We start from the raw sequence: 104,268 nt of genomic DNA on the forward strand, positions 1-104,268 counted from the left end.
TTGTAACCAACATAGGAGAGAGACGTAACATCGTGGAAGAGACATAAAGTGAGTAAAAACGATCTAAATGCATTTAGAATATATTTAGAACTACAAATTACACTTTTCTTAGCAATTATTGTTTTTTATGTCAAGCTTCAAGCTAGCTTCTTTATTGGGGCTTGGGACCAGCAAAAGTGACCCGAAATTTGGTCTTTAAGTCTGGTCATTAGCGTGTCTGGACCCAAACTACACTGCAGGTCCCAAAGTCAAATGATCACTGAGAGTTAAAAATCTGTCTGAAGTTAGAAGTTAGCAGAGAGTTAGCTCACTAGTTTCCGTCTAAATATAATATACCAGGTTCTGACTGAGGGATTTCTAAAACAAATTAAAAGGCACAGCTCTGCTATCACTTCTGACATACATGAAGACAGGAAAGTAAGCAGCAGTGATGTTTGTAGGGTTACTGAAGTTTGGCTTGCTGGTATATAGTGATGTGCTATGTGACTAGCGAAACAGCTATGTTAGCATAACATTAACACAGTGATGAAGGGGAACTTTTTTCCACTGGATAAGAATTAAGGTGAGGGTTCCCGATGGTTAGGGACAAATGCAGTGGCATGGCAGGATGCTGTAAACGGACCAAACTTCAGTCAAGAGAACAACTGAGATAATCCATCCACATACAGGTTAGTCATTAATGTGCTGCTGCATTGCCTGGGCTGTAGTTACATGGTAAGGTTTTAAAAACTGAGCTTTAAAATGAATAGTTGTAATAAAAACTGAGAGAGGCCGACAGTGATCACTTACTTTTTGTAAGGGGCTTGTTGAGATTAAATAGAACAAGTTACAAAGCATTAAAACATGTTAAAAACACAACAGCCTTATTAAACGCAGAGTAGTTTGGGCCCAGAAGTAGGATTGATCACGTCATCACTTAAAGACCAGATAGACACATGGTGGAGTTACTTTGTTGTGTTTGTGTGTGTTTTTAAGTAGTTTTAAACTTTGTGATCCACAACAGGTAACAGTAAAAGATGAACATTTTTAAGCATAATGCTGTTACCAAACTACATTAATGGCCCAAAAACAGACCATAGAAAAAACCGTGGCTATGTGAAAAAAAATGATGACAACTAGTCCTAATTCAGGCTAATTGTTTTTTTGTTTTTTTGTTTTGTTTTTTTCCGACATCCCTCCACACACACAGGCTGTGCTGGCTCACAGAAAGAGTGGGTCATCAACATTATCAGGCAGCTGGTGTTCATAGCAAGCCTCACCAGACAGCTTCAGTCCATATCGGATGTACAGGATGGAGTTAAGGCTCTGCAAGGACATCTGATTTGTAAGTTTGCTTTTTACCACACTCATCTGGGCCAAGAGTAGAGGAAACTGCCTTATCTTCTGCAGCTGGAATTCAAAACAAGTATTTGAACTCGGACACGGCCTGCAGATTAGACTGGGTTTGTTTGGTTTTTCTTTTTCGTGCTTTTCCCACTTTTCTAGCTTGTTGTGCCCTTTTTCTTTCAGGATCTGCAGTTTCCTCCCTGTCCAGTAGAGGCCTCTCTCAGAGAAAGAACAGCTTGGGGATGCAGATGATGACGATTGGAGATCAGACACACCGCCCCCACCTCTCCTTATCCATGCTTAGGTCAGAAGTGGAATGCTCTTTTGCTGTTTGTTAGTTACGGATGGAGTAACACTAACTAAGGAAATACACACAACACAGTGATTGTGAATAAGTCACTCCAAGTGTGAAAAGGTGATAGTCAGAGTGAGACTACACATGAATTATTCAGGAAATGCACACTCAGTGAGAGAATAACTATAATTCAGTGTCACTAGGGGATATAACTTGAAGATGATGTGTCTTCATTTCTGATTCATTTTGAACAGTGATGAATGTGGAAGTAAATGAGCGCGAGCTGATCAAAACGGGCGAGCTGTTTTTACATATTTCTGCAGCCTGGATGCCGTGGGCTTTGTCCAGGAGTAAAAGATGACATCGCCCATTTCGGATCTTATATATAGTTATACCTTGGTGTTTTGTAGCATCACCTGACAAACTTTTACTTTCCTGATGTTTAGACTTTCTGATCCCTCCACAGACTCTGCTTTGTCTTTCTACAAAGAGTTGACGACATTAAATACAGATGTTTTAACAGTGCTTGAATGTTTTATTTTGTTTACTCTAGCCTCCAACTCAAACTTTGGTTGCTCCTATGCCCACGTCACTTCCTCCACCAATCAGAATGAGGGTCCGGGTTCAGGAAGACGTCTTCCTGATCCCAGCTCCACAAAGGTCGGTGAAAAGTTTTAAGTTTGAGCAGTACATAAAAATAAATCCCAATCTGATTGGTATAGTGTTTTTTTGTTGTTGTTGTTGTTGTTGTTTTGTTTTTAATTTCTGTTTAATCGCCGGTCATTGCTCTGCATCCCAGTGAGGCCAACTCCTGCTCTGTGTCGTGGCTGTGTGAGCAGGCAGCTCAGCGTTACTACCAGAAATGTGGCCTCCTGCCTCGTCTCTCTCTGCAGAAAGAAGGCGCTCTGCTCTCCCCGCAGGACCAGCTACTGGCCGTCCTGCACACAAATGAAGAGGTGAGGTTGGATTTAAAAAAAAAAAAACAACCCACAGTGACAAGAGGACGGCTATGACTGTGAAACAGCTTGCATGTCAGCCAGTGAGCATACTCCTTTTCTTAGGCAAAGTATGGCCCAAATTCATAAAATAGACTTTCTCATAGACACAGAGGTCTTTTCATTAAATCACTGATAGAAGGAATGGAGGTTCTAGGTCCTTCCACAATGACTTCATCTTTCTTACCCAGATGAGGCGTGCAGGTTTTAGACTGTATGATTCTGGTAAGAAGGTGAAGGGCTGATTATGTTAACAAGCTGCCTGAGAAACTACAATCTGAGAAACTGTAAAGATTAGAACCATTTCTATTACCAGACTGGATGCTGACTTGCTTTTGGAGCCAGCTTCCAGAAGACACTGAAGGAATCACAGTTTTTGGGATTGAATCCTTGGCTTCACTTTCCCGCACCAGTGCAGGATAACTGATGGGTTTGTGTTGTGGGTTCTGGCTGACGTTTGCTCGTGGGGATCTCCCTCCTCTCCCTGAGCGATACAAGAAGGCCTGTCAAAGTCTAGCAGTGGGTGAGCAACACAGAGGAAATGCATTATAAAACGGACACATGTGCATTCTTGTATTCTGTTATGAAGTACCATCTCTTTCTACCTGTAGATGAGAACAAGCGTTTCTCCCGGCTATGTGAGGTTCGGGACCGGGGTTCCTCCGTGTCAGGACTCCAAATGTCTCGGTTTGGCCGCCTCTTCCCTCAGCCCGCTCCTCCGTGCCCTAAAACTTCAGGCCAGCCTCACGGAGCTGCGAATTTCTGGAAACCGTATGTCTGACGACCTTCTCCCTGAGCTGATTGCCACAACGCTCACCATGCCTCGTCTGCAGCTGCTGGACATTTCTGCCAACTGCATTACAGGGGACGGCCTGGAGAAGGCTGTAAATGCTTTAAAGGGACAGAGTGCACCTGCATTCCCGGCAAGGGCCTCAGCTAGCCAATAGTGGCAGCTCCAGGTTTACCATCTAACCTGTATTTAAGTACCTCTGGTCTTAATAACTACCTTAGATCTTAATAACAAGCTAACCTGATTCATATCAATGATATCTGTCAGAGAGAATTGGCTCTCGTGATCATTTGCTTTTTCTGCTCGTTTCCACTCAAAGTGCCTGGAGGAGCTGGACCTCAGTATGAACCCACTGGGGGACGGCGTGTCTGAGTCTCTGTCCTGTCTGCTGTCCTGCTGCCCTGTGCTAGCCAAGCGGTCTCTGCAGGTCTCACTGCTCATTTCCTTCAGCAGCATCGACTGCTGCTAGCCAGCGCGCTCACAGGTGACTCTCTAACAAGCAGCTGACTGAAGCCTTAAGCTTCACTGAACTCCCATCCATAAGCAAAACTGCAACTAACTTTACATCTTCTGAACGTTCAGGCACAGGCCATTTGAAAGCAGTGTGCCTGTCCCTCAATCCCCTGGGCTCCACCGGCTTTGAGCTGGTGTTAAAGACTCTGCCCCTCCACTGCCTCACACACGTGGACCTGTCAGCTGTCTGCAGAGGGCCTGCTGATTACCCGGCACTGGAACACCTCGCCAAAGTCCTGTCACAGGTGTGCACGCAAAAATCATGCAATGTCATTTATTGTCGAAAGATATAATTGTGCAATCAGGTTAAGACTTTTGTGTTTTTGCAGGACGAGTGCTCTCTGACCCACCTCAGCCTGGCTGCAAATGGGCTGACAGACAGCAGTGTAGCTACCTTGGCGAGGTGTGTGTGTGTGTGTGTGTGTGTGTGAGGGCGTCATTTCTACGGCTCAGTTATTACTCATGTTAGTGGGGCTTTGCCTTTGTTTAAATTGTCACTCTTTACTGGCCTGTTGGACTTTTTCTTATTATTTCACAGGTGCCTCTCGTCGTGTCCCACACTGGTGAGTCTGAATCTGTCAGGAAATCCGTCTGTTACATCAGTGGGACTTCACAACATCCTGGCGTCTGTCAGAGAGGCCCGTCGACCACTGACACTTCTAAACCTCGAAGGTATGTCTGAACTTGGAGATACTCCATGGAGTTCCTTTTTTTTTCTAAAGCTATTCTTAGATTCACCGTTTCACACTAATTCACAATTTGGATTTCTTTGATGTTTTTATCACCTGTGCAAAGTTGTACTTGGCAACAGTTTCTTTCTTGCTATCAGTGCGTTTCCTTTTGACGCATTTCTAAGTTTGAACATTTAGTATGTATGCACAGAGGTGTTACATGATGATTACACACACAGACATTACAATATAGAAGTGTGGTTTAAAGATTTAAAAAAAAGATTAGCTGTGAATTAATTTTCCATTTTATGGAGCAGAAAACATTGCTGAATGCTAGCTAACAGGCTACATTTGGATGTCAAATATTTATAGGGGGGAAAATGGAAATTATGGATATGAAATAAAATGATTCTTTGTTGCTTAACCTGCAGGTTGTCAGGTCTCTGGCCCCTGGGAGAGTCAAGACCTGGACAGTTTGTCAGAGCTGGTCCAGGATATCCGTCTTTGCTCTCAGACCCTCAACAAGCTGGACCGACAGACCTTGAAGCAGAGCTGAGACAGGACTCAGTCACACGGACACTTTCTCGACCGAAACTCCAAGTGCCTCCTCTCTGCCACCTCTACTTGAGGGTGGCAGGTGTGTTCATAATAAATAATTAATAATGAATTATTAATTTCCTAATAATTCATAATAAAAGTGGTCATTTTTATAAACATTTTGTTTAATGAGGCTACACCAAAAAGAAACAAGATAAAAACAAAATAAAGTGACATGGCGTCCACCGACAGTCTGTGGATAGCTTGTGTTTTATGCATTTTTGTCTGCCTTATTTATACATGTAAAGCTCTGTATCTGTATAAAGAGTTTGTGTTAGTGTGTGAGAGGTTTTGTGTCACAATGGTCCTGTTTTGTAGGATTTGATTTAAAAAAACAAACATAATTAAAGTAACCAACGATGCTATACGTTGACATCGTTCTTTCACTGTAAGACAAAGCAGGCTATGGTGAATAATCACAGCGATTTTCAGCTCTGAAGAAATCTATCTAGGAGCTATGACAGTGTAAAGACACCCTGCAATTTTAAATGTGTGGCGACATTTGAATGAGGCGCGTACCAGTAGAGGGAGCCAACGCACCACGAATGGTACACAGCCACAGATGCGCTTTGTGCAATGTATTTGTGACATGCAGGAGTGTCCGCAAAGAAATGTGGATAAGTTGTAAATCAAAAGCTAAAGAGCTCATTCTTGCACTGTTTTGATCAGAACACACGTGGGAATGTTCAAGTGTTGAGAATTTGTAATTATAAAGTGAATTAGGGAACGATATTAGATACTGCCACTGGCTAGATTTCAACCTGGGTCTCTCGCTCCCAAAGCGCGTTCTCTACGCCGCGGCCTGCCCTATAATATATTTCAAGCGTTTACCACAACTGAGAGGTGAAAACTGCCGTTTCTTCGTCTTACAAAATGTTCTGTAACTCCAAAAGTACACGGACTGTGACATCATTCTTTCACTGTAACAATCAGCAGGCTTTAATAAAAAAGGAAAAAAAAAAAATCAAGGCGGTTTTCAGGTCTCTAAAGAAAAATACATCTAGGAGATATGAGGAGTTGAAAACGCCTCTGTTACAGAATTTCAGCTGTCATTTTCACTCAAGTCTCCATAGACTTTGAATGTGGACATTTATTAACTGTGTTGCTTCGAGGCCATTTGCGAGAAAACGGCAACTCCTACAATAATGACAGTGCCATTTTGTTAAAGGCAAGAAAAATACCTACATTTTGATGTATAATTTGTGTTAATGAAGGCAAAATTGAGCGTTTGTTCGGACATGAAGAAGAGATTGAGAAAGCGACAATGCATGGTGTGTTTGGCGTCCATAGCAACCATAACAACCAATATTGATTGATGGAAGAGATTTTGAGACAGGGGTAAAAAAAAAAAAAAAGGCAGAGAGAGCCCATTCTGTAGGCTCGCCTGTAGGCTTCTAGCAAGCGTAGCAAGTGAATTTCAGAGCCAGGGATTTTTTTTTTTTTTTTTTTTTTTTTTTTTTGTGTCCCCAGCATATGGTCCGCATGGGATTCGAACCACTGCCCTCTGTCCTCAATCTCTGCCATAGGGCCTGTCACGTTCCCATGAGCCACTCGGCGGCCCGGAATGACAGGGCAAAAGTGCTATATTTAAAGTGCACACCTGCGCAGCCGCACCCCAATTTTCGGCTCTTTTTCATTAGCTGGACACCAGGCCTTATCTAGTCAGCCGTTCCAACCACATCCCTGCCAATGTGTGCCTACGTCAAGCCGCATACAAGTGTAACGCTCACAATTTTCTGCTATCACTCTAAGGCAACTTAAGTGTTAGTGACGTCACACCTATGCGCCACTGCCCTCTGTGGAGAATGGGAGAAATGTGCTTGCACCTCAACCTATGGACTCAGACGGACATTCAATCATCATCTTCCTCACTCAAGGTAACCTTATGGCTTGTAGGAACACTGCACGTGTATGATAAGACTGTAGCCGTTCAACCGGCCCTCGTAAGGTTGCTGAAGACAGTGAACACCGTGGAATTCTCAGTATCACTGTGGCCCTGGGTTTTTCCACTGTCCTGCTAAGTGCTTATGTAATTGTAACCAACATAGGAGAGAGACGTAACATCGTGGAAGAGACATAAAGTGAGTAAAAACGATCTAAATGCATTTAGAATATATTTAGAACTACAAATTACACTCTTCTTAGCAATTATTGTTTTTTATGTCAAGCTTCAAGCTAGCTTCTTTATTGGGGCTTGGGACCAGCAAAAGTGACCCGAAATTTGGTCTTTAAGTCTGGTCATTAGCGTGTCTGGACCCAAACTACACTGCAGGTCCCAAAGTCAAATGATCACTGAGAGTTAAAAATCTGTCTGAAGTTAGAAGTTAGCAGAGAGTTAGCTCACTAGTTTCCGTCTAAATATAATATACCAGGTTCTGACTGAGGGATTTCTAAAACAAATTAAAAGGCACAGCTCTGCTATCACTTCTGACATACATGAAGACAGGAAAGTAAGCAGCAGTGATGTTTGTAGGGTTACTGAAGTTTGGCTTGCTGGTATATAGTGATGTGCTATGTGACTAGCGAAACAGCTATGTTAGCATAACATTAACACAGTGATGAAGGGGAACTTTTTTCCACTGGATAAGAATTAAGGTGAGGGTTCCCGATGGTTAGGGACAAATGCAGTGGCATGGCAGGATGCTGTAAACGGACCAAACTTCAGTCAAGAGAACAACTGAGATAATCCATCCACATACAGGTTAGTCATTAATGTGCTGCTGCATTGCCTGGGCTGTAGTTACATGGTAAGGTTTTAAAAACTGAGCTTTAAAATGAATAGTTGTAATAAAAACTGAGAGAGGCCGACAGTGATCACTTACTTTTTGTAAGGGGCTTGTTGAGATTAAATAGAACAAGTTACAAAGCATTAAAACATGTTAAAAACACAACAGCCTTATTAAACGCAGAGTAGTTTGGGCCCAGAAGTAGGATTGATCACGTCATCACTTAAAGACCAGATAGACACATGGTGGAGTTACTTTGTTGTGTTTGTGTGTGTTTTTAAGTAGTTTTAAACTTTGTGATCCACAACAGGTAACAGTAAAAGATGAACATTTTTAAGCATAATGCTGTTACCAAACTACATTAATGGCCCAAAAACAGACCATAGAAAAAACCGTGGCTATGTGAAAAAAAATGATGACAACTAGTCCTAATTCAGGCTAATTGTTTTTTTGTTTTTTTGTTTTGTTTTTTTCCGACATCCCTCCACACACACAGGCTGTGCTGGCTCACAGAAAGAGTGGGTCATCAACATTATCAGGCAGCTGGTGTTCATAGCAAGCCTCACCAGACAGCTTCAGTCCATATCGGATGTACAGGATGGAGTTAAGGCTCTGCAAGGACATCTGATTTGTAAGTTTGCTTTTTACCACACTCATCTGGGCCAAGAGTAGAGGAAACTGCCTTATCTTCTGCAGCTGGAATTCAAAACAAGTATTTGAACTCGGACACGGCCTGCAGATTAGACTGGGTTTGTTTGGTTTTTCTTTTTCGTGCTTTTCCCACTTTTCTAGCTTGTTGTGCCCTTTTTCTTTCAGGATCTGCAGTTTCCTCCCTGTCCAGTAGAGGCCTCTCTCAGAGAAAGAACAGCTTGGGGATGCAGATGATGACGATTGGAGATCAGACACACCGCCCCCACCTCTCCTTATCCATGCTTAGGTCAGAAGTGGAATGCTCTTTTGCTGTTTGTTAGTTACGGATGGAGTAACACTAACTAAGGAAATACACACAACACAGTGATTGTGAATAAGTCACTCCAAGTGTGAAAAGGTGATAGTCAGAGTGAGACTACACATGAATTATTCAGGAAATGCACACTCAGTGAGAGAATAACTATAATTCAGTGTCACTAGGGGATATAACTTGAAGATGATGTGTCTTCATTTCTGATTCATTTTGAACAGTGATGAATGTGGAAGTAAATGAGCGCGAGCTGATCAAAACGGGCGAGCTGTTTTTACATATTTCTGCAGCCTGGATGCCGTGGGCTTTGTCCAGGAGTAAAAGATGACATCGCCCATTTCGGATCTTATATATAGTTATACCTTGGTGTTTTGTAGCATCACCTGACAAACTTTTACTTTCCTGATGTTTAGACTTTCTGATCCCTCCACAGACTCTGCTTTGTCTTTCTACAAAGAGTTGACGACATTAAATACAGATGTTTTAACAGTGCTTGAATGTTTTATTTTGTTTACTCTAGCCTCCAACTCAAACTTTGGTTGCTCCTATGCCCACGTCACTTCCTCCACCAATCAGAATGAGGGTCCGGGTTCAGGAAGACGTCTTCCTGATCCCAGTTCCACAAAGGTCGGTGAAAAGTTTTAAGTTTGAGCAGTACATAAAAATAAATCCCAATCTGATTGGTATAGTGTTTTTTTGTTGTTGTTGTTGTTTTGTTTTTAATTTCTGTTTAATCACCGGTCATTGCTCTGCATCCCAGTGAGGCCAACTCCTGCTCTGTGTCGTGGCTGTGTGAGCAGGCAGCTCAGCGTTACTACCAGAAATGTGGCCTCCTGCCTCGTCTCTCTCTGCAGAAAGAAGGCGCTCTGCTCTCCCCGCAGGACCAGCTACTGGCCGTCCTGCACACAAATGAAGAGGTGAGGTTGGATTTAAAAAATAAAAAAACAACCCACAGTGACAAGAGGACGGCTATGACTGTGAAACAGCTTGCATGTCAGCCAGTGAGCATACTCCTTTTCTTAGGCAAAGTATGGCCCAAATTCATAAAATAGACTTTCTCATAGACACAGAGGTCTTTTCATTAAATCACTGATAGAAGGAATGGAGGTTCTAGGTCCTTCCACAATGACTTCATCTTTCTTACCCAGATGAGGCGTGCAGGTTTTAGACTGTATGATTCTGGTAAGAAGGTGAAGGGCTGATTATGTTAACAAGCTGCCTGAGAAACTACAATCTGAGAAACTGTAAAGATTAGAACCATTTCTATTACCAGACTGGATGCTGACTTGCTTTTGGAGCCAGCTTCCAGAAGACACTGAAGGAATCACAGTTTTTGGGATTGAATCCTTGGCTTCACTTTCCCGCACCAGTGCAGGATAACTGATGGGTTTGTGTTGCGGGTTCTGGCTGACGTTTGCTCGTGGGGATCTCCCTCCTCTCCCTGAGCGATACAAGAAGGCCTGTCAAAGTCTAGCAGTGGGTGAGCAACACAGAGGAAATGCATTATAAAACGGACACATGTGCATTCTTGTATTCTGTTATGAAGTACCATCTCTTTCTACCTGTAGATGAGAACAAGCGTGTCTCCCGGCTATGTGAGGTTCGGGACCGGGGTTCCTCCGTGTCAGGACTCCAAATGTCTCGGTTTGGCCGCCTCTTCCCTCAGCCCGCTCCTCCGTGCCCTAAAACTTCAGGCCAGCCTCACGGAGCTGCGAATTTCTGGAAACCGTATGTATGACGACCTTCTCCCTGAGCTGATTGCCACAACGCTCACCATGCCTCGTCTGCAGCTGCTGGACATTTCTGCCAACTGCATTACAGGGGACGGCCTGGAGAAGGCTGTAAATGCTTTAAAGGGACAGAGTGCACCTGCATTCCCGGTAAGGGCCTCAGCTAGCCAATAGTGGCAGCTCCAGGTTTACCATCTAACCTGTATTTAAGTACCTCTGGTCTTAATAACTACCTTAGATCTTAATAACAAGCTAACCTGATTCATATCAATGATATCTGTCAGAGAGAATTGGCTCTCGTGATCATTTGCTTTTTCTGCTCGTTTCCACTCAAAGTGCCTGGAGGAGCTGGACCTCAGTATGAACCCACTGGGGGACGGCGTGTCTGAGTCTCTGTCCTGTCTGCTGTCCTGCTGCCCTGTGCTAGCCAAGCGGTCTCTGCAGGTCTCACTGCTCATTTCCTTCAGCAGCATCGACTGCTGCTAGCCAGCGCGCTCACAGGTGACTCTCTAACAAGCAGCTGACTGAAGCCTTAAGCTTCACTGAACTCCCATCCATAAGCAAAACTGCAACTAACTTTACATCTTCTGAACGTTCAGGCACAGGCCATTTGAAAGCAGTGTGCCTGTCCCTCAATCCCCTGGGCTCCACCGGCTTTGAGCTGGTGTTAAAGACTCTGCCCCTCCACTGCCTCACACACGTGGACCTGTCAGCTGTCTGCAGAGGGCCTGCTGATTACCCGGCACTGGAACACCTCGCCAAAGTCCTGTCACAGGTGTGCACGCAAAAATCATGCAATGTCATTTATTGTCGAAAGATATAATTGTGCAATCAGGTTAAGACTTTTGTGTTTTTGCAGGACGAGTGCTCTCTGACCCACCTCAGCCTGGCTGCAAATGGGCTGACAGACAGCAGTGTAGCTACCTTGGCGAGGTGTGTGTGTGTGTGTGTGTGTGTGTGTGTGTGTGGGCGTCATTTCTACGGCTCAGTTATTACTCATGTTAGTGGGGCTTTGCCTTTGTTTAAATTGTCACTCTTTACTGGCCTGTTGGACTTTTTCTTATTATTTCACAGGTGCCTCTCGTCGTGTCCCACACTGGTGAGTCTGAATCTGTCAGGAAATCCGTCTGTTACATCAGTGGGACTTCACAACATCCTGGCGTCTGTCAGAGAGGCCCGTCGACCACTGACACTTCTAAACCTCGAAGGTATGTCTGAACTTGGAGATACTCCATGGAGTTCCTTTTTTTTTCTAAAGCTATTCTTAGATTCACTGTTTCACACTAATTCACAATTTGGATTTCTTTGATGTTTTTATCACCTGTGCAAAGTTGTACTTGGCAACAGTTTCTTTCTTGCTATCAGTGCGTTTCCTTTTGACGCATTTCTAAGTTTGAACATTTAGTATGTATGCACAGAGGTGTTACATGATGATTACACACACAGACATTACAATATAGAAGTGTGGTTTAAAGATTTAAAAAAAAGATTAGCTGTGAATTAATTTTCCATTTTATGGAGCAGAAAACATTGCTGAACGCTAGCTAACAGGCTACATTTGGATGTCAAATATTTATAGGGGGGAAAATGGAAATTATGGATATGAAATAAAATGATTCTTTGTTGCTTAACCTGCAGGTTGTCAGGTCTCTGGCCCCTGGGAGAGTCAAGACCTGGACAGTTTGTCAGAGCTGGTCCAGGATATCCGTCTTTGCTCTCAGACCCTCAACAAGCTGGACCGACAGACCTTGAAGCAGAGCTGGGACAGGACTCAGTCACACGGACACTTTCTCGACCGAAACTCCAAGTGCCTCCTCTCTGCCACCTCTACTTGAGGGTGGCAGGTGTGTTCATAATAAATAATTAATAATGAATTATTAATTTCCTAATAATTCATAATAAAAGTGGTCATTTTTATAAACATTTTGTTTAATGAGGCTACACCAAAAAGAAACAAGATAAAAACAAAATAAAGTGACATGGTGTCCACCGACAGTCTGTGGATGGCTTGTGTTTTATGCATTTTTGTCTGCCTTATTTATACATGTAAAGCTCTGTATCTGTATAAAGAGTTTGTGTTAGTGTGTGAGAGGTTTTGTGTCACAATGGTCCTGTTTTGTAGGATTTGATTTAAAAAAACAAACATAATTAAAGTAACCAACGATGCTATACGTTGACATCGTTCTTTCACTGTAAGACAAAGCAGGCTATGGTGAATAATCACAGCGATTTTCAGCTCTGAAGAAATCTATCTAGGAGCTATGACAGTGTAAAGACACCCTGCAATTTTAAATGTGTGGCGACATTTGAATGAGGCGCGTACCAGTAGAGGGAGCCAACGCACCACGAATGGTACACAGCCACAGATGCGCTTTGTGCAATGTATTTGTGACATGCAGGAGTGTCCGCAAAGAAATGTGGATAAGTTGTAAATCAAAAGCTAAAGAGCTCATTCTTGCACTGTTTTGATCAGAACACACGTGGGAATGTTCAAGTGTTGAGAATTTGTAATTATAAAGTGAATTAGGGAACGATATTAGATACTGCCACTGGCTAGATTTCAACCTGGGTCTCTCGCTCCCAAAGCGCGTTCTCTACGCCGCGGCCTGCCCTATAATATATTTCAAGCGTTTACCACAACTGAGAGGTGAAAACTGCCGTTTCTTCGTCTTACAAAATGTTCTGTAACTCCAAAAGTACACGGACTGTCGACATCATTCTTTCACTGTAACAATCAGCAGGCTTTAATAAAAAAGGGAAAAAAAAAATCAAGGCGGTTTTCAGGTCTCTAAAGAAAAATACATCTAGGAGATATGAGGAGTTGAAAACGCCTCTGTTACAGAATTTCAGCTGTCATTTTCACTCAAGTCTCCATAGACTTTGAATGTGGACATTTTTTAACTGTGTTGCTTCGAGGCCATTTGCGAGAAAACGGCAACTCCTACAATAATGACAGTGCCATTTTGTTAAAGGCAAGAAAAATACCTACATTTTGATGTATAATTTGTGTTAATGAAGGCAAAATTGAGCGTTTGTTCGGACATGAAGAAGAGATTGAGAAAGCGACAATGCATGGTGTGTTTGGCGTCCATAGCAACCATAACAACCAATATTGATTGATGGAAGAGATTTTGAGACAGGGGTAAAAAAAAAAAAAAAAGGCAGAGAGAGCCCATTCTGTAGGCTCGCCTGTAGGCTTCTAGCAAGCGTAGCAAGTGAATTTCAGAGCCAGGGATTTTTTTTTTTTTTTTTTTTTTTTTTTTTGTGTCCCCAGCATATGGTCCGCATGGGATTCGAACCACTGCCCTCTGTCCTCAATCTCTGCCATAGGGCCTGTCACGTTCCCATGAGCCACTCGGCGGCCCGGAATGACAGGGCAAAAGTGCTATATTTAAAGTGCACACCTGCGCAGCCGCACCCCAATTTTCGGCTCTTTTTCATTAGCTGGACACCAGGCCTTATCTAGTCAGCCGTTCCAACCACATCCCTGCCAATGTGTGCCTACGTCAAGCCGCATACAAGTGTAACGCTCACAATTTTCTGCTATCACTCTAAGGCAACTTAAGTGTTAGTGACGTCACACCTATGCGCCACTGCCCTCTGTGGAGAATGGGAGAAATGTGCTTGCACCTCAACCTATGGACTCAGACGGACATTCAATCATCATCTTCCTCACTCAAGGTAACCTTATGGCTTGTAGGAACACTGCACGTGTATGATAAGACTGTAGCCGTTCAACCGGCCCTCGTAAGGTTGCTGAAGACAGTGAACACCGTGGAATTCTCAGTATCACTGTGGCCCTGGGTTTTTCCACTGTCCTGCTAAGTGCTTATGTAATTGTAACCAACATAGGAGAGAGACGTAACATCGTGGAAGAGACATAAAGTGAGTAAAAACGATCTAAATGCATTTAGAATATATTTAGAACTACAAATTACACTTTTCTTAGCAATTATTGTTTTTTATGTCAAGCTTCAAGCTAGCTTCTTTATTGGGGCTTGGGACCAGCAAAAGTGACCCGAAATTTGGTCTTTAAGTCTGGTCATTAGCATGTCTGGACCCAAACTACACTGCAGGTCCCAAAGTCAAATGATCACTGAGAGTTAAAAATCTGTCTGAAGTTAGAAGTTAGCAGAGAGTTAGCTCACTAGTTTCCGTCTAAATATAATATACCAGGTTCTGACTGAGGGATTTCTAAAACAAATTAAAAGGCACAGCTCTGCTATCACTTCTGACATACATGAAGACAGGAAAGTAAGCAGCAGTGATGTTTGTAGGGTTACTGAAGTTTGGCTTGCTGGTATATAGTGATGTGCTATGTGACTAGCGAAACAGCTATGTTAGCATAACATTAACACAGTGATGAAGGGGAACTTTTTTCCACTGGATAAGAATTAAGGTGAGGGTTCCCGATGGTTAGGGACAAATGCAGTGGCATGGCAGGATGCTGTAAACGGACCAAACTTCAGTCAAGAGAACAACTGAGATAATCCATCCACATACAGGTTAGTCATTAATGTGCTGCTGCATTGCCTGGGCTGTAGTTACATGGTAAGGTTTTAAAAACTGAGCTTTAAAATGAATAGTTGTAATAAAAACTGAGAGAGGCCGACAGTGATCACTTACTTTTTGTAAGGGGCTTGTTGAGATTAAATAGAACAAGTTACAAAGCATTAAAACATGTTAAAAACACAACAGCCTTATTAAACGCAGAGTAGTTTGGGCCCAGAAGTAGGATTGATCACGTCATCACTTAAAGACCGGATAGACACATGGTGGAGTTACTTTGTTGTGTTTGTGTGTGTTTTTAAGTAGTTTTAAACTTTGTGATCCACAACAGGTAACAGTAAAAGATGAACATTTTTAAGCATAATGCTGTTACCAAACTACATTAATGGCCCAAAAACAGACCATAGAAAAAACCGTGGCTATGTGAAAAAAAATGATGACAACTAGTCCTAATTCAGGCTAATTGTTTTTTTGTTTTTTTGTTTTGTTTTTTTCCCGACATCCCTCCACACACACAGGCTGTGCTGGCTCACAGAAAGAGTGGGTCATCAACATTATCAGGCAGCTGGTGTTCATAGCAAGCCTCACCAGACAGCTTCAGTCCATATCGGATGTACAGGATGGAGTTAAGGCTCTGCAAGGACATCTGATTTGTAAGTTTGCTTTTTACCACACTCATCTGGGCCAAGAGTAGAGGAAACTGCCTTATCTTCTGCAGCTGGAATTCAAAACAAGTATTTGAACTCGGACACGGCCTGCAGATTAGACTGGGTTTGTTTGGTTTTTCTTTTTCGTGCTTTTCCCACTTTTCTAGCTTGTTGTGCCCTTTTTCTTTCAGGATCTGCAGTTTCCTCCCTGTCCAGTAGAGGCCTCTCTCAGAGAAAGAACAGCTTGGGGATGCAGATGATGACGATTGGAGATCAGACACACCGCCCCCACCTCTCCTTATCCATGCTTAGGTCAGAAGTGGAATGCTCTTTTGCTGTTTGTTAGTTACGGATGGAGTAACACTAACTAAGGAAATACACACAACACAGTGATTGTGAATAAGTCACTCCAAGTGTGAAAAGGTGATAGTCAGAGTGAGACTACACATGAATTATTCAGGAAATGCACACTCAGTGAGAGAATAACTATAATTCAGTGTCACTAGGGGATATAACTTGAAGATGATGTGTCTTCATTTCTGATTCATTTTGAACAGTGATGAATGTGGAAGTAAATGAGCGCGAGCTGATCAAAACGGGCGAGCTGTTTTTACATATTTCTGCAGCCTGGATGCCGTGGGCTTTGTCCAGGAGTAAAAGATGACATCGCCCATTTCGGATCTTATATATAGTTATACCTTGGTGTTTTGTAGCATCACCTGACAAACTTTTACTTTCCTGATGTTTAGACTTTCTGATCCCTCCACAGACTCTGCTTTGTCTTTCTACAAAGAGTTGACGACATTAAATACAGATGTTTTAACAGTGCTTGAATGTTTTATTTTGTTTACTCTAGCCTCCAACTCAAACTTTGGTTGCTCCTATGCCCACGTCACTTCCTCCACCAATCAGAATGAGGGTCCGGGTTCAGGAAGACGTCTTCCTGATCCCAGTTCCACAAAGGTCGGTGAAAAGTTTTAAGTTTGAGCAGTACATAAAAATAAATCCCAATCTGATTGGTATAGTGTTTTTTTGTTGTTGTTGTTGTTGTTGTTGTTGTTTTTAATTTCTGTTTAATCGCCGGTCATTGCTCTGCATCCCAGTGAGGCCAACTCCTGCTCTGTGTCGTGGCTGTGTGAGCAGGCAGCTCAGCGTTACTACCAGAAATGTGGCCTCCTGCCTCGTCTCTCTCTGCAGAAAGAAGGCGCTCTGCTCTCCCCGCAGGACCAGCTACTGGCCGTCCTGCACACAAATGAAGAGGTGAGGTTGGATTTAAAAAAAAAAAAAACCCACAGTGACAAGAGGACAGCTATGACTGTGAAACAGCTTGCATGTCAGCCAGTGAGCATACTCCTTTTCTTAGGCAAAGTATGGCCCAAATTCATAAAATAGACTTTCTCATAGACACAGAGGTCTTTTCATTAAATCACTGATAGAAGGAATGGAGGTTCTAGGTCCTTCCACAATGACTTCATCTTTCTTACCCAGATGAGGCGTGCAGGTTTTAGACTGTATGATTCTGGTAAGAAGGTGAAGGGCTGATTATGTTAACAAGCTGCCTGAGAAACTACAATCTGAGAAACTGTAAAGATTAGAACCATTTCTATTACCAGACTGGATGCTGACTTGCTTTTGGAGCCAGCTTCCAGAAGACACTGAAGGAATCACAGTTTTTGGGATTGAATCCTTGGCTTCACTTTCCCGCACCAGTGCAGGATAACTGATGGGTTTGTGTTGCGGGTTCTGGCTGACGTTTGCTCGTGGGGATCTCCCTCCTCTCCCTGAGCGATACAAGAAGGCCTGTCAAAGTCTAGCAGTGGGTGAGCAACACAGAGGAAATGCATTATAAAACGGACACATGTGCATTCTTGTATTCTGTTATGAAGTACCATCTCTTTCTACCTGTAGATGAGAACAAGCGTGTCTCCCGGCTATGTGAGGTTCGGGACCGGGGTTCCTCCGTGTCAGGACTCCAAATGTCTCGGTTTGGCCGCCTCTTCCCTCAGCCCGCTCCTCCGTGCCCTAAAACTTCAGGCCAGCCTCACGGAGCTGCGAATTTCTGGAAACCGTATGTATGACGACCTTCTCCCTGAGCTGATTGCCACAACGCTCACCATGCCTCGTCTGCAGCTGCTGGACATTTCTGCCAACTGCATTACAGGGGACGGCCTGGAGAAGGCTGTAAATGCTTTAAAGGGACAGAGTGCACCTGCATTCCCGGTAAGGGCCTCAGCTAGCCAATAGTGGCAGCTCCAGGTTTACCATCTAACCTGTATTTAAGTACCTCTGGTCTTAATAACTACCTTAGATCTTAATAACAAGCTAACCTGATTCATATCAATGATATCTGTCAGAGAGAATTGGCTCTCGTGATCATTTGCTTTTTCTGCTCGTTTCCACTCAAAGTGCCTGGAGGAGCTGGACCTCAGTATGAACCCACTGGGGGACGGCGTGTCTGAGTCTCTGTCCTGTCTGCTGTCCTGCTGCCCTGTGCTAGCCAAGCGGTCTCTGCAGGTCTCACTGCTCATTTCCTTCAGCAGCATCGACTGCTGCTAGCCAGCGCGCTCACAGGTGACTCTCTAACAAGCAGCTGACTGAAGCCTTAAGCTTCACTGAACTCCCATCCATAAGCAAAACTGCAACTAACTTTACATCTTCTGAACGTTCAGGCACAGGCCATTTGAAAGCAGTGTGCCTGTCCCTCAATCCCCTGGGCTCCACCGGCTTTGAGCTGGTGTTAAAGACTCTGCCCCTCCACTGCCTCACACACGTGGACCTGTCAGCTGTCTGCAGAGGGCCTGCTGATTACCCGGCACTGGAACACCTCGCCAAAGTCCTGTCACAGGTGTGCACGCAAAAATCATGCAATGTCATTTATTGTCGAAAGATATAATTGTGCAATCAGGTTAAGACTTTTGTGTTTTTGCAGGACGAGTGCTCTCTGACCCACCTCAGCCTGGCTGCAAATGGGCTGACAGACAGCAGTGTAGCTACCTTGGCGAGGTGTGTGTGTGTGTGTGTGTGTGTGTGAGGGCGTCATTTCTACGGCTCAGTTATTACTCATGTTAGTGGGGCTTTGCCTTTGTTTAAATTGTCACTCTTTACTGGCCTGTTGGACTTTTTCTTATTATTTCACAGGTGCCTCTCGTCGTGTCCCACACTGGTGAGTCTGAATCTGTCAGGAAATCCGTCTGTTACATCAGTGGGACTTCACAACATCCTGGCGTCTGTCAGAGAGGCCCGTCGACCACTGACACTTCTAAACCTCGAAGGTATGTCTGAACTTGGAGATACTCCATGGAGTTCCTTTTTTTTTCTAAAGCTATTCTTAGATTCACCGTTTCACACTAATTCACAATTTGGATTTCTTTGATGTTTTTATCACTTGTGCAAAGTTGTACTTGGCAACAGTTTCTTTCTTGCTATCAGTGCGTTTCCTTTTGACGCATTTCTAAGTTTGAACATTTAGTATGTATGCACAGAGGTGTTACATGATGATTACACACACAGACATTACAATATAGAAGTGTGGTTTAAAGATTTAAAAAAAAGATTAGCTGTGAATTAATTTTCCATTTTATGGAGCAGAAAACATTGCTGAATGCTAGCTAACAGGCTACATTTGGATGTCAAATATTTATAGGGGGGAAAATGGAAATTATGGATATGAAATAAAATGATTCTTTGTTGCTTAACCTGCAGGTTGTCAGGTCTCTGGCCCCTGGGAGAGTCAAGACCTGGACAGTTTGTCAGAGCTGGTCCAGGATATCCGTCTTTGCTCTCAGACCCTCAACAAGCTGGACCGACAGACCTTGAAGCAGAGCTGGGACAGGACTCAGTCACACGGACACTTTCTCGACCGAAACTCCAAGTGCCTCCTCTCTGCCACCTCTACTTGAGGGTGGCAGGTGTGTTCATAATAAATAATTAATAATGAATTATTAATTTCCTAATAATTCATAATAAAAGTGGTCATTTTTATAAACATTTTGTTTAATGAGGCTACACCAAAAAGAAACAAGATAAAAACAAAATAAAGTGACATGGCGTCCACCGACAGTCTGTGGATAGCTTGTGTTTTATGCATTTTTGTCTGCCTTATTTATACATGTAAAGCTCTGTATCTGTATAAAGAGTTTGTGTTAGTGTGTGAGAGGTTTTGTGTCACAATGGTCCTGTTTTGTAGGATTTGATTTAAAAAAACAAACATAATTAAAGTAACCAACGATGCTATACGTTGACATCGTTCTTTCACTGTAAGACAAAGCAGGCTATGGTGAATAATCACAGCGATTTTCAGCTCTGAAGAAATCTATCTAGGAGCTATGACAGTGTAAAGACACCCTGCAATTTTAAATGTGTGGCGACATTTGAATGAGGCGCGTACCAGTAGAGGGAGCCAACGCACCACGAATGGTACACAGCCACAGATGCGCTTTGTGCAATGTATTTGTGACATGCAGGAGTGTCCGCAAAGAAATGTGGATAAGTTGTAAATCAAAAGCTAAAGAGCTCATTCTTGCACTGTTTTGATCAGAACACACGTGGGAATGTTCAAGTGTTGAGAATTTGTAATTATAAAGTGAATTAGGGAACGATATTAGATACTGCCACTGGCTAGATTTCAACCTGGGTCTCTCGCTCCCAAAGCGCGTTCTCTACGCGGCGGCCTGCCCTATAATATATTTCAAGCGTTTACCACAACTGAGAGGTGAAAACTGCCGTTTCTTCGTCTTACAAAATGTTCTGTAACTCCAAAAGTACACGGACTGTCGACATCATTCTTTCACTGTAACAATCAGCAGGCTTTAATAAAAAAGGGAAAAAAAAAATCAAGGCGGTTTTCAGGTCTCTAAAGAAAAATACATCTAGGAGATATGAGGAGTTGAAAACGCCTCTGTTACAGAATTTCAGCTGTCATTTTCACTCAAGTCTCCATAGACTTTGAATGTGGACATTTTTTAACTGTGTTGCTTCGAGGCCATTTGCGAGAAAACGGCAACTCCTACAATAATGACAGTGCCATTTTGTTAAAGGCAAGAAAAATACCTACATTTTGATGTATAATTTGTGTTAATGAAGGCAAAATTGAGCGTTTGTTCGGACATGAAGAAGAGATTGAGAAAGCGACAATGCATGGTGTGTTTGGCGTCCATAGCAACCATAACAACCAATATTGATTGATGGAAGAGATTTTGAGACAGGGGTAAAAAAAAAAAAAAAAAGGCAGAGAGAGCCCATTCTGTAGGCTCGCCTGTAGGCTTCTAGCAAGCGTAGCAAGTGAATTTCAGAGCCAGGGATTTTTTTTTTTTTTTTTTTTTTTTTTTTTTTTTTTGTGTCCCCAGCATATGGTCCGCATGGGATTCGAACCACTGCCCTCTGTCCTCAATCTCTGCCATAGGGCCTGTCACGTTCCCATGAGCCACTCGGCGGCCCGGAATGACAGGGCAAAAGTGCTATATTTAAAGTGCACACCTGCGCAGCCGCACCCCAATTTTCGGCTCTTTTTCATTAGCTGGACACCAGGCCTTATCTAGTCAGCCGTTCCAACCACATCCCTGCCAATGTGTGCCTACGTCAAGCCGCATACAAGTGTAACGCTCACAATTTTCTGCTATCACTCTAAGGCAACTTAAGTGTTAGTGACGTCACACCTATGCGCCACTGCCCTCTGTGGAGAATGGGAGAAATGTGCTTGCACCTCAACCTATGGACTCAGACGGACATTCAATCATCATCTTCCTCACTCAAGGTAACCTTATGGCTTGTAGGAACACTGCACGTGTATGATAAGACTGTAGCCGTTCAACCGGCCCTCGTAAGGTTGCTGAAGACAGTGAACACCGTGGAATTCTCAGTATCACTGTGGCCCTGGGTTTTTCCACTGTCCTGCTAAGTGCTTATGTAATTGTAACCAACATAGGAGAGAGACGTAACATCGTGGAAGAGACATAAAGTGAGTAAAAACGATCTAAATGCATTTAGAATATATTTAGAACTACAAATTACACTTTTCTTAGCAATTATTGTTTTTTATGTCAAGCTTCAAGCTAGCTTCTTTATTGGGGCTTGGGACCAGCAAAAGTGACCCGAAATTTGGTCTTTAAGTCTGGTCATTAGCATGTCTGGACCCAAACTACACTGCAGGTCCCAAAGTCAAATGATCACTGAGAGTTAAAAATCTGTCTGAAGTTAGAAGTTAGCAGAGAGTTAGCTCACTAGTTTCCGTCTAAATATAATATACCAGGTTCTGACTGAGGGATTTCTAAAACAAATTAAAAGGCACAGCTCTGCTATCACTTCTGACATACATGAAGACAGGAAAGTAAGCAGCAGTGATGTTTGTAGGGTTACTGAAGTTTGGCTTGCTGGTATATAGTGATGTGCTATGTGACTAGCGAAACAGCTATGTTAGCATAACATTAACACAGTGATGAAGGGGAACTTTTTTCCACTGGATAAGAATTAAGGTGAGGGTTCCCGATGGTTAGGGACAAATGCAGTGGCATGGCAGGATGCTGTAAACGGACCAAACTTCAGTCAAGAGAACAACTGAGATAATCCATCCACATACAGGTTAGTCATTAATGTGCTGCTGCATTGCCTGGGCTGTAGTTACATGGTAAGGTTTTAAAAACTGAGCTTTAAAATGAATAGTTGTAATAAAAACTGAGAGAGGCCGACAGTGATCACTTACTTTTTGTAAGGGGCTTGTTGAGATTAAATAGAACAAGTTACAAAGCATTAAAACATGTTAAAAACACAACAGCCTTATTAAACGCAGAGTAGTTTGGGCCCAGAAGTAGGATTGATCACGTCATCACTTAAAGACCGGATAGACACATGGTGGAGTTACTTTGTTGTGTTTGTGTGTGTTTTTAAGTAGTTTTAAACTTTGTGATCCACAACAGGTAACAGTAAAAGATGAACATTTTTAAGCATAATGCTGTTACCAAACTACATTAATGGCCCAAAAACAGACCATAGAAAAAACCGTGGCTATGTGAAAAAAAATGATGACAACTAGTCCTAATTCAGGCTAATTGTTTTTTTGTTTTTTTGTTTTGTTTTTTTCCCGACATCCCTCCACACACACAGGCTGTGCTGGCTCACAGAAAGAGTGGGTCATCAACATTATCAGGCAGCTGGTGTTCATAGCAAGCCTCACCAGACAGCTTCAGTCCATATCGGATGTACAGGATGGAGTTAAGGCTCTGCAAGGACATCTGATTTGTAAGTTTGCTTTTTACCACACTCATCTGGGCCAAGAGTAGAGGAAACTGCCTTATCTTCTGCAGCTGGAATTCAAAACAAGTATTTGAACTCGGACACGGCCTGCAGATTAGACTGGGTTTGTTTGGTTTTTCTTTTTCGTGCTTTTCCCACTTTTCTAGCTTGTTGTGCCCTTTTTCTTTCAGGATCTGCAGTTTCCTCCCTGTCCAGTAGAGGCCTCTCTCAGAGAAAGAACAGCTTGGGGATGCAGATGATGACGATTGGAGATCAGACACACCGCCCCCACCTCTCCTTATCCATGCTTAGGTCAGAAGTGGAATGCTCTTTTGCTGTTTGTTAGTTACGGATGGAGTAACACTAACTAAGGAAATACACACAACACAGTGATTGTGAATAAGTCACTCCAAGTGTGAAAAGGTGATAGTCAGAGTGAGACTACACATGAATTATTCAGGAAATGCACACTCAGTGAGAGAATAACTATAATTCAGTGTCACTAGGGGATATAACTTGAAGATGATGTGTCTTCATTTCTGATTCATTTTGAACAGTGATGAATGTGGAAGTAAATGAGCGCGAGCTGATCAAAACGGGCGAGCTGTTTTTACATATTTCTGCAGCCTGGATGCCGTGGGCTTTGTCCAGGAGTAAAAGATGACATCGCCCATTTCGGATCTTATATATAGTTATACCTTGGTGTTTTGTAGCATCACCTGACAAACTTTTACTTTCCTGATGTTTAGACTTTCTGATCCCTCCACAGACTCTGCTTTGTCTTTCTACAAAGAGTTGACGACATTAAATACAGATGTTTTAACAGTGCTTGAATGTTTTATTTTGTTTACTCTAGCCTCCAACTCAAACTTTGGTTGCTCCTATGCCCACGTCACTTCCTCCACCAATCAGAATGAGGGTCCGGGTTCAGGAAGACGTCTTCCTGATCCCAGTTCCACAAAGGTCGGTGAAAAGTTTTAAGTTTGAGCAGTACATAAAAATAAATCCCAATCTGATTGGTATAGTGTTTTTTTGTTGTTGTTGTTGTTGTTGTTGTTGTTTTTAATTTCTGTTTAATCGCCGGTCATTGCTCTGCATCCCAGTGAGGCCAACTCCTGCTCTGTGTCGTGGCTGTGTGAGCAGGCAGCTCAGCGTTACTACCAGAAATGTGGCCTCCTGCCTCGTCTCTCTCTGCAGAAAGAAGGCGCTCTGCTCTCCCCGCAGGACCAGCTACTGGCCGTCCTGCACACAAATGAAGAGGTGAGGTTGGATTTAAAAAAAAAAAAAACCCACAGTGACAAGAGGACAGCTATGACTGTGAAACAGCTTGCATGTCAGCCAGTGAGCATACTCCTTTTCTTAGGCAAAGTATGGCCCAAATTCATAAAATAGACTTTCTCATAGACACAGAGGTCTTTTCATTAAATCACTGATAGAAGGAATGGAGGTTCTAGGTCCTTCCACAATGACTTCATCTTTCTTACCCAGATGAGGCGTGCAGGTTTTAGACTGTATGATTCTGGTAAGAAGGTGAAGGGCTGATTATGTTAACAAGCTGCCTGAGAAACTACAATCTGAGAAACTGTAAAGATTAGAACCATTTCTATTACCAGACTGGATGCTGACTTGCTTTTGGAGCCAGCTTCCAGAAGACACTGAAGGAATCACAGTTTTTGGGATTGAATCCTTGGCTTCACTTTCCCGCACCAGTGCAGGATAACTGATGGGTTTGTGTTGCGGGTTCTGGCTGACGTTTGCTCGTGGGGATCTCCCTCCTCTCCCTGAGCGATACAAGAAGGCCTGTCAAAGTCTAGCAGTGGGTGAGCAACACAGAGGAAATGCATTATAAAACGGACACATGTGCATTCTTGTATTCTGTTATGAAGTACCATCTCTTTCTACCTGTAGATGAGAACAAGCGTGTCTCCCGGCTATGTGAGGTTCGGGACCGGGGTTCCTCCGTGTCAGGACTCCAAATGTCTCGGTTTGGCCGCCTCTTCCCTCAGCCCGCTCCTCCGTGCCCTAAAACTTCAGGCCAGCCTCACGGAGCTGCGAATTTCTGGAAACCGTATGTATGACGACCTTCTCCCTGAGCTGATTGCCACAACGCTCACCATGCCTCGTCTGCAGCTGCTGGACATTTCTGCCAACTGCATTACAGGGGACGGCCTGGAGAAGGCTGTAAATGCTTTAAAGGGACAGAGTGCACCTGCATTCCCGGTAAGGGCCTCAGCTAGCCAATAGTGGCAGCTCCAGGTTTACCATCTAACCTGTATTTAAGTACCTCTGGTCTTAATAACTACCTTAGATCTTAATAACAAGCTAACCTGATTCATATCAATGATATCTGTCAGAGAGAATTGGCTCTCGTGATCATTTGCTTTTTCTGCTCGTTTCCACTCAAAGTGCCTGGAGGAGCTGGACCTCAGTATGAACCCACTGGGGGACGGCGTGTCTGAGTCTCTGTCCTGTCTGCTGTCCTGCTGCCCTGTGCTAGCCAAGCGGTCTCTGCAGGTCTCACTGCTCATTTCCTTCAGCAGCATCGACTGCTGCTAGCCAGCGCGCTCACAGGTGACTCTCTAACAAGCAGCTGACTGAAGCCTTAAGCTTCACTGAACTCCCATCCATAAGCAAAACTGCAACTAACTTTACATCTTCTGAACGTTCAGGCACAGGCCATTTGAAAGCAGTGTGCCTGTCCCTCAATCCCCTGGGCTCCACCGGCTTTGAGCTGGTGTTAAAGACTCTGCCCCTCCACTGCCTCACACACGTGGACCTGTCAGCTGTCTGCAGAGGGCCTGCTGATTACCCGGCACTGGAACACCTCGCCAAAGTCCTGTCACAGGTGTGCACGCAAAAATCATGCAATGTCATTTATTGTCGAAAGATATAATTGTGCAATCAGGTTAAGACTTTTGTGTTTTTGCAGGACGAGTGCTCTCTGACCCACCTCAGCCTGGCTGCAAATGGGCTGACAGACAGCAGTGTAGCTACCTTGGCGAGGTGTGTGTGTGTGTGTGTGTGTGTGTGAGGGCGTCATTTCTACGGCTCAGTTATTACTCATGTTAGTGGGGCTTTGCCTTTGTTTAAATTGTCACTCTTTACTGGCCTGTTGGACTTTTTCTTATTATTTCACAGGTGCCTCTCGTCGTGTCCCACACTGGTGAGTCTGAATCTGTCAGGAAATCCGTCTGTTACATCAGTGGGACTTCACAACATCCTGGCGTCTGTCAGAGAGGCCCGTCGACCACTGACACTTCTAAACCTCGAAGGTATGTCTGAACTTGGAGATACTCCATGGAGTTCCTTTTTTTTTCTAAAGCTATTCTTAGATTCACCGTTTCACACTAATTCACAATTTGGATTTCTTTGATGTTTTTATCACTTGTGCAAAGTTGTACTTGGCAACAGTTTCTTTCTTGCTATCAGTGCGTTTCCTTTTGACGCATTTCTAAGTTTGAACATTTAGTATGTATGCACAGAGGTGTTACATGATGATTACACACACAGACATTACAATATAGAAGTGTGGTTTAAAGATTTAAAAAAAAGATTAGCTGTGAATTTATTTTCCATTTTATGGAGCAGAAAACATTGCTGAATGCTAGCTAACAGGCTACATTTGGATGTCAAATATTTATAGGGGGGAAAATGGAAATTATGGATATGAAATAAAATGATTCTTTGTTGCTTAACCTGCAGGTTGTCAGGTCTCTGGCCCCTGGGAGAGTCAAGACCTGGACAGTTTGTCAGAGCTGGTCCAGGATATCCGTCTTTGCTCTCAGACCCTCAACAAGCTGGACCGACAGACCTTGAAGCAGAGCTGGGACAGGACTCAGTCACACGGACACTTTCTCGACCGAAACTCCAAGTGCCTCCTCTCTGCCACCTCTACTTGAGGGTGGCAGGTGTGTTCATAATAAATAATTAATAATGAATTATTAATTTCCTAATAATTCATAATAAAAGTGGTCATTTTTATAAACATTTTGTTTAATGAGGCTACACCAAAAAGAAACAAGATAAAAACAAAATAAAGTGACATGGCGTCCACCGACAGTCTGTGGATAGCTTGTGTTTTATGCATTTTTGTCTGCCTTATTTATACATGTAAAGCTCTGTATCTGTATAAAGAGTTTGTGTTAGTGTGTGAGAGGTTTTGTGTCACAATGGTCCTGTTTTGTAGGATTTGATTTAAAAAAACAAACATAATTAAAGTAACCAACGATGCTATACGTTGACATCGTTCTTTCACTGTAAGACAAAGCAGGCTATGGTGAATAATCACAGCGATTTTCAGCTCTGAAGAAATCTATCTAGGAGCTATGACAGTGTAAAGACACCCTGCAATTTTAAATGTGTGGCGACATTTGAATGAGGCGCGTACCAGTAGAGGGAGCCAACGCACCACGAATGGTACACAGCCACAGATGCGCTTTGTGCAATGTATTTGTGACATGCAGGAGTGTCCGCAAAGAAATGTGGATAAGTTGTAAATCAAAAGCTAAAGAGCTCATTCTTGCACTGTTTTGATCAGAACACACGTGGGAATGTTCAAGTGTTGAGAATTTGTAATTATAAAGTGAATTAGGGAACGATATTAGATACTGCCACTGGCTAGATTTCAACCTGGGTCTCTCGCTCCCAAAGCGCGTTCTCTACGCCGCGGCCTGCCCTATAATATATTTCAAGCGTTTACCACAACTGAGAGGTGAAAACTGCCGTTTCTTCGTCTTACAAAATGTTCTGTAACTCCAAAAGTACACGGACTGTCGACATCATTCTTTCACTGTAACAATCAGCAGGCTTTAATAAAAAAGGAAAAAAAAAATCAAGGCGGTTTTCAGGTCTCTAAAGAAAAATACATCTAGGAGATATGAGGAGTTGAAAACGCCTCTGTTACAGAATTTCAGCTGTCATTTTCACTCAAGTCTCCATAGACTTTGAATGTGGACATTTTTTAACTGTGTTGCTTCGAGGCCATTTGCGAGAAAACGGCAACTCCTACAATAATGACAGTGCCATTTTGTTAAAGGCAAGAAAAATACCTACATTTTGATGTATAATTTGTGTTAATGAAGGCAAAATTGAGCGTTTGTTCGGACATGAAGAAGAGATTGAGAAAGCGACAATGCATGGTGTGTTTGGCGTCCATAGCAACCATAACAACCAATATTGATTGATGGAAGAGATTTTGAGACAGGGGTAAAAAAAAAAAAAAAAAGGCAGAGAGAGCCCATTCTGTAGGCTCGCCTGTAGGCTTCTAGCAAGCGTAGCAAGTGAATTTCAGAGCCAGGGATTTTTTTTTTTTTTTTTTTTTTTTTTTTTTTTTTTGTGTCCCCAGCATATGGTCCGCATGGGATTCGAACCACTGCCCTCTGTCCTCAATCTCTGCCATAGGGCCTGTCACGTTCCCATGAGCCACTCGGCGGCCCGGAATGACAGGGCAAAAGTGCTATATTTAAAGTGCACACCTGCGCAGCCGCACCCCAATTTTCGGCTCTTTTTCATTAGCTGGACACCAGGCCTTATCTAGTCAGCCGTTCCAACCACATCCCTGCCAATGTGTGCCTACGTCAAGCCGCATACAAGTGTAACGCTCACAATTTTCTGCTATCACTCTAAGGCAACTTAAGTGTTAGTGACGTCACACCTATGCGCCACTGCCCTCTGTGGAGAATGGGAGAAATGTGCTTGCACCTCAACCTATGGACTCAGACGGACATTCAATCATCATCTTCCTCACTCAAGGTAACCTTATGGCTTGTAGGAACACTGCACGTGTATGATAAGACTGTAGCCGTTCAACCGGCCCTCGTAAGGTTGCTGAAGACAGTGAACACCGTGGAATTCTCAGTATCACTGTGGCCCTGGGTTTTTCCACTGTCCTGCTAAGTGCTTATGTAATTGTAACCAACATAGGAGAGAGACGTAACATCGTGGAAGAGACATAAAGTGAGTAAAAACGATCTAAATGCATTTAGAATATATTTAGAACTACAAATTACACTTTTCTTAGCAATTATTGTTTTTTATGTCAAGCTTCAAGCTAGCTTCTTTATTGGGGCTTGGGACCAGCAAAAGTGACCCGAAATTTGGTCTTTAAGTCTGGTCATTAGCATGTCTGGACCCAAACTACACTGCAGGTCCCAAAGTCAAATGATCACTGAGAGTTAAAAATCTGTCTGAAGTTAGAAGTTAGCAGAGAGTTAGCTCACTAGTTTCCGTCTAAATATAATATACCAGGTTCTGACTGAGGGATTTCTAAAACAAATTAAAAGGCACAGCTCTGCTATCACTTCTGACATACATGAAGACAGGAAAGTAAGCAGCAGTGATGTTTGTAGGGTTACTGAAGTTTGGCTTGCTGGTATATAGTGATGTGCTATGTGACTAGCGAAACAGCTATGTTAGCATAACATTAACACAGTGATGAAGGGGAACTTTTTTCCACTGGATAAGAATTAAGGTGAGGGTTCCCGATGGTTAGGGACAAATGCAGTGGCATGGCAGGATGCTGTAAACGGACCAAACTTCAGTCAAGAGAACAACTGAGATAATCCATCCACATACAGGTTAGTCATTAATGTGCTGCTGCATTGCCTGGGCTGTAGTTACATGGTAAGGTTTTAAAAACTGAGCTTTAAAATGAATAGTTGTAATAAAAACTGAGAGAGGCCGACAGTGATCACTTACTTTTTGTAAGGGGCTTGTTGAGATTAAATAGAACAAGTTACAAAGCATTAAAACATGTTAAAAACACAACAGCCTTATTAAACGCAGAGTAGTTTGGGCCCAGAAGTAGGATTGATCACGTCATCACTTAAAGACCGGATAGACACATGGTGGAGTTACTTTGTTGTGTTTGTGTGTGTTTTTAAGTAGTTTTAAACTTTGTGATCCACAACAGGTAACAGTAAAAGATGAACATTTTTAAGCATAATGCTGTTACCAAACTACATTAATGGCCCAAAAACAGACCATAGAAAAAACCGTGGCTATGTGAAAAAAAATGATGACAACTAGTCCTAATTCAGGCTAATTGTTTTTTTGTTTTTTTGTTTTGTTTTTTTCCGACATCCCTCCACACACACAGGCTGTGCTGGCTCACAGAAAGAGTGGGTCATCAACATTATCAGGCAGCTGGTGTTCATAGCAAGCCTCACCAGACAGCTTCAGTCCATATCGGATGTACAGGATGGAGTTAAGGCTCTGCAAGGACATCTGATTTGTAAGTTTGCTTTTTACCACACTCATCTGGGCCAAGAGTAGAGGAAACTGCCTTATCTTCTGCAGCTGGAATTCAAAACAAGTATTTGAACTCGGACACGGCCTGCAGATTAGACTGGGTTTGTTTGGTTTTTCTTTTTTGTGCTTTTCCCACTTTTCTAGCTTGTTGTGCCCTTTTTCTTTCAGGATCTGCAGTTTCCTCCCTGTCCAGTAGAGGCCTCTCTCAGAGAAAGAACAGCTTGGGGATGCAGATGATGACGATTGGAGATCAGACACACCGCCCCCACCTCTCCTTATCCATGCTTAGGTCAGAAGTGGAATGCTCTTTTGCTGTTTGTTAGTTACGGATGGAGTAACACTAACTAAGGAAATACACACAACACAGTGATTGTGAATAAGTCACTCCAAGTGTGAAAAGGTGATAGTCAGAGTGAGACTACACATGAATTATTCAGGAAATGCACACTCAGTGAGAGAATAACTATAATTCAGTGTCACTAGGGGATATAACTTGAAGATGATGTGTCTTCATTTCTGATTCATTTTGAACAGTGATGAATGTGGAAGTAAATGAGCGCGAGCTGATCAAAACGGGCGAGCTGTTTTTACATATTTCTGCAGCCTGGATGCCGTGGGCTTTGTCCAGGAGTAAAAGATGACATCGCCCATTTCGGATCTTATATATAGTTATACCTTGGTGTTTTGTAGCATCACCTGACAAACTTTTACTTTCCTGATGTTTAGACTTTCTGATCCCTCCACAGACTCTGCTTTGTCTTTCTACAAAGAGTTGACGACATTAAATACAGATGTTTTAACAGTGCTTGAATGTTTTATTTTGTTTACTCTAGCCTCCAACTCAAACTTTGGTTGCTCCTATGCCCACGTCACTTCCTCCACCAATCAGAATGAGGGTCCGGGTTCAGGAAGACGTCTTCCTGATCCCAGTTCCACAAAGGTCGGTGAAAAGTTTTAAGTTTGAGCAGTACATAAAAATAAATCCCAATCTGATTGGTATAGTGTTTTTTTGTTGTTGTTGTTGTTGTTGTTTTTAATTTCTGTTTAATCGCCGGTCATTGCTCTGCATCCCAGTGAGGCCAACTCCTGCTCTGTGTCGTGGCTGTGTGAGCAGGCAGCTCAGCGTTACTACCAGAAATGTGGCCTCCTGCCTCGTCTCTCTCTGCAGAAAGAAGGCGCTCTGCTCTCCCCGCAGGACCAGCTACTGGCCGTCCTGCACACAAATGAAGAGGTGAGGTTGGATTAAAAAAAAAAACAAACCCCACAGTGACAAGAGGACGGCTATGACTGTGAAACAGCTTGCATGTCAGCCAGTGAGCATACTCCTTTTCTTAGGCAAAGTATGGCCCAAATTCATAAAATAGACTTTCTCATAGACACAGAGGTCTTTTCATTAAATCACTGATAGAAGGAATGGAGGTTCTAGGTCCTTCCACAATGACTTCATCTTTCTTACCCAGATGAGGCGTGCAGGTTTTAGACTGTATGATTCTGGTAAGAAGGTGAAGGGCTGATTATGTTAACAAGCTGCCTGAGAAACTACAATCTGAGAAACTGTAAAGATTAGAACCATTTCTATTACCAGACTGGATGCTGACTTGCTTTTGGAGCCAGCTTCCAGAAGACACTGAAGGAATCACAGTTTTTGGGATTGAATCCTTGGCTTCACTTTCCCGCACCAGTGCAGGATAACTGATGGGTTTGTGTTGCGGGTTCTGGCTGACGTTTGCTCGTGGGGATCTCCCTCCTCTCCCTGAGCGATACAAGAAGGCCTGTCAAAGTCTAGCAGTGGGTGAGCAACACAGAGGAAATGCATTATAAAACGGACACATGTGCATTCTTGTATTCTGTTATGAAGTACCATCTCTTTCTACCTGTAGATGAGAACAAGCGTGTCTCCCGGCTATGTGAGGTTCGGGACCGGGGTTCCTCCGTGTCAGGACTCCAAATGTCTCGGTTTGGCCGCCTCTTCCCTCAGCCCGCTCCTCCGTGCCCTAAAACTTCAGGCCAGCCTCACGGAGCTGCGAATTTCTGGAAACCGTATGTATGACGACCTTCTCCCTGAGCTGATTGCCACAACGCTCACCATGCCTCGTCTGCAGCTGCTGGACATTTCTGCCAACTGCATTACAGGGGACGGCCTGGAGAAGGCTGTAAATGCTTTAAAGGGACAGAGTGCACCTGCATTCCCGGTAAGGGCCTCAGCTAGCCAATAGTGGCAGCTCCAGGTTTACCATCTAACCTGTATTTAAGTACCTCTGGTCTTAATAACTACCTTAGATCTTAATAACAAGCTAACCTGATTCATATCAATGATATCTGTCAGAGAGAATTGGCTCTCGTGATCATTTGCTTTTTCTGCTCGTTTCCACTCAAAGTGCCTGGAGGAGCTGGACCTCAGTATGAACCCACTGGGGGACGGCGTGTCTGAGTCTCTGTCCTGTCTGCTGTCCTGCTGCCCTGTGCTAGCCAAGCGGTCTCTGCAGGTCTCACTGCTCATTTCCTTCAGCAGCATCGACTGCTGCTAGCCAGCGCGCTCACAGGTGACTCTCTAACAAGCAGCTGACTGAAGCCTTAAGCTTCACTGAACTCCCATCCATAAGCAAAACTGCAACTAACTTTACATCTTCTGAACGTTCAGGCACAGGCCATTTGAAAGCAGTGTGCCTGTCCCTCAATCCCCTGGGCTCCACCGGCTTTGAGCTGGTGTTAAAGACTCTGCCCCTCCACTGCCTCACACACGTGGACCTGTCAGCTGTCTGCAGAGGGCCTGCTGATTACCCGGCACTGGAACACCTCGCCAAAGTCCTGTCACAGGTGTGCACGCAAAAATCATGCAATGTCATTTATTGTCGAAAGATATAATTGTGCAATCAGGTTAAGACTTTTGTGTTTTTGCAGGACGAGTGCTCTCTGACCCACCTCAGCCTGGCTGCAAATGGGCTGACAGACAGCAGTGTAGCTACCTTGGCGAGGTGTGTGTGTGTGTGTGTGTGTGTGTGTGTGTGTGGGCGTCATTTCTACGGCTCAGTTATTACTCATGTTAGTGGGGCTTTGCCTTTGTTTAAATTGTCACTCTTTACTGGCCTGTTGGACTTTTTCTTATTATTTCACAGGTGCCTCTCGTCGTGTCCCACACTGGTGAGTCTGAATCTGTCAGGAAATCCGTCTGTTACATCAGTGGGACTTCACAACATCCTGGCGTCTGTCAGAGAGGCCCGTCGACCACTGACACTTCTAAACCTCGAAGGTATGTCTGAACTTGGAGATACTCCATGGAGTTCCTTTTTTTTTCTAAAGCTATTCTTAGATTCACTGTTTCACACTAATTCACAATTTGGATTTCTTTGATGTTTTTATCACCTGTGCAAAGTTGTACTTGGCAACAGTTTCTTTCTTGCTATCAGTGCGTTTCCTTTTGACGCATTTCTAAGTTTGAACATTTAGTATGTATGCACAGAGGTGTTACATGATGATTACACACACAGACATTACAATATAGAAGTGTGGTTTAAAGATTTAAAAAAAAGATTAGCTGTGAATTAATTTTCCATTTTATGGAGCAGAAAACATTGCTGAACGCTAGCTAACAGGCTACATTTGGATGTCAAATATTTATAGGGGGGAAAATGGAAATTATGGATATGAAATAAAATGATTCTTTGTTGCTTAACCTGCAGGTTGTCAGGTCTCTGGCCCCTGGGAGAGTCAAGACCTGGACAGTTTGTCAGAGCTGGTCCAGGATATCCGTCTTTGCTCTCAGACCCTCAACAAGCTGGACCGACAGACCTTGAAGCAGAGCTGGGACAGGACTCAGTCACACGGACACTTTCTCGACCGAAACTCCAAGTGCCTCCTCTCTGCCACCTCTACTTGAGGGTGGCAGGTGTGTTCATAATAAATAATTAATAATGAATTATTAATTTCCTAATAATTCATAATAAAAGTGGTCATTTTTATAAACATTTTGTTTAATGAGGCTACACCAAAAAGAAACAAGATAAAAACAAAATAAAGTGACATGGCGTCCACCGACAGTCTGTGGATAGCTTGTGTTTTATGCATTTTTGTCTGCCTTATTTATACATGTAAAGCTCTGTATCTGTATAAAGAGTTTGTGTTAGTGTGTGAGAGGTTTTGTGTCACAATGGTCCTGTTTTGTAGGATTTGATTTAAAAAAACAAACATAATTAAAGTAACCAACGATGCTATACGTTGACATCGTTCTTTCACTGTAAGACAAAGCAGGCTATGGTGAATAATCACAGCGATTTTCAGCTCTGAAGAAATCTATCTAGGAGCTATGACAGTGTAAAGACACCCTGCAATTTTAAATGTGTGGCGACATTTGAATGAGGCGCGTACCAGTAGAGGGAGCCAACGCACCACGAATGGTACACAGCCACAGATGCGCTTTGTGCAATGTATTTGTGACATGCAGGAGTGTCCGCAAAGAAATGTGGATAAGTTGTAAATCAAAAGCTAAAGAGCTCATTCTTGCACTGTTTTGATCAGAACACACGTGGGAATGTTCAAGTGTTGAGAATTTGTAATTATAAAGTGAATTAGGGAACGATATTAGATACTGCCACTGGCTAGATTTCAACCTGGGTCTCTCGCTCCCAAAGCGCGTTCTCTACGCCGCGGCCTGCCCTATAATATATTTCAAGCGTTTACCACAACTGAGAGGTGAAAACTGCCGTTTCTTCGTCTTACAAAATGTTCTGTAACTCCAAAAGTACACGGACTGTCGACATCATTCTTTCACTGTAACAATCAGCAGGCTTTAATAAAAAAGGGAAAAAAAAAATCAAGGCGGTTTTCAGGTCTCTAAAGAAAAATACATCTAGGAGATATGAGGAGTTGAAAACGCCTCTGTTACAGAATTTCAGCTGTCATTTTCACTCAAGTCTCCATAGACTTTGAATGTGGACATTTTTTAACTGTGTTGCTTCGAGGCCATTTGCGAGAAAACGGCAACTCCTACAATAATGACAGTGCCATTTTGTTAAAGGCAAGAAAAATACCTACATTTTGATGTATAATTTGTGTTAATGAAGGCAAAATTGAGCGTTTGTTCGGACATGAAGAAGAGATTGAGAAAGCGACAATGCATGGTGTGTTTGGCGTCCATAGCAACCATAACAACCAATATTGATTGATGGAAGAGATTTTGAGACAGGGGTAAAAAAAAAAAAAAAAAGGCAGAGAGAGCCCATTCTGTAGGCTCGCTTGTAGGCTTCTAGCAAGCGAATTTCAGAGCCAGGGATTTTTTTTTTTTTTTTTTTTTTTTGTGTCCCCAGCATATGGTCCGCATGGGATTCGAACCACTGCCCTCTGTCCTCAATCTCTGCCATGGGGCCTGTCACGTTCCCATGAGCCACTCGGCGGCCCGGAATGACAGGGCAAAAGTGCTATATTTAAAGTGCACACCTGCGCAGCCGCACCCCAATTTTCGGCTCTTTTTCATTAGCTGGACACCAGGCCTTATCTAGTCAGCCGTTCCAACCACATCCCTGCCAATGTGTGCCTACGTCAAGCCGCATACAAGTGTAACGCTCACAATTTTCTGCTATCACTCTAAGGCAACTTAAGTGTTAGTGACGTCACACCTATGCGCCACTGCCTCTGTGGAGAATGGGAGAAATGTGCTTGCACCTCAACCTATGGACTCAGACGGACATTCAATCATCATCTTCCTCACTCAAGGTAACCTTATGGCTTGTAGGAACACTGCACGTGTATGATAAGACTGTAGCCGTTCAACCGGCCCTCGTAAGGTTGCTGAAGACAGTGAACACCGTGGAATTCTCAGTATCACTGTGGCCCTGGGTTTTTCCACTGTCCTGCTAAGTGCTTATGTAATTGTAACCAACATAGGAGAGAGACGTAACATCGTGGAAGAGACATAAAGTGAGTAAAAACGATCTAAATGCATTTAGAATATATTTAGAACTACAAATTACACTTTTCTTAGCAATTATTGTTTTTTATGTCAAGCTTCAAGCTAGCTTCTTTATTGGGGCTTGGGACCAGCAAAAGTGACCCGAAATTTGGTCTTTAAGTCTGGTCATTAGCATGTCTGGACCCAAACTACACTGCAGGTCCCAAAGTCAAATGATCACTGAGAGTTAAAAATCTGTCTGAAGTTAGAAGTTAGCAGAGAGTTAGCTCACTAGTTTCCGTCTAAATATAATATACCAGGTTCTGACTGAGGGATTTCTAAAACAAATTAAAAGGCACAGCTCTGCTATCACTTCTGACATACATGAAGACAGGAAAGTAAGCAGCAGTGATGTTTGTAGGGTTACTGAAGTTTGGCTTGCTGGTATATAGTGATGTGCTATGTGACTAGCGAAACAGCTATGTTAGCATAACATTAACACAGTGATGAAGGGGAACTTTTTTCCACTGGATAAGAATTAAGGTGAGGGTTCCCGATGGTTAGGGACAAATGCAGTGGCATGGCAGGATGCTGTAAACGGACCAAACTTCAGTCAAGAGAACAACTGAGATAATCCATCCACATACAGGTTAGTCATTAATGTGCTGCTGCATTGCCTGGGCTGTAGTTACATGGTAAGGTTTTAAAAACTGAGCTTTAAAATGAATAGTTGTAATAAAAACTGAGAGAGGCCGACAGTGATCACTTACTTTTTGTAAGGGGCTTGTTGAGATTAAATAGAACAAGTTACAAAGCATTAAAACATGTTAAAAACACAACAGCCTTATTAAACGCAGAGTAGTTTGGGCCCAGAAGTAGGATTGATCACGTCATCACTTAAAGACCGGATAGACACATGGTGGAGTTACTTTGTTGTGTTTGTGTGTGTTTTTAAGTAGTTTTAAACTTTGTGATCCACAACAGGTAACAGTAAAAGATGAACATTTTTAAGCATAATGCTGTTACCAAACTACATTAATGGCCCAAAAACAGACCATAGAAAAAACCGTGGCTATGTGAAAAAAAATGATGACAACTAGTCCTAATTCAGGCTAATTGTTTTTTTGTTTTTTTGTTTTGTTTTTTTCCGACATCCCTCCACACACACAGGCTGTGCTGGCTCACAGAAAGAGTGGGTCATCAACATTATCAGGCAGCTGGTGTTCATAGCAAGCCTCACCAGACAGCTTCAGTCCATATCGGATGTACAGGATGGAGTTAAGGCTCTGCAAGGACATCTGATTTGTAAGTTTGCTTTTTACCACACTCATCTGGGCCAAGAGTAGAGGAAACTGCCTTATCTTCTGCAGCTGGAATTCAAAACAAGTATTTGAACTCGGACACGGCCTGCAGATTAGACTGGGTTTGTTTGGTTTTTCTTTTTCGTGCTTTTCCCACTTTTCTAGCTTGTTGTGCCCTTTTTCTTTCAGGATCTGCAGTTTCCTCCCTGTCCAGTAGAGGCCTCTCTCAGAGAAAGAACAGCTTGGGGATGCAGATGATGACGATTGGAGATCAGACACACCGCCCCCACCTCTCCTTATCCATGCTTAGGTCAGAAGTGGAATGCTCTTTTGCTGTTTGTTAGTTACGGATGGAGTAACACTAACTAAGGAAATACACACAACACAGTGATTGTGAATAAGTCACTCCAAGTGTGAAAAGGTGATAGTCAGAGTGAGACTACACATGAATTATTCAGGAAATGCACACTCAGTGAGAGAATAACTATAATTCAGTGTCACTAGGGGATATAACTTGAAGATGATGTGTCTTCATTTCTGATTCATTTTGAACAGTGATGAATGTGGAAGTAAATGAGCGCGAGCTGATCAAAACGGGCGAGCTGTTTTTACATATTTCTGCAGCCTGGATGCCGTGGGCTTTGTCCAGGAGTAAAAGATGACATCGCCCATTTCGGATCTTATATATAGTTATACCTTGGTGTTTTGTAGCATCACCTGACAAACTTTTACTTTCCTGATGTTTAGACTTTCTGATCCCTCCACAGACTCTGCTTTGTCTTTCTACAAAGAGTTGACGACATTAAATACAGATGTTTTAACAGTGCTTGAATGTTTTATTTTGTTTACTCTAGCCTCCAACTCAAACTTTGGTTGCTCCTATGCCCACGTCACTTCCTCCACCAATCAGAATGAGGGTCCGGGTTCAGGAAGACGTCTTCCTGATCCCAGTTCCACAAAGGTCGGTGAAAAGTTTTAAGTTTGAGCAGTACATAAAAATAAATCCCAATCTGATTGGTATAGTGTTTTTTTTTTGTTGTTGTTGTTGTTGTTGTTTTTAATTTCTGTTTAATCACCGGTCATTGCTCTGCATCCCAGTGAGGCCAACTCCTGCTCTGTGTCGTGGCTGTGTGAGCAGGCAGCTCAGCGTTACTACCAGAAATGTGGCCTCCTGCCTCGTCTCTCTCTGCAGAAAGAAGGCGCTCTGCTCTCCCCGCAGGACCAGCTACTGGCCGTCCTGCACACAAATGAAGAGGTGAGGTTGGATTTAAAAAAAAAAAAAAAACAACCCACAGTGACAAGAGGACAGCTATGACTGTGAAACAGCTTGCATGTCAGCCAGTGAGCATACTCCTTTTCTTAGGCAAAGTATGGCCCAAATTCATAAAATAGACTTTCTCATAGACACAGAGGTCTTTTCATTAAATCACTGATAGAAGGAATGGAGGTTCTAGGTCCTTCCACAATGACTTCATCTTTCTTACCCAGATGAGGCGTGCAGGTTTTAGACTGTATGATTCTGGTAAGAAGGCGAAGGGCTGATTATGTTAACAAGCTGCCTGAGAAACTACAATCTGAGAAACTGTAAAGATTAGAACCATTTCTATTACCAGACTGGATGCTGACTTGCTTTTGGAGCCAGCTTCCAGAAGACACTGAAGGAATCACAGTTTTTGGGATTGAATCCTTGGCTTCACTTTCCCGCACCAGTGCAGGATAACTGATGGGTTTGTGTTGTGGGTTCTGGCTGACGTTTGCTCGTGGGGATCTCCCTCCTCTCCCTGAGCGATACAAGAAGGCCTGTCAAAGTCTAGCAGTGGGTGAGCAACACAGAGGAAATGCATTATAAAACGGACACATGTGCATTCTTGTATTCTGTTATGAAGTACCATCTCTTTCTACCTGTAGATGAGAACAAGCGTGTCTCCCGGCTATGTGAGGTTCGGGACCGGGGTTCCTCCGTGTCAGGACTCCAAATGTCTCGGTTTGGCCGCCTCTTCCCTCAGCCCGCTCCTCCGTGCCCTAAAACTTCAGGCCAGCCTCACGGAGCTGCGAATTTCTGGAAACCGTATGTCTGACGACCTTCTCCCTGAGCTGATTGCCACAACGCTCACCATGCCTCGTCTGCAGCTGCTGGACATTTCTGCCAACTGCGTTACAGGGGACGGCCTGGAGAAGGCTGTAAATGCTTTAAAGGGACAGAGTGCACCTGCATTCCCGGCAAGGGCCTCAGCTAGCCAATAGTGGCAGCTCCAGGTTTACCATCTAACCTGTATTTAAGTACCTCTGGTCTTAATAACTACCTTAGATCTTAATAACAAGCTAACCTGATTCATATCAATGATATCTGTCAGAGAGAATTGGCTCTCGTGATCATTTGCTTTTTCTGCTCGTTTCCACTCAAAGTGCCTGGAGGAGCTGGACCTCAGTATGAACCCACTGGGGGACGGCGTGTCTGAGTCTCTGTCCTGTCTGCTGTCCTGCTGCCCTGTGCTAGCCAAGCGGTCTCTGCAGGTCTCACTGCTCATTTCCTTCAGCAGCATCGACTGCTGCTAGCCAGCGCGCTCACAGGTGACTCTCTAACAAGCAGCTGACTGAAGCCTTAAGCTTCACTGAACTCCCATCCATAAGCAAAACTGCAACTAACTTTACATCTTCTGAACGTTCAGGCACAGGCCATTTGAAAGCAGTGTGCCTGTCCCTCAATCCCCTGGGCTCCACCGGCTTTGAGCTGGTGTTAAAGACTCTGCCCCTCCACTGCCTCACACACGTGGACCTGTCAGCTGTCTGCAGAGGGCCTGCTGATTACCCGGCACTGGAACACCTCGCCAAAGTCCTGTCACAGGTGTGCACGCAAAAATCATGCAATGTCATTTATTGTCGAAAGATATAATTGTGCAATCAGGTTAAGACTTTTGTGTTTTTGCAGGACGAGTGCTCTCTGACCCACCTCAGCCTGGCTGCAAATGGGCTGACAGACAGCAGTGTAGCTACCTTGGCGAGGTGTGTGTGTGTGTGTGTGTGTGTGAGGGCGTCATTTCTACGGCTCAGTTATTACTCATGTTAGTGGGGCTTTGCCTTTGTTTAAATTGTCACTCTTTACTGGCCTGTTGGACTTTTTCTTATTATTTCACAGGTGCCTCTCGTCATGTCCCACACTGGTGAGTCTGAATCTGTCAGGAAATCCGTCTGTTACATCAGTGGGACTTCACAACATCCTGGCGTCTGTCAGAGAGGCCCGTCGACCACTGACACTTCTAAACCTCGAAGGTATGTCTGAACTTGGAGATACTCCATGGAGTTCCTTTTTTTTTCTAAAGCTATTCTTAGATTCACCGTTTCACACTAATTCACAATTTGGATTTCTTTGATGTTTTTATCACCTGTGCAAAGTTTTATTTGGCAACAGTTTCTTTCTTGCTATCAGTGCGTTTCCTTTTGACGCATTTCTAAGTTTGAACATTTAGTATGTATGCACAGAGGTGTTACATGATGATTACACACACAGACATTACAATATAGAAGTGTGGTTTAAAGATTTAAAAAAAAGATTAGCTGTGAATTAATTTTCCATTTTATGGAGCAGAAAACATTGCTGAATGCTAGCTAACAGGCTACATTTGGATGTCAAATATTTATAGGGGGGAAAATGGAAATTATGGATATGAAATAAAATGATTCTTTGTTGCTTAACCTGCAGGTTGTCAGGTCTCTGGCCCCTGGGAGAGTCAAGACCTGGACAGTTTGTCAGAGCTGGTCCAGGATATCCGTCTTTGCTCTCAGACCCTCAACAAGCTGGACCGACAGACCTTGAAGCAGAGCTGGGACAGGACTCAGTCACACGGACACTTTCTCGACCGAAACTCCAAGTGCCTCCTCTCTGCCACCTCTACTTGAGGGTGGCAGGTGTGTTCATAATAAATAATTAATAATGAATTATTAATTTCCTAATAATTCATAATAAAAGTGGTCATTTTTATAAACATTTTGTTTAATGAGGCTACACCAAAAAGAAACAAGATAAAAACAAAATAAAGTGACATGGCGTCCACCGACAGTCTGTGGATAGCTTGTGTTTTATGCATTTTTGTCTGCCTTATTTATACATGTAAAGCTCTGTATCTGTATAAAGAGTTTGTGTTAGTGTGTGAGAGGTTTTGTGTCACAATGGTCCTGTTTTGTAGGATTTGATTTAAAAAAACAAACATAATTAAAGTAACCAACGATGCTATACGTTGACATCGTTCTTTCACTGTAAGACAAAGCAGGCTATGGTGAATAATCACAGCGATTTTCAGCTCTGAAGAAATCTATCTAGGAGCTATGACAGTGTAAAGACACCCTGCAATTTTAAATGTGTGGCGACATTTGAATGAGGCGCGTACCAGTAGAGGGAGCCAACGCACCACGAATGGTACACAGCCACAGATGCGCTTTGTGCAATGTATTTGTGACATGCAGGAGTGTCCGCAAAGAAATGTGGATAAGTTGTAAATCAAAAGCTAAAGAGCTCATTCTTGCACTGTTTTGATCAGAACACACGTGGGAATGTTCAAGTGTTGAGAATTTGTAATTATAAAGTGAATTAGGGAACGATATTAGATACTGCCACTGGCTAGATTTCAACCTGGGTCTCTCGCTCCCAAAGCGCGTTCTCTACGCCGCGGCCTGCCCTATAATATATTTCAAGCGTTTACCACAACTGAGAGGTGAAAACTGCCGTTTCTTCGTCTTACAAAATGTTCTGTAACTCCAAAAGTACACGGACTGTCGACATCATTCTTTCACTGTAACAATCAGCAGGCTTTAATAAAAAAGGGAAAAAAAAAATCAAGGCGGTTTTCAGGTCTCTAAAGAAAAATACATCTAGGAGATATGAGGAGTTGAAAACGCCTCTGTTACAGAATTTCAGCTGTCATTTTCACTCAAGTCTCCATAGACTTTGAATGTGGACATTTTTTAACTGTGTTGCTTCGAGGCCATTTGCGAGAAAACGGCAACTCCTACAATAATGACAGTGCCATTTTGTTAAAGGCAAGAAAAATACCTACATTTTGATGTATAATTTGTGTTAATGAAGGCAAAATTGAGCGTTTGTTCGGACATGAAGAAGAGATTGAGAAAGCGACAATGCATGGTGTGTTTGGCGTCCATAGCAACCATAACAACCAATATTGATTGATGGAAGAGATTTTGAGACAGGGGTAAAAAAAAAAAAAAAGGCAGAGAGAGCCCATTCTGTAGGCTCGCCTGTAGGCTTCTAGCAAGCGTAGCAAGTGAATTTCAGAGCCAGGGATTTTTTTTTTTTTTTTTTTTTTTTTTTTTGTGTCCCCAGCATATGGTCCGCATGGGATTCGAACCACTGCCCTCTGTCCTCAATCTCTGCCATAGGGCCTGTCACGTTCCCATGAGCCACTCGGCGGCCCGGAATGACAGGGCAAAAGTGCTATATTTAAAGTGCACACCTGCGCAGCCGCACCCCAATTTTCGGCTCTTTTTCATTAGCTGGACACCAGGCCTTATCTAGTCAGCCGTTCCAACCACATCCCTGCCAATGTGTGCCTACGTCAAGCCGCATACAAGTGTAACGCTCACAATTTTCTGCTATCACTCTAAGGCAACTTAAGTGTTAGTGACGTCACACCTATGCGCCACTGCCCTCTGTGGAGAATGGGAGAAATGTGCTTGCACCTCAACCTATGGACTCAGACGGACATTCAATCATCATCTTCCTCACTCAAGGTAACCTTATGGCTTGTAGGAACACTGCACGTGTATGATAAGACTGTAGCCGTTCAACCGGCCCTCGTAAGGTTGCTGAAGACAGTGAACACCGTGGAATTCTCAGTATCACTGTGGCCCTGGGTTTTTCCACTGTCCTGCTAAGTGCTTATGTAATTGTAACCAACATAGGAGAGAGACGTAACATCGTGGAAGAGACATAAAGTGAGTAAAAACGATCTAAATGCATTTAGAATATATTTAGAACTACAAATTACACTTTTCTTAGCAATTATTGTTTTTTATGTCAAGCTTCAAGCTAGCTTCTTTATTGGGGCTTGGGACCAGCAAAAGTGACCCGAAATTTGGTCTTTAAGTCTGGTCATTAGCATGTCTGGACCCAAACTACACTGCAGGTCCCAAAGTCAAATGATCACTGAGAGTTAAAAATCTGTCTGAAGTTAGAAGTTAGCAGAGAGTTAGCTCACTAGTTTCCGTCTAAATATAATATACCAGGTTCTGACTGAGGGATTTCTAAAACAAATTAAAAGGCACAGCTCTGCTATCACTTCTGACATACATGAAGACAGGAAAGTAAGCAGCAGTGATGTTTGTAGGGTTACTGAAGTTTGGCTTGCTGGTATATAGTGATGTGCTATGTGACTAGCGAAACAGCTATGTTAGCATAACATTAACACAGTGATGAAGGGGAACTTTTTTCCACTGGATAAGAATTAAGGTGAGGGTTCCCGATGGTTAGGGACAAATGCAGTGGCATGGCAGGATGCTGTAAACGGACCAAACTTCAGTCAAGAGAACAACTGAGATAATCCATCCACATACAGGTTAGTCATTAATGTGCTGCTGCATTGCCTGGGCTGTAGTTACATGGTAAGGTTTTAAAAACTGAGCTTTAAAATGAATAGTTGTAATAAAAACTGAGAGAGGCCGACAGTGATCACTTACTTTTTGTAAGGGGCTTGTTGAGATTAAATAGAACAAGTTACAAAGCATTAAAACATGTTAAAAACACAACAGCCTTATTAAACGCAGAGTAGTTTGGGCCCAGAAGTAGGATTGATCACGTCATCACTTAAAGACCGGATAGACACATGGTGGAGTTACTTTGTTGTGTTTGTGTGTGTTTTTAAGTAGTTTTAAACTTTGTGATCCACAACAGGTAACAGTAAAAGATGAACATTTTTAAGCATAATGCTGTTACCAAACTACATTAATGGCCCAAAAACAGACCATAGAAAAAACCGTGGCTATGTGAAAAAAAATGATGACAACTAGTCCTAATTCAGGCTAATTGTTTTTTTGTTTTTTTGTTTTGTTTTTTTCCCGACATCCCTCCACACACACAGGCTGTGCTGGCTCACAGAAAGAGTGGGTCATCAACATTATCAGGCAGCTGGTGTTCATAGCAAGCCTCACCAGACAGCTTCAGTCCATATCGGATGTACAGGATGGAGTTAAGGCTCTGCAAGGACATCTGATTTGTAAGTTTGCTTTTTACCACACTCATCTGGGCCAAGAGTAGAGGAAACTGCCTTATCTTCTGCAGCTGGAATTCAAAACAAGTATTTGAACTCGGACACGGCCTGCAGATTAGACTGGGTTTGTTTGGTTTTTCTTTTTCGTGCTTTTCCCACTTTTCTAGCTTGTTGTGCCCTTTTTCTTTCAGGATCTGCAGTTTCCTCCCTGTCCAGTAGAGGCCTCTCTCAGAGAAAGAACAGCTTGGGGATGCAGATGATGACGATTGGAGATCAGACACACCGCCCCCACCTCTCCTTATCCATGCTTAGGTCAGAAGTGGAATGCTCTTTTGCTGTTTGTTAGTTACGGATGGAGTAACACTAACTAAGGAAATACACACAACACAGTGATTGTGAATAAGTCACTCCAAGTGTGAAAAGGTGATAGTCAGAGTGAGACTACACATGAATTATTCAGGAAATGCACACTCAGTGAGAGAATAACTATAATTCAGTGTCACTAGGGGATATAACTTGAAGATGATGTGTCTTCATTTCTGATTCATTTTGAACAGTGATGAATGTGGAAGTAAATGAGCGCGAGCTGATCAAAACGGGCGAGCTGTTTTTACATATTTCTGCAGCCTGGATGCCGTGGGCTTTGTCCAGGAGTAAAAGATGACATCGCCCATTTCGGATCTTATATATAGTTATACCTTGGTGTTTTGTAGCATCACCTGACAAACTTTTACTTTCCTGATGTTTAGACTTTCTGATCCCTCCACAGACTCTGCTTTGTCTTTCTACAAAGAGTTGACGACATTAAATACAGATGTTTTAACAGTGCTTGAATGTTTTATTTTGTTTACTCTAGCCTCCAACTCAAACTTTGGTTGCTCCTATGCCCACGTCACTTCCTCCACCAATCAGAATGAGGGTCCGGGTTCAGGAAGACGTCTTCCTGATCCCAGTTCCACAAAGGTCGGTGAAAAGTTTTAAGTTTGAGCAGTACATAAAAATAAATCCCAATCTGATTGGTATAGTGTTTTTTTGTTGTTGTTGTTGTTGTTGTTGTTGTTTTTAATTTCTGTTTAATCGCCGGTCATTGCTCTGCATCCCAGTGAGGCCAACTCCTGCTCTGTGTCGTGGCTGTGTGAGCAGGCAGCTCAGCGTTACTACCAGAAATGTGGCCTCCTGCCTCGTCTCTCTCTGCAGAAAGAAGGCGCTCTGCTCTCCCCGCAGGACCAGCTACTGGCCGTCCTGCACACAAATGAAGAGGTGAGGTTGGATTTAAAAAAAAAAAAAACCCACAGTGACAAGAGGACAGCTATGACTGTGAAACAGCTTGCATGTCAGCCAGTGAGCATACTCCTTTTCTTAGGCAAAGTATGGCCCAAATTCATAAAATAGACTTTCTCATAGACACAGAGGTCTTTTCATTAAATCACTGATAGAAGGAATGGAGGTTCTAGGTCCTTCCACAATGACTTCATCTTTCTTACCCAGATGAGGCGTGCAGGTTTTAGACTGTATGATTCTGGTAAGAAGGTGAAGGGCTGATTATGTTAACAAGCTGCCTGAGAAACTACAATCTGAGAAACTGTAAAGATTAGAACCATTTCTATTACCAGACTGGATGCTGACTTGCTTTTGGAGCCAGCTTCCAGAAGACACTGAAGGAATCACAGTTTTTGGGATTGAATCCTTGGCTTCACTTTCCCGCACCAGTGCAGGATAACTGATGGGTTTGTGTTGCGGGTTCTGGCTGACGTTTGCTCGTGGGGATCTCCCTCCTCTCCCTGAGCGATACAAGAAGGCCTGTCAAAGTCTAGCAGTGGGTGAGCAACACAGAGGAAATGCATTATAAAACGGACACATGTGCATTCTTGTATTCTGTTATGAAGTACCATCTCTTTCTACCTGTAGATGAGAACAAGCGTGTCTCCCGGCTATGTGAGGTTCGGGACCGGGGTTCCTCCGTGTCAGGACTCCAAATGTCTCGGTTTGGCCGCCTCTTCCCTCAGCCCGCTCCTCCGTGCCCTAAAACTTCAGGCCAGCCTCACGGAGCTGCGAATTTCTGGAAACCGTATGTATGACGACCTTCTCCCTGAGCTGATTGCCACAACGCTCACCATGCCTCGTCTGCAGCTGCTGGACATTTCTGCCAACTGCATTACAGGGGATGGCCTGGAGAAGGCTGTAAATGCTTTAAAGGGACAGAGTGCACCTGCATTCCCGGTAAGGGCCTCAGCTAGCCAATAGTGGCAGCTCCAGGTTTACCATCTAACCTGTATTTAAGTACCTCTGGTCTTAATAACTACCTTAGATCTTAATAACAAGCTAACCTGATTCATATCAATGATATCTGTCAGAGAGAATTGGCTCTCGTGATCATTTGCTTTTTCTGCTCGTTTCCACTCAAAGTGCCTGGAGGAGCTGGACCTCAGTATGAACCCACTGGGGGACGGCGTGTCTGAGTCTCTGTCCTGTCTGCTGTCCTGCTGCCCTGTGCTAGCCAAGCGGTCTCTGCAGGTCTCACTGCTCATTTCCTTCAGCAGCATCGACTGCTGCTAGCCAGCGCGCTCACAGGTGACTCTCTAACAAGCAGCTGACTGAAGCCTTAAGCTTCACTGAACTCCCATCCATAAGCAAAACTGCAACTAACTTTACATCTTCTGAACGTTCAGGCACAGGCCATTTGAAAGCAGTGTGCCTGTCCCTCAATCCCCTGGGCTCCACCGACTTTGAGCTGGTGTTAAAGACTCTGCCCCTCCACTGCCTCCCACACGTGGACCTGTCAGCTGTCTGCAGAGGGCCTGCTGATTACCCGGCACTGGAACACCTCGCCAAAGTCCTGTCACAGGTGTGCACGCAAAAATCATGCAATGTCATTTATTGTCGAAAGATATAATTGTGCAATCAGGTTAAGACTTTTGTGTTTTTGCAGGACGAGTGCTCTCTGACCCACCTCAGCCTGGCTGCAAATGGGCTGACAGACAGCAGTGTAGCTACCTTGGCGAGGTGTGTGTGTGTGTGTGTGTGTGTGAGGGCGTCATTTCTACGGCTCAGTTATTACTCATGTTAGTGGGGCTTTGCCTTTGTTTAAATTGTCACTCTTTACTGGCCTGTTGGACTTTTTCTTATTATTTCACAGGTGCCTCTCGTCATGTCCCACACTGGTGAGTCTGAATCTGTCAGGAAATCCGTCTGTTACATCAGTGGGACTTCACAACATCCTGGCGTCTGTCAGAGAGGCCCGTCGACCACTGACACTTCTAAACCTCGAAGGTATGTCTGAACTTGGAGATACTCCATGGAGTTCCTTTTTTTTTCTAAAGCTATTCTTAGATTCACCGTTTCACACTAATTCACAATTTGGATTTCTTTGATGTTTTTATCACCTGTGCAAAGTTGTATTTGGCAACAGTTTCTTTCTTGCTATCAGTGCGTTTCCTTTTGACGCATTTCTAAGTTTGAACATTTAGTATGTATGCACAGAGGTGTTACATGATGATTACACACACAGACATTACAATATAGAAGTGTGGTTTAAAGATTTAAAAAAAAGATTAGCTGTGAATTAATTTTCCATTTTATGGAGCAGAAAACATTGCTGAATGCTAGCTAACAGGCTACATTTGGATGTCAAATATTTATAGGGGGGAAAATGGAAATTATGGATATGAAATAAAATGATTCTTTGTTGCTTAACCTGCAGGTTGTCAGGTCTCTGGCCCCTGGGAGAGTCAAGACCTGGACAGTTTGTCAGAGCTGGTCCAGGATATCCGTCTTTGCTCTCAGACCCTCAACAAGCTGGACCGACAGACCTTGAAGCAGAGCTGGGACAGGACTCAGTCACACGGACACTTTCTCGACCGAAACTCCAAGTGCCTCCTCTCTGCCACCTCTACTTGAGGGTGGCAGGTGTGTTCATAATAAATAATTAATAATGAATTATTAATTTCCTAATAATTCATAATAAAAGTGGTCATTTTTATAAACATTTTGTTTAATGAGGCTACACCAAAAAGAAACAAGATAAAAACAAAATAAAGTGACATGGCGTCCACCGACAGTCTGTGGATAGCTTGTGTTTTATGCATTTTTGTCTGCCTTATTTATACATGTAAAGCTCTGTATCTGTATAAAGAGTTTGTGTTAGTGTGTGAGAGGTTTTGTGTCACAATGGTCCTGTTTTGTAGGATTTGATTTAAAAAAACAAACATAATTAAAGTAACCAACGATGCTATACGTTGACATCGTTCTTTCACTGTAAGACAAAGCAGGCTATGGTGAATAATCACAGCGATTTTCAGCTCTGAAGAAATCTATCTAGGAGCTATGACAGTGTAAAGACACCCTGCAATTTTAAATGTGTGGCGACATTTGAATGAGGCGCGTACCAGTAGAGGGAGCCAACGCACCACGAATGGTACACAGCCACAGATGCGCTTTGTGCAATGTATTTGTGACATGCAGGAGTGTCCGCAAAGAAATGTGGATAAGTTGTAAATCAAAAGCTAAAGAGCTCATTCTTGCACTGTTTTGATCAGAACACACGTGGGAATGTTCAAGTGTTGAGAATTTGTAATTATAAAGTGAATTAGGGAACGATATTAGATACTGCCACTGGCTAGATTTCAACCTGGGTCTCTCGCTCCCAAAGCGCGTTCTCTACGCCGCGGCCTGCCCTATAATATATTTCAAGCGTTTACCACAACTGAGAGGTGAAAACTGCCGTTTCTTCGTCTTACAAAATGTTCTGTAACTCCAAAAGTACACGGACTGTGACATCATTCTTTCACTGTAACAATCAGCAGGCTTTAATAAAAAAGGGAAAAAAAAAATCAAGGCGGTTTTCAGGTCTCTAAAGAAAAATACATCTAGGAGATATGAGGAGTTGAAAACGCCTCTGTTACAGAATTTCAGCTGTCATTTTCACTCAAGTCTCCATAGACTTTGAATGTGGACATTTTTTAACTGTGTTGCTTCGAGGCCATTTGCGAGAAAACGGCAACTCCTACAATAATGACAGTGCCATTTTGTTAAAGGCAAGAAAAATACCTACATTTTGATGTATAATTTGTGTTAATGAAGGCAAAATTGAGCGTTTGTTCGGACATGAAGAAGAGATTGAGAAAGCGACAATGCATGGTGTGTTTGGCGTCCATAGCAACCATAACAACCAATATTGATTGATGGAAGAGATTTTGAGACAGGGGTAAAAAAAAAAAAAAAAAAAAGGCAGAGAGAGCCCATTCTGTAGGCTCGCCTGTAGGCTTCTAGCAAGCGTAGCAAGTGAATTTCAGAGCCAGGGATTTTTTTTTTTTTTTTTTTTTTTTTTGTGTCCCCAGCATATGGTCCGCATGGGATTCGAACCACTGCCCTCTGTCCTCAATCTCTGCCATAGGGCCTGTCACGTTCCCATGAGCCACTCGGCGGCCCGGAATGACAGGGCAAAAGTGCTATATTTAAAGTGCACACCTGCGCAGCCGCACCCCAATTTTCGGCTCTTTTTCATTAGCTGGACACCAGGCCTTATCTAGTCAGCCGTTCCAACCACATCCCTGCCAATGTGTGCCTACGTCAAGCCGCATACAAGTGTAACGCTCACAATTTTCTGCTATCACTCTAAGGCAACTTAAGTGTTAGTGACGTCACACCTATGCGCCACTGCCCTCTGTGGAGAATGGGAGAAATGTGCTTGCACCTCAACCTATGGACTCAGACGGACATTCAATCATCATCTTCCTCACTCAAGGTAACCTTATGGCTTGTAGGAACACTGCACGTGTATGATAAGACTGTAGCCGTTCAACCGGCCCTCGTAAGGTTGCTGAAGACAGTGAACACCGTGGAATTCTCAGTATCACTGTGGCCCTGGGTTTTTCCACTGTCCTGCTAAGTGCTTATGTAATTGTAACCAACATAGGAGAGAGACGTAACATCGTGGAAGAGACATAAAGTGAGTAAAAACGATCTAAATGCATTTAGAATATATTTAGAACTACAAATTACACTTTTCTTAGCAATTATTGTTTTTTATGTCAAGCTTCAAGCTAGCTTCTTTATTGGGGCTTGGGACCAGCAAAAGTGACCCGAAATTTGGTCTTTAAGTCTGGTCATTAGCATGTCTGGACCCAAACTACACTGCAGGTCCCAAAGTCAAATGATCACTGAGAGTTAAAAATCTGTCTGAAGTTAGAAGTTAGCAGAGAGTTAGCTCACTAGTTTCCGTCTAAATATAATATACCAGGTTCTGACTGAGGGATTTCTAAAACAAATTAAAAGGCACAGCTCTGCTATCACTTCTGACATACATGAAGACAGGAAAGTAAGCAGCAGTGATGTTTGTAGGGTTACTGAAGTTTGGCTTGCTGGTATATAGTGATGTGCTATGTGACTAGCGAAACAGCTATGTTAGCATAACATTAACACAGTGATGAAGGGGAACTTTTTTCCACTGGATAAGAATTAAGGTGAGGGTTCCCGATGGTTAGGGACAAATGCAGTGGCATGGCAGGATGCTGTAAACGGACCAAACTTCAGTCAAGAGAACAACTGAGATAATCCATCCACATACAGGTTAGTCATTAATGTGCTGCTGCATTGCCTGGGCTGTAGTTACATGGTAAGGTTTTAAAAACTGAGCTTTAAAATGAATAGTTGTAATAAAAACTGAGAGAGGCCGACAGTGATCACTTACTTTTTGTAAGGGGCTTGTTGAGATTAAATAGAACAAGTTACAAAGCATTAAAACATGTTAAAAACACAACAGCCTTATTAAACGCAGAGTAGTTTGGGCCCAGAAGTAGGATTGATCACGTCATCACTTAAAGACCGGATAGACACATGGTGGAGTTACTTTGTTGTGTTTGTGTGTGTTTTTAAGTAGTTTTAAACTTTGTGATCCACAACAGGTAACAGTAAAAGATGAACATTTTTAAGCATAATGCTGTTACCAAACTACATTAATGGCCCAAAAACAGACCATAGAAAAAACCGTGGCTATGTGAAAAAAAATGATGACAACTAGTCCTAATTCAGGCTAATTGTTTTTTTGTTTTTTTGTTTTGTTTTTTTCCCGACATCCCTCCACACACACAGGCTGTGCTGGCTCACAGAAAGAGTGGGTCATCAACATTATCAGGCAGCTGGTGTTCATAGCAAGCCTCACCAGACAGCTTCAGTCCATATCGGATGTACAGGATGGAGTTAAGGCTCTGCAAGGACATCTGATTTGTAAGTTTGCTTTTTACCACACTCATCTGGGCCAAGAGTAGAGGAAACTGCCTTATCTTCTGCAGCTGGAATTCAAAACAAGTATTTGAACTCGGACACGGCCTGCAGATTAGACTGGGTTTGTTTGGTTTTTCTTTTTCGTGCTTTTCCCACTTTTCTAGCTTGTTGTGCCCTTTTTCTTTCAGGATCTGCAGTTTCCTCCCTGTCCAGTAGAGGCCTCTCTCAGAGAAAGAACAGCTTGGGGATGCAGATGATGACGATTGGAGATCAGACACACCGCCCCCACCTCTCCTTATCCATGCTTAGGTCAGAAGTGGAATGCTCTTTTGCTGTTTGTTAGTTACGGATGGAGTAACACTAACTAAGGAAATACACACAACACAGTGATTGTGAATAAGTCACTCCAAGTGTGAAAAGGTGATAGTCAGAGTGAGACTACACATGAATTATTCAGGAAATGCACACTCAGTGAGAGAATAACTATAATTCAGTGTCACTAGGGGATATAACTTGAAGATGATGTGTCTTCATTTCTGATTCATTTTGAACAGTGATGAATGTGGAAGTAAATGAGCGCGAGCTGATCAAAACGGGCGAGCTGTTTTTACATATTTCTGCAGCCTGGATGCCGTGGGCTTTGTCCAGGAGTAAAAGATGACATCGCCCATTTCGGATCTTATATATAGTTATACCTTGGTGTTTTGTAGCATCACCTGACAAACTTTTACTTTCCTGATGTTTAGACTTTCTGATCCCTCCACAGACTCTGCTTTGTCTTTCTACAAAGAGTTGACGACATTAAATACAGATGTTTTAACAGTGCTTGAATGTTTTATTTTGTTTACTCTAGCCTCCAACTCAAACTTTGGTTGCTCCTATGCCCACGTCACTTCCTCCACCAATCAGAATGAGGGTCCGGGTTCAGGAAGACGTCTTCCTGATCCCAGTTCCACAAAGGTCGGTGAAAAGTTTTAAGTTTGAGCAGTACATAAAAATAAATCCCAATCTGATTGGTATAGTGTTTTTTTGTTGTTGTTGTTGTTGTTGTTGTTGTTTTTAATTTCTGTTTAATCGCCGGTCATTGCTCTGCATCCCAGTGAGGCCAACTCCTGCTCTGTGTCGTGGCTGTGTGAGCAGGCAGCTCAGCGTTACTACCAGAAATGTGGCCTCCTGCCTCGTCTCTCTCTGCAGAAAGAAGGCGCTCTGCTCTCCCCGCAGGACCAGCTACTGGCCGTCCTGCACACAAATGAAGAGGTGAGGTTGGATTTAAAAAAAAAAAAAACCCACAGTGACAAGAGGACAGCTATGACTGTGAAACAGCTTGCATGTCAGCCAGTGAGCATACTCCTTTTCTTAGGCAAAGTATGGCCCAAATTCATAAAATAGACTTTCTCATAGACACAGAGGTCTTTTCATTAAATCACTGATAGAAGGAATGGAGGTTCTAGGTCCTTCCACAATGACTTCATCTTTCTTACCCAGATGAGGCGTGCAGGTTTTAGACTGTATGATTCTGGTAAGAAGGTGAAGGGCTGATTATGTTAACAAGCTGCCTGAGAAACTACAATCTGAGAAACTGTAAAGATTAGAACCATTTCTATTACCAGACTGGATGCTGACTTGCTTTTGGAGCCAGCTTCCAGAAGACACTGAAGGAATCACAGTTTTTGGGATTGAATCCTTGGCTTCACTTTCCCGCACCAGTGCAGGATAACTGATGGGTTTGTGTTGCGGGTTCTGGCTGACGTTTGCTCGTGGGGATCTCCCTCCTCTCCCTGAGCGATACAAGAAGGCCTGTCAAAGTCTAGCAGTGGGTGAGCAACACAGAGGAAATGCATTATAAAACGGACACATGTGCATTCTTGTATTCTGTTATGAAGTACCATCTCTTTCTACCTGTAGATGAGAACAAGCGTGTCTCCCGGCTATGTGAGGTTCGGGACCGGGGTTCCTCCGTGTCAGGACTCCAAATGTCTCGGTTTGGCCGCCTCTTCCCTCAGCCCGCTCCTCCGTGCCCTAAAACTTCAGGCCAGCCTCACGGAGCTGCGAATTTCTGGAAACCGTATGTATGACGACCTTCTCCCTGAGCTGATTGCCACAACGCTCACCATGCCTCGTCTGCAGCTGCTGGACATTTCTGCCAACTGCATTACAGGGGATGGCCTGGAGAAGGCTGTAAATGCTTTAAAGGGACAGAGTGCACCTGCATTCCCGGTAAGGGCCTCAGCTAGCCAATAGTGGCAGCTCCAGGTTTACCATCTAACCTGTATTTAAGTACCTCTGGTCTTAATAACTACCTTAGATCTTAATAACAAGCTAACCTGATTCATATCAATGATATCTGTCAGAGAGAATTGGCTCTCGTGATCATTTGCTTTTTCTGCTCGTTTCCACTCAAAGTGCCTGGAGGAGCTGGACCTCAGTATGAACCCACTGGGGGACGGCGTGTCTGAGTCTCTGTCCTGTCTGCTGTCCTGCTGCCCTGTGCTAGCCAAGCGGTCTCTGCAGGTCTCACTGCTCATTTCCTTCAGCAGCATCGACTGCTGCTAGCCAGCGCGCTCACAGGTGACTCTCTAACAAGCAGCTGACTGAAGCCTTAAGCTTCACTGAACTCCCATCCATAAGCAAAACTGCAACTAACTTTACATCTTCTGAACGTTCAGGCACAGGCCATTTGAAAGCAGTGTGCCTGTCCCTCAATCCCCTGGGCTCCACCGACTTTGAGCTGGTGTTAAAGACTCTGCCCCTCCACTGCCTCCCACACGTGGACCTGTCAGCTGTCTGCAGAGGGCCTGCTGATTACCCGGCACTGGAACACCTCGCCAAAGTCCTGTCACAGGTGTGCACGCAAAAATCATGCAATGTCATTTATTGTCGAAAGATATAATTGTGCAATCAGGTTAAGACTTTTGTGTTTTTGCAGGACGAGTGCTCTCTGACCCACCTCAGCCTGGCTGCAAATGGGCTGACAGACAGCAGTGTAGCTACCTTGGCGAGGTGTGTGTGTGTGTGTGTGTGTGTGAGGGCGTCATTTCTACGGCTCAGTTATTACTCATGTTAGTGGGGCTTTGCCTTTGTTTAAATTGTCACTCTTTACTGGCCTGTTGGACTTTTTCTTATTATTTCACAGGTGCCTCTCGTCATGTCCCACACTGGTGAGTCTGAATCTGTCAGGAAATCCGTCTGTTACATCAGTGGGACTTCACAACATCCTGGCGTCTGTCAGAGAGGCCCGTCGACCACTGACACTTCTAAACCTCGAAGGTATGTCTGAACTTGGAGATACTCCATGGAGTTCCTTTTTTTTTCTAAAGCTATTCTTAGATTCACCGTTTCACACTAATTCACAATTTGGATTTCTTTGATGTTTTTATCACCTGTGCAAAGTTGTATTTGGCAACAGTTTCTTTCTTGCTATCAGTGCGTTTCCTTTTGACGCATTTCTAAGTTTGAACATTTAGTATGTATGCACAGAGGTGTTACATGATGATTACACACACAGACATTACAATATAGAAGTGTGGTTTAAAGATTTAAAAAAAAGATTAGCTGTGAATTAATTTTCCATTTTATGGAGCAGAAAACATTGCTGAATGCTAGCTAACAGGCTACATTTGGATGTCAAATATTTATAGGGGGGAAAATGGAAATTATGGATATGAAATAAAATGATTCTTTGTTGCTTAACCTGCAGGTTGTCAGGTCTCTGGCCCCTGGGAGAGTCAAGACCTGGACAGTTTGTCAGAGCTGGTCCAGGATATCCGTCTTTGCTCTCAGACCCTCAACAAGCTGGACCGACAGACCTTGAAGCAGAGCTGGGACAGGACTCAGTCACACGGACACTTTCTCGACCGAAACTCCAAGTGCCTCCTCTCTGCCACCTCTACTTGAGGGTGGCAGGTGTGTTCATAATAAATAATTAATAATGAATTATTAATTTCCTAATAATTCATAATAAAAGTGGTCATTTTTATAAACATTTTGTTTAATGAGGCTACACCAAAAAGAAACAAGATAAAAACAAAATAAAGTGACATGGCGTCCACCGACAGTCTGTGGATAGCTTGTGTTTTATGCATTTTTGTCTGCCTTATTTATACATGTAAAGCTCTGTATCTGTATAAAGAGTTTGTGTTAGTGTGTGAGAGGTTTTGTGTCACAATGGTCCTGTTTTGTAGGATTTGATTTAAAAAAACAAACATAATTAAAGTAACCAACGATGCTATACGTTGACATCGTTCTTTCACTGTAAGACAAAGCAGGCTATGGTGAATAATCACAGCGATTTTCAGCTCTGAAGAAATCTATCTAGGAGCTATGACAGTGTAAAGACACCCTGCAATTTTAAATGTGTGGCGACATTTGAATGAGGCGCGTACCAGTAGAGGGAGCCAACGCACCACGAATGGTACACAGCCACAGATGCGCTTTGTGCAATGTATTTGTGACATGCAGGAGTGTCCGCAAAGAAATGTGGATAAGTTGTAAATCAAAAGCTAAAGAGCTCATTCTTGCACTGTTTTGATCAGAACACACGTGGGAATGTTCAAGTGTTGAGAATTTGTAATTATAAAGTGAATTAGGGAACGATATTAGATACTGCCACTGGCTAGATTTCAACCTGGGTCTCTCGCTCCCAAAGCGCGTTCTCTACGCCGCGGCCTGCCCTATAATATATTTCAAGCGTTTACCACAACTGAGAGGTGAAAACTGCCGTTTCTTCGTCTTACAAAATGTTCTGTAACTCCAAAAGTACACGGACTGTCGACATCATTCTTTCACTGTAACAATCAGCAGGCTTTAATAAAAAAGGGAAAAAAAAATCAAGGCGGTTTTCAGGTCTCTAAAGAAAAATACATCTAGGAGATATGAGGAGTTGAAAACGCCTCTGTTACAGAATTTCAGCTGTCATTTTCACTCAAGTCTCCATAGACTTTGAATGTGGACATTTTTTAACTGTGTTGCTTCGAGGCCATTTGCGAGAAAACGGCAACTCCTACAATAATGACAGTGCCATTTTGTTAAAGGCAAGAAAAATACCTACATTTTGATGTATAATTTGTGTTAATGAAGGCAAAATTGAGCGTTTGTTCGGACATGAAGAAGAGATTGAGAAAGCGACAATGCATGGTGTGTTTGGCGTCCATAGCAACCATAACAACCAATATTGATTGATGGAAGAGATTTTGAGACAGGGGTAAAAAAAAAAAAAAAAAAAAGGCAGAGAGAGCCCATTCTGTAGGCTCGCCTGTAGGCTTCTAGCAAGCGTAGCAAGTGAATTTCAGAGCCAGGGATTTTTTTTTTTTTTTTTTTTTTTTTTGTGTCCCCAGCATATGGTCCGCATGGGATTCGAACCACTGCCCTCTGTCCTCAATCTCTGCCATAGGGCCTGTCACGTTCCCATGAGCCACTCGGCGGCCCGGAATGACAGGGCAAAAGTGCTATATTTAAAGTGCACACCTGCGCAGCCGCACCCCAATTTTCGGCTCTTTTTCATTAGCTGGACACCAGGCCTTATCTAGTCAGCCGTTCCAACCACATCCCTGCCAATGTGTGCCTACGTCAAGCCGCATACAAGTGTAACGCTCACAATTTTCTGCTATCACTCTAAGGCAACTTAAGTGTTAGTGACGTCACACCTATGCGCCACTGCCCTCTGTGGAGAATGGGAGAAATGTGCTTGCACCTCAACCTATGGACTCAGACGGACATTCAATCATCATCTTCCTCACTCAAGGTAACCTTATGGCTTGTAGGAACACTGCACGTGTATGATAAGACTGTAGCCGTTCAACCGGCCCTCGTAAGGTTGCTGAAGACAGTGAACACCGTGGAATTCTCAGTATCACTGTGGCCCTGGGTTTTTCCACTGTCCTGCTAAGTGCTTATGTAATTGTAACCAACATAGGAGAGAGACGTAACATCGTGGAAGAGACATAAAGTGAGTAAAAACGATCTAAATGCATTTAGAATATATTTAGAACTACAAATTACACTTTTCTTAGCAATTATTGTTTTTTATGTCAAGCTTCAAGCTAGCTTCTTTATTGGGGCTTGGGACCAGCAAAAGTGACCCGAAATTTGGTCTTTAAGTCTGGTCATTAGCGTGTCTGGACCCAAACTACACTGCAGGTCCCAAAGTCAAATGATCACTGAGAGTTAAAAATCTGTCTGAAGTTAGAAGTTAGCAGAGAGTTAGCTCACTAGTTTCCGTCTAAATATAATATACCAGGTTCTGACTGAGGGATTTCTAAAACAAATTAAAAGGCACAGCTCTGCTATCACTTCTGACATACATGAAGACAGGAAAGTAAGCAGCAGTGATGTTTGTAGGGTTACTGAAGTTTGGCTTGCTGGTATATAGTGATGTGCTATGTGACTAGCGAAACAGCTATGTTAGCATAACATTAACACAGTGATGAAGGGGAACTTTTTTCCACTGGATAAGAATTAAGGTGAGGGTTCCCGATGGTTAGGGACAAATGCAGTGGCATGGCAGGATGCTGTAAACGGACCAAACTTCAGTCAAGAGAACAACTGAGATAATCCATCCACATACAGGTTAGTCATTAATGTGCTGCTGCATTGCCTGGGCTGTAGTTACATGGTAAGGTTTTAAAAACTGAGCTTTAAAATGAATAGTTGTAATAAAAACTGAGAGAGGCCGACAGTGATCACTTACTTTTTGTAAGGGGCTTGTTGAGATTAAATAGAACAAGTTACAAAGCATTAAAACATGTTAAAAACACAACAGCCTTATTAAACGCAGAGTAGTTTGGGCCCAGAAGTAGGATTGATCACGTCATCACTTAAAGACCGGATAGACACACGGTGGAGTTACTCATGTTTACTGTTGTTGCCACTTTCTAAATGTAGCAGGATGAATATTATATGTACTGGTTGATCCCACTTTTAGTCAGGCGCATTTTGAGGAGAACTAACTTTTCTTGTTATCAAATTATCAGTATCTTTGGAAACATTTAATACATCGTGATGGTTTAAATGCTCAGTCGTTTTCTGTTATAGAATTCATATTCATAATAATATTTAGACAGCGGCACTATAGGTGTTTGCAGTTTTTGCAGTTTTACAAGCCGTCACGGTAAAAATATGGAATTAAATGTCACTAATGGGCTCTTTTCAAAAACATCAGCATCTCTGTCACACTGATTTTGATTAACTGACTTATTTTATTGTAATCAAACCTATTTTGATATTGTTGTCTTTTTTTTCCTTTAGCGAGGTGGTTTCCTTCCAATTGTTGCAGGACCAGTATGTCTGTCAGCTCCAGGTAGAGCTCCAGTGACCAGGAAGACCTCAGCATTCGCCAATTCCTGCTGAATTACCGCAAACAGAAAGAACTGGCAGAGGGCATTGGAATAGAGGATGATTATAACACTGAAGACCAAGGTAATAGGTCTGTCTAAGGGCCAGTGGAATATAAGCTATAGGTTGTAGTGGTGATTATTTTAGATTCAGAGTGTAGAGGAGATGGATCATTGTAATTAAGAGTCATAGAAATCTGAACCTCACTGCTAAACTGGCAGTCTAACTGTACATGTGCTCCATTGCAGAAGTCCCTCCCACTGAGTGTGAGGATGTTGAAGATACTGGTAGTCCTGATGTGAAAGCAGAGCTTCCCTCCCACCTCAGCATCACTAAGGATGTTATGGAGCGCTGCATTCATCTGCTGTCTGATCCCAACCTCAGGCTCCGACTCAAGGTACTGTATCAGTAGTTTTACGTAGAGTCAACTGTTGGACTAATAACAAAAATAATCATTCTTGTGAAGGTAGGACCGCCAGCGTTGGTACAATTCATCCTGTCAGAACTGTGTGGATGACTGTTCAGTGGTGTAATGCTCATCAAGGAAAAACATTCAGTCTGGTCCAGGAGTGAAACAGAAATAAGTCTGTGCTGAAGTCGTGCCTGCTCAGGAGTTTGGGCTCTCAATGAAGACCTCAGTAATTAGTTTCAGCTCACATATAATCAGGATCAAAACAGAGATAATTGTTAGGTGTGTTGTGCGTCTTTGTCTTTAGGTACTGGACGTGCTGGAGTTGTGCATTCAGGTGCTGAGTGAGAGGGAAAATGAACTGCTGCCTATGGCTCGTCGCTGCTGGCCAGCACTCCTGCAGAGACTCACAACTGATGACCCATTAGCAGTCCTCAGAGCCTTCAGGGTAAGTAAAACAAACCTCTCTTTTCATTATGTGAGTCAAAATTATTCAAGTCGTCTTTAGTTTTAAACTCTTAATAGTGAAAGAATGAAAGATGCTGCCCAACAACAGGCTTATTTCATTCAGAAATAGTTCTATTATTTACTGGACAGGCACAATTAGTGTTGGTAAGCTTTAACGTTCTAACCTGTCAAAACACACGTCTACTTTTTATACTTTTTATACACTGTTTGATCAGCGGACATCAGAGCAACTGGCATGTCACTTTTTAACACTGGTAGATTATTTCAGCAAAAGAAGTTAAAACATTGCTCTGATTCTATATTGACTTGTAACACAACAACATGATCTACAGATATTGTCTCAGAGTGTCTTTAAAATTCCACACGTGAAGCTGTTAAAGCCACAGCACATGATCCTAATTTACGATTAAAAACTGGCCACGTGGAATATTTAAGAAGAACGGGCTCTTTCTCGTCACACAACCTCACAGAGAATTGCAATCAAACTGCGCAGTTCAGCAGCTGAAGCGCTGCACATAGTCAGGCCCATAAATAGTGGAAGAGTGGATGTCTGAAATCCAGGGATGTGCAAACAGCCTGCTGTGAAATCCTCCCTGAACCACCTCAGCAGTTTTACTGAGCTCATTAGGAGTTAGCAGAGGTTAAGTCCAGGCTTGGTCTACTTTTTATACTCTTTCATCTTTTTCCTAGTTCCTCTTCTTTCCCTCCTCCCTTCTTATCTTTACCCCATATTTTTGGAACCAGGATCATATTTTTAAAGGATTTGTTCTTTTGGTGTAGATAGTTCAGGAAGTTAACTCAACCAAGCAGTCTTTGGGTTTCGGCTAAGTAATTCAATTCAATTCAATTTTATTTATATAGCGCCAAATCACAACATAAGTCGCCTCAAGGCGCTTCATAGATACAGAGAAAAACCCAACAATCATATGACCCCCTATGAGCAAGCACTTTGGCAACAGTGGGAAGGAAAAACTCCCTTTTAACAGGAAGAAACCTCCGGCAGAACCAGGCTCAGGGAGGGGCGGCCATTTGCTGCGACCGGTTGGGGTGAGAGAAGGAAGACAGGATAAAAGACATGCTGTGGAAGAGAGACAGAGGTTAATAACAGATATGATTCAATGCAGAGAGGTCTATTAATACATAGTGAGTGAGAAAGGTGACTGGAAAGGAAAAACTCAATGCATCATGGGAATCCCCTGGCAGCCTATGTCTATTGCAGCATAACTAAGGGAGGATTCAGGGTCACCTGGTCCAGCCCTAACTATATGCTTTAGCAAAAAGGAAAGTTTTAAGCCTAATCTTGAAAGTAGAGATAGTGTCTGTCTCCTGAATCCAAACTGGAAGCTGGTTCCACAGAAGAGGGGCCTGAAAACTGAAGGCTCTCCCTCCCATTCTACTTTTAAATACTCTAGGAACAACAAGTAGGCCTGCAGAGCGAGAGCGAAGTGCTCTAATAGGGTGATATGGTACTACAATGTCATTAAGATAAGATGGGGCCTGATTATTTAAGACCTTGTATGTGAGGAGCAGGATTTTGAATTCAATTCTGGATTTAACAGGAAGCCAATGAAGGGAAGCCAAAACAGGAGAAATATGCTCTCTCTTTCTAGTCCCTGTCAGTACTCTTGCTGCAGCATTTTGGATTAGCTGAAGGCTTTTTGAACATCCTGATAATAATGAATTACAGTAGTCCAGCCTGGAAGTAATAAATGCATGAACTAGTTTTTCAGCGTCACTCTGAGACAGGATATTTCTAATTTTAGAGATGTTGCGCAAATGGAAGAACGCAGTCTTACATATTTGTTTAATATGTGCATTGAAGGACATGTCCTGGTCAATAATGACTCCAAGGTTCCTCAGTGTTACTGGAGGCCAAGGTAATGCCATCCAGAGTAAGAATCTGGTTAGATACCATATTTCTAAGATTTTCAGGGCCGAGTACAATAACCTCAGTTTTATCTGAATTAAGAAGCAGAAAGTTAGCGGCCATCCAGGTCTTTATGTCTTTAAGACATTCCTGCAGTTTAACTAATTGGTGTGTGTTATCTGGCTTCATGGACAGATAGAGCTGGGTGTCATCTGCATAGCAGTGAAAATGTATGCTATGTCTTCTTGTCATGATCCTGGGTCCTTTTGACCCAGCGTTTTGTGTTTTCTCTTCGCGATTTTGGTTCTGTTCTCTAATTGGTGTTTACCCTGTCCCCCCCCCCCCCCCCCCCCGTGTGTTCCCGTTTTATTGTGAAGGTCTGCGTCTTATGTGAGTGTTTTCAGTTTGCCTCCCTGGTCTCGTCATGTTAATCACTCCCAGCTGTGTCTCCCACCTGTGTGTAATCTCCCTGTGTTCTGAGTGTATTTAAGTTGTATTTTCTGTCTTAGTAATCGCTGGTTCGTCTGTGTTGTTTCCCCTCGGTCTCCCTGCGTCTCCCCGTATGTATTTCCCCGGACCTCCCTGCATCTTCGTTTCTGGTTTGTCTTATTAGTTTACCCAGTTTAGGTTTCTAGTTTCATGTTTTGCCACCCTTGCTGTTTGTATTGACCCACTATCATAAATAAACACCCACCTGCACCAGAACTGCCGTCCTTTTGGTCCTACTACAAATCCACACGGCTTGCCCCGCAAACCGTGACACTTCTAATGATGCTGCCTAAGGGAAGCATGTATAATGTAAACAGAATTGGTCCTAGCACTGAACCCTGTGGAACTCCATAATTAACCTCAGTGTGTGAAGAGGACTCTCCATTTACATGAACAAATTGGAGTCTATTAGATAGATATGATACAAACCACTGCAGTGCAGTACCTGTAATACCTACAGCATGTTCTAATCGCTCTAATAGGATATTATGGTCAACAGTATCGAATGCTGCGCTAAGGTCTAGCAGGACAAGCACAGAGATGAGTCCACTGTCAGAGGCCATAAGAAGATCATTTGTAACCTTCACTAAAGCTGTTTCTGTGCTGTGATGAGCTCTGAAACCTGACTGAAACTCTTCAAATAAACCATTCCTCTGCAGATGATCTGTTAGCTGTTTGACAACTACTCTTTCAAGGATTTTTGATATGAAAGGAAGGTTGGAGATTGGCCTATAATTAGCTAAGACTGCTGGGTCTAGAGATGGCTTTTTGAGTAAAGGTTTAACTACAGCTAGCTTGAAGGCCTGTGGTACATAGCCGATCATTAGAGATAGGTTGGTCATATTTAAGATCGAAGAATTAATTAATGGCAGGACTTCTTTGAGCAGTTTTGTAGGAAGTACTGTTTAGAATACCAGAATAGGGAGGATGGTGTAGGTTTAAGTTTATTAGATTGATACATATGTACCAACAAGACAGTGTACATCACTGTCACAACGACGTTTGTTTTCATTCAAAGGCTTTATGGTTTTTCCTATAATACCTGGTGGGCCGGTCTCTAGTCAAAATGCCCGGGCTGATTTTTTTGTCCCAGTCCAGCCCTGATCATGAGAGATGTCATGCTTTGACTCTGTGTTTTACTTGCATCTATTTGAAAGAGTGAGTGTAAACACAAAAAATATTTTATTTTATGTGCTGGAATGTGCAGAAAATAGGTTTAAATGTTAAACTAATTTATTCAAGTCAGAGAATGTTGCATATAATTAAATTTTTGCTTGATGCATAAAGTTAAAAGATTAAAACTAATAAAACAAGTTTTAAAAAGAGACCTTTCCATTTGATTACATTTTGTATGATGGATTATGCAGAAAAAGTAGAATTGGGCTGAAAGATCTATCACTTTATCACCGCTTCAGGTTGTAAATCGTGCTTTTAAAAAGTAACTAAGTAACTAAGTAATTAATTACTTTTGAAAATAAGTAATCAGTAAAGTAACGGGATTACTTTTTGGGGGAAGTAATCAGTAATTAGTTACTGATTACTTTTTTCAAGTAACTTGACCAACACTGTTCAAATCTGGAGGCACTTGAGTCAGTGAGGGACAGAAGGTCAGTGAACAAACTGTACAGACTAAAGTCAAAATGTGGACAATAAAGCTGTTGTTTCAAGTCTAACAACTGACACAGCTAATATATCCTCTAGTGTTGAGTGATACAACATACATTCTGTTTTCTTTGTGAGGTTGTAATCATCAGTATTGTTGCGTCTGTCCTTTGCCCAGTTATTAAATTTTGTAGTGATAAGAATTTAAAGTCCTTTACTGAGGTGCTCTGTTGGGTCTGTTCAGATGCATATTCAGGAAGGATTTTTCAACAACTTGTTCCCATTATGATCAATTCAGACCAATTTAAAGTTTTTTATATAACCTAAAAACTGTCTATTCCTACGATTAGAACCCAAAACAGTTTCAACATCTTACCAAGAGTGAAGAGTTCAGCTGTTGAGCGGCTCATCCCACCATCACGGATCCCCACTCTGCCTAAACACACTGGTCCTACCCCATCAGGCTGGATGCCTACTGCGGGATCTGCCCGAATTCGTCTCTGCCCGAATTCGTCTCTGCCCTACATGATCTGCAGCTCCCGACACGACATCCTGATTTACACTGATGTAACCAATAGCAACCAGAAATTAACGCTGATATGGAAAATGGAGGGTGACATTCGGGCTCTAGAGAAGGACGTGAGGCAGTACCTGAAGGAGGTGATGGGGAAAGAGCTGCTTACACAGGTCAATGTGATCACCATGACCGTGAAGGTCAAAGGTCACTTCGATATGAGCTGAAGGACTGGCTGGTCAGCAAAGGTTTCTGACTGAAAGAGCTTGAAGTGCTGGCATCGACCTGCTGAAGGGACAGAGAGCGGTGGAGGAGGACTGCTGACCTGTGCCAACTTAATGAACTCTTTGACAGCAGTGAGATGTGATGTGACCACTGAGTGTAAAATGATGCAGGTCAGGTTAAGTAATCATCATTAAACGTAGAAGCATAGCAACTGCCTGTTTATTGTCACCCATGATTTCTCCAAAAAAATAGGTAAAAAATCTCGACTCACCGTTTTTAGATTCTTCAGACTGAGTTGCAATTTGAGTATCCACATTATTATTGACAATATACACATTAGGACATTCATTACTGCAACAGTGTGCAACAACATTACAATGATCTGCTTTATGTCATGTAGGTCCTTTAACACTGACACTTTTCTGTGGAGGTCAATGTGTAGAAATGCTACAGGTGGGCTGTTTGTTTGTTTGTTCTTTAGTTAGTGTGGCCAACAAGATGACGTTAGACGTCTGTGATATGAGTGTGACAAACGCTTTCAGCCTTAAAGGGTCCAAAAACATTTATTACTGATGAAATTCACAAATCTCTACATTCACACTGGGTGCAGCATGCAACAATAAAAACATTTCAAAATAAAACCACAGCAGGTTGTGATGGAACTTACACATGATATAAAATATTACACATGATGAAGTAGATTTCTTTAAGAAAAAAAGATAATTTAAACAAGTATTTTAAGCACTTTGGCAGAATTGGCTTTTACATGTGATATATTTCACAATGTTTAATAAGCTTCATACAGTTAAGCACAATCACTGCATGACAGAAACACAAGCTTAATCTCTCTTAATAATAATAGTGTACAGCTACGCTGCTTATTAAATAAAAACAAACAGGTTACAATGCTTTTATTTTTATTTTAGTAGAGACTCAAAACTTAGAACAGACAGCTGCTGGGGTTTGGAAAAGTACTGAACAAATATTTTAAATATACTTTAATCGTTTCTGGAGCAGCCTTTGGGATCGCCAAAGGCTCTCATTGTCACCAGCTAGTGACACTAGCTGGTCATAAGGTGTTACCCAGTCAGCCGTGCCAACCACAACCCTGGCAATGTGTGTCTGCTACCAGCTTCTCAGTAAGGAAAATCGGTATTGACTTTCCGAAAAGTCATTAAAAGTGGCTAAATGACGTCATCGACTAATTTGCAGAATTCGTCAGATTATGTAAACTGTAGGAGAGAGAAATAACATCGTGGAAGTGAAATAAAGTGAGTAAACACCCTTAGATGATTATATTTAGTTGCAGGGTGTGCATCATTGGTTTTGCCCAGCGGGATTTGTGGGACGTCTTCGTTGTCATGGCTACCGAGGACCGCTTGGATCAAGCTGGCCATGAATGGTTATGAATGGGTTCAGTTTATCCTTTCTCCATTGTCCAGTGCCATTTCTATAGCACGTTTAAAGGCGACACAGCTGACCAAAGGGCTTTACAAGTTAGCTCATGCACACATATAAAATTGAATGAAATGAAATTTGATTTATTAGCTGTAATCTTTTAACTTTATGTACACTGCATCATCATCATTGCATCAAGCAGCAAAAATGAAATCTTTTATGTGGCAATGCCGGCTCCTGTACTGTACTCCTGTAAATCCCAATCAACATACCATATTTATACAATTTTCATGTATTTTCTTAGTGGCTCCTTGGTGGAGGAGACACCCATCCTTAGGGCTTCCAAAGCTAGTATACTGTTACTGCTGGTCCCAAGCCTGGCCAAGAAGGTCACACTGCTCTTGACGAAGGCGGTTGCACTTTTCTCCTCTCCTCCTCTCCCTTAGTTTCACTGCTTAGCCTCTTATGTCCTTGTCTAGTCTCGTGTTTTTTGTATTACTTTTCCCTGGAACACTCTCTCACAGTCTGTTCTCTAAAACCTAAAAAAGGAATTATGAATTGGATCAACTGGTCCCTGAATGCAATTGACACCCCTTTCTCAATGAGAAGTTTGGGCTTGGGTGAGCCTGAGTGTTGAAGATATCTACCTATTCGGAACCATGGTAACAGGGTTCTGGCTGATCGAAACTGGCTTGGCCCTGACTTATCGAAGAATTAAGAAAGCGGAATCGGCTGTTCAAACCCCCACAAGGCTGCCCGCCGGGATTGGAACGATGGGAAGAGGCGTGAGTTTCTCAAAATGGGCTCATTGAGTGCAGCACGGATAAGATCTTGGAAAGGCAACGGCTGCTGTGAATACTCAGAATAAGATCTCTGAGTGCAGACTGGATTACATCTCGGAAGGGCTAGCTCGGAATAAAATCTCTGAGCGCAAATTGGATGACATCTCGGGGAGGCACACTGTCGTGAGTTCTCAGAATCGGCTCCTTGAGCACAAGAATGACAACATCACAGAACACAAGTATGGCGAAGCTCGCGGCTCTCCAACGGGAGATTGAGAGATCAGTGTTGGACTGTAGAACTGCTTTGAAATTCATATGAGCTGTTCGCACTAAAGTAAAAAGCACCATCACCTCATGTGGATACCCTCTCGGCGCCAGCTGCGGTAGCAAGGCTGGAGCCGAACAACAACACCCTGATAACGTCTGTGTTTAGACTGTTCCTTCCCATTCCATGCAAGGCCACCTGGGTTGGCTGGAAGACTGTTTACTTAGCCTAGCAGGGCGAAGGACTGTCTCAGCTGAACTGGACACACACACACTCATCCCCCCTCCCTTTCCAAACGCCTTCAACGCTTATTCCCTTCCGATGCTGACGGTGGATCAAGGAGACCAGCGCACAGGCTGCAGACCCGGATGTACTGTCTAAATCGGCTGTCTCTCACCCTTTGCCCACCCCTGTTGCTTGTCATGTGTTTCTTTGGTGTATTAAGAGTTTTTTCATGTGCTATGTGCAGAGGTGTTTTTTTTCTGTTCTCAAACTGATCTCCCTGTTGGAGCTCAGTCTGGGGGGAGTTATTTTTTTCTCCTTATCTTTCCTCATGTGGTGCATTTTCCATTGTTATACCTCTCTGACCTGTCTTCCCCATGTGATGTTTTGTGTAATGTATGTATGGTCGGAGGGTAAGATGGTGCCGCCATTGCATGCAATAGGTCGGCAGCCTTATGAAATTTCCCCTTGTGGGACTAATAAAGGTATATCAAATCAAATCATATGATGTAAAAATGTGTGTGAATTCATCTGCTGAGATTCCCTCAGGAAAATAAGGAAAGAGACAAATGTCAGATACTTTCGTTTTTGTTTTCTCTTTTTAATCAAACATAACTCAGTAGAGCTCCATTTTCATCTAATGTTAATGTACAGCAAGTACTAATTGTGGGCTAGCAGAAGCTAGGAGGTTAGATAATGAAGGTGATGACTAAGTAACATTTTGTAAATTACAGAGTAGCTCTTAATTCCACAGAGCTAGGTGATCAACTATTTGGCACAGCTGACAGATTTCTTTCAGTTAATTGACCTGTTGAAGTCGTGGTTCAATAAGTCGTCTGTTTGTGAGATGAGTCAATTTCATCAAGCAGCAGCTCATTAGCTGACTGGCTGGTTAACTGTCTCAGTAACGGAGCCAAACTCCTCCTTGAGCAGTTTGAACACGTTGTCCGAGAACTCGTCTCTCGGCCTGCCCGTGCCGTTCAGCTGCACCGGCAGGAGGTCGGGGTGGTGTGGGATGTAAGAGGACGGGCAGTGCAGCTCATTTAGAGTAAACCAGAAGGTGTCTGGATCCACCTGGATTAAGTGTCGGAACACACTGTGCAGGAAAGAGAAAGAAACATGGGAACAGGATTAGCTCTGAGCTGTGTGTTCACTTTGTACGTAATATCTATTGTATGGAAAACACCTTCCTATAATCCAAAGTGACAGACTGAACGAGTTTTGCTGACTTTAACATGCAAACCAACAGTTTAACTATAAGCTCATTAACTCAACACTGCTTTTCTCTTCAGCTTTGTTTTTTAAATCACCTCCAAGCAGGAAAATACTTAAATATATTAAAGCGTGTGTTTTTACTTGTGGCTGCTATGTTGCTACCCAAACACTTAGATCAATAATTCAGAAGTGAGTTATTAAAGGCTGCTTGCATACTGCATTCTGAGCTATTTATTTATTTATTTGCTTTTTTTATTCACAACTTCCATCTGTCCTTTACATTACTGTAGGTCTCACAGTGCACACTTTTTGCATCAGATGCCAGTGTAAAGGTGAAACGAGTTCCCTTTCAGATTCGTACACACAGTATTGGGAGATCACGGCCCTACGTGTCCTGAAGACACTTCTATTCACGCCTGTACAGCAACTGACCTGTGATGATATGCCACATATAAACTCATCACAGTCATTCTCACTTTTTATCCTCTTTACCTGGCTAGGAACACTTTTGCCAAGTTGGGATTGCTAGCTATTGTAAGTTAGCACTGTTGTGTGCCAACCTGAAGTTAGCTTAGCCGCTCCTATTGGTTTTAGCCACAACTGCAGAACTACATCTGCGTATTTCTGGAACTTCTTTCTCAAGGGACAAAATGAGTGAGGGTGATATTTAAATCAGGCCCACAAACTGATTTACTAAAGTTTGCAGCAAAGGGTTAAAAGTCTTATATTACAGGTAATATACTTTAAAGTCACAAATACTGGTGTCTTTACCCAGAACATGCAGGAACCTGATTATTCCTGAGGTATTCCATTCTCAGGTCCCAAGACTACAGCGGTCCTTAATAAAGACTTACTTTAAACAGGCTTCTTGCAGTCTGATGGGTTGTCTGGAGCTCAGGTAGGGTAGACAGGCTTCACAAACCACATCTAGGTCTGCTTCAGCTGAGAAAACCAAACACAGGACACTTTTACTATATTTTATTCATATAACAATTGTAATACTTTTATATTTTATCCAGAAATTTCAACAGAAATCGACTTGTAAAAGAAAATAAAAAAGAATGAAATGGATCAAAGCCAAGTTAATTTCATTGATTAATCACAGCAGCAGAATACAGTTTGAGCTCGGTGCCTGGTCTTCGGGTGGATCACTCCCTGCAAATATGTTACTCATGAACCTCCAGGAGCACACAGGTGGATGCTGGGGTGGTGGATGGGCTGAAACAGCAGGCAGTGGTGCAGTAGGATGTGAGGTAAGTGGGGCACGTTACATGTGCAGCTCCAGGCTTCACTACATACATGGGTACTGTTGTTGAGTATAAAAAGTAGGCCAAGCCTGGACTTTACCTCTGATAACTAATGAGCTCAGTAAAACTGCTGAGGTGGTTCGGGGAGGATTTCACAGCAGTTTTGAGAGGTCAGAACGTTAAAGCTTACCAACAATAATTCTGCCTGTCCAGGTGAGCATTTATTCTTGAAATTGCCCCCTCCCACTACATACCACGTCTCCCTCACCACTGCTGGTTAATCTCCTTTTTAAAACCATCTTTGTCCCACCCCCTGTGACCTGAAGACCATACTGAAACCGACTTCAAAGAATAATCACAAAGAGCATCTCAAACACACAACGTGTATCGTGGCTGTTTATCTGCACACTACACTGTATGAGAGTTTGCAGTACAAAAAGTGCTGTAAGCTATTTTAAAGGAACAGTTTCACAAACAACCTGATATCTTACAATTGTCTTTACACTGCAGTCCTTGTCACTGTTAGATGTAACGCTGGCTCTGGAAAGGCTGCAGACAGCTCTGTCACCTTTGTGACTCTTTTCCTCTGTCAGCGATGAACCTCAGTGGGAGGGTGTGACATTTGTGATGTTCACTCTGTCACTCAGTTCACCTCCACACTGCGCAGGTGACCAAAAATCACACAAGCAGCTCATAATTGCATAATTGGGAATGCAATGGCAGAAGCCTGCAGGCCTTGAATATTTTCAACATGCTAATGGAAGTATGTTGAGCACAAAGTAAACAAAAACAACAACTTCTCTGATCTTATCAATTAAACGGCCTCCTTCGCTGTCACCTCATGATTCGCTGATTGAACAATCACGTTTCTCAGTTGGGTATAAGAAGAGCTGCTTGCAGTCGTAGCTGTGTGTGCAGTTTGGACTTGAGCAGCATCCTGCTGGCACAGCTGGCTGTGGTCCGTATCATCAAAGTCATGGTTAACATATGTTGAATGACAGAGCTGCCACAGTGAAGAGGCATTTTTAGGAACAACATCACTGTCATGCGTTTAGGATGTCAAACTGTTTAAGGTTTGTATAATAAAGCAGAGATGCCCTGATTTAGGCTGTGATACCAATGGTTGATTTTCATTGTTATACGAGACTGCCACCTGGTGGTGAAGGAGCTTCAATAAATTCTTTGGCTTTTTCTGACGACGCATCTCCCCACACACAGCTTTAATGTCAAATCAGGCTAACAACCTAATTTGTTAACCTCAGTATAGAGACATCTTCATCTCTGTACTAAAGTACAGACACAAACTTGTATTGCTGTTGTCTCACTCACAGGAAGAAAGCTGACTATAACTCATTCATTTATAAATCATAAAGTTGATTCCTACAAGAAAGTTACAGCCCTGTGATCAAATAGGCTTCAATAAGATAGATAACATGTATTTACCCAAAATAAATATGGGATCAAAACAGCACAGAGAAAAAGTAAAGTATTGAACAGGGGGCATTTAACAGTAGGCCAAAAAAATCCTGGTAGCTCTTTGTTCTCGTTGTGTTCAGTTAAATATTACAGCTGAAAAGAGGTTAGATAAAGATAAGATAAGAGGTCATCTGTCTTCAATGTATTTTTACATAAATGGGCTTCATGTTGCACCAATCTCCATAAAGTGAGGCGTCATACTAATAATAGTTGTCTTGCTCTGATTTGTCCATGTTGTGGCTGCTTTGATCATTGCCAGAGCCCAGGTACAGTTCTACAGGATGATGCACTATGTTGTGTCTTGGTGAAACTGTGCTGTTTGTGAGCACTGTGTCTCTATTCTCTTACCCAGATCCAGTCTCTGGCACAGTGAGCCCAGCCCCTGCAATACAGCCAGCTGCAGTTTGTAGGCCAGGGTGTGTGTGTAGACAGGCCCAGCCTTGGCGCTGATCGGAGCCTGCCGTGCCAGAGAGGCGCTCAGCTTGGGCAGAACCTCTTTAGAAACCCTCCTCCTCAGAAAGTCCCCACATGTTTCACCCAGCACGCACAGCACCTGGAATGAAATGTACAAAAATGTAATGTACAAAAGCAGCAAGCTGTCAAAATTCAATAAAACCTTCCCGTTGTATACTCCTGGATGAATTATAGCATTTACAAAACTCGTATATATCCCAAAGCTGATGAAACAATTTCCCAGCAGCAGCTCTGAGTGAATAAATGACTGTTTACAGACTTAACGTGTTTGAATTTGTCAGTTCATCAATGAAAACATGAATAACAAATTCAAAAATAGTCCAGCTGATGACAGGAGCTGACGAGTAGCCCAATTTACACCGACAAGCAGCCTCTAAGAAGGCATCCACACTGTGATTTTTCTGTGCTGATAGAAGAAATGTTAATTTAAAGAGTCTTCACATTACAACCCAAAAAAGTAAATAATAGAACTATTTCTGAATGAAATAAGCCTGTTGTTGGGCAGCATCTTTCATTCTTTCACTACTAAGAGTTTAAAACTAAAGACGACTTGAATAATTTTGACTCACATAATGAAAAGAGAGGTTTGTTTTACTTACCCTGAAGGCTCTGAGGACTGCTAATGGGTCATCAGTTGTGAGTCTCTGCAGGAGTGCTGGCCAGCAGCGATGAGCCATAGGCAGCAGTTCATTTTCCCTCTCACTCAGCACCTGAACGCACAACTCCAGCACGTCCAGTACCTAAAGACAAAGACGCACAACACACCTAACAATTATCTCTGTTTTGATCCTGATTATATGTGAGCTGAAACTAATTACTGAGGTCTTCATTGAGAGCCCAAACTCCTGAGCAGGCACGACTTCAGCGCAGACTTATTTCTGTTTCACTCCTGGACCAGACTGAATGTTTTTCCTTGATGAGCATTACACCACTGAACAGTCATCCACACAGTTCTAACAGGATGAATTGTACCAACGCTGGCGGTCCTACCTTCACAAGAATGATTATTTTTGTTATTAGTCCAACAGTTGACTCTACGTAAAACTACTGATACAGTACCTTGAGTCGGAGCCTGAGGCTGGGATCAGACAGCAGATGAATGCAGCGCTCCATAACATCCTTAGTGATGCTGAGGTGGGAGGGAAGCTCTGCTTTCACATCAGGACTACCAGTATCTTCAACATCCTCACACTCAGTGGGAGGGACTTCTGCAATGGAGCACATGTACAGTTAGACCGCCAGTTTAGCAGTGAGGTTCAGATTTCTATGACTCTTAATTACAATGATCCATCTCCTCTACACTCTGAATCTAAAATAATCACCACTACAACCTATAGCTTCTATTCCACTGGCCCTTAGACAGACCTATTACCTTGGTCTTCAGTGTCATCATCCTCTATTCCAATGCCCTCTGCCAGTTCTTTCTGTTTGCGGTAATTCAGCAGGAATTGGCGAATGCTGAGGTCTTCCTGGTCACTGGAGCGTTGCCTGTAGCTGGTAGACTTACTGGTCCTGCTACAAGTGGAAGGAAACCACCTCGCTAAAGGAAAAACAAGACAACAATATGAGCATAGGTTTGGTTACAATAAAATAAGTCAGCTGATTAAATCAGTGTGACAGAGACACTGATGTTTTTTGGAAAGAGCCATTAGTGACATTTAATTTACACATTTTTATTGTGAGGGCTTGTAAAACTGCAAACACCTATAGTGCCGCTGTATAAATATCATTATGAATATGTAGCAGAAAACGACTGAGCATTTAAACCATCACGATGTATTAAATGTTTCCAAAGATACTGATAATTTGATAACGAGCAAAGTTATTTATCCTGAAGTGTACTCCTTGACAGAAAGTTTTAAAGACACTGCATTTTCTTCCTTGTCCTCTTTGACTCCCAGCATATGTGAGACTCAAGCTGACATCACTGTTGAAATCTTACCCAGTGCCTTCATGAGCGCGTGCAGCACGGAGCAGAAAAGAGCAGCTGTGCGCTCGTAGCTGAGATCCAGAGCCGTCAGCACATCCTGAACGATGTCCCTGACCAGCGGCAGCAGGCTGCAGTCAGAGTGAGTCAACATAACTGTCAACACCCGTGGAGCCTGGGCAACAAGACAGGATTATAATGAAATACAGTACAAGCTCAGGGCAGCACAAAGCAGACAAAGGAGGAAATCAGGTAAACCCTCCAGCAGTCATTTCTGTGTCCATTTTGGGTTAAAAACATAACTACCTGTGGATGCTGGCTGATTCTCTGAAGGTTGAGTGAAATGTCATTAAGCAGGTAGTCAGAGTTCTCATTGATCAGTTCCTTGAGGGAAGCGTATCCACAGGCCTTACTGATGTCCCACATGGAGCTCAGTCCCGCCTGGCTGACCAGCAGCGTCTCCTCACCAGCTTTCTCCAGCACAGGATACAGCGAGGTCATCAACAAGGGACGGAAATCGTGGCCCAGCGCCTGAGCACAGCAGGCGATGCCCTCGAGTTGGATGCACAGCTGCCAGATGTTGCTGTTGAGCTGGTGGATCGTGGATGCAGATGTTGATGATGAAGGAATCACTTGGAGAGAGCTTGTATTTGAGTTGCCGGCATCACTGTTGGATATGGAGAGGAGTCTGGATGGACTGAGCAGCTACGCAAGGAGACAAAAACACATGTTAATGCACTGCTTTCTAACCACTTTTACACATGTACTGCAGACCTGAGGTTTTCTAGATATTATCCATGCACGTGAGAACGCAAATGTCTGACACAGTTAGATCAGACATTAAACAGCTTTTAGCCTTCCTGCAAAAACAAAAACCACACAGGCTGTTATAAAATGCTCATCCTACGCACTCATATGTAAAGTGTTAAAATCAATGTGTGCCCCACCTGACACTAAGAGACAATCTTGAATAAAAGAGCAGTAAACTTAATAATAATAATGATAATTATTATCATTACAATGACTGAATGCAGCACTCTCCTCCAGGCTTAAAACGTGTTTGTGGGACCACCAACAGCCTTTGATTAGATGATCTCAGGCTGCAAGAGGGAGCGTGGGGTTCAAAAATATCAGACATGTAGGCAGGAGCGTCACGACTCACAGCGTTAAAAGTCAGTGAAATGAAATCAATTCTAAAACGTAATGGAAGCCAGAGTAAAGAGAACAAAACCAGTCTAATGTGTTCTCTTTTTCTATTTAGGTCAGAGTAATGAGTAAAATCATAAGCTAATAATTTCCTAGTACCAGTTTTAATTCAAATTTTATATAAATACATCAATTAATAGATAATAAATAAATATAAGCTAATACTGTAAGTATATAGCTTTGAGCTCTAATAGAAGTATTACAGCCCAGCTGCAGTACCTCTGTAGCCCACAAGGGGGCCCCAGCCCACACTTTGGGAATCACTGTTGTTTATAAATGTCCTGTGAATTTTCAGCTATAGAGGAAGTGGCATGTATGATCTCTCCAATCGAACATCGACATCTTTTACTGAGCCCGTCTATGCAGGCAGCTTGTTCGTCTCAAACAGAGTCATTCTGTTTCTTTGTGTAAAATTTTTTTTATAAGGATGAAAAAGCATTCAACATCTTACCATGTGTTTTAGTAAGAAAACTAGGTTCATACTGCACTCCATTTATGACCCAGTTTGACTTGAGTGCAGAAACAGAAAGCGCCTCTATAGGAGTCAAAAATTCCTCCTGACAAACGTGTATCTGTGTTCTTCGATTCTTTTATTTGGCAATGCCGGCAGGATGTTTGTACTTTTTAGCTGACAGAGTGAAACTGCAAGTTTATCTACTAACTAACAGAAAGCTGCCAGAGGTTTATGGCCTCTGTTCGGTGGAGTTTTGCAGATATTTTCTCGTGCTCCAAAAATCCAGCCTTGATACTTCAGAGTAGCTACTTCAAATCTCGCAGCAGCTTTGACTTCTGCTCAGTCTGCTGAGAAATCAGTGTGAAAAGAGGCGTGGATACGTGAGCTGGTAAAGCCCAGAGCCCACGTGATTTTAAAAAAGTTTGTGCAGAAGTAAATGAAGAGTCCTTGACACTCCCAGACGTGTGAAGCCAGACCATCACAACGACATCATTTCACTTCTTTGTGTCTTTGGAGTTGTAAAGTGTTTTTGTGCATGTAGAACAGCAAAACATGGTAACAGGCTGCTGCAACCAGAACTGGCCAAGTATATATCCGCTGATCCGAATATCCGCTGATCGCTCCTCACTCTGTACAATAAAGCCCTTGCAACACCCAAAAATGTGCCCTCTATTCCTTGCCTATGTTTGCATTATTTCTAAAAAGATATGAGGAGTGTTGTTTATGTTTTCAGTCTTCAGTTAAATTAGTCTAAACCAGGTTTTACTGCTTAGATTTATTTTGTAGCATCTATGTACAAACAGCTCTGCTGTTTAGACTGGATGTGCATTTTGCACATTTCTTTGTAATCATCTCTACAGGAGATGAGTCAGTATACTACTTGTCAGGAACTCCACTTAGAGGCAAGATGAAGTTAACAAATGATATATTATGTGTGGAAATGCTTGATGAATGATGCCCCAGGACTGAAATATCCTCACCTGCTGATCCTGTTGGTCTCTATCCATCTCCTTGCTGACTGTAATCAAATGCCAGTTGTTCAGGCTGGTGTATTCCTCAATGATAGAAACAGCTGCTGCTTTAATATCTTCCTGGGTGGCAGGGCTTTCACGAACTTTGGTCTCCAAACCCTGACTCTGGTCTGCCACAGCGATACCTGCTGCACCTCTAACTGTCTCATTTAACACCATGGCAGCCTGCTTTCTGTACACTGAAGACTGGCAGTACAAGTCCAGCAGATGATCGGTCAGCAGGTAGATGTTGCCATAATAACCTAAAGACAAAAAAACGTTATCTGTGAGAGCTAAAGAAATGAGCCAGCTACAACCCACGAGTATTTATACCAGCTGTCGTTGTTTTTAGAAGATAACTGCTTTAAATTCATTTGAAATTACAATGGAAAAGGCACAATGATGATAAAAAACAGGAGTGGCTAACTGAGTCCAAATCAAAGAGCAATTATACCTAATGTGCGACAGATCTCCATGAGCACAGAGAAGATTTTCTCATCTGTGAAGTAGAGAAAATGCTTCCTCTGTGTGTGAGTGGTGTAGGAATCATGGGAGCCGGTGCTCGTCTCCACGGCAGCAGCGTAACTCCTCTCCTCCACAATGCGAACATCCATCACATCGAGTTCCAGCACCTGTAAAGCACGCAGAAGCTTTAGGAAATTTAACGGGGTTAGGAAATCTAAAAACATTCAAGATTGGACCTTAAAGCAGCCGCACTACAGACTACAAAATACTAATGCCAAGGTGCCCTGTATTTCTACACAAAATAAGACATATATCATTTTGGTTTTGTACATGAACATTGACAAGTCAAATACTATATTTTGGGCTGCAGTCCTGAAGAGACTACATTTAAAAATATTATTTTTTGCATTAATAACCAGGTCACCAACAACGATGAGTCTGAATACAGAAAGGAGGTACAACACCTGGTGGACTGGTGTCAGAGTAACAACCTGTCTCTGAATGTTCAGAAGACTAAAGAGATGGTTGTTAACTTCAGGAAGAGCTCAACGACCCACACCCCACTGAAAATCAACGGATCTGCTGTTGAGATGGTCAACAGTGTTCAGGTTCCTGGGAGTGCACATATGATGACCTCTCTTGGAACCTGAACACCAAACTGAAGAAGGCCAGTCTCCCTCCTCCCATCCTCACATCATTCTACCAGGGAACCACTGAAAGTGTCGTCTGCTGCTACATCGCTATCTGGTATGGGAACTGAACTTTTGCTGAAAAGACGTCTCTGCAGCGGATAGTGAGGACAGCAGAGACGATCATTGGAGGCCCTCTCCCACCCATCTACCAACTCTACAACACACACATCATCCGACGTGCAAACAGCATGGTGAAGGACACGTTCCACCCCTCATATACTCTATTCTCCCTGATTCCATCTGGCAGACAGTTTCGCTGCATCAAAACCGTAACCACCAGACACTGCAAGAGCTTTTTCCCCAAGCAGTCAGAGTCCTCAACTCAATACAACCAAAGAACTGACATACACAAACACCTTACAATACTCACCAAAAGACTCAAAAACAACAAAAACTTCCACAAATCCACTACAAAGTAGACCTTATTTGCACACTCATTCACATAGTTACTGAACACATCTAAATTACACTATATTTGCACATGTCTTCGTTCTTATATTGAATTGAAATTGAAATTGTATTAAAGAGTCAAGAATAATCCTTATTATTATTGTTATTAAATAAATGGTTGTATAACAAAACTTTTTATCACTTAAAAATAGGAAAAAAAAATAGCTGTTCTTCGTGGTAAAGTGTTGAGGATCATTCAGTAAACTGACAGCCTGAAGAAGTAGAGAAAATGAGGAAAGAAGGAAACTGTTAATGTTTTATATTTCTGTATTGCTTGCCAGATGGCAGCATGGTGAACAGACTGGCTGAGATGGGAATTGCCTTTTAGTGTCCTCTGGGCTGTGCAGACACCTCCCTGATATCATTGCTCTTTGGTAGATGGGAAAAAATGTAAAAGAAAAACTCACTGTGAGTAGCTACAACAGCACATTTGTTAGAATTTGACGAATGAAATGTTTAAATATTAAAGAGTATTAAGGGAGATGGGATCAAATAAGTGTAAACTTCTTTCTACTCTTTTTCGACTATATAAATTGCGTGGATTATTTAGATATAGAGATATTTGTGGCAACTCGATTTCTCTCACTTTACTTTTTTATGTCTACTATGCTCATTTACAGATCGTCAGACACACATGTCTGAGCTGTCCGACACACACAGATCACATTACATGTGCATGTGGGGTTTGAAGTACTTTTATGTATAGATGAGATAACACCTTATCACATCATCATCAAAAGTGAGCATATATATCCACAAATGAACACTACTCTGGTTTTTATAGAAACATTTGCAAAAAAGCTTATGTGTGTTCATTGTTTTTGTGTGTGTGTTGGTGCATGCTCAACAAGACACACAAATTGCTGTACAGATCTCTAAATCTATATATATATATATGATAAAAGTGTACTTTTTATTTAAATCCATGGCTGTTGTTGCATAATAACATCAAAAGCAGTGTAACCTTATTGTTACATTACCTGCATTAAGGCTTTGGAAATCCTCTCCAGATGTGCAGCCGAGTTCAGCACCACAGAGACAAGCGGTCCTAAGATTTTTAAGTAGCCCAAAAACACGTTGAGAACAAAGAGCTTCTTCTGGTCATCAGAGGTCCTCATCAGTCTGGGTAGGGAGGTGGCCAAAGAATGGAGATTCTCAGATAAGATGTCAGTGAAGGTCTGAGTGCCACTGCTGCCGCTGCACCTCTGATTTCTCTGGGATACCTCTCTGAGAGCAACTTCACACCTAGAGGAGAAAATAGCAGTATCAGTAAACATCTTGTATCCATTAATTACGATTCATTTCTTCCTTTTCTTTATAAAAATATCAATCAAATCAAACCTCTCTCTGACTCTAGGTTCCACATCATTGATTGCCCCCACCAGTGCTTCTAGTAGTGATCCTACACAATCAGTCAGTGAGTGACTGCATTTGGCCAGCAGGTGATCGGCCAACTCCACCATTGCCACTCTAACCCTCCAGTGCTGGTGCGCTGAAGTGCATGAGATTATCTTCTTGAGCAGGACAGACAGCTTCCCTGCCGTGTTCTTCACCCACTCCGGTGTCCGAAGGACTATGAGCTGTCCGATCCTCCCCAGGTCTGCAGAGGGAGTCTTATAGGACTCAGTGGACTGGAGCTGGACATCCTCCATGACAAGCTCCACAGTCCTGGACCAAACCTGACAACAGGTGATCACATAATCAGATCACTGCAGTGCATTTGTATTATGATATTGTCAAATTTTCCTTTAGTTCTGGAAAAACTATACAAGCCCTCTTTATGCTCTGTAAATGAAAGGTTTAGGTCAACTGAATTATTCAACAAATCAAACAATCACATAATAAATTTTTTAATATACGGTTTATTAAATGTTCAAGTCAGTTAGCAAGGTAAATGTTCACTTGCGAACTATGAAATTGCATGAGATCATCGATTACATATGATGACTATCGTCTAATAAAGTGTTAAGCCATTATTGTGCTGTTGTTGTAAATCTGATTAACAAACATGTGGTACCTTGATGGCCCGGACTGTGACTGCATGGCCTTGCCTCAAATCTCCTGTAATGATCCTGGCCGTAGCCATGGTGATTCCAGGTAAAAATGATGCCATGGCGCTGCCTACAAAGCATCGCTCCTCTGATGATGGGACTACGTGTTCCTGGGTGCAGTCACACTGCAGAGTCAAAGCCTGGAGGCACGTCAAGGCTGCTGTCTGTATATCTCGAGATTTCTCCTTCTCTCCCAAAGCCAGCAGCAGTGAAACGGCAGCACCCAGCCCAGGCAGCATAATCGGTTCAAAGAGTTTGAACACTATATCACCATAAGCAGCATGAAGCAGGGCATCCAGGCACCTCAGAACAGCTGATTTTAGCTCCTCTGACGTATCTGCAGGCTTCCCGGGATCAGCTGAAGAGGACAGGCACAGGCAAAGCTCGGAAAAGAGGTTGTGGAGGGTTTCCCAGCTGTGGATGCAAGTGTTCTCCAAAACATAGCTTACTGCCTCGGTCACAGACTGCACCAGCTGCTCCTTCTTAGCCCCGGGGACTTTAAGGACAAATCGAAGAGGGAAGAGGACGTACTCCTGAAGCTGCTGCAACGTGGCATCGTTGACTTCTTTTAACTGGCCTTTGAGTGTTTCCACATTAACCACTGTGGGCTCTCGGGTGAGCAGGACACAGGCTGGGCGCAAGTAGGCAAAAGCAATCTTTGGATCGCTTATTTGAGACATGGCTGGAGGCATCACTGCAGGGGCGCTTAGGTGACGGAGAATGGCTAGAAATGTAGAACACGAGAGTAAGTGCTGTAAGCAGCCGGGAAGCTGTCTGTGCTGCTCAAGAAGATATAAGTTTATTGATTTATTTTGCTACTTTGTCTTTGTGATTGAATATGATTTGGTCAGCTGGTAACTTTGAAGGCCTATATTTACAGGTTAATTACATAAAAACCTACTTCTACAGTATGATCACAGGTACAGCCTTTGTATATAAATGGCATTACAATGCTTTACATCTTACTGTCAATAAAAGAATCCATCCGAATTTGCATGCACCAGCTTCACTGATAGTTATGATGTTTTGTGTTGCCAAACACTAGCGTTGGTCCCTTGTATCCGTTAGTACAACTATAACACTTTTGGAAGACTTGTTTGCTTCATGTAGATCTTAGGATACGGAATACAAACTTAACAAGCGCATGTCTAAGAAGACGAGTCTACCATGTAGCTGAACTACAGCATGCTGACAGCATCCAGCTTCTAAAGCACCACTGCGGTACCAGCGTCAGTATCAACACGGCCTACCTTCACATTGTTAGGTTTAAGTGGAGCCCCCCTTCCGTGAAAGCGACTGGAAATGCTTGCCTTTACAATGAAAAATTAGATTTTTACAAACAGATGAAGCTGTGCCGATAACCAGCATCACGAGTCTGCGCCAACGACGCACATGTTTAACGTAAACTAAGGCTTCCGACTTTGGGTCTTTGCCTTCAAAATAAAACAGAATTTTCTTCCTATGATAGAAACCCTATAAAATGTGTAATAAAAACATCGGGGAATTTATAGAATTTTTTATGAGAAAGACGTTTGCTACAGAGAAATCCCAATTTTTAAGCTTGTTCTGACAATTTTTAGCTCTCGAAACGGTTTGACGCTTAACGATGTTAGCTTTATTTTGAAAGTAGAGTATTCCCAAAGGAAGTCCATTCATTTAAGCGAGCTTGACTACTGATCGGACGTCAGACTCATACATATAGGCATGTTTGCCGGTGCTGCACAATCCTAGTATCTGTATTTAGTTATTTGAACTAAACATATTTTGAATAAAGAAGATTTTGTTGGGGCTGTCATTTTCCGTCGCCGTGGTGGATATGAGACAGCTACCCTAATTACAAAGGTAATACAAGTGTTGTAAAAGTTAGCTTAAAGACGGCTAACAGCTAAAACAGTCTGTGATGATGTTACAGACATGATTATTTTGCTACGTTAAATCCTTGACAAATGTTATGGTACCTCGTAACACACCAAAACACACAGTCGATGCTCTTATTACAATGAAATCACATCTTTTAGATGTGGTTCTGTTGTCTACCTCAGATTTACCAACATTCACGAAGCTATGCTTCCTCTTTGTCCTGTTGTCACTCAAATATCTGGAAATTTCTTCTCTTGCTATAAATAAGTGGCCCATAAAGTGTGACTTTCGAAATGATCTTTCTTCTTATATCTAGATTCCCCTTTTATCTTTTGCATCTTGTTTTTTTTCCGCAAGGGGATAAGCTGCCGGTTCCTGCCCTGGCTCGTACCTAGGGTCAGCATGGATGAAGAATCCCTTGAGGCAGCCATCGCTGCCTATAGTGCCCAGTTGCAGCAGGTGGAGACAGCCCTGTCTGCCGGCCTGGACCCCACCCAGCACTCAGACCTGCTCAAACTGAAAGAAGATCTCCGTCAGCTGATAGAGCTCACTGAGGCCAGCCTGGTGTCTGTCAGAAAAAGTCAGCTGCTTGCAAGCCTCGAGGAAAGTAGCGGACTGCAAGTGAATGCATCAGAAGCAGCTACTGATGCAAACGGTGGACTTGATGCTGAGTTTGCTGCTTTCTACTCTGAACTTGGGGAGTCTTCGGGTAATAGCTCAGATTCCAAAGAGAGAACTAAGGACGGGGGAGGGGGGGAGGTGGATTATGAAGAGGAAGAAGAAGAAGAAGAAGAGGACAAGGAAGAAGAAGATGCACTAAGTGGTACCAAAGTAAGAGCGCCCTATCGGACAACATGGGGAACATTGGAGTATCACAATGCCATGGTAGTGGGGGCAGAACCGCCAGATGGAGATGAGGCACAAGTGCGAGTGCTCTACATCTACCCCACCCAGAAGTCTATGAAACCCTGCCCGTTCTACTTGGAGGATAAATGTCGCTTTCAGGATAACTGCAGGTAAATTATCACTTTCACTGAGGTGACCATAAATTACTGACAGCGTGATTTAAATTCGGGGCTTCTGTCAGTTCAGTCCCTTACAAGATTATTGTATCATCTACTTGGATCTCAGATCTGTACACACAGAGAGTTATATTTGGTGTTTTTTCACTATCAAAGGTTTTCTCACGGTGAGGTGGTCTATGTGTCGGAGCTCAGAGAGTTCCTAGACTCTGATCTAAGTAATCTGGAAGAAGGTTCATCTTGCTTGGCTCGTCATGAGGACGGTATCTGGCACCCAGGCAAAATAAAAGGTATTCTGTTCACAGAGTGGTCGTAATGTAAACACAAAAAAAGTATGAAGAGGTATAAAGAAATAACTCAAAGCCTTCCTCTCACTTTAGAAATTGACAGCGGTTTCTACACTGTGAAGTTCGACTCGCTGCTGCTGAAAGATGCCGTGGTCGAGGCCGACGGCGTTATCCCACCTTTAAGGGAAGATGACCCGCTGTCATCAGAGTCCGACTCGGATGACATCGGTGATGGAGATGATGCTATGGGATATGCAAAAGGTGTGTTTACATTTTGTAAGAAAAAACAAATCAGCCACAACATCAGAAAATATAATCTTTAAGTCTGCCTGCCAATAAAAAAGGCAATGGGGTTCAGAGGCACTCACTTAAAAAAAGAAAAAAAAGAAAATGAAGAGGCTGCATGGTGTCGTGATTTCTCTTGGCAAGTGAACGATCACCTGCTCGATTCACCTTTGGGGTTTTGTCAGTAAAACTCCTGACAAACAAACAGCTGAAAGTAGCTTATGTTAAAAAAAGTTTCATGTCAGGACATCATAGAGAACGATGTTAGTAAAAATGTATCTGTCATAGCTACACATTGGGCCAGTTATTAATATGAAGAAGGGTTTTCTTGACTTGAAAAAAGAACTGACTGTGTCTTTTACTTGTTGTGCAACAGTTATAGACTTTGCTGTGGAACCCACTGAAACATCAAGCAGTGCTAATTTTGGTGGCTGGGAGGCGCATACCAGAGGCATTGGATCCAAGCTCATGCTCAAAATGGGCTACGAATATGGAAAAGGTGAGTGCAAACAGTGCACAACACAGCGCTGAGGCTCAGAAGTCACAATGTCCACCCCTGGCATGCTGTTTAAAAATCAGCTAACCTAACTCTTTGCAGTCATTTTGTTTTATTTTTAATTCTTGAGTTTTAAAAATAGGACAAAACATACATTTAAGACACTTTTAGAAACAAGAAAAAGTAGCACCAAGATTAGGAGAGGTTGTGATGGTGTGTGGTTAGTGTAAGACAGTGGTGTTTGGGTGAAGCAGTTATTTTCTTTAACAAGACGCGAGAGGGCAGTAAGGTGCACTTTAAAATCATATACAATGCATCACAGCTCAAAAGTGTGTCATCTAACAATAGACACACAAATGTCTATGCTTAAATTTGTGCTTTGTCCAGTTTTATTTTCACTTTGCTCTGTACATGATTGTATGTTTGCCACGTAAACGAAACAAGTTTTCATATTAACTTAAAGTGGTTTGTGGTATATTCAACCCAAACAAATGTCTATCCAAAATAAAATCAAGTCAAGTCAGATGTTTTTGTATAGCACATTTAAAAGACATAGATCGGTCTTCAAGTTTGAGTTGAAGATTTCCAATCAGACCTACTTTGTTTTTTGGTTTGTGTGGGAGGGGTGGGTTGTTTATTAGGAAAAAGCTTAGATATTACAAACAGCCTCTTCCATGATTTTCTTCCTACTTTTGTCATACAAAAGAGGGAGAGCAAGTACCAAAAATAGAGATAACTAATTAAATAACATTGATTAATTATTATTAAAGGAATGAAAGACAAAAAACAAAAAATGTTCCCAGTATCTTTTGGTTCTTCCAGTCTAATATTCAGTTGTTGAAAGGAGGAGAAATAACCTATATAAAATTATAAATAATTTAATTATAATATTTATAATGGTAGTGTGTGTGTGTGTGTAGCACATCTATCTATCTATCTATCTATCTATCTATCTATCTATCTATCTATCTATCTATCTTCTGGTTTTCACTGTCACACTCTATCATTTTTTGTGTGTAGGTCTGAGATTGAGAATTACAGTCAAACTACTAAACTAACATTAAGTTAGATACTGGCGAACTGGTGTCTTAGTTAACATATTTAGAATGAATACAAATGCATTTTCACTGCACAGTGAATCCTAATAAAAGTCTATGTATGCAGATGTAAGAAGCACATTACACTGTGTTCTTCTTCACTCACTGTCTTTTATGTTTTCAGGCTTGGGAAAGCTCCAGGAGGGCAGAGTGGAGCCAGTAATGGCGGTGGTACTACCCAAAGGAAAGTCTCTGGATCAGTGTTCTGAGTTCACCCAGAGACGCACCCAGAGCAAGGCTGCAAAGGACGGCGCACAAACCGGCCGCCCAAAGCGGCGCAGAAAGCCTCGGGTCGCTACCAGAGGGGGCCAGACCGTTTTTGACTTTCTCAACCACAAGCTTGGAGGCAAGACCGCTCATCCTCCCGAGGGGGGTGCTGTTGCGCCATCAGCGGCAACCGGGGTGGAGGCTTACCGGGGAGGAAAAAGCACCAAGAGGAGTCTGAACGTGAGGCTGTTCCAGGCTGCCGAGAGGGTGTCCCAGACCGAGAGGGAGATCCAGAAGCTGAGCGAGTCACTCAGCAGACAGGAAGGCAGGTCAGTACTGGGGTCAGTGCACAGTCTTCATTAGCTGTACTGCAACCTTAGCCAATTGTTTCCCCACAGAGCCTCAGCAGCTGCTGTCACATTAGAAACCATTGCATATATCGCTCTGCTTACACAATACAACAGTCTATTGTGAGATATGAAGCATGTGGAACTTGAGTTGCTATAATGTTCCTGACAGTTAAAGTGGTAATTAATGTGAGTTTACAAAGAAGGACTGTGGGAGTTGCGCAAAAATGTAAATAAGGTGTGAAGTTGCGAGGTTAGACACATGGTTCTGTGGCCAACGCAGCTAAATTCAGTTTGACTCATCATCTCGTCTCAATTCCTAATCTGTCTGGGTTTTTATTTATTTATTTTTATGTGTGCAAAGGGACCCATCCATAGTGAAGCAGTTGGAGGAGAAACTGTCAGCGGCCCGCCGGCTGTTGGTCCAGCAGAAAGCCCAGGAGCTGTCCATCCAGAGAGAGCACAAGAAGGCCGACACACACAAGAAGATGACTGAGTTCTGAGCTCAGCTGTCTCTCAAAGACATGGAGGATAAAGGAAAGCACCGCGAGCCTGAAATGAACTTTTGCTCCCGCCCTTATGTCAGGTTTTTGTTTTTTTTTTGCTACACTGTATTTGAAGACTTGTTTTTTTCCAGTCGTTTCTCACTGCCGTCTCTTGATGCAGAGTGAATCCGCTGCTCTTCATTTATTTTTAAGCGCTGGCGCATTATCCGCTCAGCATTGATGTTTTTTTGATTTCCAGCTGCACAGGTCTCAATAATGTTCAAAAATATTTTTCATTTTTAATGAACTTTTGTTTTCCTAGCTGTATTTTTCTTCACCCGAACTGAAAAAAGAAAAATATATAGCTTGTTTGGAGAACCTATTGTGTGCCTTCCTTTGTTCTTAACCGCGCACACCTGAGCTCCACTTTAAACTGAATGGACTGTGTAACAGAATTTGTAATGTGCTCCCATTGTTAGGCTTCTTTGGCAGAGGTTTCGATCGCTCTGGCCGAGCACCGCTCCAGTGGTTGGTGCCGTATACTTGAACTTTCATACTTTTAAAATTACATCCTCAGGAGTTGGAAGACCTTTGCAGAGTTTTGAAGTTACGCCCACGCCTCTTACGGCTCGTACACACCATCTTTGAAGTTGCAACCGTAACCTTTCTGTTAAATAATGAATTTGGAGAGCAGCCTGCCTGCTCATAAAGTCTGACACACATTGTCTGTGGGGTTGGGTGGTGGCTACGTGAAGTAAAAGGTTGCAGTCGTGGTGCTGGGCAACCGTAGATCAGGCCTTCGTCCTTTTATAAGCGACTTCAAAACTGATGTGGCGAGGCATAATAACGCTATTACTTCAATTTATAAACACCTGCATTTAACATCTCAAATGAGTCTAGTGAGGTTTAGTGTGAGTCGGAGACCATGACAGACAACTAGAGGAACTGGTGAGCAATCATATCGTCCCTGAAGGAAGACAGATTGTACAATCATGCTAAAGCAGTAACAGCTGCAGTGAGATACAGTGTAAGCCTGTGCACGGGGGTCTACTGGAGAAGGCGGGAAAGCCACAGAGGCAGAACTCCTAAACCTTCTTCTCTCCGTACCCTGAGGGAAGCCCCCGCTTGCACCTCGGTCTGCTGAGTGACAGCACTTTGACTGTTGAATACTGCAGGGGTGACGCTGAATTCGCTGATCATGGGCTAAATGCACTATGTGTGTTGATTTAATAGGATCCCTTGAGGGTCTGTGCTTCACGCTTTACCCCATTTATGAGGGTCCAGTCAGTGCCCAGCTAGAGGCAGATTCACTGCGTGTCCTACTGTGGTCGTGCTGTCTGCATGGTTGGGTGTATGAGTGCACCACACACTCCCACAGACACTCGTGCCATAAGAATTTGCTGGGGCAGTTTTTAACTGCGCTTCTCGGTGCCTCACAATTATGTGAGGTGAAATTACTTCTATTACTGTATGTTACTTGTGTTCATATTATATAGGTAACACATTACTCTGTTAATTTTTACTTGCTTTTAACTTTTTAAAAGAGTGTTACTCTGAACATGTAGATCAGCTGAGCTTTCTAATGTTTTTGTTTAATACTCCTGAGAAAAGTGTGTGTTTTTATGCCCTATTCATTAGGTTTCACAATCACTGTCACAAATATTGTAAATATTTTCTTATGTACAGTCATATACAGGGTAGGAAATAAAGACATGGTGCAGGTGGATGTCATTCTAGCACAGACAGGTTTATTGGCACACATCTTACAGATAAAAAAAACAGCCTAACGTTATAAAAGCACAAGGTTATTATCAGATATCTGGTTCAGTCTCTTACAGTGAACCTCACGCATGAATACAAATGTCTCACTTTCTTTGTGATGAATATTGCTGAAAACTGTGAACTGATTCAGTTATCTAGCAAACTATTTCGTGTCTGAACTCACAGAATAGATTATTAAAGTCATGCTAACTGTCTCAGTATTCCAGTTTTTACACTTAGTGGTGTTCCTGAGCTAATAGGCTTTGAAAAGGTGCAAGTAAAATCCTGCCAAGGGCTAGAGACCCCTGCACCTGCTCTGGCTGATCTTAAAGCCCCAGAGCTGGCCTCCAACCTGTAATCTCACCTCCAGCTGAACCTCCAGCTTGAGGCTGATTTATTTCATTAACACGGAGGAAATGAAATAGGACTTCCAGTATTAAGTAAACAGTCAAAACTGCTTTGATATAAAAGCCAAAGTCTGACCGCAGTGTTTATGGTAATCTGTCTGACTTTATCTTTGTAAGTTTTACGTCTAAACATGACCATGAAACCTGCATTGTATTCATTCAGGTTACTTTAAAGGTAGAGCTCTTCCTGCTCGGGTTTACAGTCATTATAGAAATGCTTTAATGGCTGAGTTTGCCAGTGATGTTCTGACTGCTTCCCTAACAGGCGCAGGCTGTTCTTTGGCCAGTTGGCATTGAATCTTGGATGCAGATGCTATTCCCTTGTGAAGATTTTGGCTCAATATACTAGTTTTTGAATCGTGAGTTTTACTTGAGATGAAAGTGACTTTGTGAAAATCTCTCTAGGATGCTTTTAATGCTCCCAGAGAAGCACGAGTGACTCCCAAAGCACTTAATGCATACTGTTTAAATACAAAATATTCTCATCTGACACAAATACACTGTAATCATGAAAACATGACTCTTCACATATGCAGCACTCTGTTCTATACATTGAAGGCCTTGCTATCTACCTTGTATGCACACTTATTACCAATTAACAGTTAACAAGTTTTCTTTTTACAATTTTGCATGATGCATGAAATTGACATGTTTTTCCATCAGTTTACACTTAATAACACATCAATGACTCACTCGAAGGTATTTTGAATATTGTCTCAGAACTGAGTCTTCTTGCTAAATCAATTTTAGCTTTGGATGGGATGTGGGGACTCTGTCCCATTCTCCTGAAACATCCATTTAAACTCTGTCAGTCTGGATGGGAACCATCCTTGAGCTGCCATCTGCAGGTGGCATACTGACGTTAAGTCTGGTCTTTGGTTGGGCCACTCAAGTGGCAGCATTGTGCTGAAACCACACTTGGACTTCATTTCAGTGTCATGTTGAAAGGTGAACTTTCATCCCAGTTTCAGGTTGCTGGACTCTGGAGACTCTGTTCTTCTAGGACTGTTCTGGATTTTAATGCATTCACACCACCTTCAGTCCTGACCCGTCTCTTTGTCCCTGTCACTGAGAAGCACCTTTGTGTTCACTACAGGGATAGTATTTCACTGTGGGGCTGAATGAGGTGATTGAAGGAGCCTGCTGTTTACCAGACATAAAACTTCTGGAGTTCTGCTCAGAGAGTTCAATTTTGGTTTCAGATCAGAAAATATATTTCCTGGTAAAAGCAAAGCTGACTGACATTATTAATTTTTACATATATTTGCTAGAAAAAATGGGACACAGCAAAATACTAAAACATGCAAACACAAATGGAAATACAATATACAAGGCAAAAACAGAGTTTGTACAATTTTAATAAGCTTGAAGGACAATATTTGGTATGACCACCTTTACTGTCCGACACAGTCTGAATTCTTAGGTAAACTTTTTGTAATGTCTTTTCGCGGTCTTCTGGAAAAGAGCCTTGAATGCCCTCCAGGTATCTTGAAGGACATTCAAGGCTTTTCTTTGGATGTCTCTGTGTAGATGATCCCACACTACTTTAGTAATGTCAAGGTGTGATCTCTGGGGAGGCCAAATCTATTGCTGATATTATACCACTGTATTTTTTTCAGTCCAGGCATGCTTTTAATACACTACTAGTGTGTTTGGGATGATTGTAATGCTGAAAAATGAAACCAATCAGATGATTTCCATGATTTTTGCATGTTTTCTTCATTCTAAATTCCAATTCAATTTTGACAAAATCCAACTCCACTGGCTGAAATGCAGCCCCTGACCATGACAGAGCGTCCACCATACAATGCAAATGTCTGTAGATACTCACTGTTGTGCGTCTCTCCTAACATCCTGCATATTGACAGCAATTTGAAGCAGAAAAATTCTATTTTGGATTTACCCCACTAGATTCCCTTGCGCTGTCATTGATTTTCAGTTCAGTTCTTGTGCAATGTGGCATAGCTCAGCCTTTTCTCCCTGTTTCCCTTGCTTAAGAATGGCTTCTTGACAGCCACTCTTCCGCTGAGACCATTTCTGCTGAGGCTTCAGCGTACAGTCAACCGTCCAGATGCATCTCTCGGTTCCTGTGTCTAGTCTTTGCTGGATTTTACCTAGGACTTTCATCGATAGCTTTTAGGCCTCACAGTTCTTCTCTTTTCCTTTGCTTATCCAATTTTCACAGACTTTTTAAGGACAGTCCCCACACCATGCCATACCCATTATATATAGGTTAGTATTAGTAAGGAAGCAGCTATCATTAAGTTCATCTTCTTTGCAGGAAATAACCAACATTTTGAAATCAAAATGTCTACATTAATTATCCGAGCAGGGGCATATGTATCTCAGAAGACAATCACTTAATTGAAATTAGCACTGAAGGTCAATTTTTCATAAAGGTAAATTCAATAGCATGACATTTAGCTGTAATTAATAACACTGTGTACTTACATGGCATTTGGCATTGCTTCCTTGAGGAAGCCAACACAAAGGACCTTTATGGAGTTTTGCCATTTGCTTTTCTACAAGTATTTAATGCTGAAATTATGCATGAGATCTGTGCTGAAAAGGCATGGCTTATCATTTAATGAAAATTAGTTTGTGGTTTCATAAAGACCACGCTCATTTCATTTTAGAATTATAATAACAATATGCTGTGGTATTGTGTATCCTTGGAAAACTGGTGGGATAAATGGAAATTAATATCCGTTCATATATAAATCTTTGAATGCAGACAAAAGATTTAAACTCATGTTTGTCATATGCTACATTTTTGATGTTGCAACAAAGCCAGAGCACTCATTTGTATTTCAGGCTATCGCCACCTTTTTTTCTCCAGAGTTTGTGCTGAAACGTACGAATAAACAGGGAGCACGGCAGCTATTTCACCTTGTTCAAAGTGCAGTGTTTCCATATTGTGCTAAATTGCTGTTTTCTCTTGTCTGTGAATTTACATAATGATCAGTGGTTAGTCGTCTGCTGAGCAAGTGGAAATGCAATAGTTTGTTTGTTGAGGTCAAAATTGAGGTCATTACTTTGGGTATTCAGGTGTAACATTACATGCTTTTAAAGCTAATCGGATGTGGAGTTTTATTCACGTGGAGCTGCAGAGTGCTGATGTACGAACACAGGATTAAAGTGGAGTAATTGAATACTTTTTCTTTTCACACACAATTCAGTGATACACGTTTGTTCTGTTCCTCATGTTTCATCAGTTTTGTTTTGTTTTTGTTTCATTTCCACTTCTTTAAGTTATTTAGGCCAACAGTTCAAATTTCTAAAATAGAAATATTAAAAAAGCCTTTTCATAGATTCACATACCTAATCTAGATGCTTTCCATTTAGCTTTATTTTATTTTACATGAAATTAATATAAGTAGACATGTGCCTATAGCTCTTTATGTGACATAAAGAAATCAAACAAGGCTTTCAAAAACATCTCACAACCCACACGCACGACAAAGGTGAGGGTGAATTTGGCACAAAGGCAAAGAAATCAAAAAATACACCCAACAAAGAGTGTGAGGGTGTTAAAGAACTACATGGACTTGAACTGAAACTGAAGTGAAGCATCTAAACTAGAAATGTGTGTGCAAAATGTACAGTGATGTGCTTTTGAACTAAAATAAACAATGAAATAATTATTTAATGCAAAAAAAATCTGTCCGGTCAGCTGTACAGTTCTGTTAAGGCCCATAATTATTTAATGATTGCTTTACTTCTTGCAAATTTTATAAGTGCTCCTAAATATAGTATCTGCTTTAGCTATTCTTTGAGGACAGAGGAACACGTGAGATTAATTTCTGTAACGTATTTTAAAAAAAACATCCAAAAAGCAGGTCCTCCTGTGGAAGCAGCGAATGAATAAAACTAAATGTAGTTAAGTGTGAAACCCTCCTCTGCCAACTTATTTTAAAACACTGCAGTACAATTAACCTTTGCTCTGTGCATGAAATAGTTTTTCACAGAATAGTGGTGTACTCATTAATAAATTTTAATTATCTTTTTTTATATAGCTGTTGTAGATACTGAAAAGATCCATTATGGGAAGCGACAGAAGTCAGGTCATAATGAAAGCGGAGAGGACGCTGGAATTAAATGTTGGAACTAATGAGTAACAAATTCATCTCAAAATCTTCAACGCCAAGGTAGAATAATAATATTACCAGCATCGCCACATTTATTGTCATCATCCATATCAGTTTCTGCTCTACTTGATAAACCAAAAGAAGCAAAAGAGATGGAAAGAATGACAACGATCTGCAGTAAAAGCAAAGAGAATGGCTGAATAGATGTGCTAGAGTTAGAAAGTTGCAAAGCTGCATGTTTGCTTACCTGTGGAGTGACTCTTGCACAAAGCAGGACACCTGAATGCACCCAGCCAAGAATTCTGGCAATTAGGTTTCAAAGAAACAATCGTTTTATGAACATATGTATTTTTTTGTATTTGGCGAAAGCACTGTACATTGATCTGTTCCACAGTCCACATACTGCAACACTGACATTACTGAAGGAATGTTAAAAGTTAGCTATATATTCAACTTTACACAGTCTTATGAACAGCTCCCGGTGCCTACAGTCTTTGTCTGTCTGTGGCATCATCCATAGTTCTTCATGGGTTAGAGTCAATTTTTCACCGTTTTTTACAAGAGTATCTGATTGAGCCATACAGCTCAATGTCAGAACGGAGTGACATGGAAGGATATTTTTGCTGTTGGCCTTTTGCCCTCATAAAGAATTTATATGCCCACTGAAATCGATGATTGATATTTCATCTTGTCTTTTAGCGAGTAACCTTCCGATGACCCGGCCTAAGAGCGAGAAATGTGACAAGTAGTCCTTTTGAAAAACAGAAAATAAAAAGACCTTTTTTTTGTTAAGAGAATGGGGGAACACGTCCTTCTGTCTGTCCGTGTTCTCTTTCCCTTGATGCAGAGATTCTAGATCATTCCAGCCAGCCAAGGAGGAAGAAAGAGTCCCACAGATCCCAGTATACACACCAGCACAAACATCCAGAGGAATATCCTGTCAATGACCATGGCCACATACTTCCAGTCCTCCTTGACCTAGCAGAGAGGGGAAACAGCACAGGGGGACATTTCAAATTTCACTCCACACCACCTTCCTTTTCTACCTGTCAGTTTTCACCCTTGATTGATTTCTCACGAATGGCTGATTTTTTCATTATGAGTCTGCTATCTCTTAAATGTCAGTCAATCCTTGCTTGTGTCTCTTATGAAAAATTCAAGGTCAAATTGCGGAGGTCCCATTATTTTAAAGACAGGCCTATTCTGGTTAGAGCTCGAAAGTGTATTGTGGCGTCGACGGTGACTGATGTCAGTGAATACAATAGGTTTTTATTACATTTGCTCACATATATCCTCCAGAAACGTATTTTTCCCCTCTCAGAAACTTTATAATTAGCATTTTATCACTATGTGCTGAATTTTTTTTAATTATTTGACATGTAATACTTGTTCCAAGCACAGTTTCAGGGTTATGTTTGAAAGCAATAAAGAAAATTCACTTGTCTAATGGTCAATTTTAATTAGGTTGCATAAGCATTTGTATGTGCGACTGTTCACACTGAGTTGCCCATAAGAGCTTCTAAATAAGACAGCGTTCTTTTATCATCAGAAAATCCCGATTACTGTTATTACTGACTCAGTCATGTCACTTTTATCTTGCTTTTTAATAATTAGCAATGGTAAATTGACTTGTCATTTATGGGTCTGATACTTGATTGTCATTATGTGTTTATGTGCTCTTCCTTTCTTGGATCCCTTCTGAGTTTTTGGGTATGCGCATCCTCAACATATGCAAAAGCCATGGGAGCAGTATATAAACATGTATGTAAATGCCAACAACAAATGTTTTGAAAAGAAACAAATATGATATTGAAAGTCTTATTATACTTTGTATGATTTACAGTGAGCAGAATCAGTAGTTTAAAAATATATTCGTGTTGGCAGGGGTGATTTGGCCCTGTTCTTTTTCTAGTCAATAACATTTTTAAAGCCTCCTCCTAGTACACAGCATAGACAGGAAAAAGTACAGTATGTGAACAATGCTGCATGCAGTGGAGCTCTGCATACATAGATGATAAAAAGCAGATAACAACATAACCATTTTTTATTTTTATGCAACACACAAAGGACAGCCCACACTGCTTAAAACACACTATTTTTCCAGTTATTCTGCAAAGCAGCACGCATTTATCTGAGAACTGTAACACGATTTAGTTGTTGTCACTCAGTGCCTGAGTTCAGCTTAGCTGGATCTCTGACATGCAAAATAACAGGGTTCCTTGTTTGTTCAGGATTACTTTCATCCTCTTTTGCACGAGAAAAGAAAGAAGGGGAGGCGCACTGCTTGGTGGGAGTGAGCACAGGGAACATACATGTAGGCTTTTTGCATGGAAGTACATTTCACCCCTGTAGGATCCAGTCAGAATCTACTGTTTTTATTTAACGTTCCTCTGACACCTTAAATGCCTGCAGGCAAAAGATGCGAGGTAGTTATGGGGTTTTTTTTACAAACAAACTGACCTTTTAGAAATGTGCCCGCTGAGGTACCATGTTTCTCCTGCTGGGATCTGACTAATTTTGAAATTGAACAAATCGTGACAGATCAGGTATTGGATTTTATTCTCCCATTTACTTCAGTCTCTAAATGGTAGCTCAAAATTACACAGTGTGGTTTTTGTCCTGTCTGTCTCCTCTCATTCCCAACTAGCCGTGGCAGATAGCTCCCTGAGCCCGGTTCTGCCGGAGGCTTCTTCCTGTTAAAAGGGAGTTTCTCCTTCCCACTGTTGCCAAGCGCTTGCTCATAGGGGGTCATTTGATTGTTTTGGGGTTTCTTTTTCAAATTATTGTAGGGTCTTAACACTAAAATATAAAGCACCTTGAGGTGACTGCTGTTGGGATTTGGCAATAGATAAATCAAAAATTGTGCTAAAAGCCCTTATTTAATTTCTGAAAGGATTTCACTTGTGTTTAAAACAGAACATTTAGAAACATTATTACCAAGGCTTGATCGTTTCTGTCTACTCACTGAAAAGTCTGCATCTTCTGCCCTGAGATGATCAGCGATGTACTGCACTCCCTCTATAGCCCGTTTCATAGCTGGAGAAATAGTTGGAATCACAGCATCCTGTTGGGTACTTGCATCTTTTGTGGACTCTGCTGTTAGGGTTTCTGCTAGCTGATCTGTAGGAGGAGTTTTTTTCAACTGCCCCATTATTCCAGAGACCCCATCATCATGCAGACAGCAGTACTGGACACTGCTGGAGCGACACAGATGTCTGGCTTTCTGAGGAAGCGACTTCTGTTGGTCACACATTTGCTCTACGCTGTGGGAGCGACCATTTGGGGCCAGTCTACTTGGTTCTTCCCTCGACAGGTTGCGAAGTGGACCCAGTGGCAAAGTTGGGGGCAATGACAATTGGGAAGAAGACGAGGCCGCTGAGTTGTGTCTGCGTAGGGGTTGCTTCTCTGAGAGAACTGAATACTGACCAGATGTGGATCGGCTGAAAATGTCGGCCTTCACTGGGTGATCTTCTTCATTGTGCTTCCCAAGAGGGGAAGAGGGTGGAGATGGTGAGCAGACGAGGATGCTTGGGCTGTCAGACTGTGTCCTTGGGATTATATTTTCAGCCTGGGCCATTTGTATTAGCCCAGTCTCTAGGCCTGTCCAGAAGGCCTGAGAGTTGCCTGTGGCAGATATCGTTGTTGGACGGTGCATCATCTCAATAAGCTTCTTGCAGTGCTGCTTTGCGGTGCCTGGCGGACGCTTCATGAAGAGGACCTGAGGTACCAAGTCCAGGAATACTCTGCGGACCCAGTGAGGCATGCCATGTGTTTGTGGGGATCGGTGGTGTACATTCAACACAAAGACGGTAATTATGATGGAGAGCGTGACAAAGACCATAGTGAACAGCAGGTATTCACCAATCAGTGGTATGACCAGAGATGTAGATGGTATTATCTCTGTTATCAGCAGGAGGAACACTGTTAAGGACAGTAGCACTGAAATGCACAAGGTAATCTTCTCGCCACACTGGGAAGGCAAATAGAACACCAGCACAGTCAAGCAGGAGATAAGCAGACAGGGGATAATAAGGTTTATAGTGTAGAACAATGGAAGCCTCCGAATGATGAAGTAGTAAGTGATGTCTGAATAGATCTCTGTGCAGCACTCATACTTTTTTGTATTGTACTTGCCCACTGCATTGACAATCACCCACTCCCCGCTCTCCCAGTAGTCCATCTGGTCCACATCACCGGCCATGCTGATCAGATCGATCTTGGCACGGTCATAGGTCCAAGAGCCGAACTTCATCTTGCAGCTTTGCTGGTCAAAAGGGAAAAACGTGACATCTATGCTGCATGAAGACTTATAAATGGCTGGTGGCATCCACTTTATCTGGCCATCGTAGAACAGATGCGCCTTTGTGAAGTGAGTAACTGCAAAGTCACCGTCGGCACTGCAGATGAAGACCAGGGGAGAAAGGTGGAAACACATATATCAGACTCACATCACATTTTAGCCCCTCTTTAATAAAGGAATTTTATAAGTTTAATTCTGGGTGATTTCTTCAAGCACTACTTTAAAATGTTCAAGGTCAGTCGCAGCTCACAGGTAGAGTAGATGTTCAGTTGCCATGGAGGTAACTAAGTCTTTTTCATTGGAAAACTAAGTAACAAATAAGATTTTTTGCTCAATAGATACAGGAGAAAGTTAAAGAAGTGGTGTTATCCGTTTTTACAGTTTCTAACCCTGTGAAATTCAGGGGTCGAGACTAATTTAAAATGTATTTAAAAGATTAAGTATTCTGAGTCATCAAATAAAAAGTGAAAATGTCTTCATCTATGTCAATGACACTTATGTTTATGTGTGTACATCTCTAAATGGGCAAGATGTCATGTCTTTAACATTCTGTTGGTGTCCAGTTTGTTCATTATTCAGTTCATTCACAGTCTGTTGTTGCCTTTTTGTTATCTCTTCATGCTCTACTTGTGTTTGAGTCTGTCTCCATTGAGTTACTTCCTGTTTTATTTTGGTGTTCCTTGTCATTTTCTTTTCTTTTTTTGCAGTTCCTGTGTCTCATTATCCCTGATTTGTTCCAGCTGTGTTCCCCATCTTTTTCCACCAGCCTCATTAGCTTTTGTATTTATTGTCTCAGTCTTCCCTTGTCCTTTGTTGAGTGGCTCCATATTTCTGTGTGTTCTCTAATGTTTCTCTGAGTCTTGTAGTATTTGTTAGTGTTTCCTATCCTGGAGTAATTATTCCTCATTATTCCATTTTCCCGTTCTTATTTTGGACTGTTTCCCTTTCATCAATCCTCCACTTAATGCTTGCTTTATGCTGCACATTGCATTTGGGTCCGCATGCAGCTACCACTTTCCACACAGCTTATGATTTTCTGTTTAGAGACGTTTATGGAACAATTCAGTGCTAACATGATATAATTTTCGAGACGTGAATAAGGTCTTCATGAGCCAGAGGAAAACAGAACTTGAAGATACAGTTTTGTCTCAGATCTGAAATCTCCTTTGTGTACACAACAGTCCTGCTTTTACACACCTGATACCAGTTATTACATCCACCCTCATCGTGTGAACCAGCAATCTCAGTTCTACATCTCAAGGTGCAGAGCTCATTCCAAACCATTCAGCTCAAGTCTACAGAGGAAATAGCTTGAACCTATGTAATCAGAAAACCCTTTTGATGTTTATTTTCTCTGAATGGACATGCAGGCTATTCACAATGTAACATTTTGCTGTTTAAATCAATGCTGTTTACAAAAGTCTTTGAGATATTGTGTCACAAATGCACTTCACAAGTGAGATCGCCATGTTTTGCCTCACTAATTAAAAGAGAGAAGTGACAAAGGTTCAGTCATTTCACCATGAAAACAACAATCTTTGTTCAATAACTTAAAAGTTGCATATTTAGCAAATTCTTTCATGAAATTTTCTTTCCTATTAGCCGACTTTTGGAAAAAATATTAATCCAGGTTTACTTGAGGTGCTCATACTAGATGCATTTTATCGTTGAAATACATCCAGTTACATTTCACCTTCTTATTCCCAGCCAAATATATTACTTTCTGTCATACTGAGCTTTGTTTGTAACCACATCCATTAGGAGTGACCTTGTTCACATATATTTCAACTAAATTACTTTATGACATTGGCACAGGACAAAATGTTTGGCACAACAGCAGATTCTTCGTGTTTTCCCTCAAGTCATGCCATCTGTTGGAATTAAACCACCAGAATCTGAGCATTACTTGCCATATGATCATTTTTACATTGAAATGTTGACATTTAAAACGCACAGGAAGCACACTGTGGGCCTGAAAAGAATCTAAATTTCATATAGCACAAAAAGGTGTTTCCTTCCTCACTTGTTGTAGAGGACAATGTCGGGTCTCCAGATAATCTCTGAGGGGATACGTATGGAGGTGACATTTTCATAATCCTCTGGGTTCCAGCGGAGTTTGTAATCGTTCCATTCCTGTTGCAAAACATTAATCATATTTATGCATCGCAGCGTTATACTGGACTGTATTTCACATGCCTTTTCTCTATCATCTTTTCTTACTTGCTTAACCCAGACATTTGTAGTCATCATCTGGTTCTTCTCATCCTTTTATGGAAAACAGAAAAGAGGATTACTCTGATTACAATGAATTCAACGTCCATCAGCACTTTATTACCACTGAGATAGAATTGAGTTTTTTCTTTCTCTCTTTTTTATGGTCCTCCCCCAAACTAATGGGGATGGGATTTTGTCCCCATAAGTGAGTGTTAGTCCCCACAAGTACAGTAGTATGGCAGTGGTCTGTCCTCACAAAGACGTCTAAACAAGTACACACACACACACACACACACACACACACACACACACACACACACACACACACACACACACACACACATTCATGAATCATTTCTAGAACAAATCAACCAGAACAAAAAACACTTTCACTTCTTTGCAGGCAAGCTGCTTTCTCCAGCTCTTCCCTGGGAACTTCTAAGACACAGCAGGCAGTGAATGCACTGTGCAGGAGAAGACAACTTCACCTAAAGTTGACTCTCACCGGCAGGCAGGTGGAGAAAGTACTGTCAACTAATTGTTTGTCATAAACCTGAAAAGTCATCCCCTGCAGCACAGTCTTGCACTGGGTAACTTTTAAATGGCTCTGCATGGCAGTCGGGTGTTTATATAATCATTTTTACCTTAGTCAACAGAATCTCAGTGACATTTGTGTAAAATGCATACTAAAATCTTGCACTTAAAACCACAGGAGGTCTGGAATGCAAAGATACCAACATGACGAGAGGGGTTAACGAAGTTATTTTTGTCTAGAGCAGCTGTGTCTGGATTGCTGCTCAGGAGACAGATTTGAATATTTACTGTCTGTGTTAGCATACTTGACAAGTGAATTTAATTTGGGAAAATAATGCATTGTCTTCTGTTGGTGTGCTTTCATTTCCGCTGATTTATCTCTCTTGCGTGGTGTATCTTTCAGCTAGTAATTACCAATATACAGCACATAAGACAGAATCTCCTCCCAACATAACACTCATATTAATGAAACACATGTCTCATGCCCATTCAACAAGCCAGGATGTTTGTAATTACAAGGATAGCTTTTTTGTTAAATCGTTACAACTTTAGTGATATATGTATTTAGATATTTACATAAATGGTAACTTAATTACAGGTAGTTAAAAAAAGCTATTTAATGATCAGAGTCCCATTATGGAGCCATAACATCGAAATGTCTCGCAGTCGTTTCTTTTCTCCTCAAAGAAGAAACACACAGATCGTGTTATTTTTGAAGGGCACAGTGGTAGCTAGACTTTAATGTCCAGTCGTAGATGTTGATGGAAACTTAACAAAGATGTCAGCTATTACTTACCACATCAATTAGCTGAGCGATAGATAGTCCAAAGTGGACTAGTACTGTATCTGTAGTGTTCCTCACAGGTCGGGAGAGCTTATTGTAATTTGCAAACAGATTCTGGAGCAGCCTCTCTTCAGCGTGGGCACGGGGTCCAAGTTGGAAACACACTGAGGCCAGAAATGAGAAAAAAATTCAACAAAACAAGAAGCTGAGATTAATCATGTGCCGTCCTGTTTATGTAATTTAAACGAGACCAATTGATCTTTACTTAGAACTGCAACTGCAATGCATAGGATATTCTTTCCTACGTTTTTTTTTTTTTTTTTAACTCCATGGTGATTTGTACCAGTTGATTTTGTGCAGGGCTCTCGTGCATATTCTCATAACCATTTTGAATTGTTTCTATTTTTGTTCACATATTCATGAAATACAGGGCAGAACTTTATACGAATACTATTAATGTTGAAAATATTTGCTTCCATTCACAATACATTAATCTGTAATGGATTGAGCTGATGCTACGATACCAAAGAATACAGAGTGTAATCTAAAAGTAGGGTGACCTCTATTATACAGCTGGCCTATGGTTACATGAGACGGGATCTGAGAGACGGGACAAATCAGGATGGAGGGTTTGGGGTGGGGGGGTTGCATAAAAGGAATAAGAGGAAGGAACAAACGTGCTGATGGAGCGATCTGTCTAGACGTTTCCCTCACCACCCTCCTCCACCCACCCTCCACTCTCTCCCTCTCCCTTTCTTCCTTTCAACAGCCGTCCTGATGAAGCAACTCAATCAGATCCCTCGGCACTGAGAAGGACCCGGCGAGGTCTGGGGACAATTAAAGAGAAAGGGATGATCTTGTGCCTTCGACAGGACGACGTCCTTTGCATTTTGGTTCTTTCCTTTCACATTCACTTGGGCACTTTTCCATTATAAACCTTGTTGCATCTGTGCAGGTAATTCATTGTGTTTGCAATCTTTCAGAGGCAGTGATTGATTTAACTGGCCTCACTGATATTTTATCATCTCTAGCAGTACCACACAGTTCAATGTCTTTCTTTCTCTTTGGATTTAATTTGTTTTGTCAAATATCACATGAAAAAAATAATCCTAAAGAGGACCCTTCCAAACTAGATTCTTGTGGTTTCTGGACAACATTAATATATTCGCCAAACACACTTGCTTGGCTCAGGCCCCTATAGAAAGGACGTGAGAGGACCTTTCTATAGGCTTCCATTAGTAACTTCCACTTTTCTAAGGCTATATTATTCCAAACGCCCCTTACTTGTATCCTTAAAATAGCGATACAGGTGTTGTTGCCATGCTGCTGGCCTTCCTCTTGGGTCCTTCTACCCACTCAATCAAAGTTGATGGGCTGTCTTTCAGTTGACTGAAAACTGGCATCCACTATTTTTAAAAGCTTGGGATCGATATCTTATTAAATGGATATAGTTTCTTTTTTCTTTCATGTCTTGTCTTCCTGTTTTCACCTGGATCTGTTTGACATTTCCAGACACCCAACAACCTTGAAATGCTGTTACACGTTCAGACGAGAGAGGCCGTCAAAGGTGGCGTTTGTTTTATCGCATCAAATTCTAGCATTATCTGTTGAATGCGACCAATATTAAACTAAACCGGAGGCTCAAGTACATTCTAAATCAGCCTTGGGACTAATGGGTTTATATGGGAGAGCTCACAGGGTGTTGTGACTTTGGTAAAAAATGCAGATTAGAGCAATAATCTTTGCAGGGAAAAGTAGGCAACTGTTAGATGAGTTTACTTCTACATGGTGTGTTCTCCATTACACTATGAATAAGACTCATGCAGACTGTGATGATGCCAGTGTCTGTCACTCATTATCGTGACGTTTTTCTTATATTGCTGTATTTTACAGTTTTCTGAAGCTACAGCAAAGCCTGATGAGTTATTTGGACGTGTCAGAGCTACTGGGTCCAAATCTGTCCTCATCTGATCAATGCTGTCTCATAGGACAGTATTGCATCAGAAGCAAATTAGTTTTCACTCAAGTGAATACTACACAACCAGGCAGATGAAGCTTGTTACCAGGCTACAAAGCTCGCGTAGCAACACAGGCAGTTTCTACCCTTCAGCAGCAAACTACAGAAAACAAGTTTTTTTGTCCCAAAGGTCGTGTGTTTTTATGGTTGTATTGTTCATTGTGCCAAATTAGCCCTCAGCAAAAATCATTGCCTGTCTAATAAGTAATGAGACTGGGGTGGACTGAATATAGATGATTGGGGTAAGGAGAGAGGCTTATATTAAATAGAAAAGCAAGGCCATCTGATGCCTTTCAGTCGTTTCTCTGAATTGCCCTGCTATTTAGGGCAAATCTATTGAAATGGCACAAATACAGGCAGTTCTTTTGAGTCATGCAGTAAATTTCTTTGTAAGCCAACTTTGTTGATGCTGATAAACTTGACCAGCGTGATATTTTAAACAGAAAAAAAGAGGAGTGGAAAAAAAATCTAATTTGAGATGATTAGTAGCTAAAAAACCCCTCCTGTTTCAATATATACTTCTGCCTTCAGCAAAAATGAAAAATGCATAAACATCCTTCGCATCGGTTTCCCCTATGTTGAAAAATAAAATGACAGATGATGCAGCTTTAATGACAGCACGGTGGAATTATTTACCTTGTGGAGGAAGAGTGAAGAAAAGTAAGCTCAAACATTTGTAGAAATCCATAGTGATCCAGCAGTACCCAACTCTATCAGTGAACTCCCTCCAACTTCTGCTGGATTTCAGTCATAGCAGAAGTGATCAAACCTGGAAAGTCTGCCCTGTGACAGCAGGTCGTCAAGGGGTTCAGATCAGGTTAAACACCCAGACGCAGAGGTCACGTCAGTCTGAGTCAACCCAGGCGGTCCTCCTGATTCCATCTCTCCATCTTTTCACAATCTCTTTTGTCCAGTCATAGCAGTATGAAGGACCCACAGACACATAGTGTAGTTTTTCTCATCCAACACTTCAAAGTCCCTCCTCCTCCTTCCACTGGAATCCTTCATCCAAGTGTGGCTGGCTTATCCTTCTCTTCTCCACCCTCCCTGTCAACATTACTCCCTCCCTCGCCTCTCATCTCTCCGCCTCCTCACCTCATCTCTCCCTCTCTCTCTTTCTCTCCCCCCTCTCTCTCTCACACACCTCATTTCTCTCTTTGTATTCTATCTTTCCCTCCTACTTACATATTTCTTTTTCTCCCTGTTCCAGTTTTCTCTTCTTCACTTTTTTCATTGAAAACAGAACTTTTTGTCAGTCTCTTTCTCTGTGTGTGTGTGTGTGTGTGTGTGTGAGGGAGAGTGTGAGAAGGAGTGTGGGGTGGGATTGGTAGGAGGATGGGGTAGTGGATGTCGACTTTTTGATTACTGGTACATACAGCAGCAGCGCTGTGTGGTTTTCTTGACCAGTTATTTGTATGTGAGCTGTGTTACAGTGTATGTGCAGCTACCTGTCAAAGTCCACTGTGTTAAAAAGTGCCAGTGAGTCACAGGACCTCTGGATACTCTTCAACCTCCCCTCTGCACTGTTTCCCACGAGCACTCCCCCCGCCCACCCTTTCTCCCCCACTCCTTTTTCTTTTAAACACCCCTGACCCTCACACACTGTCAATTTTTCATGTGACGTCTCACACACAGATGAAGACTTCTTTTTCTCTATAGCATCTTACTTCCCCCCCAGTCTGCTTTCAGCTTTTATACGTCAGCAGAGCTCAATGCCAAGGCTAGCCATCTATTGAGACAGTCACATTTGCTTGAGGTGTATTTCCTGTTGCTGAATATCTTTTTCATTTTTCTCCAGCAATGTCAAAATGTCACCTGAGAATGAGAATTGGAGAGCCTTAAAAAAATGTAAGCGTCATCATTACATGAGGATGGGTGAAGGAGAAGCTGACTTTTGACTTTCTGACAGTTCTTCCTGAGTGTTATATGACAGAGTGAAAGAAAAGATGTGCAAACAAAGATATATTTTGCTGTTTTAGTTG

At 42.3% G+C, this 104,268-nt stretch overlaps 4 protein-coding genes, 5 long non-coding RNA genes and 4 pseudogenes across 11 annotated transcripts; 11 read left to right on the forward strand and 2 right to left on the reverse strand.

Moving 5' to 3' along the window:
- Positions 1 to 2,591: 2,591 nt before the first annotated feature.
- LOC146684386 (uncharacterized) lies at positions 2,592 to 5,552 on the forward strand. The gene is made up of 2 exons (XR_014917187.1): positions 2,592 to 4,322; positions 4,458 to 5,552. It is a non-coding gene; the product is annotated as an uncharacterized LOC146684386 (long non-coding RNA).
- Positions 5,553 to 10,047: 4,495 nt separating this feature from the next.
- Positions 10,048 to 11,850, forward strand: LOC146684387 (tonsoku-like protein; annotated as a pseudogene).
- Positions 11,851 to 16,643: 4,793 nt separating this feature from the next.
- On the forward strand, positions 16,644 to 19,127 carry LOC146684388 (tonsoku-like protein; annotated as a pseudogene).
- A 4,743-nt stretch (positions 19,128 to 23,870) lies between these two features.
- LOC146684389 (tonsoku-like protein) lies at positions 23,871 to 26,352 on the forward strand (annotated as a pseudogene).
- A 1,864-nt stretch (positions 26,353 to 28,216) lies between these two features.
- Positions 28,217 to 31,493, forward strand: LOC146684390 (uncharacterized). Its single transcript, XR_014917264.1, has 3 exons — positions 28,217 to 30,218; positions 30,404 to 31,175; positions 31,310 to 31,493. It is a non-coding gene; the product is annotated as an uncharacterized LOC146684390 (long non-coding RNA).
- Positions 31,494 to 31,720: 227 nt separating this feature from the next.
- On the forward strand, positions 31,721 to 33,523 carry LOC146684391 (tonsoku-like protein; annotated as a pseudogene).
- A 5,182-nt stretch (positions 33,524 to 38,705) lies between these two features.
- On the forward strand, positions 38,706 to 40,796 carry LOC146684392 (uncharacterized). Its single transcript, XR_014917266.1, has 3 exons — positions 38,706 to 39,240; positions 39,329 to 40,423; positions 40,557 to 40,796. It is a non-coding gene; the product is annotated as an uncharacterized LOC146684392 (long non-coding RNA).
- A 1,840-nt stretch (positions 40,797 to 42,636) lies between these two features.
- Positions 42,637 to 48,015, forward strand: LOC146684393 (uncharacterized). Its single transcript, XR_014917265.1, has 4 exons — positions 42,637 to 45,600; positions 45,741 to 46,457; positions 46,546 to 47,640; positions 47,774 to 48,015. It is a non-coding gene; the product is annotated as an uncharacterized LOC146684393 (long non-coding RNA).
- A 1,835-nt stretch (positions 48,016 to 49,850) lies between these two features.
- Positions 49,851 to 55,233, forward strand: LOC146684394 (uncharacterized). The gene is made up of 4 exons (XR_014917185.1): positions 49,851 to 52,818; positions 52,959 to 53,675; positions 53,764 to 54,858; positions 54,992 to 55,233. It is a non-coding gene; the product is annotated as an uncharacterized LOC146684394 (long non-coding RNA).
- A 1,843-nt stretch (positions 55,234 to 57,076) lies between these two features.
- On the forward strand, positions 57,077 to 65,704 carry LOC146684395 (TELO2-interacting protein 1 homolog). Of its 2 annotated transcripts, none has more exons than XM_085443196.1 (5): positions 57,077 to 57,802; positions 59,101 to 59,271; positions 59,436 to 59,584; positions 59,904 to 60,044; positions 64,373 to 65,704. In XM_085443196.1, exons 3-5 carry the CDS (start codon positions 59,531 to 59,533, stop codon positions 64,421 to 64,423), a joined length of 246 nt encoding a protein of 81 aa, XP_085299322.1. In that variant the 5' UTR covers positions 57,077 to 57,802; positions 59,101 to 59,271; positions 59,436 to 59,530; the 3' UTR covers positions 64,424 to 65,704. The 2 variants fall into 2 exon arrangements, with proteins under 2 accessions (XP_085299322.1, XP_085299323.1); XM_085443197.1 differs by having other exon boundaries at positions 57,077 to 57,598.
- A 2,096-nt stretch (positions 65,705 to 67,800) lies between these two features.
- Positions 67,801 to 81,478, reverse strand: LOC146684396 (TELO2-interacting protein 1 homolog). The gene is made up of 14 exons (XM_085443195.1): positions 81,346 to 81,478; positions 80,062 to 80,819; positions 79,386 to 79,723; positions 79,025 to 79,289; positions 76,892 to 77,069; positions 76,408 to 76,700; positions 74,074 to 74,472; positions 73,783 to 73,942; positions 73,213 to 73,380; positions 72,900 to 73,048; positions 72,440 to 72,580; positions 71,715 to 71,919; positions 69,498 to 69,585; positions 67,801 to 68,524 (listed from the first exon to the last, which is right to left on the reverse strand). The coding sequence occupies exons 2-14, from the start codon at positions 80,785 to 80,787 to the stop codon at positions 68,305 to 68,307; spliced, it is 3,330 nt and encodes a 1,109-aa protein (XP_085299321.1). The 5' UTR covers positions 80,788 to 80,819; positions 81,346 to 81,478; the 3' UTR covers positions 67,801 to 68,304.
- Positions 81,479 to 81,761: 283 nt separating this feature from the next.
- On the forward strand, positions 81,762 to 86,559 carry zgpat (zinc finger, CCCH-type with G patch domain). The gene is made up of 7 exons (XM_085442863.1): positions 81,762 to 81,937; positions 82,313 to 82,971; positions 83,134 to 83,267; positions 83,358 to 83,525; positions 83,926 to 84,048; positions 85,267 to 85,678; positions 86,061 to 86,559. Exons 2-7 carry the CDS (start codon positions 82,358 to 82,360, stop codon positions 86,197 to 86,199), a joined length of 1,590 nt encoding a protein of 529 aa, XP_085298989.1. The 5' UTR covers positions 81,762 to 81,937; positions 82,313 to 82,357; the 3' UTR covers positions 86,200 to 86,559.
- A 1,348-nt stretch (positions 86,560 to 87,907) lies between these two features.
- On the reverse strand, positions 87,908 to 103,271 carry chrna4b (cholinergic receptor, nicotinic, alpha 4b). 2 transcript variants are annotated; one of them, XM_085442862.1, is made up of 6 exons: positions 102,923 to 103,271; positions 100,282 to 100,433; positions 98,958 to 99,002; positions 98,761 to 98,870; positions 95,403 to 96,834; positions 87,908 to 93,415 (listed from the first exon to the last, which is right to left on the reverse strand). In XM_085442862.1, the coding sequence occupies exons 1-6, from the start codon at positions 102,972 to 102,974 to the stop codon at positions 93,290 to 93,292; spliced, it is 1,917 nt and encodes a 638-aa protein (XP_085298988.1). In that variant the 5' UTR covers positions 102,975 to 103,271; the 3' UTR covers positions 87,908 to 93,289. The 2 variants fall into 2 exon arrangements, with proteins under 2 accessions (XP_085298988.1, XP_085298986.1); XM_085442860.1 differs by having other exon boundaries at positions 98,761 to 99,002.
- Between the last annotated feature and the right edge of the window lie 997 nt (positions 103,272 to 104,268).

This window comes from Copadichromis virginalis, linkage group LG20 (genome assembly GCF_057382275.1).
Source record: "Copadichromis virginalis isolate Kocher_CV1m ecotype Utaka linkage group LG20, C_Virginalis_male_GT1.1, whole genome shotgun sequence".
In the NCBI taxonomy this organism is placed as follows: Eukaryota; Metazoa; Chordata; class Actinopteri; order Cichliformes; family Cichlidae; genus Copadichromis; species Copadichromis virginalis.

Excerpts from the sequence above, each read along its gene's own strand:
- LOC146684395 (XM_085443196.1), top strand. The coding sequence starts at position 59,531 with ATGGAGCGCTGCATTCATCTGCTGTCTGATCCCAACCTCAGGCTCCGA. Across the intron at positions 59,585-59,903 it reads ACCTCAGGCTCCGACTCAAG|GTACTGGACGTGCTGGAGTT; the intron begins GTACTGTATCAG and ends CTTTGTCTTTAG. Across the intron at positions 60,045-64,372 it reads CAGTCCTCAGAGCCTTCAGG|AACCCAAAACAGTTTCAACA; the intron begins GTAAGTAAAACA and ends TCCTACGATTAG.
- LOC146684396 (XM_085443195.1), bottom strand. The coding sequence starts at position 80,787 with ATGCCTCCAGCCATGTCTCAAATAAGCGATCCAAAGATTGCTTTTGCC. Across the intron at positions 77,070-79,024 it reads TTTCCAAAGCCTTAATGCAG|GTGCTGGAACTCGATGTGAT; the intron begins GTAATGTAACAA and ends CGTGCTTTACAG. Across the intron at positions 73,943-74,073 it reads GAATCAGCCAGCATCCACAG|GCTCCACGGGTGTTGACAGT; the intron begins GTAGTTATGTTT and ends CTTGTTGCCCAG.
- zgpat (XM_085442863.1), top strand. The coding sequence starts at position 82,358 with ATGGATGAAGAATCCCTTGAGGCAGCCATCGCTGCCTATAGTGCCCAG. Across the intron at positions 82,972-83,133 it reads CGCTTTCAGGATAACTGCAG|GTTTTCTCACGGTGAGGTGG; the intron begins GTAAATTATCAC and ends TCACTATCAAAG. Across the intron at positions 85,679-86,060 it reads CTCAGCAGACAGGAAGGCAG|GGACCCATCCATAGTGAAGC; the intron begins GTCAGTACTGGG and ends ATGTGTGCAAAG.
- chrna4b (XM_085442860.1), bottom strand. The coding sequence starts at position 102,974 with ATGGATTTCTACAAATGTTTGAGCTTACTTTTCTTCACTCTTCCTCCA. Across the intron at positions 100,434-102,922 it reads CTTCACTCTTCCTCCACAAG|TGTGTTTCCAACTTGGACCC; the intron begins GTAAATAATTCC and ends TTCTGGCCTCAG. Across the intron at positions 93,416-95,402 it reads CAGAAGATGCAGACTTTTCA|GTCAAGGAGGACTGGAAGTA; the intron begins GTGAGTAGACAG and ends CCTCTCTGCTAG.